This window comes from Catharus ustulatus, chromosome 11 (genome assembly GCF_009819885.2).
Source record: "Catharus ustulatus isolate bCatUst1 chromosome 11, bCatUst1.pri.v2, whole genome shotgun sequence".
NCBI classification, from domain to species: domain Eukaryota; kingdom Metazoa; phylum Chordata; class Aves; order Passeriformes; family Turdidae; genus Catharus; species Catharus ustulatus.
This window is the reverse complement of record NC_046231.1, coordinates 18800646-18943536: the sequence shown is the minus strand read 5'-3', so window position 1 is coordinate 18943536 and position 142891 is coordinate 18800646. Positions and strand designations below refer to the sequence as shown.

At 44.4% G+C, this 142891-nt stretch overlaps 3 protein-coding genes across 4 annotated transcripts; 1 reads left to right on the top strand and 2 right to left on the bottom strand.

Moving 5' to 3' along the window:
* Window positions 1-80227: 80227 nt before the first annotated feature.
* Window positions 80228-88641, bottom strand: LOC117001555. Its single transcript, XM_033069977.1, has 11 exons — window positions 88441-88641; window positions 87488-87622; window positions 86580-86704; window positions 86235-86303; window positions 85942-86055; window positions 85130-85245; window positions 84791-84846; window positions 83472-83524; window positions 82635-82762; window positions 81925-82081; window positions 80228-80706 (listed from the first exon to the last, which is right to left on the bottom strand). The coding sequence occupies exons 1-11, from the start codon at window positions 88639-88641 to the stop codon at window positions 80649-80651; spliced, it is 1212 nt and encodes a 403-aa protein (XP_032925868.1). The 3' UTR covers window positions 80228-80648.
* Window positions 88642-92936: 4295 nt separating this feature from the next.
* ZDHHC7 (zinc finger DHHC-type palmitoyltransferase 7) lies at window positions 92937-114174 on the top strand. Of its 2 annotated transcripts, XM_033069762.1 has the most exons (8): window positions 92937-93044; window positions 98558-98643; window positions 101709-102037; window positions 104664-104788; window positions 109481-109577; window positions 109859-109940; window positions 111067-111197; window positions 112149-114174. In XM_033069762.1, exons 3-8 carry the CDS (start codon window positions 101726-101728, stop codon window positions 112320-112322), a joined length of 921 nt encoding a protein of 306 aa, XP_032925653.1. In that variant the 5' UTR covers window positions 92937-93044; window positions 98558-98643; window positions 101709-101725; the 3' UTR covers window positions 112323-114174. The 2 variants fall into 2 exon arrangements, with proteins under 2 accessions (XP_032925653.1, XP_032925655.1); XM_033069764.1 differs by lacking the exon at window positions 98558-98643.
* Window positions 114175-117822: 3648 nt separating this feature from the next.
* On the bottom strand, window positions 117823-142391 carry LOC117001423 (hepatocyte nuclear factor 4-beta-like). The gene is made up of 11 exons (XM_033069761.1): window positions 142251-142391; window positions 141484-141665; window positions 135494-135665; window positions 133168-133262; window positions 125718-125824; window positions 124596-124751; window positions 123151-123238; window positions 122260-122412; window positions 120222-120458; window positions 119328-119441; window positions 117823-118267 (listed from the first exon to the last, which is right to left on the bottom strand). Exons 2-11 carry the CDS (start codon window positions 141596-141598, stop codon window positions 118131-118133), a joined length of 1374 nt encoding a protein of 457 aa, XP_032925652.1. The 5' UTR covers window positions 141599-141665; window positions 142251-142391; the 3' UTR covers window positions 117823-118130.
* Between the last annotated feature and the right edge of the window lie 500 nt (window positions 142392-142891).

Below are 142891 nucleotides of genomic sequence, written 5' to 3'. Positions count from 1 at the left end.
TTACTGCTGCCTGGCTTGTGGGGCAACCCAGAGAGATGTGGAGTGTGAAAACAGAAATTGCTGAACAGTTTGATTTTAGGTGGGTGAATTTCTTCTCACCATTTTGGTGGGTGGCTGCATTTTTCTTCTGGCCCATAAACCCAAGGGAAATTAGGAGAGGGGGAGTAACAGGACAGTTTTCATCAAAGTTTGGACAGATTTCCTCTGAAGGAGACTCTCCAGGGGATGGCCCTGCACAGAAAAAAACGGCTGCAAGTTCACATAAATAAAAGGGAACTTTGCCAGAGCAAACAGACTCACACAGCTCTGCCTGTGACAAGAAATTCTGCCCCAACTCCTGTCCTTCTGCTGCCCAGGCACCAAAATCTGGTTTTGTCCTGAGCATGGTGGATGTGTTTTGCCACAACCAAAGATCCATCTGTGCATGGAAAAAAGATAAACTCGGTTTGGGGTGTGTTTTTCCTCTTTTCTCCCTGCTGAAAAATGAATGGCTCCAGGAGGATGTTTCTTGGTGTCATGTCTGATATTTAATTTATTTTTTCTGTATGAAAACTTCTGGCAAAGTGGGACAAAGATTCCCAGCTGTAACTGCTCCGTGCTTTTGGGGATTTTTAATGACACCTGAGGATGTTGGAGGTGACAGGACAACAAATGCACCTGAATTACAAAACTGGAAGGCAAAGGCTGATTTTTCAGCCTATATTTTTACTCTACCTAACACAAGGGTGTCTGCAGTCCTGTCTGAGGCTCCTAGAGTGCCTTGGGACAGGGGAAACATAGCTTAGATCAGCATCCTGATTTGCTGACATGAAGTACTAAATCACTCACATGCACACTTCTGAGCAGGAGTGTGGGGAAGAGCATTCAGTGCCAAGATTAAAGGCCAGGATTGGTGCTCCTTGGGAAGGCACTGCAGTCACAACTGCTCAGGGAAACTTTAGCACCTTCCCAAATCCAAGGAAAATAATGCCTTCGACTAGAGCTCAGCCCCAGCAGATGTTGGGCATGAGCATGAAACAGATTTTTGATCCAGAAACCACCAGAAAGACCCTCAGAAACTGCAACCAAGCTCAGATCCAGGGAGCCTACAAAAAGAGTGGGGAGATTATTTCAAAGGGTGGGCAGTGGCAGGACAAGGGAGAAGGGGTTTAACTGGGAGGGAGCAGGTTTGGGTGGGATCTCAGGGAGAAATCCTGCCCTGCACAGGGTGCTCAGAGCAGCTGCCCCATCCCTGGAAATGTCCAAGGCCAGGCTGGATGGGGCTGGGCTCGTCCCCTGCTGGGCTTTGGGCTGTGCTATTCCAAATCTGTGCAGATCTACTGGGAAGTGAGGAAGGGTTTGGAGAAAACAGTCCCAAAAATTGCAGATTTTGCAGCTGTGGGTGAGTGGGCAAGCAGGTTGTGACTGTAACTCCATCACCCTGTGGCCTGCAGCAGCTCCCAGCCTTCATTCTGCCAGCCAGCAATCTGTTGATTTAATTTTATGTTACAACCCTTGGTTGTACCTAAATAGATCAGGAACATGGGGCTCAGCATTCCAGAGCCATAATTCATGTCCAGCTAACCAAAGGCAGCACACTGAACTTCTGGTGGCCCAGAATCCATCTCAAAGGTCACTGCAATCTCCAGGCTCTGAGCAAACCCACAGATGCTGCAATGCCTGTTTTCTCTGAAATGCAGAAAAGCTCTTCTCCTGAAAAAGAAGCCTTTTATTGTTATTATTTATTTATTTTATTGTTATTATTCAGCTTTTTCCTCCCTTGGGTCAGGTGAGCTGCAATCCCAACTTTTTGAGGGAAAGGAAGGAAAACCAGAAGAGAAAGTGTCAAGCAGCCTGGTCTTTATTTAGTAAACTCAGTCCTCCAAGTTCCTCTGGTTTATCTGCTTCATGAAGCATAATAATAATAATAATACTAATAATAATTTCAGATAATTCTGAACAGGAGGCTGTAAATGAAACATGAACTCTCACTTTACTCATGGTGCCAGTCAGGGAAATGAATACAACAGTGTGTGTCAATAGCAACATGAAAATAAAATTGTGAGTGTGGAGCAGACGATGCTCATTTTTCTGAAAAAAAAAAATAGAATAAGAAGAAAATAAAATAAAACAAATAAAAGAGACAGTCCTCAAAACATGGTGCTGATTAACAGCTCTTGCTCAAGGTCTAAATAGTGTGACTGCATGAATTAGCCTGATGGCTCCTCTGTTTGGGGAGGACTCTGGTGGATGCAGAGATGCATGAAACATGAAAACCAGACCTGCAGCAGGGCCAGGTGAGCATAAAACTCTGCTTTTGTAATAAATCCCTATGCCACTGGGAGTCATCAGTGGTTTTGACTAATTTTACATCAAATTCCCCCCCAAAAAAAGTTTTTTTCTCCCTCTTGCTGAAGAGTCTTCCTCCTCTCACAGGCAGTGAGCACATGCTCATGTATTTTTTTTCCCTTCTAGACAATCATCTTTATTAAAGGTCTGTATCTAAAGTGAAGATGTGTGGAAGAGGGAAATTTGTAAATTAAATATTGTTTGTGAATGTGAAGGGGGGAAATTTGGGAATATGGAAATGGTTGGGCAGTTGCAGCATCTCCCCAAAACCCTGCCACTGTCCCCCAGCTCTTCTGCTCTGCTCCCCACACTTTTCTGGGGCAGATGAGAGACCCTCCACTGCTAAGGCAACACCAGAGGGTGTCAGAGGGAAACTTGAGGTACAAGACCCCCTTTTTCTTAAGCAGGTAAAGGTGGATATGAGCAAGAGAGGTTTCTGTGCAAAATAAATCAGTTTTGCCTCCTGGCTGCTGCAGCAGGGGCTGCTCAGCCCATCCTGATGGCAACAAATCTGTGGGAAATGCATGGAGCAGCCAGCCAGCCCCTGAACAGCAGCAGCACAAGGCAGGGAATGTCAGACAGAGCTGAGATCCACGAGAGCTCACACTTGACCCTCACTGATACCACTGAGGAGGGTTAATCACAACCACTGTGCACCAAGGAACGACCCAAAGCATTGCCCTGGAGTCAACAGCTGCCAGGGCTGAAACTCCCTGCTGCTGGGAGAGACAGGCTTGGCAGGGAGATGAGGGATGCTGGAAGGGTCACTGAGATCTCAGACAGCACGAACTAAACTTGCCAGAGCTGCTCCAAAAAGCTTTTCCAGGCAGGGCTCACACAAGTCCTTGTGGCAGGGTGGTTGGGGCAGCTCAGGGTCTTCAGTTCTGCACCACTTGGTCCCCTCTGCTCCACCAGAACAGGTTCCTCCCTCCCAGAGCCCATTTTCTCTGTGATTTCCTACCATAAACCAGTCAAACCAGCAAAGCAGCTGCACCGAAAAGGCATAAAAATGAGTGACATATTACATAAATATGAATGTGCACATAAAAGGTCTCAGATGGACCAAGATTTTCATTAAATAAGAAAGTTACAGAATTTAACAGCCTGGCAGCCTCCACCTGCTGCCTTGCTCTGTCCTTCTGAGGTTTAGTCATGGACAGCAGTATTACTCAACAGAGTGAGGGGGAGAATCCAGCCCTGGTGTTTTCAGGAAAACATCTGAGTGCAATGCAATCCCCACATGTTAATGCTGTTGTTTCAAAGCCCTTCAGTCTCACACTGCTCCTCCCCATCTGCATCCTGCAGGACACCCTGTTGGCAGAGGTCCCTTTTCCTAAGTACTAACGTCAGGCTTTAATCTTTTCAAGTCATGGTTGAAATGAAAAAAAGAAGGGGAAGGAAAAAAAAACCAAAAAAACCAACAAACCCAACCCAGTTACAAGAGCTGAGATTGGGAACAAGAGAGAAAGAGAGACAGATGCCAAGAGATGATGAAAAAATTCTGTTTCTTTTGTCTCTCCTGCTTGTACTGAGACTCAGGTTGCTGTGAGAGGGGAATTGAAGATAATTAGAACAGGTTTGGACTTCAGAGCTGAGTCTGGTGTGGCAGCACAGGCAGGTAGCAAGAGGCAGAGCCTCCAAGCCAAGCATCACATCCACCTTGGAGCTGAGTTCCTGCAAAGCCACTGGGAGTCTTCACACTGATGGCTGAGAGCATCAGATCAGCCCAGCCTCATCCCAGGAAACTCAGGGCAAAGTCAGTGAGTGCTCCTCAGGATCTTCACACCTCAGCAGGTGCAGGAATTATCTCTCTTGGGCAGGAACTCAGGAATTTGTGCAAGGGACTGACTGATTTGGAGCTCCATGCTCAGATTTGGTGACAGAACCCAGCTGGACACCCTCCTCTTCCCCTTCCCCTTCCAGTCTGCTTTTCCCATCCCCATCAGTGTGTCATGTTTCCCAGGAACAGCTCTCTCACCATTCCAAGGGTGCCTGAGTGAAGAGGTTACAGGAACAGGGAATTACAGAGACATCTGGCTTTGGAAACCCCAAACACTTCAACACCAGCCTTGGCAGAGCTGAGGTTCACTGGGGAGCACAGTGGGGACTGATTGCAGATCCTGGAGCCACAGAGCCAGGAATGGATGTGATGGCTTGGATGAATCAGGAATATTGGACAAGTGTTGGAGTGATGGGGAGGTCAGAGCCTGTGTCCTCACCAAACTTCACCAGAAAACTGCGTTTTAATCACACACATGTGACGTGAAATGAGTTCTGCCAGAATGTTTTCCCATCCCCAGTGCGCTCCAAGGAAGGAGATCTTTGGGAGATGTGCTTTACTACCTGTCCCTTTGCCTCTCTGATGGGAGAAGAAGCTCTGAGGATGAAAGGAATCTCTGCCTCTGTGTGTGTGAGTTGTTTTTTGGGTTTCTGTGCTCGCTGGAACGGCTCCCACGGGAGCTATGCAAATGTAATGGTTAATTTGACAAGCTGGAATGAGTCATCTTTCAAAACCATTATTGTACAAAATGTAACATGGTTTGGAGCCGTCTCCTGTCTGTGTAAAGTGATATTGCTCCTTTCTGCCCTTTCCTTGAATCAGAGGCAGATGCAAACGTCGAGGTTTCTGTACAACACTCCCCCTCCTTCCACACTGGGGTGAGCAGGGGGAGCTGCAGGTTTTTGCAGTGATTCATAGGTAAAGATCCACTCAGAGCCCTCTTCCAGAGCCATCTCTTCAAGGAAATAACCGTGCACCAAGAGCACACCGTTCATTTCTCAGTGTATTTTGCCATCAGTACAAAAATAAATCGTGGTGGGGGAACAGGTGGTGCTGGAGCAGGCAGTGAAACCCAAGGAGTTCTGAGAGGCATTTCACTGCTGCCAACCCATGACGAGTTCAAGGCTGCATTAGTGCTGTGTAGCTTTTGGACCTCCAAAAGGAAGTGTGTAGCAAATTCCTTAGGAGCTGAATGGAATAAGAGGGAAAAGGAGGAAGTGTTGAGTGTTTGGTTGAGGAATACCACTTGTCCCGAGCATAAAAGAGAAGTCAAGAGAGAGGAAAGGAGAACTTGTGCTTCTTTCAAAGGAAAAAAATCCCTAAAGCAGTGAGGGGGTGGATTTCTGGATATCTCAGTGTGAAATAAAATCCTGGCTTGCACATTGTCCCTGCCAGATGTTCAGTGCAGAAGGCTGAAATAGGTAGAACAAGAACTCTGAAATCAGAGCTGCTTACAAGACAACTTCAAGGTGGCAGGTGCTGCAAAGAGAGGTAGAAATGGGACCCTGAGGGAGAGGAGGCAAAAAGAGGTGAATTTTATTGTGGGGTGGCTGAGCAAGACCTCAGAAGGGCTGGGTTGGAAAGAACAAATTGGATTTGATGAACAAGTGTTAAATGGGCAGATTGGGATATTTATCCAGAGCCAGGGGAGACTGCCTGACCAGGGCTTTATAGGAAGAGGAAGGCACAAGTTCCAAGGCCTTGGCAAATGCATGATGAAGGATGTTAAACATCTGATCCTAAAAATCCTGGGAGAACCAGGAGAGACTGAAGACTTGGATGAGAAATTCCAAGAGAAACAAGCCAAAGAGGAGGTGAAGAGTGTGGAGGAAAGGTAGGAATGGCATAACAGGGAAAAGTCTCCACATCTAACCTTATTTCCAAGAAGACCAGAGCAAGAACAGAGCCAAACCAGCAGAAAAATTACCTCCAAAATGTTATTTGTACGGACAGCTAACCCCAAACTTAGCATCTGAGATACAAAGCAGTGCAGCCACTGCTGTTATCTGACAGGGAAAGGCAATTTTCCTGCTTGTTTTCCTTGGACATCTGGAAATCCCAATGAGTGGCACTGGAGGGGTTAACCCATCCTTCTGTTTTGCAGCTGGATTAGCCAACCCAGCTCATTCCTGTCCCTGTTCCTCCTCAGTGGCACTGCAGCATGTTTATAAAAACAGCAAACAAATCATTTGACAGCAAGGGTTGGAAGTAAAAATTTTAAAAAATGCCATACTTTCCCTATTAAATTTTGATAGTCTCCCAAAGGCTTTCAATATATTGCACAGGTCCAAGCTCTACCGCAGAATAATTGAATCATAAAGACTAATTCCATGTGTCTCCGAGCTGTGCACGAGTCAGGGAATGCTGTGGGCAGGCACAGGGGCCAGCAGGACATGGCACAGATATCCCTGAATTTCCCCAGTGGATGGGAAAGCAGCACAACTCCTCTGGCATCTCCTCTCTGGGAAGGAAACTCTGCTGTTTGTTTAATTTTTTTTTAAACAAGTGTTTTCTTTGCACGGCTCGGAGAGTTTAACCCATCCTAACAGCCAGAAAAGCAATTTTATCGGGTTTTTGGAGGCTGTTTTTTGGAGGTGCTCACAGGTGAGGTGAGCCAGCAGGGGCAGCTTCACCACATCCATGGGGGAGTGGTGATGGACTTAAAAACTGCCCAGGGCCATCCTCCAACATTTCCTCTGTTTGAGACACTGAGCTGAGTTTCAGACTGGAAATCACTTTCTGGCTGAGCTCAGACAACAGATGCAAGTTCCCAGATTTGTTAGGGAAAAATTGGCTGGATTGAAGTATTTTTAGCCCTGGGCTTATGTATGGGTCCTGTATGGAAGCAAGAAGTTGAAAATAACCATGGCAAGGTTATAAAAAGCTGCTCTAGCTGGATATAGCCAGTGCAGTGACACCAGTGGGAAACCCATGAGGGACAGACTTCCCCAGAGATCCTCCCCTGCAGAGCTCACTCACACCCCTAGATGAACTTGTTGGATCTGTAAAGGATGATAAATGAGAGAAAACAAAGTAAGAAACCACCAGCAGTTAAGTACAGTCAAGAGGATGATGTTCCAAAAGTCACAAGTTTTGTAGTTCAAAGCCAGCAGGAGGAGCATGACCTTGCCTTGCCTTGCCTTGCCTTGCCTTGCCTTGCCTTGCCTTGCCTTGCCTTGCCTTGCCTTGCCTTGCCTTGCCTTCCCTTCCCTTCCCTTCCCTTCCCTTCCCTTTCCTTTCCTTTCCTTGCAGAAGGAGGGGGTGTCATTTTTACCATTTTTACAGGCCACACAAAGGTCCTTCACATCCCAAGTTCTGAGGGAAGTTTTGGCTTCTCTCTGAAGCCCCAGTGTTTTATTCCAGGGATGACAACACTCCAGGACAATGTGTTTGCAATAGCAACAGAGCTGCTTCACGGGACAGCCCAGCTCCTGGCAGCTGAGCCTCTCTCACTGATTTCACTCAGCTCAGAACATGGAAGAACAAACTCATCTTCCTGAATATCTCTCTCTTTTTTTTTTTTTTTTTTTTTTTCCCTACTTGATCCAAAACCTCGTGGATTTTTTTTTCACATTTTTATGATCATTCCAAATGAATTTCACCTGTAGCCACACACTGCTCAAGGCTCTAATGTGGGATGCTACACTGAACACTTTTCCTATTAAAGCATTTAAGCCTCTTGAGTGCTGAAATGCAACCCAAACACCCCCAGTTTTTCCCAAAATGTGAGGGCACTTTGCTGATTTAATTTCTGCATTTGTTATCATGAAATGCAAGTAATTATAGCTTTGACCTCTGAGGTTGGGGCCAAGCTCTAAGTGTGAGAGGTAAACACAATAAATAAATACATGTAAAACATGATCCCCCCTCTCTGAAAACAGGGAGCATTTTCTGCATTTCCAGTGGAGCTGGGAGAGAATTTGCTGAACACTCCTGCACTTCATAGAGTCCCTGGTTTTAGTTACTAGAATAATAATGCAGGGACTGTAAATAGGGTTTATGACTTTTTATGAGAAAGCCATGTGATGCTTTTACAACTCTCACAAGTAATAAATGTCTACATCAATTTGATTGTTTTATGTGGGTTTTCTTCTTGCTCTACGCCATGGAATGGGTTGTACTTCACTGGAAGGCCACTCGAAATTTTGACATTTCAAAATTTGGTCTAGTGCCAAATCAAGAGAAAAAACTTTTGAAAGCCACATTTTCTCTTCAACCACATTAAAAAAAAAATTGGAATGAAATAAAATAGCCTGTTCTGATAAAACCAAATCAGAACTAAATACCTTCCTTTTTAACATACATTATTCAAAGCGTAAAATTAAATCACTTCTGCTATGAAAAGACACTTAGGACAGAAAATCAAGCCATTCCACTCCAACAAGGTCCAAACACAATACTTCAAACTGGTCAAAACAAATCTGTTTTAAAAAACTGAAGCAAAGTTTCATTGACAACAACATACTCCGATCGGAAGTCTGGATTTCAAGTGGATGGCATTTTCCACTTTGAAAAATTGCCAGGGACAAGTTTTTTTCCTGCTACCTCTAATCTGATGTTATCATGGACAGCAGTGCTTGGGGTTAAAAACTGCAGCATGCTCTGAGGTCTCCCAGAATTTATTTTCCCTGACTCCAGTAGCAGCTCCGGGCTTTGCCAGCTGTGAGCTGGAGCACCAAGCGGTGGAAAAAAACCCTCAAGGTGTTCCTAGAGCAGTTAATTAATGGGTGAACATCACTTTCAGGGCAGCGGCATGAGGTAAATGCCATCAGAAATCTTTCCAGGAGGATCCATGGTTGGTTTCTTAGATTTGCTGTGGATTGTCTCTCCAAACACTCCTGCCACATCTTTTCCATGCTATGCCATAGAGAAGAAGAAAATGAGAGCAGAGACTCTGGAAGCAGTGACACAACTTCTCTCTTTCCTCTTTCCTGATGAAACCCATTAGATCTGCTACCAGCAGGGTGTTACAGGCATGGATGGTGACAGATCCTAGAGAAATTCTAGATTTTTTGTTAAAATCCATTGCAATCCGTGGCTTCCACCAATGATCTGCAGCTCTGGATGCACTGACCACAAAGGGATTTGGAATTACAACTCAGGAAAATCAGTGGGGTGCCTGCAAACATGCAGAGGCATGGACAGGAAAATTATCAGGGTCAACACAAAGAGATTTTTAATGGTTTTATAAGGAAAAGTGGTGTCCAAGTGGGGTTTATGCTTTGGGCCAAGACCAGTGGGGTATTTGGTGGTCCTCAGCTCCAGCAGAACTATAACATCATCACCTACCACTAATACATCTGTCTGGGAAGGGGACACTGCTCTTTGCATGAGCAAACTTGTCTTGATGCAGAAAATTCCAGGAGTTTGCATTTCTGCTCACTTGGAGCTCTCACAGCACAGCTCTGGCTTCACACATCAGTCTGAGGCCAAGTAATGCCAGCTCTCAGAGGAGTTTACTGTGACCTGAAGCTTCTTCCTGCAGAAATGAAATATTTTCCTTGTGAGATCACAGCTTTAAAGGCTGCAGAATGACCCTTGGTACCAGCCCACCTCCCTTGGCCTCGTGGTGACCCTGCAGCTCCAAAACTTCCCTGGCTCTGCTCAAAGGCACAGAGATGCTCAGAGAGACTGAATCCTGGTGGCTTGATGGAGCCACTATCCAGAAAATATCCCTGGAAGGGTGTGCCAGCCTCAGGTGAGCTGTAGGATCCCCCACTTCCATCCAAGCTCAAGCCAGAGCTCTCAAGATGCCCTGAAAGGCAGCAAAGGATGACAGGGAAAGATGAGCGCTGTGGGTGGGACAGAAATAGCCCAAAACAAATGGAAAAAAAATAACTGTCAAAACATTTATAGACTCCCTGATAATTTAACAAGGGCGGGGAGGATCAATTTACAGATAGTGTCTCCTTCTCTCCTCACTTCTCCCTGCAAGAAAATAAATGATGAACTGAAAAGGGGAGCGAGCGGCAGAGTGAGTTTGGGAGAGAGTAGCCAAGAGTTTTATTACAAGCCTGTTCCTCATTAAGGCCTTAGCAGCCTCACACACAAAAGCTAATTACTGTTTTTATGTCATGTTATTTTGATTCATATTTCCTGTCTGGAAAACAGACGGGAGTTTTGGGCAGGCAGCCAAGGCGAGGCCATGGAATCGCGCAAACCTGCCCTGGTGGAGCACAGCAGACAAGAGCCTTATTTTTGGGCATTTTTTTTGTTTTGGTTTGAGATTTTTTTTTTTTTTGTTATTTTGAGGGGGAAATGGGAACTTTCCATGTAAGCTTAGTTTGCTCCCAAAACCCTGTTGTGCTCCAGGGGTGGTGGAAAGAAAGGGATGTCGCAGGGCTGGTTCTGGGTCAGGAAGTGTCCCTGCAGGCAGGGACGTGTGGCTTGGGCACGCCTGGCATCCCCAGGCTGGGACAGCAGGCAAAGTGAGAGCTCCACTACCAGAGCAGCTTTTAGGAAACAAATTCTCCAAGGACCAGAATGCTATTCCTGTCCTCTTATCGACACAGTGGTGATCTCCACAGGGCTCGTGTCAAAACAAAAACAAGTGACCAGTGCTGATGCTCCAGGTTTCCATGAGGTGGCAGCAAGGAAAAAAAAAAGGGTCCCACAAACTGCCCCTCTCCTCCACAAGAATTTAATCCAAGAATATTTTTTGCTTATACAAATATTTCATCCTCATTTACATCCTCGTTTCAAAAGCTTTCAGTGCATCACAGGCAGATCTGAAACCAATCTCTGTCCCCACCTTCAGGGAAAGTGAAGTTAATTTATAATTTGGGAGAGAAAGACCAGACTAAATGAGTGGTCTGAGGCCACATCATTTTACTGTTCATCTGAACAAGAAAAAACATCTCAGTCTCAGCAGCAGTGGAGTTCTTCTGCACTCCAGCATTCCAGACTCTTTGTAAATGGAATATCATGCACACTATTAGAGCTCCAAATTTTAGCTGAGAGATGGTGGTGAGTAGGAAATCACTGGTCAGAGCTGTTACAGATATCTGCTATAAATGGGAAACAATAAAAAATGTTCTGTAAAAATTTAAAGATGTTATATAACCCATAGTGAATCATTCCATTGCTCAATGCCATCTTCATTTCTGTTTGCTTATTTCCTGCATACTTCTAGCTTAAGGTAAATAATTAATTACTCCTACTAAGTTAAAAAAAAAAAATCCAGTTTAAATATACTATTCAAAATTTATGGAATTCTAACTGAACAAATAGATCACAAGAAAGCTTCATTTTTTCTGACCTGAGCAGCAGAATTTTAATTCAACAGCTCCAAGATTAAACTTTCCATTTACACATCCACCACTGCCTGTTGATTTGCAAGATGTATGGCCTGCAAACTCATCCCTGAGGCTGGTGATGAAGAGAAGGGATATGAACAATCACTAAAAGTTCTTTTTTAAAAATTAATTTATTATGGGAACTTCCCACCCCTTTCTTTTCTTTTTGCCAATGCTGCTCACGACACCATGTGTAATAAACTCATTCAGAAAGTGCATTACAAGGCCTGAGCAGAAATAAACTTTGCTCTGGAAATAGATGGAGGACCAGGATGAGGTAAAATCCTATAAAAACTCATGGCAAAATAACTTTCATATTCCCAGAGTCTTCTATCAGTGTTTCCTAGCCCATGGGGAACGGCACATTGGGATTTTGGGCCAGTCAGTTGGATTTTTGGATTTCCTTCCTCATCCCATTGCATGGCTCAGTGCTGCTGTCTAATTTCCAGCCTCTTCTGACCAAAAAGATGGCATTTAGAGGACCTTTTCCTGTAATCTGACCATTTCCAGGTCAAAATTCATCTCTAGAGGAATTGAACAGTTGTTTTTTTTTTCATGCTCCCCTCAGATGCTCCAGCTCCAGGGGGCAGCCCCCAGGTTTTTGAGCAAGAACCAGGAGAAGAATCCAGCACAAACCACAAGGCAAATATTTGATGGCCAAAATATCCAATTACCCATGTGGGCACCAAGCCAAACATCAGGGGCCGTGTTCTCACCCTTTCCCCAGGACATCAGGGAATATCTAAGGTTTTATAAGGAGCCAGGATACAAGATTTGTTTCAGACTGGAGATGTGGAGCTGCAATCAGAATTTAACGTCAGGAATTGAGGGTGTAGGGTCTCAGCTCTTGTAGGCAAAGCTCATCCTTCCTTTTGGAGCCCTCAATCCCTGCCAGGCTCCTGCCAGGGGGACAAACAGGTAGAAACAGTGAGGAGCCACAAAAGAAATATTGCAGAGATTCAGGCTGCAAAGGTTCCAGTGCAGAGGTTGATGTTTGGCCCCTGTGGCTGTTTTCTGGAGCTGGAGCCTTCACCCCTCCTTGGAGACACCACACTGTGTTCCAGCCCCCATCCCAGGAAAGCTGCGGGGATGCAATCAAGCTTGGGACGAAAATTGAAATATTTCACACCAGAGGAAGAAAACAGTCTTTTGGTTTTGTTATTTTTTTATTTCTCCAGCTATTCCTGCTGCTCATTCCTCCCTTCTCTCCTCACCATCTCCACCACCCTTTCCATCCTGAGCCCTGCTCTGCTCTGAGCAAACAAGTGCTTTACGAGCAAACTCCAGCACACAGAAACACAGAGAGAAAACTCTGGTTAACTTTAATTAAGTTTGCATTACTTTTCCCAGTAGGACCTCAAATTTAATGGTATTACGTTTTAAACTGTTTGGCAAGCCTTGAGAAAACAGTTTAGTGCATTTCACTAATAAAAACAAAAGCTGTGTAATAAACCAAGCCTCTGTTGAACCAAAATAAGAAGACGTTGATCCTTGTGAGCGTGCAGAAATGTCTTTTGAAAGATGACACTGTTGACTGAGGGCTGAGGGCTTCTTTTCCAGTTTGTCCTTGTTTTCTCCTGACTCTAGCAAAATTGCCACTCTCTTCATTGTGAATCTGATTTGAGAAAGAGGGCAGGAATTTCACTAGCACCTTAGAAAGAGAGTTTAAATTATATTTTTAATTTTTTTTTAAATTTGAAGACCCATAAAAATTGTCTTCTGCTTCCTTAGAAAGACAATTAAAAATATATATATTTTTTAAATTTGAAGACCCATAAAAATTGTCTTCTGCTTCCTTAGAAAGACAGTTTAAATATATATATTTTTAAAATTTGAAGATCCATAAAAATTGTCTTTTACTTCCTTAGAAAGACAGTTTAAAAAAATGTATTTTTAAATTTGAAGACCCATAAAAAGTTGTCTTCTGCTTCCTTAGAAAGACAGTTAAAATTATTTTTTTTTTAAATTTTAAGACCCATAAAAATTGTCTTCTGCTTCCTTAGAAAGACAGTTTAAATTATTTTTTTTAAATTTGAAAATCCATAAAAATTATCTTCTGCTTGGGATCACAACAAGAAGGAGAGGAGCAAGGAGAGCTGCACTCCTTGCAGCCTGCTCCCCTCTCTCCTGCATCCTGAGTCATGGAGCACAGAGCCCTGGACATGCAGGAATGGGATAGAGAAGCTCATTTAGAGGTCAGAAACACCAAATGTAACCACTGGATGACACCCAGCTATCACCCCTTACCCTCTACTGGGAACAGGAAATTGCTGGAAATCACTTCTGGTAAATGTTCGTGGTGAGTAAGAGCCTGGTCCAAAGCCCACTGAAGTCAACAGAAAAGGTGTCCCCTGACTCCTGTGACCTCTGGATGAGCCTCCAGCAGCTGGAGCTGTGACTCTGCAGCTCTGCTGGGAAGAGAAGGGAGACAGAGCTGGAGGAACGTGCTGCACCCCTGGCACTGGGTGAGGGCAGCGATTTGGGGACCTTGGGAATGGGTCAGAACGGTGCCAGCTGCTGGAAAGGACAGAGAGAGCTTTGTGTGAGCACCTGAAAGCACTGCAGAGATGGCAAGGAGCTGGGGTGGCTCCTTGGGGATCTCTGGAAAGGACAGAGAGAGACCTCAGAGCTTTGTGTGAGTACCTGAAAGCACTGCAGGGTGATGGCAAGGAGCTGAGGTGGCTCCTTGGGGACGTTGTGAACAGGTCAGAACAGTGACAGCTGCTGGAAGGGACAAAAAGAGCTTTGTGTGAGCACCTGAAAGTATTGCAGAGATGGCAAGGAGCTGGGGTGGCTCCTTGGGGACCCTGGCAAGACACTGGGGTGGTTCCTTAAGGACCTTGTGAATGGTCCCAACTACTGGAAAGGACAGAGAGACCTCAGAGCCTTGTGTGAACACCTGAAAAGACTGCAGAGAGATGGCAAAGAACTGGGGTGGCTCCTTGGAGACCCTGGCAAGGCAGTGGGGTGGTTTCTTGGGGACCTTGTGAATGGGTAGAATGGTCCCATCTGCTGGAAAGGACAGAGAGAGACCTCAGAGCTTTGTGTGAGCAGCTGAAAGCACTGCAGAGCGATGGCAAGGCACTGGGGTGGCTCCTGGGGGACCTTGTGAATGGGTCAGAATGGTGCCAGATGCTGGAAAAGACACAGAGAGGGACTTCAGAGCTTTGTGTGAGCACCTGAAAGCACTGTAGTGATGGCCAGGAACTGGGGTGGCTCCTTGGAGACGCTGGCAAGGAACTGGGGTGGCTCCTTGGGGACCCTGGCCAGGCACTGGGGTGGCTCCTTGGGGACCCTGGCCAGGCTCTGGGGTGGCTCCTGCCTGCCCTGTCCGTGCTGTGCAGTGCTCTGGGGTCCCTGGGACCTCAGCTGGGGCTGGGTTAGGGCAGAACGTTTTCTCCCGCAGCGACCTGGGGTCCATCCTGTGAAATGAGACACCCAAAGCTGTGCGGGGCCTGATCCAAAGCTCACTGAAAGGAGCAGGAATGTTTCCATTGGCTTGCCTGGGCACTGGATCTCTAAATATTTGGTAACTCAAATCTAAAACGAAAGCTTTTTTTGAAGCTTTAATTAAATTCCTGTGCTAATTCAGAAAAAGGATCATTTCAAGGTCAAGGACACTGCAATTATTTCTTTAAAATCTTCTTATGACTCACTGTTTATGGGGTTGACTCTTATTTTTTTCCCTTAAAGTTACTGCAAAGATCCTTATTTAAACCATAAATTGAATTAAAGCCTCACATTTAATATTTAGTTATGATGTGGTTAAAAATGTTATGTGCCAGGCAGTTGCTCCTTTATTTGCTTACAATGTTGTCTTTAATGAATGCCAAACCCATGCAGCTCAAATGAGCAAGCAGATGCCAAGTTATTAACAATTATTACCTTTTACAGTAATTTTTGGCAGCCTTTCACTTTTTTGGTGGTCTAATAATTTCAAAACAGGGAACTTTGAAATATTACACCAATACCAAACAGCCCTGTGGATTGGTTGACTTCCTCTTTTCTGACTTATTCCAACTTGTTTCCTATTGTGAAATATTTTTCCACCCAACATTTGCCCAGCATGGAGTGAGGTTTACCCCTGCAGCTAAAAGCCATCTTCCTGATGAAAAATAACAACTCCAGAGGTCTCCAGACCACGTCCAACTACTGTGTGCAGCACACAGAAAAGACAGTCAAGAGCCCAGGGCGGGACCAAAGGGAGCCCTGAGCTCACTCTCAAGGAAAACAGAAATTTATGGAATTAATGGATCCTCCCAAATCAGGATAAACGTTGCCATGTCAAGGGCCACGTTTGCAGCCCCAGGTGAAGCCTCTTTCTCTGCTAAAGCCAAGCAAAAATTCCCCCAGGGTCGTTGCTGAAAGCTGAGAGCTCTTCAGAGCACGGAGCTGGTTTAAACTGGGTTTATCTCAGCCCTGCTGGGTTTTGGTGTGTGAGCAGGGAGCTGTGCCCTCCTTTTTCCATCCCAGCTCTTTGTGGGGTCTTCAGAGCCAGGCTGGATGGTCCCTTGTGCTCTGGTTTCACCCACATGGGACACCTGGCTCATTTTCAGTGTCCCTCTCATTTTTGTGCTTCTCCATCCCCCACAAACAGCAAATTCTCTGGTTTTCTTCACTTTTCAAGGGTTTATCTTGATTTCTTTGTGGTTCTTAGATTTTATTATGGAAGAAACCTTCTGTTGGCACTCAGGTGTTGCATCTTCCTAAAGCTAAGCTTTCACTTTTCATTTCTTTTTGGAAAAAAAAATTGCTTAACTGTGTTCATTAAATTACAGGAAAAGCCCTTGGCAATGACATCATTTAATAAATAATATTGTTGATAAGGGTCAAAATCTATAAAAACATGGAAAAACCCTGGAAGGCCGTGGTGGTGCCATGATCACAGTGGGGAGGAACTCACACATGTGGATTTGTGTGGGCAGTGGTCATTAAGAACCAGCTTTTCCTCCCTTCCAATCCTAAATATGAATTAGCATCCCCTTGTCTCGGGACACATGCCCAGAAACCTTGACTGTGAGGCTGCAGCAGGATGGAAAACGAGGTTGGGACTCACAAAAATCGTGGTGCTCACTCCTGAAGGCTGCAGAGCTTGTGCTTCCCTCTCCAAAGCTCAAGAACCAAATTCAGGCTTGGTCTTCATGGGGCACCTCAGGTTGAGATTTGACCTCCACTGTTTGTGAACCCTGGTGTTAACGTTGCTCTGGCTCTGCCAATCATTTTTACTGTGATGATTATTCCTCTCAGTGCAGGGCCTTCGTTTCCATGGCTTTCCAGAGGCTGATGGGTTTTCCAGCTGCCTCTGGAGCCAGCACAAATCTCTTTCTCTGTGCTGGAGGCTGAGGCTTTCCAGTACCACTGTGGACACTTGAACAGGGCAGGATGGGCTCATCCAGAGCCCCAAATTTATCACCATATTGGCAGAAGAAACTTCAATTTTTGATCAATAATCACCAATTATATGAAAGGAGGGCAGAAAAAGACCTTGAGCAGTGGCCATTTGGGTCTGAAGGTTTTCATTCCTCATCTTTATGTCTTGGGCACTGATGTTTACTGGAAGCTTTTGGGTGGGACTTTTGAATCACTGTTGAAACAACCTGATTCTCTTTCCTTCTTAATTGTTGGACGAGAAGATTTCAGGGCAAAACAACTCCAGCATTTCACGTATTTTAAGTTAATTTTTCGTTGTCATAGATATTAGATTTTTAGAACAAAAACCAGATGCTGAACAAAATGAAAACTAAATACTGACCCTTATCATCAGCTATCAAAGCTGCTGGTCTCCCTTTTGTGTGTGTAATATTTCATCCTGAAGAGAGGGTACATTTTATTTATTTATTACACTCCAAAATATCTCGAGTGGATTCAATTCTACTCCTCTAACCCAAACACTTAAAGGATGTTTCCTATTGCAAGACGATGTTGCATAACCAAAGCGAGATTTAAAAAGTCACTGGGGTAAAGTCTGTAAAATTTATGGTGTAATTTATTAAAAGGACACAGTCTGCTACTTTTTATAGCGCTGTATGTGCCGTGTACAAGGGTAGCAGCACCCCAGTGAGCAGCTACGGGTGGGATTGAGAGTCAGCAAAACGTTTCCATTTACATATGGTAGCAGTTTATTAGGAAAGCAGTTTATTAGGGAAAGAGATTCAAATATTTAAAGTTCCACTGGGAGAAGCCTCAACACCCCTTTCCCAGATTTAGAAGAGAATTACAGCTCAGCCCCTGAGCTCTCCCATCCTGCCTGGACCAGGCATTTTCCATGCAAATTTGTCCTTCCAACAAAAATCTCTCCTTGACACTGGGGACAAGCAACCACTGCAGATTCGTTTTCTCCAGAATATTCTGGGAGCAAGGAAAACCTGTCAGTAAAAGCCCAGGAGACAATTTTGTCTGGAGAAGCTGTGGCTGCCTCACCCCTGGAAGTGCCCAAGGTTGGATGGGGCTTGGAGGAACCTGGGATGGTGGAAGGTGTCCCTGCCCATGGCAGACGGACTGGATGATCTTTGAGGTCTCTTCCAACCCAAACCAGTCCATGATTCTGGTTCTAAGAGAATTAGGAACAGCACTCGTTGCATTTTTAAACCTCTGGACATTTATTCTTTTTTTGGAGCAACAACTCAGAAGCCACCACAGCCTGATTTCCTGAGAAACTCCTTCCAAGGTGAAGCTCTCCTACTCAATAATCCTTAACTAATATTATTATTTCTGCTGTCATTCTGCTCATCAATAATAATGCTCCCCCACGTGATGCAATTAATTCCTGTGCTGCAGCAGCACCTACTCAATCCAGGATTAAAGCTGCGTTGTGTGAAGCGTTCCACAGACAAATAACAAAGAGTTCCCTTGTAACCATTCCTTTGAAAACAACATTTCCTGTTTCGAGGCTGAGCAGAAATGAGACCACACAAGATTTACAATGAGGGAAGAATTGATTACAGAGCTAAGCAGCCATTTTCATTTTTCTCGGTTTATTGTTATTGTTATTATTAGTTTGAGGCTAAATAGTTCATGAAGAGTCGACTTCTCACTTGGACTTTGGAGCTCACAAAGAGCTTTTCATAGCACTGATAATTTTCAGAAGCTTAAGAACAAGCTGCACACACTGAAATACCTCCCTTCCTTTCACATGTGGTGTTTGCACCCTACCCTGTACCCAGTGGAGACTTACAAGAGGTCAGATTTGGTTGGGTAAATTCCTTCGATTTTGTAACCACTTACAGCTCTGGAGGACACCAAGATTATAGCCTTGACAAGCCCAGAAAACATATTTTAGACATTTTCTTGAAATTGCTCTTTCTGTAATTCCAAGCCCTGTGTAGTTATGGAGTCATGAACTCCACTGCAAGAGGGAAAAAAAGTGAGAAAAAAATTACCACTGACTGCACCAAGTTAAATCAGAGGTTCTGAGGGTGTTGCCTCTCTTGGCAGGGTTAAATGAGAAGCAGTTTCCAGAGCTCTGCAGCAACCTTTGAAACCCTCCCTGAAAATGCCCTGCTGTGCAGGCTGAGGACACGTGTGGGTTCATTGTGCTGTTCCTACCCCCTGATGGCTCCAGCATCTTACAGCACATTCCCATCCCCATCCCAAAAAATCCTCATTGCCAAAACCACGCCCTGCTGCTGCTGTGTCCTTCCCAATAACTGCTATCCATTCTCAGCTGTGCCTCTGTGGGTGCATTTCAGATTGGGTGAAAAAAAATATTGATGCTGAATGTGAGGTTCCATTTTAAAAAATTAAAATAAATTATTCAAGTTATGTTTTCCTCTTCCTCTCATCTTTGAGATCACTGCAGACAGAGGAGTCCACCAGGCAGCCTGAGGTCTTCAAATTTTCCTGAAGAACTGAAATTTGGATTGTGCACAGAGAGGGACAGATTAAATTCCCTGGAGCAGCACAGGATGAGAGCAGGAGGAGTCCTAGTGCTACCCACAGCACAAGAAAATCACTCACTGATTGTTTGTGTCCCTGTTTTTGTTTTGTGTTGTTTCAAAACCCTTCAGAAATGGAGCAGTTTGAGAAGGCCACTGGAGACATTGGGATCTTTGCAAAGCAGGGATAAATTCAGTGGAAATTCCCCTTCTCTGTCTTATTCTCAGAACTGGACAGGCACTTTCTGTCTGATTTGCATTCTGAGATTTAGCCTCACTCCTCTCCCTTTTCCTTGCCACGTTCCTTTATTTTGGTCCTATTTTCTTGCCAATTTTCCCTCTTTTCTCCATGGGGAGGGGATAGAAGGGAGAAAAGGCTTTTCTAATCATCAAAACATGTTCCCATCAGTCTGTTTGGGGACAGAAAGGGTGGCAAAGAGGCTGAGCCAACACTTTGATCCAGCTGCTGGCCAGAGGCAGAGTGAACCTGCCAGCTCCATCCCACCATGTCCCTCCAGCACTGGGGATTTTCCCTGTGAGATCCATCTCAGCAGCCAGGGAGAGGGAAGAGGAGTGAAAAGCAGCCCTGGGGGAGTCTGTTGTAACAGATTTCCCTGGAACTGTGTGGTTAAATATCCTAAAATGCAGCACGAGGGTGGAAAATTGCTCGGGGAGGGGGGAAAATCCTGCTGGCTGCGCCCAAAGCATGAGCTGCCAGGTGGGAAAGGCTGGCCAGGACACCAAAATAGGATGAGGATTCCATAGGGGGAGGGATATCTGCAGGGATTACCCATGGAGATGGGGAGGAAGGAGCTGCTGTGGGGTGCACAGACACAGCCAAGGAGATGCTGCACTGGTGTGAGCTGGACTTGAACTGGTGCTGACTGGGGTTTAAAAATTCCTGTTTCCCTCTACACTGCTCACAGCACATTAAGGGCTACTTTAATAACAGTTAATTCATTTATTTTAAAATTTTAATTGCACATCCATAACCAATGATATTGGCACAAAAGCAATTCAGACCTTAAATGCTGCATTAATCTCTTTGTACTGGACTCTCTGTCCTTAAAGGAAAAATAATAAGAAATATGAAGTGAATAAATAAAAAGAAAATGTGCCTGTTCATTTGGAAATGACGACTGAGAGCGAATAAACAAATTATTCAGGCATCCTAAATCTGCATGCAGCAGCCATATTTTAGAGTAATGCTCCCCCTTCTAAATGACTTATAAATGGAAAATAAATATTTAGGAGATTTTTATAAGAAAATTGCAAACATGACTAGAACGTGTCAAACATCAGTTAAAACACATCAATCCCAGGGTTTATAGCTGGTTATAAACCTGCACTATGAACAACTTCTGGTCTCTATAAAAATGATTTGCCATTTATTAAAATGGCTGTTTTGTGCATATAAATAAACATAGCCTTTATTAAGTGTTTATAAGTGCATCATTAATGGACAGTGTTATTATTCTGCAGCAGCAATGTTGAATTTTGGGCTTGCCAGCAGCCAGAACCAGTGAAGGATGGCAAAGTGTGTCCCCTCCCCTCAGAACAACCTGACACATTTCCATCCAAACTCTACAGCCCCTCAGGCTGCAGGCTGGGCATTGAGGGATAAAGAAAGGCCTGAATAAAATGAAAATAAAAGAATAAAAAGGAAAAAGAAGCTGTAATCATAGAATAATTCAGGCTGGAAATGAATTGTTGAGTCCAAAAAATCCCTCCAGGGATGGGGACTCTGCTGCTGTCAGGGCTGGACATGGAAAAAAAATTTCCCTGATATCCTTTCCATTTTGATCTCCTGAGCGACCTGGAAATTTCTGGGTGAGGTTTTAAAACTCCCAGATTTGACAGTGCAAGGGAATATAGATGGGATGCTTATGTCAGATCAGAATAAAGCCCATTCCTGCAGGTCAGGATTTATTCCCTGTGGGACCAGTGGCCAAATGGCACCAGCTGCTGTGCTTCTGAGCAGATCTTTGGTGGTTTTGAACAGATCCCCTGTGGTTTATTAGATCCCCAGTGGTTTATCAGATTCCCAGTGTGTTAGCAGATCCCCAGTATTTTTTAGATCCTCAGTGGTTTTATCAGATCTCCAGTGGTTTTTATCAGATTCCCAGTTTTTTAGCAGATTCCCAGTGTTTTTGAACAGATCCCCAGTGTTTTTTAGATCCTCAGTGTTTTAGCAGATCCCCAGTGGTTTTTATCAGATCACAATTTTTTTATCAGATCCCCAGTGTTTTTGAGCAGATCCCCAGTGGTTTTTGAGAAGATCCCCTGTGCTTTATCAGATCCTCAGTATTTTTTAAGCAGATTCCTAGTAGTTTTTATCAGATCCCCAGTGTTTTAGCAGATCCCCACTGCTTTAGCAGATCCCCAGTGTATTTTAGCAGATCCCCAGTGGTTTTTAGCAGATCCCCGCTGTTTTTAGCACATCCTCAGTATTTTTTAAGAGATCCCCAGTGTTTTTATCAGATCCCCAGTGTTTTATCAGATCTCCACTGTTTTTAGCAGATCCCTGGTGTATTGTAGCAGATCCCCAGTATTTTTAGCAGATCCCCAGTGGTTTTTAGCAGATCCCCAGTGTTTTTATCAGATCCCCAGTATTCTTTATCAGATCCCCAGTGTTTTTATCAGATCCCCAGTGGTTTTTATCAGATCCCCAGTGGTTTTTAGCAGATCCCCAGTATTTTTATCAGATCCCCAGTGCTTTATCAGATCCCCAGTGTTTTTATCAGATCCCCAGTATTCTTTATCAGATCCCCAGTGTTTTTATCAGATCCCCAGTATTCTTTATCAGATCCCCAGTATTCTTTATCAGATCCCCAGCATTTTTAGCAGATCCCCAGTGGTTTTTAGCAGATCCCCAGCGGTTTTTATCAGATCCCCAGCATTTTTAGCAGATCCCCAGTGGTTTTTAGCAGATCCCCAGTCGTTTTTATCAGATCCCCAGCATTTTTAGCAGATCCCCAGTGGTTTTTATCAGACCCCCAGAATTTTTATCAGATCCCCAGTATTTTTTAGCAGATCCCCAGTATTTTTAGCACATCCCAGTGGCTTTTAGCAGATCTCCAGTGCTTTATCAGATCCCCAGTATTTTTTAGCAGATCCCCACTGTATTTCAGCAGATCCCCAGGATTTTTTATCAGATCCCCAGCATTTTTAGCAGATCCCCAGTGCTTTCCCCTGACCTGCCTGGCGGTGCTGTGGAGGGAGGGCTGTACAAGGAGCTCACCCGTGCATTCAGGGCACATCTTCTGCCCCTCCCAAACCTCTCGTGATCTGGGAAGTGGCCCCGAGGGCACATACCATGGTCCTGAAGTCAAACTTTATTATTTTTGTAAAGAACAGGCTACTTGAGACCTCGTTTTCTTTTGAACCTGGGAGAGCCCATCTGTGAAGTTAAAAAATCCTATATATCACCCTGCTAATCAGTTTTCCTCAGCAGTTGCTAAAGTCAAGTGTTAGTCTTCAGCTGGAGTCTCATTAAAAAAATAAACAAAATAAATAAATATATACCACTGGCTAGGAGATGAAAAGTATCCTTTCAGCCACTTTATAAACTTACCTCCCACCCCAAAAAGAATTAATATTTCAAGCCATGGAGCAAAAGGGCTGAGATTTCAGCAGAGGACAGAGGGGTTGCAGAGGGGGATTTTTATCTTTTTAGCCCCTGAATAAGAATTTCTTCGATGGGTAATTCAGTGCAAAAAATGCTGTATTAATGTAGTGCCTTTCCCTACAAATCTATCATGTGAAATACCAAGAGAAAACATTTTTATGACGAGCTGCAGCCTCCAATTGAGGGGGAATGGGAAGGTCAAAGGGACAATATTTTCTTGGGGCTGTTGACACATGAATTTTTACAGGTTGGACACTGGCAAGAGGAAGAATTGAAGCCTTTTCTTCTTTTGAGGCCCTTGCCACCATCTGATCTCTTGATGTTAAGGCAAACACAGTTTTGATCTCTTTGATATCTTTTTTCTCCCCTCCATTTTCTTTGAGGGAAGTCCAAGTTTTTAGTGCTGGGCTGTGAATTAAGTCTCTGCTGTTCTGTGAACTGCAGGGAAACCTATGGAAAGGCTCAGTGAAGGTCATAAATCCCCCCCAAGCCCATCTTGAGGAGCTCTTATCTGAACATCTCGTGTCTCACAGGGTCCTGAAGAACAGTCTGAACACATTCAGCTCCTCTGAGATGCTGTGCCTGAGCTGGCCACCCTTCCCCACTCGCTTTCCTTGAGGCTTTGGAAGTGAGAAATGAGATTTTTTCCCCTTTTTTTTCTCCATATATTTCCACTGTACAGGAAAAAGAGTTTGGAAATAATATATCATATGTGAATATTCATATACATCCCCATGAGAAGAGGTGGCAGCAGGAACTGAAGTTACTCAGAAATTCAGTTTTATTAGGGGTTACTCCAGAAGCATGGATTGTTTTGAGCATCATACACCCATTCTGTCATAGATCCCACTTTGGGGACTCCCAGGCTCTTTAGGCAGAGATTTTCCAGGCTGGGATTTATTTTCTAAGTGGGCATTTGGAGCTTCTCAGTCCTCGAGGGGAGTGTGATGGTGCTGCAGGTCCAGCTGAGCAGGGGGGCTGCACTGCTCTAAATCCCAGACACCCCCAGGAGCTCTTTCAATATTTCTCCAGAGCAGAATTGATTTTTTTACAGCACAGATAATCCTGCTGTCTGTGAGAAGAAACCCAGAACATTATCCTTCCATCTTCTCCCATATCCTCCCTGGCTGCTTTGTCCTCCCATGACCTTCCCTGCTGCTTCAGGATGAGCTTGGAAACTGAGGCTGGAAATTGCTGCCCATTTCCAGCAGGACCTGCCTTTCAGCAGGATGTTTGTTCTTGCTTCCCAGATGGCCCTGACACCGAGGGTGGTGCTGTACAAAGGGGCACTGAGGGCTCCTGGAAGTTTGGACTTGGAGAAATCAAAGAGCAGCAGATCCAAAGTGCTTGGCCATGGCTGAATTGGGGGTGTAATTAAAACACCACCTAAGCAATTAGGGACATAACTGCTGCTCACAGCCCGGGGATGATGGCCAATATAACATGCACAGAGCCCAGCAGTGACAGCAGGCATTGACAGAGGTTCCTTTGGCTTAGGAAATGGAAGATGTTGGGTAAAACCATCTCCTGCAGGGCACAGGGAGCCAAGCAATAAATAATGGGATGAAAGCAGTGGAAAGCTTTCTGGTGGGATGTGCTGTGTGCTGGGCACTGGAATGGGATGGGCTTTTCCCTGCTGGGGGGCACTGAGCTTCCTGGGCAGGGTTTTGCATGAAAAGGGATTTGTTTGTGGGGATGAGCACAGGGATGGCTGTCTGCCCCACCAAGGGCTCCAACCCTCACTCCGTCCAACCCAAGAGCTGCTCCAGGGGCTGGATCTGCTCCCAAAGCTCCCTTGTGGCTGGGGTGGAGGGTCCAGCACCAGGGCAGGGGGTGCACAAAGCCCCAAGAGCACGGGAATCACTCCCTGAGCAGTTACCCCTTGCAGGCACTGCCTCTGGAACGTGGCAGCATCCTCAGGAAATCCCTGGTGTTGAGGTGAGGAGCTGCCTTATTTCATCAGGGCCCTAGCTTTGCACAAATGCATTGTTTTAATTGTTTTGTAATTTGGAAGAGACTTTGTGTGGAGATGGGCTTGAGCCCCCAGAGTTGTGATGGGGCAGAATTCATCCTCAGCTTCCTCAATACCAAACCCTCCCAGATTTAGGATAGGGAGGGTGAAGGACTCTGATCCTCCCTGTTGGATGGCTCCAGGAGAGGAGAGATTTCTCAGGGAAAAATATTAATATTTTTCTCATTAAAAATCCAATTTTTTTTGCTTGACTCTTCTGGAGCTGCCTGCTGGGACAGAGTTCATGGTTCCATTCCCCTCTGGGAGTGCCCCAAATGCTTCACACACAGCACTGAACTTCTCTTCACACCTTTAATGTGTATTTATTTGAACAGGAGCACAGCAATAGAGGGACATAAACCCCACATCAGCTGTGCTCTGGGCTGCACAGAAGGCCACCTAGCTCTTTTGGCTGGCTCCTCTTGCTGCTGGCTGAACCCTGAGGTCCCTGTTAATAGGATAGCACTGTTTATTATCTCGTGGAGATCATTATAAATAGATGCTGTTAAAGATAATGCCCCACTGTAAACAAAGGAGCCAGATGAAATCACAATATTTAATTAGCTGCTCTCGAGGTATTTCTTGTCAGGAGGAAAGAGTTCAGCAGCCAGCACTGCACTGAGGCAAAACCATCCAAACCATCCTGGAGACAGATCCTCAATAAAAAAGCTTCCATTTGCACAAGAAATCATCCCTTGCATGTCCTTTTTTATCTATTTCAGTGGATGCTTGGATTTGGATCTCTGACAGATCCAAACCTTGTCATTTTTAAGCCTTATAACAGAGAGTTTGTTCCTCAGACAGGAAAGCTGAGACACAGGAGACATAAACAGGTCGTGCTGGCACCAGCTTTTTCAGTAGGTTGCACATTCAGATTCAGATTTATTAGTCTGGAGACAAATGTCTCTTTGGGGGGAATGGAAACCAAATGTTGCTGGCATTTCATGTATCACAATCACTGCAGAGAACACAAACTTAGCAAAAAATGGGAAATGTACCCCCCAAAAAACTTGCTATTCCATTTCCCTCAAAAGTGCAGAGTCCCAGCACAAAATCCTTCCTTCCCCTCTGATTCTTAAATGAGTGGAAACCAAAATTTGCTTGCAAATTGTCCCTTGCCCGTGATTTCATGGCATTGCCCTTGGAACAGCTCAGCAGGGACAGAGCAGGGTGGTTCAGCATCCCAGGGAGGCTGAGACTGCTGAGGATTTATCCCCTCTGAAGGGGTCACAGAGGTGTGGCAGCCACTCCAGGGAAGGAGAGAGGCTGGGACAGGGACAGGACACAGAGCAGGGGGGAGTTAACTCTTTCATCCCCTGAACGAGCTCTACAATCCTCCTCTGGGGTGAGGATGAGATTAAAGCCTCTCTGCATCCAGAGTGTGCAGGTCTGCACTGGGACACATCCAGCAGCCCAGTTCCCAGGAAAATGCTGGAACCTGCACCCTGTGGGTCTGTGTCCACCACATGGATCAACACCTGTCTCCTACATTGAGAAAATTTCAACAGCAAAGGGACAGAGCAAAGCCACAGCAGAAAACAGCTCAGGACATCCCTCACACCTCCATCCCTTCAGAACAATCCAAATCAACATCTGCAGAGACCCAAACCCTCAGCTGCCATCCTTGGGGCTGTCAGAGCACCAGGATGAAGCTCTGATTGCTCAGGATGGAGGATTCCAGGGAGCAGGAAGAGAAGTCAAGCAGGGCAAAAGGTCTGAGTGCAATTTCCCTTGCAGAGGATGGGAAGAGTCAGAAACCCTCATTGTCCTGGCCAGGGAGAAACCCTCATTGTCCTGGCCAGGGAGAAACCCTCATTGTCCTGGCCAGGCTGCAGCTCTCCCCTTCAACACCTACCCAGCCAGGGCCAGCAGATGTTTGGTGTAAATCTGCCACAGGACAGAAACATCCAGAAGGTCGATGGCCAGATGTGCAGATAGGGATGGGGAGACAGAGGAAATTGCCTTTTCCCCTGGAGGGTTGGCAGGAAGGGGTTTTCATTAGCACTTTGGATGCAGGAAATGCAAGAGAGAGCTATTTATAGATGTGGCCTCTTCCATGGATGCTGGAATGAGGAAAAGACAAATCATTTCAGAGCCACAGAGGCTGCTTCATCCATGGGTGAAGCCAGAAAGAATTCCTAGCTGAGCCCTTCCAGCAGGCTGCTGGCAAATGGAGTTAATTCTGCTGCAGGTTGATGTGCAGGCAGGAAGGACAGGATGGAATTTGGCTGTGGAAATGCTGGTGAGGGGATGTCCAGAGCCCCTGAGGCTGGCTGGGGGTCATGCAGAGCATTTTTGAGGAAGGTGTTTGGGGAGAGGTTCTGGAGAAGGGATGTGAGTTTGGGAAGGGCAAGGATGAACTTTCCAGGAGTCTCATCACAGCTCCTTGCTGACCCACATGCCCTCTGCAAATGTTGGAAACCAGAAAGCTGGGAGTTCTGAACTTTCTGTGCTTCCTGACACTGACCCCACTGCTTTTTATTTGAAGGCTTCCAAATTTGAGTGATGGAGTTAAAGTCAGGGTGCTCAGTTAGAATAGAAGTGTGTGATTTCACATTCTAAAGGGTTTTGAATTGGGGTTTTTTAAAATACAGTGATGGGTGTGGGACAAGATAAAAGTTCTTGGATGTTGTCTCATTCTCCTTTTTATTCCTTCTTCTTCCTTCTTCTTCCTGGTTTCAAGTATAGTTTTTTGTTAGATAGTGCTGCACTGTGGGTCACAAGGGTTTAGTTAGTAGGTTAAAAGTATAAATAATATAAGTGTTAGCTCTTTATTGGACTGTTTAGCTATAGAAGACCTTGTACTAGCTGAATTCACCTCCATTTTGCTCACTTTTAGCTGGTAGCTGGAAGTGTTGCAGAACTCTCTGTACTTTAAATAAAATTTAATAAACAATCAAATCCAAACACGAGAAAATTCATCTCCTTCGTGTTTTAATCCTAACTTTGAGTGAAGGCAAAAGAAAATAAAGACAATCACTAATTAAGTAGTGCAGCTAACCCCTTACAGGTGCTGACATAAAAAGGGGGAAAATCCCACCCAAACCAGGTTCCTGCAAGCTGAATAAACCCCTGTGCTTTGCCATGGACTGTGGGACAGGAGGGACACCAGCTCTGGTCCCTATCACCAATTATCTCAGGGATTCTGTAAACCACACATCTCTCACTGCTCTCACAGAGATGAAAGAATAAATTCATCCAGCTCAGGCAACAATTGCCCAGCTTTGCAGAGTGTACAGGATCACCATGAAGTGCAGTACCAGCCCTGTGAACTCCTGAAGCAGGTTGATTTATCTGTGAGAAGACAAAAAAAAGAAAAGTCAAGAGAATATTTTACCTTCACAATTGCCAAGGGCAGCAGAGGACCCCTAGAGCCTTTCTTTTATTCCTCCAGGGAGAAGTCTTTGCCTCCCCCCAGCTGCACTTCAGCAATAATCTCCTTTATGATCCCAGAGATTTACTCTTCTCCTTACTCCCCTGGTCTGTGAAGAGGATATAATATTTAGCTACTTCACAGATTAATGTCAGGCTGCTGCAGAGATGTAAAACCCTCTGCTAGTGCTGTGTAATTACATTATTATGGTCCTATAATAACACAGGCAAACCCATTTTGTTTAAGTGTTGGCAAGGGTAACATCCCACTGCATGCAAAAGTTCATTCCCTCTCTTTTCCAGCCTGCTAAAATGGCCAAACACTTCTACCTATTCCCTGTGGCAGTAGCATTTACAGTAGTTAAAAATAGCAAAGCAAAATTAGCTCAAAATAATGAAAACAGAGAATTATATTGTCATGTTCCCTGTGCTGCTGTTGCTGAGTAGCTGGCCCTGAGGAAGAGGGAAAAGGGAAGAAAAATATGCAGGATAAAGCAGATTTCTCCAACCTGCAGGAAGACACAAGACCAGATGCTCTAACTGCATTAAAAAAAAAATTCCTCCTCATTTTAGCAACTCCTTTGCTTTGTACAGATTGTAGTGGTCATTAACTACCCCTGTTGGACATTGGAGCAACTGGTTTTTGGGGATACTACTGCATGAAATCATTTCTGATTATTTTGTGGTTGTGATGGTGCAATTTACCATTATCCAGTTTGGATTGCCTGAAGAAGCCAGATGTTTATCTTTGTGCCTAAAAAACACCAGCAGGTCTAACTCATTTTATTCTCTCCTTGAGAAATGGAGAAAGAAATCTCCTTCCTGCTCTTTCCTTTTTGTTGTTTGATTTTCTTCTTGAATTGTGAATGAGCACATCAATCTTTGAAATTTTAGGAAAAAGTTGGGTTTTTTTCCTTTTAAATTTTCTCCTCATTCAAGGCAGTGAATGTACACTGATTTGAGCCATTAACTTCTCCTGATTCTCTACCTGTTTTCCTATAATGGACCAACATCTAAATATATTCAAGGGTGCTCTTGGATCAATCCTGTAAATTAATTATTAGACTTTATCTGCTTGAGCAGAAGCTCATGTGGAAAGTCTAACCAAAACCCTGCTGGAACCAAGGATCTTCCAGGCAAAAAAAAAAAATATTTCAGAAAACCAAGGACTGCAATACCCATGGGGACCATCTGTGGAAATCCTTCCCATCCTCTGAGGGGTTGGAAATCCTTTCCATGGAGGTGTTTTTATTAATATTTGATGTTCCTCCAGCCCAAACAAGATCCATTGGGCTTCACTTCACAGAAGTCAGGCCACTGAAGAGCACTGTGCTTTCACCTGGAGGGGTTGGAACACACCTGCAAAATCCCAGGGTTTTGCTGACACATTCATGCCAGGGGGATGAAAGAAGAGAGAAAAAAATAAAAAAAAAAAAAAAAAAAAGGAGAGTGAAGAAATATGGTAGATTTTAGGAAAAATAGACTGAGTATTTTTCCATCTTGGCCTGCCCTGCTCAGAATGTGTGATTTTACTGACCCATGCCAAAGTCTCATTTTTTGGGGGTTATTTTTGTTTATATAAAGGAATATGTTTCACTGACAATATTGTAGCAGAGAAGGAAATCTGTGCTCAGTCACTGGGCATTACATCCTCCTCTTTTCCTTGCTTTCTATTCCTCAGCAAGCTCTGAGGGAAGCCACAAGAGCCCTCATGCCAACAACCACCTTTCTTTTTCTCTTTCCTGAGGAACTTTGAACTTTCCTCCGTGTCCTCGACAGCTCAGCGCTGTCAGAGGGGAAGAAAAGCCTTTAACAGCTTCCTGCTTGAAGGATTCCCCATTGGAAGAGGCATCACCAGATCTCCCCTTGGGGTAATTGATGGCATTGTGAGCTCCCAGCTGGATGGACAAACACCTGGATTCACCTGTGAGGGATCAGCCTGAGCCCCATTAGCAGAGGAAGGGTCATTAAAGGAGCAAACCCCTGCCTTGTTCTTGCCATGGCCCTGCCCTGCATGGTCCAACTCAAACAAATGTCCAGAGTGACATTCCAAGCATAATAAAGAGGTTTCCATATCCGTTGCGCTCTGGTTGCACAACACCCTTCAATAGAAGTGTTCAGCTAATGGAAAACCGAAATTGCTCGGGGAGAAGAAAAATAAAAAAGGAAGAAAGGAAAGAAAAGAAAAAAAAAAAAAAGGTCGTCAGTTTTTTCAGTTTTTTCAACATCCTCTCTGCTTTCAGATGAGAAGGGAAAGGGGGATGTAGAGAAGAATGCAAAGAGCAAACATCTTAAAATGCCAACGAGAGCCTTTTGGAGGCTGATTAGAACCATTTGTGTGTGGTCAACAGAAAAAAAAATAAAGAAAAAGCGGAGGGGGAGTTTGCAGAAAATGGAAGGGAGACAACCCCTGCTCAATGCCAGTGTTCCTTTCTGACTTTACAACTTCTCCTTGGCCTATCTGGGTGAAAGCCTGATTAAAAATGGGGGCTGGGAGTGCTCCTTGAGAAACCTCCCAGCCTGAAAGCCCAGCAGGAGGGCAGAGGGAGAAAATCATTGTGCCTGTCTGGGTCACTTATCAAACCCAGCGAGCAGAGACACCCAGCCCCAGCCAAAGGAAACCCAGGGAGCTGCTCCTCACAAGGGGCTTTTTCCTTGTATTCAGTGGGAAACAGCGAGGGGAAAACAGCCTCTGAGTTACAGCTGAAGGGAAAAAAAAAAATCAACCTCAAGATTTTCTGTTAAAAAAACTATAGACATGGATGGAAAGAGATTTATCTACTCCAAACCCATTTTTCCTTCAGTGGTGTCTTAGGTAGAATGAAATAAACCAAGAGGATTGAATTTCACTGGGAGAATGACTGTGAGGTCTGCTGTGCAAGCCAGATTTTCCAACCATACATTTAAAAGCGGTTACTCAAGTTTGGGTAAGAGAAAAAAAAAAAAAAAAAATACACTTACCCAATTTCCGAGCAGTCTGTGAATCGTGAGCTTGGGAGATGCAGAGAAACAGAGAAACAGAGAAACAGAGCCTGTATTTACAGCTCACACGGGGATCTTTCCAAAGGATGATGGTGTCAGGACTTTTTTTCGCTGCCCTCTTGACCTCTCGTGGGGGTTGTGTTTTATTTTTTGCCATCAGGGGCTTTAGAGAACATAAAATTCCTTTCCCCATGAATGCTCCCAAGAAAAATGGGCAGCCAGGACGAGCTGCCAGAGGTCTGTGAGGTGCAAGAGCCATGAGCATTTTGAATTTTGGAGTGCTGGTGATTCACAGGCAGCTCAAACTGGAAATATCGTGCTCATGGTAAAATTAGCATCCATTATATTCACTATAAAACCTGCAGCTGCTGAAAACACTGGAGAGGGAAACCTGAACTCCAGAAATCAAGGAATTTCACTGAAACAGAGAGTTAGAAAAGCAAGAGGGTTAAATCTGGGGAGGATAAAGCTGAGACCTTGTGGAGCATCCCTTTATGAGCTCCACATCAAATGGGTGAAGAAAAGATTTTTTTGTGCTGTTGATTTTTCCAGGATTAAAGGAGATAATTAATTTGCTAAAACTTCAACTAAAAAGATGAAGAATGAGAGGTTTGGCCTCCAGAGCTGGTGATAACAGAGTAGCTGGGAGCTGACCCTGATCCAACACTCAGAGCTCACAAATGATCCATGAGATTCACCACGATTTTCATTCACAGGAATTCAGTGCCATCACCTCAATACTGACCCAAAATTCAATCATTAAACCCTTGATGGGTGTCTCAATCTATGAAACCTCACTAAACTCCAAGAACTGGGTTTTATTTTGGTCTGGGACAATTCCCCTGGTGGCACCTGTGCCTCTGTGTGGACCAGGCAAACATTGTTCTCATTTTTCTGGCTGGGTGCTTTTTTCCCACCAAACCTGGCTTCTATATTTAACCTGACTTGCAGCAGCAGCATCAGGGATTTTGTTTTTGTACTGGATGTTTGCAGTTTTTTGGCATATCCCAATCTCTTGGCACACCTAATGCTCCTAAATGGTGCTGAAATAAATCACTCCTTTGCCTTCATAATCCAAAATGCGGATTTGTGACTGGAGCTGAAATAGTGCAGTTGCTCAAAATATTCAGAGGCAGAAAACAGAGGAAAAAACCCAAAAATTGAGGAGAAGACAACTCTTTTCACCTCTTTTCCTTAGCTCAGATGTTAATAGATAGGAATTCAGCAACAGAGAGAAGCAAACATTAAAAATCAGAATTGTCTCATTAAAGAGAGCAGGATGGGGCAAGGTTTAGCTAAAAATGGGATTTCTGAGCCTGTAGGTAGTTCTGTTGTAGCCATATGTTGGGAAAGTCTTTCCTAAATTAAATGGGAACTCAGCTTTTAAGATCCATCATCTAACCAAGCTCCTCTAATATCTTGCACTTGTTTCCTTGAGAGCTTTAAAAATAATCATGATGTTTGAAATTTGTAATGCTACCAGCAGAAATCCAGCAAGGAGAAATCCTCAGTTTAGCAAAATATATTGTTAATGCCTTCCTAATTCTAACAGCAGTGTGGTGAGTCAGGATTTGCTCATAAGGAATCCTCATTTAGCTAATTAGTAATACTTTAAAAGTTTATCTATTTGCTTCCTCTTTTTAATTTTACTCTGGTGAAACATTCTGTCTCCAGCACAAGAATTTTAGTTTGAACCAGAGGTGTGGGCAGAGCCTTCTATTTGTGGAAGAATCATTTCTCTCTATCTGGGGTAGCTTTGCAAATTATTATTATTATTGTTATCATTATTATTATCATCATCATCATCTAATTAAAAATCCTAACCTTACACATTGCTGCATGAAGGGAGACAGGAAAAGGGAAAACAGGGCTTGAATTTCCTGAGTTTTCTCCATAATTTCCAGTGCTTGGAAATTTTTAAGCTCTTTTATAAATCTTCTGCCATTGTCCAAGAGGGCTCTGGTGAATTTGTGCTGTGGTAGGTTTACCTTAAATAATTCTGGGAGTTTTTCTGAGGTCACCCCTAAATTGGCACCCCTAAATTCTCCAGATGATGAGCAGCTCTCAGAAAAAAAGCACCAGATCTTCTCTCCTTTTCCTCCCTTCTGACAAAGGAAATTCTTCTTAACTTCATTTTTACAATCCTAACGTGGAAAACTAAAAGCTCAGAAACTTCATTTTCTAATTTTATTTTTATGGAGATATTTGTCTCTCCAGCTTCATCAAAGCTGCAGCAATGCTCTAACAACCAATAACCTCTTCAAAAGGGATTTATTTATTTTCCAAGATTTTCTTGTTTTTGCTGATATGGGAGTGAGGAAAGAATTCAGCTGTATCTCTTTATCTCCACTGGAAGGAAAGAAATTAGACAGATATATTACAAGCCTTATCTTATCCCCTGTGTCTCACACATGTGTTATTGGAGGGAAATTTCAGTTCAGGGAACATGTGAAAAGTTAAAGGAGGATAAGGGTGCTCAGGGGACAGGGATGAGGTGCTGGGGAGAGTTTGGCTGCACAGAGGGAGCAGGAAAAGGAAAGATGGAGCTGCCACTTCCACTCTTTCACCTTTCCCAATCAAATATAAATGAATTTTTTTCCCCCTCACTTGCCAAGGGTGAAAAGGATGCATCTCAGCAGATAAAATAAAATTAAGGAAAACATTAACTGTCTCAGAAATTCTGCTGCTAGGCTCACCTTTTGTCATGAACCCTCACAACTGCAACATGCTGCTTTTTTCTTTTTCATTCCTTAGCTACAAAATTTAACTTCTATTAAATTGAGCTATTAAATACTAGAAAACAAGTTTTGTCAATTGTCATGTTCCATACCATAAACCCCTCCACACTTGGATATATCAAACAAGCCCAAGATTGGAAATTTTGTCAGGATTATTGGAAATACTGTCAGGATTATTGGAAATATTGTCAGGATTATTGGAAATACTGCCAGGATTAAGATTATGGATTGATTCTGCCAGCCAGAAATACCCTAATCCACATCAATTCCCCCCCAGGCTGCAAAGTGTATCCCATACCCCAAGTTTGCTCTCCTAAGGACAGATTTCTTTGTTGCTGTTCTCTTTAAAGAGAAAAAAATATTTTGCCAAGAGATATTGAAGTCAAGCCTTCAATGTTTTTTTCCTCCCTTGCTGAGAATTCAAGAAACCTTATTACTGCTGAGCAGGGAGTGTCAGATTTAAGCTGCAGAACTGGGAAAGTTTTAGAATAATTACAGACAGGAGCTTCCAAATTCACCTTCTTTTTAATTTTCTGTTGAGTGTTTCCCACACTTCATATTGAATATTTCAGATAAATTATTGTGGTGATGAGAGAATATAAAGTGAGGAAGTGCTAGAGTCTATTTCAGAAATTAAGACATCACCTTCATGCCCAAAGAACTTTAATGGTTTTATCTGTGGGGGAAAATGCATTTCACATGAGTTCTCCTCCTTTATTGAGCTCTCTGCCATAATGTAGGAAAACAACAAAAAATTTGGGAATTCTGTAACGAAGACAAAGGGTTTTTATGGATGAATTTTGCAATGAAGACAAAGGGTTTTTATGGATGAATTTTGATGCTGAAGGCTGCAGAAACTCGTTTGCTCTCAGCCAGGGCAGCAAGGGCTGAGAAAGGCTCCAGAAGCACCAAGGGCAGGGTCGCCTTCCCCTGACCTTGTTGTCTCATTAAAAGGGGGATATTCAGAATTCCACACTCAGCCCCCTGTGGATTCCTCCAGGTCTCAGCTTTCTGTCTCTGGCAGGAACTGGTGCTGATGCCAACTTTTGCATTGACACAGATTGGAGTTGACACTGGCAGCGATTCTTTTCCAATAAATTTGACACCAGACACCAGAAATGTTTGCCACGAGGCGAGACTGCTCTCCAACTGCTCTCCATCCCACCAGTGCAGATCTTTTCTGAAAAAAAAAATAAAAATAAAAATCTGTCAGCTTAACTCTCTGCAGCTTCTTTTGCAGGAATAACACCTTGAAATGCAGTGGTGGGGAGGTGATTGGGGAGCACTGCCAGCCTGCAGGGCACTCAGGGGAAGGTCTCAGCATCTGGGGGTTCATAGCCCACCCCATGCCAGGCAATGGGATTCCACCTCTGAAACTGCCAGCTGCTGGCTGCTCTATCCCTTCTGCCTTCAGGAGTCTTTAACAGGATGTTTCTGGTCTGTAATCAATGTAAATTTCCCATGTAAAATCTGGTGGAATGTCCTGAATAAAGCACCCAGCACAGCGTTTTCTCTCTAAGCACAACGTCCCTGCTTTAGCCATGGCGCTGGAAACCAGAGCACTCTCTAATCTCTTTTTGTCATCTAACATGTTTGAAAACAGGCTGGAGCTGGCAGGTGAGATATCAAACAGAGAGCAGCCAGCACAGCTGGAGTATTTTGGAATCAAAATGCATCCCACAGCCTTATCGCCCTCGGCAGCGTCTCGGACCCGCTCCTATTGATACAGATCCATGAGCTTTGGATTAGGTTTCCCCAAAGCCAGGAAGCTGTCAGCTTCAGCAGGGCTGAGGCACAGCAGAAAAGTTATTCCTGTGCATAAATCCTTCAAAATGAGCCCCTCAGTGTGTTCACACGTGGTATTTTTAGTGTTATTGTCACTGTTAGTAAGTGGACTAGTAATTAAGCAACATTAAAAATGTTTATTGGCTCTGCACTATATTTAGGCATAATTTATTGAGTCATTTCATTGGGAGACACAATAGCTGTTTTATTTAATATTCAATGAATATATTTATTTAATGTTTAATGGCACAGCCTGGCCTGACATTGTGGTGTTCACAGGTGTGCAGAGGTGAGCCAGACACCCCTGGAAATAAAGATCACAAATTCTGCAGTGATTCAGAGAGGAAATCAAGGACGTGTCAGGAAACCAGGCTGAGTTTGACCCTTGCATGCTGTTGAGATGAGGATGGGTGGTCAGCAGTGAGTGCCCAAGAGCCTCAGCTGCCCGTGCTGTGGTTCCTGAGGCTTCCCATGGGAATCAGGGCTGCTCCCTGTGCCAGTGGAGCCCCCAGGAATGAAATCCCAGCAATGAAACCCCAGAAATGAAATCCAAGAAATGAATCCCCAGAAATTAATCCCCCAGAAATGAACCCCCAGAAATGAACCCCCAGAAATGAATCCTCAGAAATGAATCCCCAGCAATGAATCCCCAGAAATGAATCCCCAGCAATGAACCCCCAGATATGAAATCCCAGAAATGAACCCCCAGAAATGAACTCCCAGAAATGAAATCCCAGCAATGAACCCCCAACAATGAACCCCCAGAAATCCCAGAAATGAACCCCCAGATATGAAATCCCAGAAATCCCAGAAATGAGCCCCCAGCAATGAACCCCCAGAAATGAACCCCCAGCAATGCTCAGTTGATGCTGTGCTCCACCTCAGCCTCATCGCGCTTTCCAGGTTTCTGGAATCAAGTTTGTGTTTGTGCCTCCTGCCAGGGCTCAGAGGAGTGGCTGCTGCCCCAGCTCAGAGAACAGAGGCACACAAACACCTGGAGGGCCACCAGGCTCCCCAGCAGTGATGAGCTCCCCAACACAAACCCCTCTTCTTCCTCCTGGGTCTCCAGCTGAACAACTCCACCTTGTGATGCTGTCCCCTGCCTTGACTTGAGCCCAGGCCTCCCAGCTGCAAATTCAATACCAAATACCTGCTTTCTATTGAAAGCTGCCTGCCTGGCTGCTGTCCCTGCTCCTCCAGCCGAATTTGCATTAAAGAAAGACCTGCAATCCTTGGCACTCCCTGCCCCAATCCACATTTAGCCTATGGAGCTGGCAGTTCTCTTAACGCCCACATCTGTCTGTGCTGGCCACAGCTGATTTATGTTTAATATCTCAAAGGCATGTGGTGCCAGTCCCACGTCGAGCTCTGGATTGTGGTGGTCCGTCTGTATTTGTTGAAATTGGGCCCAAAGAAGCTGGCTTGGAGCAGAGACTGCGAGGAATGTGAGCCAGTGGCCGTCCAGACAGCTCTGTCAGCAAGCTCAGGAAACTGGCTGAAAAATACTGGGAAGAGGCCCAGATTTCAAACAACCTGTGGAGCTCTCATGAGAACACACTGTTTTAAAACAGAAAGTTGAGTGATATTCTTAATTACAGATTTTTTTTAAAAAAAAGAAATGTTAATGATGGCCTTTGCCCTTGCAGAACTCAAGGCACCTTCCTCAAATTCATGGAACAAACACCCATCCTCCTCTTGTGTGGAGGTTTCTTCTCCATGCCCTGCACTGAGCATTTTTAATTCCCAGGCTGAGATAAAGATCAGGACACTCATGGGGTCTCACAGCACTGGGATTTGTGGAACTTTACAGCAGCACTACCCTTAGAAAGAAATGTTTGTTTGGGGTTCCATTCACGACCACCACTGCTCCCCATGGACAGCTCAGAGCTCAGGGTGGGTTTGGGTTTTTCCAGCTGCCATCCCATAAAGCAGAAAACCACCAGCCCAAGAGTTCAGTCTAAAAGGGTTTTATCTCCTGGGCTCCATGGTGCTGTAGCAGGGACAGGATGATGTGAGCACAGAGAGGATTTAACCAAGCTCTGGCTTTAGGGCTCAGTATTGCAGGAATGGGGTGAAATGCTGGATGATCTGATGGTGCCTCTTGGTCTTAAATGTTCTGAATTTAGGCTCTGAGTGGAACCTGGCTCATTGAGTTTGTCAGAGTTTATCCTGGGAGATGAAACACAGCTTTTAATCATGAAGTGGCACCTTGTGCCCTGCCTGCAGTTAAATTGCACTTAGATGCTTTCTCTTGAGAAATCCTCTGTGGGTTTTTTCCTCTTTCTTTATTGGTCATGAGACTGGGTCAGCATATCTGGAGCTTGGGAAATGGCACAGATTTAATATTAGACCACAATTTGTTATATCTATATATGTTGGGACAGTGTTTCATTGCTTTTTCAGGGCAGGAAGTGACTGTCCTGCATCCTGACAGAGCTTGCAAAAACAGGTCAGTGAAACCTCAGATTTAATTCATAGCTCACTTGATTTTATAAGATTTTCTCTCCATTAAAAAGTACTCAGAGGATGAGTTTTACAACATTGAAAAGCGCTGCTTATAAAATGTAAAAGCCAGACTTGGTAAGAGTAAAGTGTTTTATTTAATTTGAAAATATCACATATGGATGAAAAGAGATTTTTTTCCCTCTGTTTATAAACTGATCTTATTATTATTCCGCGTGTTAGTGCTCTACAAACTTCTTTGAAAGTCAGTGATGACATTAGAAAGGGGAGTAAACAGAGGAAAACATATTAAAAATTAGCTCTTGATAGTGACTCAGGGTTTAATAGCATAAAGCCTTCCTTGTGATATTTGGTAGAGGCTAAAATTATGTGGCTCTGTTGAAGTGTAACCTTCAGTGAGTTACACAAAAATTGTCTGTTAAATTCCTGCTTCTTTTGGTCAGCAGCTCGGTGGCCATGGTTTGTGCCAGCTGGCCTAGAAACTGTGAAAATTAAGTTTATGGCTCAGTCCTGATTCTCTGGTAAAAGTGTGTTTGAAGAATAGAGTTGGGAGGGAAAGAGAGGATTTGGGAAGTTTCAGCTGGAATGGAAAACCAGTGAAACAGAGCCCTGGACTATTTAATATTTATATTTAGTACCTGTTGATCCCCACAGGCTGCTGCATGGACAGCATTAAATGCTGGCCTTGATGGAGAGTTCTGCACAATTTAATAAGCTCTGGACAAAACCTCAAATTACCAGTCCAGAAATAAGGAACTGCAAAGAACTTCTGGGATCTGCTTCCTCTTTTTAATTACTTTGCTCCTCACTCTGCTGCTTCTGCAGGAAGTTTGTTCCAGAGCCTTTTGCTGCCAATGGAAATGCCTTGGTCTAAAGAGACCACCAAATTCAGCAAAGTGGACATTTGCAGATCATTCATTTCCCCTCTAAATCCACAAATGCCTGGCTGGCCAGCATGTGCTCTCTAAGTCAATATTGTTCTTTATGCAGTGAGTTTTCCCTCCTCCCAGAATGTTTCCCTGCATTCCCAGGGGACAGAGGTGTCCTGCTCCAGGGAACATCCTCATGGTTTCCCCTCTAGGTTTGCCTTTTCCTCTCTTTTCCCACAAATAAGAATGGAGTGGAATGGAATGGAATGGAATGGAATAGAATAGAATAGAATAGAATAGAATAGAATAGAATAGAATAGAATAGAATAGAATAGAATAGAATAGAATAGAATAGAATAGAATAGAATAGAATTACAATAGAATAAAATAGAATTAGACTAGACTAGACTAGAATACAATAGAACTCTGACTTGCAGAAATCCTCACTCTCATTCCCTTAACTTGGTATCTCCAAGTATAAAATCTAATTTTTGTTTAATATCACTTCAGCCTTCAGGGTCCTCTGGTTCTTTGCACTGAGCCTCTTTTTCAAGGTTCAGGTCTGCAGAATTAATTTGGATCTAATTTGGTCTAATACTGTCTGAAATTTGGTGCTATGGCTCTTGAGAACACCACTTAAAATTGGTCTCAAGATGGATCTCTGGAAATCGTGATAAACTCCAAATACTCCAGACAATGGGATCAGCTCCCTTTAGCAAGTTTCTGGATTTCCTACTGGGTTGCAATTTGGTCCCTTCTTCTTCATTTTAAAAGCAAAGCCTTCCTCTGGAGCACAAGGTGCTGTTTAGAAAATGTGAAAAATCAGGGGAAGACTTTATATTAAAAATTGCCTCAGGTAAGCTCACATCACATTTTGTTTCTTTCTTTATCTCAGTGTCTACAATCACCCTTAATTCCTGAAGTTTTCAGATGACCAGGAGCACCTGCAACTGCTCAGGTAACCCCAGTTGGAAACATTTCTTTTTTATAATTTTTCCATTCTTTTGGGTGATGTTATTTCCCTTCTGCGCCTGATCTCTGAATCCTCTGCATTTTCTTCCCCCCTCCAATGTGGGAACTTCCATTCCCACTCACTCATGAGCCCTCCAGCCTTTACCCCACGTCCTGGACACTCTCCTTGCTGAGAACACATTCAGTGATTTAATTTTGGGAGTTACACTCAGTTCTCAATCCCAACCATCCTCACTGCACAGCAAACCCACGTCATCTTTTCTGCTTCTCCTTTTATTCTTCTGGTAGAGGAACTTCTGTTGTTTATTTTAATATCCTTTGCAAGGTCTAACTCAGCTTGACTTTTGGCAGTTCTCTCTTTACCCCTGTGCTTGCTGACCTCTAAAATGAAGCTTCCTTTGCAGATTCATCTCTTTTTCCACTCTTATCCCTAACAGACCCTATGGAGCGAGCCAGTGAGTTCCAAACCCTTCAGGCTTTTCCTCCCTTGTTTGCAACGTGAGTCCCACATCAGTTTTCCACTTGTGGTGCAAAGAATTTTCAAACATCCTGCAAGAACAGGTCAGCAAAATCTTAGCTGGGGCTGCTTGCCCTAATCAGAGCCTTTCATAATCGGAGATCACTCTGAAATAAAATTGATCGAACAAGAAACCTCACAGTTACAAACTTTGGGGTTTTAATTCCTTCTCTATTTGGGTCAGCTCACAGTGGCTGAGGTTTTATTCTGATTCTCGATTTCCTTTTTCAGATCATCTCAAAGTGCCAAAAAAAAAAAAAAAAAAAAGGTTTAAAATGCATTCATTTTTTGTAATTTTAGGGTCAAGGTATCTACTGGTGATCACATCCCAGGTAAAAATAGTTTGCTATTACTGATAGTGTTCATCTTCCATGTGCCTCACATTTTCAATCAATTCCTTGTGATATTACATTACCTAAAACCATTTCAGGTCTTTTTTCAAACCCTGAAACTCAAACAATTTTCTGAGAATGAAAGATATGGCACTAATCTGACCTTGACATTGCTGTCAGGATGTCAGATAACAGGGTGTCCCTGAAAAACAGACCAAGGCACCACAGAGGGAGTTAAAAAAATTAATAAATTAAAACAATACCAGCACTGAACCTGGGGAGATCCTGCATATATGTGGCTGTTCATATCCACAGGAACTTGAGTATTATTTAGGTAATAAATAAAATTACTCTCTAAATCTCTCATACACATGAGTATAGCAAGAAAAGACATAATTATTGACTTCAGAGAGGTGAAGAAAAGCCTGTTTCACCGAAAGCAGGAACAACTTCCTTCCTTCCAAGAATTTTCTATGATACTGCCTGAAAGAAACTTCTCTAATATTGTCTAAGGACTTGATCCCTGCAAGGAGGTAACGAAATGAAAGTTACTCATTTCTTGGGTTGCCTGAAAGCATGTTTCCAAACCATTATTTGACCAAAAATGAAAGGCTTTATTTAGCTCAGTGAGTTTTTCCAAAAGGTGTCTGCTTTGGTTGCCTTCGTTTTTGGTTAGGAGCTTGCAAGGTCTCTGCAGTATTTCCAATAAAAACTGGGAGATGTGGGCTCTCTTAGTCATTCTGCTTTTTTTTTTTTGCATAATTTTGCTTTTGTGGTGGAAATTTTGTAAATGCATGAGTAATTTTCAGGAAAAACAAACATTTCTCTTTTTATTTATTTTTTTTTTTTAATTTTACAAAAACATATCCGGGATAATAATGCGCCCTTGTTGAAATTTTGTGCTGAAACGAGCTCCATTTTTCCCTCCCAGCGCCACCAGTTTCTCACACAGTGTGGAACAAGAATGAGAGCTCCTCTCCCACAGAAATGCCAAACTGCAAATGGAACGGAACAGCTGAAACTCCCAGCGAGAGGCACGGGGGCTGAGCTTGCACAATCAGGGTTTCATCCTCTGGCACCATTTGTTTGAGGCTTGCAAAATCTGCACAAACATCCAGAGATCGGATTTGTTCAGCACCTCCACCGCAGAACGTCGTGGGGGACTAAAGAATGTGTTCAGGAAGGGATTAGAGCAATTAATGGTGAAAAACTCACCCAAATGGGAGTCTGGATGGGATATCTGGTTTATTTAGTTCCTGGGCTGCTGGGAGCTGGAAGGACAAACCAGAGGAAGGATCATTCTGTTCTTGCCTTTGTTTTTAACTTCTTTTCCCTAACCATCATGTCTGCATCTAATACAGCACCATGATGATTGTTGTGATTATTACAAATGATCCGTGTTTAATTTAAATTTTAAAAGAAATTGAATTCTGCTGTAACTTCAAGTCTATTTTCTCACGTCTCTTGTAGCTCTGAAGCCTTCCAATCCAGGCTGGTTTTTCCAGTCAAACATAATTTCATCAAGAAAAATAAATTGTTCCAATAGCAGACTGGATTGCCTCACAACCACGTTTGCCTTCAAAATATCTGGTACTGTTCATGAAAAATAAATCACTTAATCATTACTCAACCATGCAAGAATTTGATGGAGACCCTTCCTGATTTTAATGGGATCTAATCATTCTTGGAAATTACCAATAAAGGACTTGATACCACAGCTGTTAATTAACTCATTCCTTCTCTCATGACTCCTTTTCTAATTTTATTTCCACCAAGAGGTGTTCTGGGGGGATTTTCTCATTGTCCAGCTGGGACAGTCATGTTATCATCACACTTGATTTTCAGCCTTAATTGGTTTGAGCTTGGACTTGATGATCCCAAAGGTCTTTTCCAACCTAGGAAGTTCTGCAGTTCTGTCATTCTGTAAACATTAGTATTGGTGGAATTCATTAGGATTGTGACAAATTTATTATTTATTTTAAAGTTCTCTTTAAGTTGGCTTTGAGATGCAGTTAAAGATGGTGGCACACATGGCATTGGTGTCTTTCTCTTCTTTGTAAATCAGAAGTGAGTTTTCAACAAGAATTAAACCCACTGAGACAAACTAGAAATGTTTTCTAGTTTCTCCACCCATGTTTTCTCAGGTTACCTCAATTTTTCCAGTCCCTTACAAAGCAAAGTGTTTAAGGATTTCTTTAGATGCTGAAACATGTTGATGTGCAGGAGATGGACTTCAGAACAAGCTTAAAGTGCATAAATAAACATTTTGCTGAATAAGTCCAAATGGTTGCAAAGTGTGATTTCCCCTTCTTAAATTGAAATGAATGCTCACAGAGGTATTTTGCATTTATTCCCCACGTGGTGTTGGGGCAAGCAGGCAGGGCAGCAGCACAATCTGCTGCAGTCACAAATAAATACTGCCAAGAAGGTTTTGTGCTCTGGACCCATCTTTCACAGGGGCAGAACCTTTGGGGAATGGGGATTCCAGCAGGTTTTGGCATCAGGAAGAAGCAGCAGTGCCATGGGAGCTGCCTGGACTAAGTAAGTAACCAATTAAGGGACATCAGCTTGATTTAAGATTTATGCAGAAATTTCTATCTATATGAAAGCAAAATATTTAAAATAATGGTCTTTGATGAGCAAAAATTCCTATTATTTTGATAGCTTACTTCTCTTGGTACTAATTGTTTAGCTAATTAGGATATTTTAATGCAGCTATGATAACTTTCCTGGGTCATTGCACAGGAGATATTAAACTTTGGCCTTGCTGAATAAAGCTAATTGTTGGTAAACAAACTTGATTGCTCACAAATGTCATCCTTACTCAGGTGAGCTTCCTGCTGGCTCCAAAGAGAATTTTGCCTCTGGAAAATTAAGAATTAAGAACTTCAGGATCAGGCCTGGGTTTGGTCCTAAATAACACAAAGAGTCTTTTTGGATCACTGTACTGTACTTTCCATCAGTATTTTTTATCCCCTCTATGAAAAAAGAGCAGGAGGAAGGATTTCTTTCCAGAAAATTATTAGGGATTAAATTTTTGGGGGTCTGCTGTGCCCAAAGCATGGCAGATCAGTGGCTCATGTGCCCTACAACCAGGCAATGGGCATTCACTGCTCTCCTTCATTAAACCAGAGACCTTGGTGGGCTGCTGGAAAATAAAACAAAAAAATAAATAAATAAAATTAGGAAAGGGGTACTGGAGAGGGGAGGGCGAGCACGTGAGAGAACCACATGTTCACAGTGCCTGTGTATGAACAGCAAGCCTTCTGGCCTGACATTTATTGAAAAAATAGATCTTACACTGTATCCACCCATCACCTGTTGAGAAACACTGACCCCATTACAGAGGTTGGATTTACACTGGCTCTGTATAACACCCTATAAAGGAGGCCACTGGTGCAAAAGATTAAAGAATGCTGTTAAGTAAGTTGTTTTATTTCTTTTGAGACCGAAAGAAAGCTGCAAAGTGAGAGAAAGCTTTCCTGGGTTATTTACTCTTCATTACCGGGGATCTTGAAGGGCCTTGTATAAACTGCTCCAGTCGGGTCATGACAACACTTTATAAGGTGCAAATGTTGAGGTGGAGCCAGTGCTGTGCTGCTGGGGAAGGGAATGGAAAGGTCCCTCCCGACTCCATGGAAAGTTGGAGCTCATAAAAAGCCAAGTTTGGCACAGCCTCCCCAGCACCAGGGGCCCATGAACACCAGTTTGCACCAGTGCCCCGGCACACGCTGCCCTGGGTGCAGTTTCTCCAGGTGAACTTCGTCAAGTCCTGGTTGGAGCTAAAAAATCTCATGTTTAAGGGTTGGGGGAAAAAAGGAAAAAAAAAAAATCCAACTTGTTTTTGACAAGCTGCTGTATAATGAATAGCCCATTTCAAGGAATGTGTGAGCTCCTATTAGGGCTCGGTGAGGGCTGCAGAATGTTTTCAGGCAACGTGTGTCCCAGTTTTCAGACAAATGGCTTTCTGTGAGTTTGCTGCCTCCTGCTCTCTGCCTTCCCAAATCATCTGTGGGATCTCACTCTACCTGGGTAAAAAGGCTGTGGGGTCAGCTCAGCTGCCTGCTGCACCCACCTGCCTCTCACCCTCTCTTTGTTCAGAGAAATGGGAACCTTCAGCTCTTTGGGGCCAAGCAGGCTGGAAGGTGAAGCAAGGCTTCCAAAGGGTCGGGAACATTGAGTAGTTACATCCACAGAGGATTGACCATGATCCAGCTGCTGATGTTGGGGTTGAATGGATTGCCTTGAGACATCCTCGGATATCTGGGGCATCTCCAAGATTCCATACAGGAATGACAGATTCCATGCAGGACCTGTGGGAGACCCTTGGGTAGCTGTTGGGGCAGGGAGGCTCCTGAGGAGATCCCAAATTGCATTAAACAGCCACATGTGGCTTGAGCCCTTTAATCACCCTCTGACCAAAGACTGCCTGGAAATGGGGGGACTCAGAAAACCCTGGAAGGAGACGAACAGAAAAAGAGGAAAATGCAGAGGAGATATGGAGGCAGGAGGTGTTTGCTTTCACCAGCAATGGTGCAGACTGCTCAGAGCAGTTCAGACCCTGCTCAGAAGCTGTTTGGCTCACTCTGCAGAACCTGCAGCTCCTCTGCACTGCCTCAGAATGAGCCCCTTGCTTTGGAGCACATACAACACAAAACCCAAATTCCTTCTTCTATTTTCACGTCTGCCTGGAAAAAAAAGAAAGAAAAATGGAACCACAGCTACAAAAACGCTCTGGAGAAGCAGGCAGAGCAGCTCAGGAGGCTCTGGAGGTTCTCTGCTGGCTTTGGGGTGTCTCCTGCCTGAGCTGTGGCACGTTGCATCAGAAGGGTCACTTCAGGAGATGAGTTCCTGTCCCCTCCCTGCTGGTCCTGTTCCCAAACACTCCCTGGCATGGGCAGGGATGGATGGATGGATGGATGGATGGACTCTGGGCAGCAGATGTCAGGGTGTGAGAAACTCTCCCTTTATTCAGCCTTTGAGGAAGTTTCTTTCTCATCCCACCCTTTCCACAACTCTGTTTGGACACAAACATGATTTTTGTGTAGGAATAATTTCTTCATAGCCAGGAAACAGACTGTGAATGAGACCTTCTTTTGAAAAGAAATATTATTTTTTTTCTTTTTAGATCCTCCAGACTAGGAATAATCCCTTATTTCCCAGGCAGGGATGTGAGGCTGGCATGTGCTCTGCATTTGGAAGCTGGGACACTCAGTGAGAGCCTGGAAAGGCTGGAACCTGTGCTCTGATGACTTCTGAGCCAAGAAGTGCCATGGCTGGGACAATAAACAAACAGGAACGGGCTGTGCAGAGGAATGCTTCATCTTTGGGATGTAAAATCCATATGCTTCCCAAGCCACAACCCAGCGTTCAGCTGAGAGGTCTTTCATGAAAGAGATGCACAAAAAGCTTCACAAAATAAGAAAATACAAGATTTATATTTAAAAAACACATCCAACAGCACTTTTCAAATTCTTACAGGCTCATTAAGTTTAAAAAATCTTTCCATTACCAATTTCAGCTAATTGCCACCTTAAACTAATAAAGACCTTGGCTTGTGAGATCAAACCTGGTGCTTCAAATTAGGGCAAATTCCCTGGGAGTCACAGGGGAGCAGAAGGCCAGGAAAGGTGAGCAGCAGGAGAGCTGAGGGGCAGACAGACCCATCCCCACCCCCTCCACCTTCACCTGGAACGTGGGCACGCTCCCCTCTCCTTTCCACCATCCACATCCAGAAGAAATCCCGAGTTCTTCGCTGCTGCTGGGCGTTACTACTCCCATCCTCCTCGTTAAACCTCTGCGTTTTGGCTCCTGAGGTCAGAGTAAAACATCCTTGCTTGCTGATGATTGATGACTAATTAGAGGTGAAAAGTCCTGAATAAGGAGTTTTTCACCCAACAACCCAAACTCCCCACTCTGGCGCTGCTTCTGTTAGAAGAAGTCCATTCAAAAACTGGATTTTGGGATGAATCAACCGAGCAAGAGGAAAAACTGGCTTGCCAGCTGAATATTTAATTGTTGTATCTGTGAAAGCAGTGAAGGACTAGGAGGGGGCAGGCCATGAGGGAGGAACAGAAATATTCTGGGATGGCTGGGAAATGCACCATTTCTTATTTACCAACTCTGTTTACTTTAAAACACATCCAACTGGAACGCTAGGTGCAGACATAAAAAATTAAAATAGAAAACATCCTGGGCCAGCCTCTTGGAGGATGCAAATTGGCATGGGAGCTCCAGCCTGCTGCACTCACACCGGCTGCACTCAGTGAAGGCAAATAAAGTCAACTCCAGCACTGATTTTGTGAGGAGAGGGAAGGAGGGAGAGAGAGATGAGGTCTTTAAGTGCTGAATTATGAGGGGCATGGTGGCTCTGAAGGAGAGCAGGGAGGGAAGGGGGAGCCAAGGCGGGTCAAGGAGCACAGGTGGGCTCCAGATCCGAGCCTTGCTGCCGTTCTGGGTGGTCCAAAGGTGTAGCCCCACCCAGGGCTTGTTGCTGTAAACCAAGCCCTCGCCTCCTGGACCTGCCATGGGCTCAGGGGAAGCGAGTTCAAGTGGGGTCAGCAGAAAGAATACGGCTGTTGAGTGGGAACAATGCGCGCAAATTACCGACAGAGCGCGAGAGGCGGCTCCAGGCTGGGAAAACGCTGGAAACTGGGGGGGGAAGAACAGTTAAACACCAAAGGGGATGGTGAGGACTTGCTTGAGGTCTGTGTGATGCTCGTGGTGTGTTGTTGATAGGAATTGTTCCATGTTTCATCCCTTCTGGAAGAGTCGGGATGGCTGCTCTGAGGGGCACCAAAACCGCCTTCAAATCCAGATGGGAGTGGCTGCAAGTGGGCAGATCTGCAGCTGAAATTGTGTTTTCCCTCTCCTCAACATGCAGGAATCTCCAGGGAGACTGGAGGTGCAGAAAGACAATTTTTTTTTTCTGCAGGAGCCTGGAGTGTAAATTATTATTTAATTCCATCTCGGCATTTCCCTCAATTTATAAATGATTTCCTTTCTCCTAGCAAGTACTTCATGCTTGCTGTGGGGTGCTGGAGAGCTTTTCCCAGTAAATATATGGACTTTCCTGGGTTATACACAATTCCATAGGTGCAAGAACAGACACCCAAATGTTCCTTTCCCAACTGGAGCCCCTCTAGTTTTTAGAAAACCAGTGTGTAACCATTTAAAACTGAAGAAAAGATGTAAGAAATAGAATATTAACTTTTAAAAATCTCAAATTAAATTAGGGTGAGCTCACATTTGATTAATTTCTCCTTTTTAACACACCTTTATGAGCTGAAGAGAAGAGCCAGGCCACTGCCTTTGCAATAATACTGTCACAGAAACATGCCCCAGTGAACTCTCTCTGAGATAACATCTTCAATAATCTTTCCACTGTTAAACAAACAGCCAGAAAGGAAAACAAGAGTGAATCCAAATATTCATTTCTCCCCAGCAGTTGTGTTTTTGGGAGTGGAATGGTTCTGGATGGAGGATCCTACATATGGCTTAGTTAATGGGTCGTGATAGGAGTAAAAACCTTCCTAAAGAGGAATTTAAAGATGAGGGCTCAAAGAAGAACCTTTCTTGTCGTAATTTATGGGCTGAGTGCTGGCTTAAGGAATGCAAATAATCCCCAACAGACATGGCTGACATCCACTGACACCCATGGGAGATTTCTTTGGGCTGCCCAGGGAGATGAGAGAAATGTGGCAGCATCTGGAAGTGCCTTTAAGGAAACCCCGAGCTGAGGAAGCGACTCACATTTCTCTGATTTTATTAGTATTGGCCAAACCTGGGAGTTCTCACCTAGACTTTAATTGGCCAAAATGTCTCTTGAAGGCAGCTGGAATTTGCCTGGGTTAGGGGCTCTGTACCAGCTGAAAAAGGTCCTCAGGACTAAACCCCACTGCCCTTTCTTGTACCAGAGGCCAGATTAGGTGTCAAGAAGCCCCCACAAGATCATTCCAGCCAAGTGCAGGGGCTCAAAGCTGAACAAGCACTCTGGCTCACAGGGAACAATATTTTCCCTTGCATCTGACCATGATTAGAGAGAGAAAAGAAGACAGAGCCATTCCTAAAAATGTGAACCACAAGCAAAAATAAAGATGGAGACACTGCTGGGGCTGCCAACACCATTAAGAGCACATATTTTGCTGTTTCATCTCCATTTCCACCATTTTATGGGATTAAGGAATGGTTTGGGTTGGAAGGGAGCTCAAAGCTCATCTCATTCCAAACCCTGCCATGGGCAGGGACAACTTCCACCATCCCAGGGTGCTCCAGCCCCAATGTTCAACCTGACCTTGGACATTCCAGGGATCCAGGGGCAGCCACAGCTTCTCTGGGCACCCTGTGCCATGGCGTGCCCACCCTCACAGGGGAAGATTTCACCCTAATTTTTCATAAAACAACATTTTGACTTATTTTGGTCGTGGAAGTTGCTGTAGTTTGGCGTCCATCTGGAAGCCACTTTCATCTGAGATTTGGGGGCTATGGAAAATGGTCAATAATAAATCCAAATTGATAAAATTTGGAAAGAAAAGGCTTTGGACAGTTTTTGGAATTGCAACGGATGTTTTTAGAATAATGATGGGTGCAGTCTCAGATGCACTGAGCTTATTTCACTTCTAAGCTCGAACTAAACAGCTCTTTGATGGCTTAAACTTCAGAATCATTTATCCACCCCCTGTTTTTTTCACTTCCCCATAGATTTTTGTTACAAAACCACCAATGTATGTGTTTTGATTTAAACAGCTAAAACGCTGGTTAACATTGGGGTTTTTTAAATGGTTGAGGCTTGTTTAACTACATGGAACTTCCCCTTTCTATGGAAAATTGTAGGAAATTAATAAAATGTTCTTAGTTTAGGCTGTCTAAGCTTATATATTTTGAGATTTGGGTGGTGGTCATGTATGAGTGTGTAGGCACATATGGATGGATGGATGGATGGATGGATGGATGGATGGATGGATGGATGGATGTGTGGGAATGGAGAAGAGCCTTGGACACATTGGGAATTTCCTAGCAGCACAAGTGCTGGCCATTTTTAAAGAGTTTTATTGGGATTTTTATTTTTTTCTTTTTTTTTGCTAAGGTGTGAAAATTGGCAGCTCTCTGCATTTTCTGACGGACTGCTGAAGATTGGCTAATTAGAAATCATGTCTAATTCCAAGTCAAACAAGCTGAGGCCACTAAATCTTCATGGGATGTTTGTCTGAAATGTTTCAGAGAGCACTAACGTTTGCAGAAAGAACAATATTGTCGATCCATGTTCACAAGTCCAACCCACCACTTGCTACAAAGCAAAAATAGTATAAAATTCACTTTCTGTGAGTGATCAGTCTTCACACTCCTTCCAGGCAGGAAATAGAGCCCAAACCATACCATTTGTTTGTTATTTATGTAAGTGATAACACCGATTTAAGTGCAGGGCTGGCTTTTTGGAGAAGGTTTATTCAGTTTCCCAGCTGGGGTGATTAACATTAGAGGATTTCCCAAAGGTCCCAAAATTCAGTGATGCACCAGCCCCTGTAGAAGCCCCCCACCCTCCTCCCCTTGTCATTCAACAGGCTCCTCTGCATTCTAACAAGCACCACACCAAGGAGGCTGAGGACAGAATTTTGGCCTCGTTTCCTCAAGCTTATTAATTTCAAAGTGCTCTTTTACTAAATACACACCGTGGGCTTCATGAATCCACATCCCGGCCCCAGAGACCTGGTAGACAGTGAAATAATTTCCCCCAAAGATGTGGTGGAAGGTCCATAACTCAGATCAGGCAGAATTGGGTCTGACAAAGCCTGGGCGAGCACGTTGGTGTAAACAGAGTTCCTCTGGCAGAGGCAGTCAGAGCAGAGGACTCAGTGTGCTCTTGTGCACCATTACTCACCCTGTGGTCTGTGAACCACTGGTGGTCCATGAGGCATCAGAACATGGCCCCAGAGATGATGGAAATGTCTTTGTTGTGTTTTTGCTTTTAATAAAAAAGGCGGATGCTGAAACAAAAATAAATGAAAGGGGAGAAAATGTAAGCCCAGAGCACTTAAAATTTAGCCTCGTTTTTATTTGGTTATAAAGGAAAGGCCTCACAGCAGCACCACACAGGATTTTACATCCTGCAGTAGTGAGGTTGTCTGTGGATTTAAGGATCACAGAATCATGGAATGCCTTAGGTTGGAAGGGACCTTAAAGATAATTCCATTTCAACTTCCACTGCACCAGGCTGCTGGAAAACACTGAGGCAGCAGGTGAAGATGAGGACTGGAATGACAGAAGCCTTCTCCTTCTGGGAGTGATGGCAAGCTTTCCAAAATTAACAGATCATATAATTCCTCATTCCTGTGTCTATCAGATGTTGATTTAAAGCCCATCTCCACTCTGGGATTCAAGAACTCTGCATTCACCCACCCCAGCTGCCCTTCCTTGCCTTGCCACTCTTCATGACTTCTTTTGCCTCTGCTTGTAGCAGAATCAGGAGTGTTTTATTGAGAGTCACATTATTGTTTTGGGGCCTGGCTGAACCATCCAAACCATCTGCAAATGCCTGGGATGCTGGAATGGCAGCAGATGCTGGAAGGTCTCTTCCACTCCTGCTGCCTGAATCTCCCATCCAACACAGCCCTTCAATGAATGTTGCTGGTTGAAAGGTTTGTGGTGAAATTCTGAATTTGGTGGGCAAGGGATAGGCACCAGGAAAGGTGAGATTATAGTGAAAACCAGCTTTGACAATTTGTATTTTCCTACAAGGAGACAAAATAATAATTTCATCGATTATGACACTACCTGGGTTCACAATAGCATCACAGAGGGGGTTATCTTAAAATATTTTAAGGATGAAAAAAGGATTTGAGTGAAAGCAAAAAGGGCAATTCTTTGTCTCTGAAATCAGCTATTTTTATTCCATGTGGAGACTGAACCCACAGAGAAAGAAACATCCTTATTTTCCCCCTGTGAACAGTTTGCCAGAATATTGGGACTATCACCCATTGTCTCACATCAGAACTGCTGGATTCCTTAGGCTTTGAACATCAGCATGATTTGAAAATGAGAGGAAAACGTCTGGGATTTCATGGCCACCACGGGGCCACGCTGAGCTGGCCTCAGAGGCAATCCACATTCCTGATGTGTGGTCTGTACCATGCAGGCTTGGGAATGCTCTTCCTGGTCCAAAACTGAGCCTTGAGCCTGTTTTATTTACCCTGACCATTTAAACCACTATCTCTTTTTGAGCGTGGCCGTTTTTTATAGATTGTGGAGATCATTATTTGCACAGTTAACTGCCCTCCCTTTCGTCCTTAGCTGTTTTTCTTATATACATATGAAGTGCTTTGGATCCAGCAGAGTTCATAGAGTACAAAGACTTGTGCTGCAAAAAAATATTTGCATTTCGCTCGTGTTCAAGAGAAAGGTCAATAAAATAAAGCAAGATGAGAAATCGTGGGGTGAAATGTTGGCCCCACCATAGCCAATGGGAGTTTTGCCATCGCCTTCAGTGGTGGCCAGAATTTCACCCGTGTTGCCTCAGACATGGTGAATGACTCCTTTCTGTCCACATTTTTCAAGCCTTAGGAGGCAAATGGAACAGAAATAAATCAATATCCCACCAGAAACGCGGATTTCACCTTGTCCTCTCTGTTTCTGGATCCATAAATTCCGGGCAAACTTTGATCTGTGTGCTTGACTCCGATTTTTGTTATTCCTTCGTTTTTCAGGAAGGCTGACTTCGCAGAGGCTGACTGGATGGGCTCTCTAGGTGGAACAACCTGAAATGCACAGCATTCCCAGAAGATGAAAGCATCCCTCACACAGATCCAGGACTGGACAGGCTGTCTGCTGCACACAGCAACAAAGCCTGAAACCAGATTGGCCTGGTGCCTGACACAACACTCACATCTTCCCTGTGGCTTTCTGCTCCCAGGGAGAGAGAGCAAAGGAATCAGCAGGGAGACCAGTGGAAGTCATGGCTTGACAACATCAAAGAGCAGCTTGGACCTTGTCCTTATAGAGAGAAAAAGGTTGCCAGGATCCCATGAGCTGGCTGAGCAATAAGTGAAGTGCTGCCAACGCTCCGGTTCAGGAAAACTTGGGGTGACCCACTGAGTGATGGCCACTGCCAGTGGAAGAAGTTAGCAGGGAAAAAGCAGGGAGATAAAGAGAAATGACCCAGCAGATGGAGGGATTTGGAATGCATGGGAGCACGGGGGGAGCTGTCTCTTGGATCAGAGCTGTCTGTGTGAGTAGTGAGGTCAGCAGTGACTCCCTGAGAAGGCATTTGCAGCTTCTGTCCCCTGACACTGGGGTGTGGTGCCATTTGTCTTGTCCACACTGCTCAGGGCAATGGACAACACTGGGGGAAGGAGGAGAACACATCATTTATAAAGCAGGATGGCCAGGGGTACGTCTGCACTGGGGGCTCACGGGGGGTCAGCCCCTGGCCATCATTATAAATGACCTGGGGTTCCTTTATGGAGACCAATCCCCAGGGAGGGTTGAGTGATTTGACTTGCAGGGCTGTGAGAGACAGCTTGGGACAGCCTGCTGTGGACAGGGACAAGGGACAGGCTGCTCCTTTTGGGCAAGAAAAGATTTGGTGACTGCTTTTTGGATCAAGAATTACCCACAGTGGACAGAAAACATTTACTAGTTCTCCAAAATTTGAATAATCCATAAAATGGTTGAAAAGGGTTGTAATCTTGAAGTTAATTTTCCAAAATGAGAATGTTCAGAGGGATGTGATGAGCAGGGTGGTGATTGCTCTAAGGCTGGATCTTGGAGGTCTTTTCCAGTCTCAATGATTCCATGGTTCTACATTGACCTCTAGCAGAAGGAAAATGGTGTGCAGCAGAGCAGGAGCCAGCTCAGCCACAACACTCGGGGCTGTGTCTGCTCATTTTTTGAACACTTCCAGGGTTGGTGAATCCACCACTTCCCTGGGGACCCTTGTCCATGTGCTCTGCCTCCTGAACTTCAGCTCAATCTCAACAGCATTGCCAGACCCTGTTTTCTCCATGCCTAGCATTAAAGCCAACACCTCAAAAAGGGGAATTATTTTGGGCACACCTGTGGCAGCTGGGTCTTGTCTTTAGCTGGACCACTGGGTGACCAAAGCAATGGGGAGCTGCTTCCAGCTTCCCTGGATTTTTGGCAAATCACCTCCTTGTATTTCCATACCTCAAACTTCTGGGCTGTTTACACTGTCAGCTCTTCAGAGGGTTTTGTCCAGCACCTTCTGCAACAGGACCCTGCTCTCTGCCCCAGCCCCTGAACGCCACAGGAACACAAACAGTGCCAGAGCATTTATCAAACGTACAAAGGCGACTCTCTGCGCTTTGATTTAAAGCGTGTAAAACGAGTCCTGGAAAACATTCCTGCAAAGGATTCATGAGCAGCATGGGTGGTGCTGGGAGCCCTCAGCACCCACTGGCTTTCCAGCAGGATTTGTTTTCACCAAGACAGGCACTGGATCTCACAGGATATCACAGATCTTGCTTCCACTGAGTTTGCTTTTCTGCACCAAAAATTCAAAAATAAAAGGGGCACAAAATGCTGACATGTTTAAAGAGGATGGAATAGTTTAGCATCCTTGAGGCTTCAAGTGCTTATGGTTAAACTTAAATCTCCTCCTGCACATTTGATTAAAAATCGTCTTCAAATTTGAAATCGATGGATCTCCTGGTGGATTGAGAGGCTCCCCACAGGGGTTCAGAGAATAGTTTGAGTTGGAAAGGACCTTAAAACACATCTGCCATGGGCAGGGGCACCTTCCACCATCCCAGGTTCCTCCAGCCCTGTCCAGCCTGGCCCTGGACACTTCCATCACAGCCTCACCTGTGCCAGGGCCTCACCACCCTCACAGGGAAGAATTTCTCCTCAAAATCCCCTCAAAATCCCCCCTCTTTCATCTTAAAGCCAAGCTGGAGTTCACTGTCTCAGCTGATTCAAATTGCAGAGCACAAGAAGGAGGAATGGTTTTCCAGCTTTTAAGCCAGGATAATTTGCTTGCTTTATTTTTATTTTATTTTATTGTAAAAATGGTTTAAATCAATCAAGTCACTCTTCAGAGTTATAGAGCTGCAATAAATCCTGGTCTCTTTGGACTCAATTTCCGATTAATTTTTTTGCCAAGCACCCTAATAAAAATGGATTAATTTAAACCTATGTGGAGAAAATATATATAGAATTTTACAGCAGCCATTTCTTTAGCTGGACTATGCTTTTCTCGTATGCATGTTTGAATCATTGGAATGGCAATAAAAAGAACTGGTAATTGCACTGCCTGTAAAAAGTCATTAGACAGGAATGGAAATTTATAAAATCCCACAATTAGTGTAGATGAGTCCATACACACACACATACACAGATATGCTTGAAAAAGTATTAATATACAGTATAATATGGGATATGGGCAAGGAAGGGGACTGAGGTTTAAATGAATTATCTTCTGGCAGTTTTTAGAGTCCTTAAAAATTAAATTCTCACTGTGCCATCACCAGACACATCCCTGCAGGAGATTCTGGGCCAGGAGGAATGTGGGGTGGTTTGGGGTTCCACTCAGGTGTGGAACATCCCACCCTGAAAATCTTGCTGGATGGGAGCTCCCACATCCACAGCACATCCTAAAGGATGGATAGAGCAGCCCCAGTGAGGAGGGGCTGTGCCATTTCTGTGGCCAGACATAAAAACAACCCAACTTCTCAAATGAACTTTGTAACAGTGATGAATGCCAGGGCTTGACATTTATTGTCCCCAGTCCTGACCACTGGCTCGAAGCTGGGACAGCAAATAAACACTCCTGGCTTGGGACAAGCAGAGACCTGGAGCATTTCTCCTGGGAGTATTTATGAACCCCAGAGTGACAGCTGCTGCCCAGACAGGCAAAAATCATCCTTTGGATAATCTGGGAGCAAACACCCCAATGATTTTTGTGCAGTGATGCTGCAGCAGGACCTTGCTGAGCCTCTGCCAAGGGGAATTGCTGGAATCCTGCAAGGGCAGGTGATGGGAAAGCTGGAGCAGCCCCCCTGGCCTGGGAGAGGGAGGTGGGAGTTGAGCTGTGGGTCCTGGGGAAGGAGAATCAGTGTCATCTTGTTTAAACACTCAGCTTCCACCTCCCCAGAGAAACGGGCTCAGGAAAGACAGGATATACATTTCAGGGATGGGATCCTGTCACCTCTGGGTTACACCACACAGAGGTGGTCTGGGCTTCATGAATTCATGGGAAACAAAAAGAAAAGGTCAGGGGAGAAAATCACCCCTCTTTCACTCAACCATCACAGGACAAAAGGATTTCTCTTAAACTCCTGATTTAAAAGCGTTGTCAATCCTTGAGGTCAGTTATTAAATTTTAAAAGGAGCAGCAGCAGATGCTCGAAAGCTGAACAGGGGTATCATTTACATGCTCAATTCAAAGAAAATGTAACAAAAAAACCCCAAACTTCAAGAAAAATAATCTCAATCGAGTGAGATTTTCTTGCCAAATTCATTCAAAGGATATTTTCCCCCTCCTATCAGCTGCTCTTGTGTCCAAGGACAACGTTCTCTTCCCCTTTTCAGAAAAGCTTTGGACTGACATTTGTTTATGATATCTTATTAGAAATCACTAAAATATTTTCAGCATAAGACCCAGGGCATCAACTCATCTTTCCTCACTGAAGCAATAAGCAGCCACTAAGGCTCGACGTGTTGGGCTTCCTGTTTACATCCCCAGATGGCAAATTAATGTGTGCTCATTCCTCCCGTGGATTAATCTCCCCTTTTCCCACATAATCTGCAAATGAAGCCCAGATGGAAAGAATTAGCTCCAAATCTCCCCCTCCTCCTGCCCACCCTCCCTGAAAAATAAAAGGTTGGGAGAAGGGTTTTGGTAGCACTGATTACACTGCAAAATTTCAGTGATTCCTTAAGTCCATTGGAATCTCCCAATAGAAATACAGGATTATTCTGCTGGTGTAATGTGGCACATGATATGTTATGGTTCCTGTGTTATTCTCTGCTTACAAGACCAGGGATATTAAAAAGAAGCCACTGGAAATGTATAAAACAAGTAGCTGGAGACTAAGAGACACTAATCCCAGCTCAGTGAGTCCAGGGAAGAGACTTGCCAAGAGCAGACGTGGGATTAAACCTCTCCAAGCCTTAGCAAGCTCAGCTTGGTGCAGACTGCAAGCTCCTACACTGCTTGGATGTTTTTGAGAGTGATCTGGCTTGATAGGAGATCATGGATCATGGCCTATATTCCTTATTTTTTGAGGGAAAATCTTGCCATTGTTTTTAAGAGTGATCTGGCTGGATAGGAGATCATAGATCATGGTTTATATTCCTTATTCTTTGAGGGAAAAACTTGCCATTGTTTTTAAGAGTGATCTGGCTGGATAGGAGATCATGGATCATGGTCTATATTTCTTATTTTTTGAGGGAAAATCGTGCCATTGTTTTTGAGAGTGGTCTAGCTGGATAGGAGATCATAGATCATGGTCTATATTCCTTATTTTTTGAGGGAAAAACTTGCCATGAGGTGCCTGTGATGCTTTTGTAGGCAGTGGCTCTGAAAGTTTGGATGGATGTTCCTCGTGGCACCTTGGCCAGGTGACCAACATCACCCCAGTGCCATCAGCTGTGCCTAATTCCCACTGGAATTTTGGGAATTTACAGCACTAAAAGCACTGAGGGATGCCTTCCTTGCACAACTGGGAGGGGAGAAATTCCAACATGAGCTGAGCCCAAGGAAAATGGAGCAGGGAGGGTCATGTCCAGCCCAAACTAAATTCTTGTGCCTCTTAGGATACACCTGCCTTATTCACAATATCATAATACTGCCTTATTAGCAATATTCACACCTGTCTTATTAGCAATATTCACACTGCCTTATTAGCAATATTCACACTGCCTTATTAGCAATATTCACACTGCCTTATTAACAATATTCACACTGCCTTATTAACAATATCCATCACTATCCAGGCTTCAAACACACGCCTGAGTCTCTGAAGATAATGAAGAATGGCCTCAAGTTGTGCCAGGGGAGTTTCAGTTTGGATAATAATAATTTCATCACTGTGATTAAGCAATACAGGCTTCCCAGGGAAGTGTTGAAACAGCATCCCTGAAAATGTTCAAAAAATGAGTAGAGGTGGCACTTGGTGACACATTTGAGTGGGAGTTGTGGTATTTGTTTGAAGGTTGGACTGGATGATCCTGGAGGTCTTTTCCAATCCCAATGATTCCATGATTTGATGATTCTTGGTGCCCTTTTCCACCATCCCCAGCTCCACAGATGTTGTGTTGCTCAAACCTTTAAGGCTGGGGGTATCCCACAGGATGAATTTTCTGCAATCCCAATTTTTCATGACCAATTCCTGCTCATCCCTTTGGGAAAAGCTGACCCTTGAGGCTGTGCTTCCAGAAAGGCTTTCCCACCTGAAAATGGATTTTTCCCTGACCTGTGCATGGGAAAAAAATCATCAAAGAGAATTAAAGAACTGGTCCAGCCTCACTTCCTCCCATCCTACTGAAAGCCAAACCACAGATACATTTTTTTTAATCCTCAATTATTAAATTGCTCAAAGGAGTTGCCGGCACTGGGGGGCTCTGAAACATTTCAGACACGATGCCAACAATTTATTTGAAGCTCTGCTTGCTGCCACATGCCCTGAACTGCTCGTGACCCTTCCCAAATCCCAGCTCCTGCAGCAGCACAGCAGAGTTTGCATCCCAGGTGGAAGAAATCCGTGTGCCAGGGGTTGAGCTGAGAGGAATTAAACCAAGCAGCCACCCCAAAAAAAGTGGGTTCGGGTTTTATCTCACCATATTCTTCCTGCAGAAGTTGGGAAATTCCATGGGGAAATGACTCTGGAATGACCAGGAAAATCAGCATTTATTGTCATGAAAATGACACAATTTTGAAAAGTTTTTTTTTAATATGGGTGATATTGGAGTTATCTGGATTTTTTATTTTATTTTATGAGCATTTTAATAATTAAAAATGTTATTTCTCTGTTTGAGTGCAAGTGGTTTATGTCAAAACAATTTTTTACCTCCAGAAACACGCCATTCTGTGAGGAAACAGAGAAATCCCTGTGAAAAATGAGGAAAACAGATCTGAGCTGAAAAATGAGAAATGAGAAAATGAAAATTACCCCAAGCATAGACATAAAACCAATTTAATAATGATCAGTGACCTTTAATGTTAAAAAAAAGGGAGAAAACAGCTATAAAATAAAAATATTTGTAAGAAAATTCGCAATAAAAATATCCATCTCTCTCCCACTAAACATCAAGGTAGGATCCAGTGGAGAGTTCATTATTTCCCACCCACAAATGCTTTTAAAAAAAAGGATAATCATAAAAAAAAAAAAGAATTACACAGCTTCAGTCTGAGCTAATTGTTCAAGGAAACAGAGTTTCCTCCAAGACTGATAAATCCCAGGGGCTATTCCAAACAACTGGGCAGTAAATCACAGAGAAGTGCTGGTACATTATACAATGAAATCAAAGTGATTTGCAGAACCCTAAATGTTTCTTCATTACCCTTAATCCTACACCATTAAAGTAACAAGGAACTCTGATAAGGTTTTCAGACAGTGACAAGGCAACAGGAAAATTATGGGCATTTTTATTTCAGGCATTTTCTCTTAGTGCTTTTGGTTTAAAATATAATGAAATATTGTAAATACTTTTATGAGGTTGTAATAAAAAAGTCTAATGAACCTAAAACTGTGAGCTTTGTTAGAAGTTGAGAGCAGGACTGAGTCATGCTGATACCCTGGATTATTAAAAAAAAAAAAAAACCAACAAAAACCAACAGAATATTTTATATCTTAGTATGATTTTTACATTTAGAACATTTAAAACATAACAAGCCATTACTGTTCAGTGGCACAGGGAACATATTTAGAATACAGAGAACTAAAAACTAAGGGTTTGTAATCAGTACAAAGAAAGGAAAAAAGAGTTATTTCCTTAAATCCCAGACGTCATTAGGACTTTTTGGCACAATATATAATAGAAATATAATATATAATTTAGGTTATATATCTATAATGCAAATATAACCTATATAATGTAGGTTATACCAAATTTCTGTATATGTATAGACACGTACAGAAGGATTAAATTGTAGGGGATGTGCTGGCAGAGAGATCATCCCTTTTTTTAGATGACCTGTGAGTATGGAGCAGTGGGAATAAACATTTGTTGTGCTCACTTTCTGCTGCAGAATTAATGAAATCCGAGCCAACATTTGCATCTGTGTGGAAATACAGAATCCCAGAATGGGCTGGGCTGGAAAGGACCATGGGCAGGGACACCTTCCACCTTCCCAGGTGCTCCAAGCTCCATCCAACCTGGCCTTGGACATCCCAGGGATCCAGGGGCAGCCACAGCTTCTCTGGGCACCTGTGCCAGGGCTGCCCACCCTCCTAGGGAACAATTCCCTCCCAAAATCCCATCTAACTCTTCCTTCTGGCAGTTTGAAGCCATTCCCTTTTGTCCTGGCACTCCATCCCTTGTCCCAAATCCCTCTCCAGATTGTTTTGTCTCCTGACAATAAAGAGGCATGGAGATAAATTCAGAGCACCAGGCATGGAGAGAAATTCAGAGCATCAGGGATGGAGAGAAATTCAGAGCACCAGGCATGGCTCTACTTTCCTTTCCTCATGAAGCAGCATGGTTCACTTTCTGGTTTATTTTGGAATTTATTTTTGGGATTTAACAGTTCCTAGGAGGTTTTCACAAGCATGGATGATTTTCTGCATGGAATCTGCCTTGGCAGGGGCTGCCCAGGGAGGTTTGGGTTCCCAGCCCTGGAGGTGTCCAAGAAAAGCCTGGATGTGGCTGGGTGAAAAGGTGGGGATCAGTCACGGGGTTGTCTGGGAGGTTTTCTCCAACCTCAGTGATGCTGAGGGGTCTGAGCATCTCTTCCACATCAGAGCACCTCTGACAACCCCTGTCACCTCTTACCAGCAGCAAAAGCTGCCTGAGCAGACCTTCATTTGTCTTTAATTGTACTTTACCTGCACAGCTTCCACAGCACCCCACTCCCAGTGCTGGGAACACTGCTGGAATTCTTCAGGGCTGGATTAAAAGGCCCCTGTGCTGGTGCTGTGAGTGCAGCTGCTGGACACAGCCATAACTCACTGCTACTACTGAGCCCGCTGCTATTTATTTACTGAGTTCAGCCAACAGACTCCAAAGTGATTTAGATGTTCCTCCAGATAAAAACAGCAGAGTAGTCACGGTTTTTTGGGTTTTTTTTACAAATCCAGCATTGCATCAGCAATGGGAAGGGAGCAGGCAGGAGGGCAGAGTGGCTGGGGTGTCAATGGGCACAGCTTGGTTTTTCTGCTGAGCAGTGTTAGCAAAGGCCAGGAGGTTTCAGTGCTCCTCAGGCATGTCCTTGGTTTGGTTTTAGCACAGAAAACCAGACAGAACAGGCATGCAGGGACAGAGGAGCACACTGGTGGAAGGGTGACAGCTCTCCGAGGTGCCAAGTAAAAAGAAAAGTAATAAATGAGAACAATCAAAACAAGGGAGGCTCTGGGGAGAGGCAAAAAAAATCAATTACTAAAGGGAATTAAAAGATCTCTGTTGGAGGATGACAGGAATTCCTGATATGAGGGATTTAGCAGTGCAGGACAGATTCTTTTTTTTTTTCTCTTTTTTTTTTTTTTTTTACTTTTACACATTCAATCTGATGAGCATTTTTGAACTTTGAACTCTCTGACCTTTAAAGCCTCCAAAACAAATCCTGGCCAGCTCAGAAGAAATGGCAACAAGCAGCAGAGTTGTTCCCTTGGGTGCCTTTGCTCACAGACCCCTGGCATCTTTTGGCTGCATCCAGCAATGGTGGTGGCAGCAGCTCCTGGGGACAGACAGACAGACAGACAGACAGTGGCCAAACTCTGCTCCCAAGTCTGGAGGTGCAAAAATCCTCGTGGATTTTTAGAGGATGATCCTGGCATTCTGGCAGGGGTGGTGGAGTTAGGCTGGGGAGGCAGAGGTGCTTTACAACACATACCAGAAAAAGTCACATTTTTGCCCCAGTTTGCAATTTTGGTTCCTCCTCCAGTTTGCCCAAGTGAGGTTACAACACTGAATTAACAACAGAGTGATTTATGCCAAGGTCTAAAACACCCAGAGCCATTTTACACTAGAGGAACCTTTCAACCCTGCTCTCAGTCACTCCATGAGCAACTGGGCTCAGAGGAATGGCAGTGCCACCCCAACTGAGATTTCCTGGGAGCAAATGAGACCACAGGCAGTGGTTTGGAGTGACAGGATTCTTTTCTGAGCAGGGTTGGCTCCAGATGTTTAATAAACACATGGAGGCATCTCTGCCTTAGCATCCCAGAACCATAAATGACAGAGATCATCCTTAAAACTTCATCACTGCCAAAGGCTCAGCACGAGGGAATGGAAGAGAGGAAATCACAGAGAGCAAAGCCCTCAGCTCTTCTGCTCTGATCCTGGTGCAGCATTTTTGCACGGAGGAGGGAAATTGTGTTCTCAGCATCTCCTGAGCTTTCCTGCTCCTCCCTACCTGTCCCGGGGCCTCATTCAGTATAAAATAGTGCCATCTACTGATGTGTCTTAGCAGCTCCTGGGTACTCAGAAAGCTGATTTTGCTGCTCAAAACATACTGATTTTACCTTGAAAGCTGATTTTTCTATCCCTTCATCACTGTATTCACTCCCTAACCAGGATGTGCTGCTCCAAAGGTACCAAAGCAGCTGCAGACTCATCCTGGGAGAAATTATCCCAATGTTAGCAGGGCATTAAACCCACTGCTGTGAATGGAAAGTCCCTGGTGCAAAGGCAAGGATACTGTGCAGGTGTGGGTTTTCCTCTGTGGAGCACGGGAAGGTGTCCTGGGTGAGCTGCCTTCAGCAGGGCTCAAAAATCACCTTGTTGTGTGAGATGCAGTGAAATGTGAAATCCCTTCCTCTGGATTTAAACCTGAAAGGAAGGACCAGAGACAGGGAGATGCAGCTTGAGGCAGCCAGGTGAGTGTCTTATGTAGAGGAGGGGAAAAATCCTCCTTGGGAGCTGCACCTGCAGAGGGGAGGATGTGACATCTGCCAGTTCAGGCATTTTAGAGAAAGACTTCACAGAGAAAATATTTCCCTGCTAGCTTAAAAACAGGGGGAGAGTGATTTCCCTTGTTGGGAGATCAGTGTTGGGATCTGCCAGTGCTGATATTGTTATTTTGGGATGCCACCAAACTCACAGGGGACAATCCAGACTGACCCCAAAGGCAGAAATACTCAGAGTATTTTCACATTGCTCATAACTGCTCTACACACAAAAGCAAAACAATAACAGTGGGAGGCTGGGAGAGCTGGGGGTGTTCAGCCTGGAGAAGGGTCCAGGCAGAGCTCAGAGCCCCTTCCAGGACCTGAAGGGATCCAGGAGAGCTGCAGAGGGACTGGGGACAAGGCAGGGAGGGACAGGATACAGGGAATGGCTTCACTGCCAGGGATGGATGGGATATTGGGAAGGAATTCCTGGCTGGGATGGAATTGCCAGAGCAGCTGTGGCTGCCCCTGGATCCCTGGAGTGTCCAAGGCCAGGCTGGACATTGGGGTTGGAGCAGCCTGGGATGGCGGGAGTTGTCCATGGACAGTGGGAGGTGTCCCTGCCATGGCAGGGGTGGAATGGGATGATTTTAAGGTTCATTCCATCCCATCCACTCTGTGACTCTGTGATTCTTCACATCTCAGGCTCCAGATCCCTGCTCCTCCAGCCTCCCAGCCCTCCAACCCCAGCAGGCTCTGTGTCCTTGTCCAAAACTTCCCGAGTGACCAAAGAACCTGTGGAACTTTCCATTTGCAGCCTCCTCCAGAGGGATGTGCCAGCGCTTGATTGCAGCCCTTATCAGATCCCAGCGCTGGGATTTTCCCCTCTCCTGTTGTTTTTACGACCAGGAGAAGTTGTTACAACCTTTATTTTACAAGCCCTGCTCGTGGCCCTGCCCGGCTGATTGCCCTGACTTCCCTGCAGGTATAAAGGCTGCTGATTTATGGCAGGGGAAATTCATATTAACCATAAATATCTTAATAAGTGGCCACGTGGGAGGGAGGGCAGGCTTGGGATCCAGCAAGGACTAATTGCAGTTTAATGGGCAGCATCTCCAGCGCTGTGTAAAACAAAGCTTTTGGCAGGGGGTGTGGCTGAGGTTACAGAAAGGGTTTTCCATCTGCCAGGGGAAATGTGGCTGCTGCTCCCAGCTCAGTCCTGGCCCGGCTCCCACTGGAGATGATGATCTCCTGTTAAACATGTCAGGAAAATTAATCCACCAACACCACAGGTTTATGTCCAAAAATGAGACAGAGGAGTCCTTTTTGCTTTATTCCAATAAAGGGAGAGGCCATGGGGCATTCCCTGGGGTCTCTCAGGTATTTGGAGGACTCAGCCTCCTTTTTATCCCAATTTCCCTCTCCCTTTCCCCATTGCTGAGGTACTTGAGAGGTGCAGACTTCCCAAACAGATACCTGAGATTCCCCTCTAATGTACAACCCTCCCTTTTCATTTCTAATTCTTATAGAATTCATAATTTCCCCCCATTGTTTCTTTCATCTTCCAATACCCAATTTCATTTTTCAGCAAACCTAGTTTGTTTGTAAAGGCAAATATCTTTTCCATTCATCAATCAATGGAATCCATCCCATTGTTTCTTTCTCTCAGCGCTGATTTTATCCACCAGCAGATCCACATCTCTTTTATAAAGACAAATCCAACACTCCTCAAACACAAAGTCACATTCAGACATCACCTGGTTTTCCATCAGCACTGCTGAGCTCCCCCCTCCAGGTCCCACGTGGACCTCAAATCTCCCAAATTCAGCATGGAATGTGAACTCTGATAATTCTGTGAGATTTTTTGTCTCCTTCCTGCAGGAAAGCTCGCAGGCAGAGTGATGCCAAGCTGGCAGAGGAAGGTGGGCACTGGGATGCTGCGGGTTTTTACCCAGCCTTCCTGCACAAAATGGAAATTCTGGAGACTTCCAGGATCTGTGTGACCCTCCTGGGTGTCCCCTGTCCCAAAAAGAGCTGCTTCTCTCCAGCTCACACATTGCTTTTTCACTCCCAGACCAGGAGAAACCACTGTCTGGTTTAACTCTTTGGTCAATGTTTTATCCCAAATATCAACCTCCCCCTCCTCTCTTGAATCAGACTTCAAAGCCACCAAATCTCAGCAGCACTTACACTGCACGGGGAGATAAATGACTCTGAGGATAATTCTCATTTTTTCACACAAACCCCATGGTTTTTTTGGTTCTTTCAACACACAGGGAGGCTCCATCTGTGCTGCAGCCTCTGCAGAGACCTGAGCCAAGGCAGCCCCTCGGGGTTTACACCCAGCTAAGGCACCAATGGAAATAAAACCCGAGGTTCTGCCTGGATGTGGGAGCATTCTCAGGGTTTTTGGGATCAGCTCTGCTCAGGTGTGAGCTGTGTCTCCTGCATTTCTGCTCTGGATCGTGGTTAGGAGAGAGTCCTGTGCAGATGTGAGTGATGAGGAGCCACAAGAACAGTTCAAAGGTCTGGCCATTTCCCTGTTCAGCCAGGATATTTGATGGGGTGCAGCTGAAAACATTATTAAAGAGCTCAACTGGCTCAGCACAACTCTGAAAAGTTCTCTGAACCAAGGTGAAAACAGCTTTCTGCTGATCCTCCCTTTCCTCACTTCTGATTAATTTAAAAGCAAGAGCTATGAAATACTTGTCACAATTTTTTTTTCACCTCAGATTTAGTCTAAAGTTCTGGAAACAGACTACAAAAATATGGTCTGGGTTACTCATGGCACATGAGCAGTAGACACTGACATAAATAAATCCCAGGAAAATTCCCTAATAAAGGGAAAAAAAGAGAAAAACTGGAGTGCAGAACATGCCCATTGACAAGACATCAGGTTTCCTTAAGCTAGTGGCCAAAACAGTGTCACAATAGGGCAGCTGGTGAAGCTTTTTGGAAGGATTTTTTGGGTAACTTTTTTGGGAATTTTTGAGGGATTTTTGGGAATTTGAGGAGTGGACTCCCTGCATTTTCAGAGGGATTTATGGGAAGATTTCGGGAGAATTTGGGAGAGATTTTTGGGTTGTTTTTTTTTTAATTTAAGGAAGATTAAGGGCTATTTTGGGGGCCTTTGGGGCCATTTTTAGGGGATTTGTGGGGAGATTTGGGGCCTTTTTTTGGGAGACTTTTAGGGTGATTTTGGGGGATTTTGGGGTCATTTTGTGGGCTCAGTTGGGGGATTTAGGGACATTTTTGAGGGGATTTTGGGCCTTTTTTTTCAGGGAATTTTGGGGATTTTTTAAGCCATTTTTGGTGTGATTTTGGGGACATTTTGGGGAGAATTTGGAGCCATTTTGGGGGGATTTTGGGGCCTTTTTGGGGGGAAATTTTAGGGGCAGGTTCCTCCTCCATGGTGCCCACACTTGTGAAAAAAAAAAAAATTTCTGCTTTGTCTTCAGCTGCACATTCCCAGTGGTTGGCATGGGGGCAGAGGATCCCCCAGGGCAGGCACACACAGGGATTGTGAGAAATGGAGGAGGAGCTGGGCTTTGTACAGGAGAAAAATTGATTTCACCAAAAAAAAAAAAAGGATGAAAAATGGATTTCACAAAAAACCAAAAAAGGATGAAAAATGGATTTCAGAAAAAACCAAAAAAGGATGAAAAATGGATTTCACAAAAAACCAAAAAAGGATGAAAAATGGATTTCACAAAGCTGCCCTTGAGCTCCATCTTGGAGATGGACCAGGCTGAGTTTGTCCCCCAGAAACTCTGAATTTTCTCATCTCTTTTATGGCTTTGAAATGGGACAGAAAGTGGAAAACCACCTTCCCCAGCCAGACAGAGAGTGAGGGGTGAAGGTTTCCCAAGGTGTTCTTAGATATATTTATAACCAAATATATAGATATAATATACAACCAAATCCACCTCTCAGCAGACCTGGAGAAGCTTTTTCCACACGTTCCCTGGATTTACAGTTCTCTCCACCAGCTTTTCCTCAATCCTGGACCCCAGAAATGCCCAAGGCACCCACCCAGCTGTGCCTTCACCTCCCCTAAAACCTCCCCACCATGTGCAGCCCACACCTTATTCTCCTCCTGGCAATAAATCTGACCTGAGGAATTGCAGTGATAAATGAACAAGCAGGTTCACAGCGTGGAGGGCAATCCCAGGAGGAGAGGGAAGGATTCAGCTTGGCAGTAAAACACATAAATTTCTCCCCAGGGTGGGGATGAGTGGCAGGCAGTGTCAGAGGCATTAACACCTCCCATCAGGTGTAATCATTCCAGTCTGGGGGTCCAGAGGCATTTCTAAAACTCTGAGAGAAATCAAAGCCTGGGAGGTCTGTGGGAGCCATTTCAGGAGGCTGTAAATTTTATTTTTAAAAGGAAGAATTTGGAATTGCATAAACAGCCAACCTTTTCCTCACAAAGAGTGGAGAGTTTTACATCAGCTTTTGCCAGTAATCAAAGCACTTCTTCTATTAAAATAATTGTGAAATTCAAAATTATATGCACATTCCAGAGAAAAATACTCTTGGTAAGATTAAAACACCAACAGAGAAAGCCCCAAATGTCTCTTCCCACCTAAAAGCTTATCCCTTGAAACACAGAGAATGGAGTTTGATAAAACCCATTTGTAGATGCTTTATTCTGACAAATCACTCCTATTCCACATAAATGTTATCCACACTACAGACATTTCACTACTCGTGGCCACCAGGGAATTCAGAGGCAGCCAGCTCATGGAAAAATCTTCCAAATAACAGCAAGAAAAACAATTCAGCAGCAGGAAAAGCTCAGTTGATGGCTGAGGGGGGATTGTCCACAGTGGATATTCAGAGTTCTGCAGCCAGGGCTCTCCTGGTTTACACCTGGTTTACATGTCCATGAGAGCAATGGAAAACAGTTTGTTTTATCCAGAAAAAAATGGAAAATGGACACAATCCTTTGCTCTGAAGGATTTGAAGGATGATTTCTGAAGAACTTTTTATTTAGGAGTGACACAAAACCTGTTACGGTTGGGAGTGGAGTACAGGAGCTCCAGGCACAAATTTAACCAGTGTTTCATAAATACACCAAACAACAGCTGGAGCGCAGAGATAATTTTTTAGATAGTGGATTAAAAAAAAAAAAATCTGTTTTTATTTTTCCTTTATGAATTTGCAATAAAAACAAACAAACAAAAAAAAATACTAAACCCACCCTGACACCTTTGGTGCAGAACACTGCTCCTCTCTGCTCTAACAACAACCTCTGTACACACAAGGGAAAATCCATCAGTTCTCCAGAACTCTTCCTGAGCTTTCTTCTCTTGGAGTGAGGAATCACAAGAGGAATCTTTGTTTTTCTGCAGGACTCATCTCAGTTTCTTCCCTTCTGCCACATCTTTGCCTTTTGGCATCTGCAGCCCCAGAGGTGCCAGCTCAGGATACCTGAGATACAAAAATCTACATTTTTTAGTCTCCAAACAAAATCCTACCCAGTTCAGAGACCATTCCTCGGAACACCAGCCTCACCAGCTCTTTCTTTCCTCTCCCCAGCCCAGGACAGCAATCTGGCTGCACTTAAAACACTTTGCTTCCCATCTTTTATCCCTTGGAAGGGACTGGAGAGGTTTATTACGCTCTGTGATCTTACCACAGCCCTTGGCAGGGAATGGGGTGTCCCATGGAGGCTGAATTGCACTGTGGCATCTGTCAAGGGGTCCCTTCCCATTCCCATATATAAATACATATTTACATTTATTTTATATATTTTAGACAGATATGTATTTATCCAAGCCTTGTTGGCAGTTTATTTCTGCACCAAATGGTCACTGGGAGATTTTCATGGGGTTTTTATAGGGTTTAAACCTATTTTGCCAAATTAAAGGTGATGTTAAATCACACACTGAAAACTCTTCCAGCTAAAGGCTGTTGGGCACTCGTGGTGCTCGTGGCAGCTACAGCAAAAAGAAAATAATTCCCTTTTTTAGTTATCTCTGTCATTAATTGTCCGTGGGTTGGGCTGCCCTGTGTGTCAGTCACCCATGAAATAGGTTTAATGGCTGAAGAGCAGTGCTGAGAAAAGAAAAAAAAAGAAATGTGAAAATTATCTTCTTTCAAAGTGTTCAGCACTCCCAGGATCTGTTTATATGGGGGAGGACTTCACTTCATGTTTTCCAGAGTACAAATTCACCAAGATTAAACACCCTGAGCTAAACCCTTGTCTGAGGGAGGCCAGCTCGACGCTGATTTACACCTGCCCAGGAGTTAATCCTCTGAACCCAGCATTAAAACCCTTTGGGAAAGACAAACCCAACAACAGCGACTTGTTCTATTAAATAACAACCATTTTTAAAAGAATAAATAAATTACACGATACATGGGGGGAGAAAATCTCCCAAAATCAAAGCTCAGCCAAAAAAGAACCGCTCTCATTTGGGGGCAGATGAAAGAACATGTAAGTTCAGCATGATGTCATGGCTGTTTATGCACTGAAATGGCCCTTTATCATCCAGCAGACACAGAATGACTTTGCAAGGCTCCCACTGGACGGATGGTCCGTCTCTGGAATAAATGTTGACAAGTTTTATATCAAACCGTTGATCATTTCCAATTCCCGGCGCGGCCGTTCGGGCTCGTGATTAATAACCTCGCAAATCTTATCTGTTTGAAAATAAGAGGAGCTGGGTTTGTTTCCTTCAGATTAGGGTTCAGGGCTGAACAACAGGAAAATCGCCTGCTGAGCTCACTGTGCTTTGCAGAGGGGCACATGAGAGCCCAAACCCAGAACACAGAATTTCAGAATGCGCTCAGCGCTCCTATCACAAAGCAAATAAGATACTCCAGGAGTGGTGATAACGTTGATTCCTGGAGCCTGGGAGCAAGGAATTGTTTGAGATCAGGCAGAATAGCTGTGAACAGAGAGATAGGCACTTGTACGTTTAAATTCAAGCACGAATTGGCCGATAAGATGTACCGCGAAAAAATAATATCCAGCCTCAAACTTCCTGGTGGTTTGGAATGAGAAAGGTTTAGGGAGTGAGAGAGAGCAAAATGGGGCAAGGATTTGGGATTCCAGGTCTGCTGATAGCCAGCATTGGATGAAAAAGGGGAAAAAAAGGAAAAAAAACCAAATTAAAATCCGCCATTACCACATTTCTGCAGGATTTCCCTGCTGCCTGAAAAAGTTTCATTGTGAGAAGGTGCAGGTCTGCAGAGAGCACAAGGACAAGAATCAAATAAAAAGTGGTGTCAGAATTGTGCAGGTCTTGAAGTTGAGCAGAGCAACCAGCTGAAGACAAAAAATTCCTTTAAAATCCATTTCAAAATCCACTTCAAAATCCACTTCAAAATCCAATTCACATCTGCCCAGTGTGTAAAGTATTGCAGAGGATACAAAGCATTCCCAGCACAGTTTGGGAAAACCCAAACATCTTCATCCTTCTCTCCCCAGTTCCAACATTCCATCTTTCCACCTACAACCAAAGCTACAAAGAATAATTTAAAAATATTGCCAGACCTTTCCCCTGCTGAAAAAGAGCAGAGAATAATTAAAAAGGAATTTTTTCACCCTACAAAAATCAGATTATCCAGCTGAATTACATTTTCTTTTCAGCGCCCCGCCACGTTGAAATTTTCCTGTGAAATCAAGCACTGCCTGCCAAGATTTTAATTTATTTTTGAAATGTAGCTTTTTGTCCCAAATGGTCAGTGGATTTTCTCTTAAAATAGTTTAGAGTTATTGGAATATTAAAAAGAAAAATTGCCTTTGCCTTGCACACAGTGGGCTGCTCACAGGGGCTGGAGATAAGCACGGAGCAACTCCTTAATTACCTCTCCTTAATATTAAATTCTTTGTCTGCCTTTAATTTTATGGCACTTTCATGCAAAGCCAGGGCGGTGAAGTCAACAGAAATTTCTCCTCATGTTTTTTGTTAAGTGAGAGCATCAAGGGCCACCAATAACTCACCCAAGTGAGGAGCTGGAAAATGAGGCGGATCCTGGAAAAAATCGAATAATCTCTGTGGAAAAAGCAATTTATCCCCCACTGGCAGATGGCTACAGATAGGGGATTTGGGGATAAATCTCATCTCATGGGACTCACCTCCCAACCAGGTTAACACATTGCTCAGGGAAAAAAAAAAATGGAGTTTTTCAATCAATGAATAAAAATTCAGTCGTTGATTTATTTCTTGTTTAAGAGCGGTGGGCTTCAACCATAAATTCCCCCCCAGAAATGCTCAGCAAATTTCAGATTTCTCTCTGGTTGATGGAAATGTTCTGCTCTGTGGCAAAAATATGGGCATTAAAATTGAGAGGGAAAAGAGTCAATAAATTGACAAATCTTGGTAAATTTTTCAGATTAAGAAAAAAACCCACCACATTCCAATTAATTTACAGTCAACAATAAATACAGGAATTAAATGTAGTGCTCCTGGTTTAATTCTTCCATTTCTAGCATCTTTATTGTCTGATCAATCAAAATAGCGAAAAAGCCAAACTGAAATTATTTTTCACTGCCAAAACCACTCCAGAATGCAAAAGTTTTAAGAAAATATTAATTGAGGACAGGGCAAAGGGGGTAAGTGGGTAAATATTTAAGATGTAGGAGTAGAATCCACCTTTGTGTCACCATGGAATATGTTATAATAATGTGATAGAATAATGAATAAAATTAATAATAAAATATAATAATAAACATAATAAAAATAAAAATAAAAATAAAAATAAAAGTAAAAATAAAAATAATAAAATAATAATAATAATAAAAGAATAATAATAATAATAATAATAATAATAATAATAATAATAATAATAATAATAATAATAAATTGACAAATAAATACACTTTATCCCTAAAACCAACACGTCAGATGCAGGAAGCAAATGTGTTTGTCCACGAGAGGTCTCCAGAGCCCTGATAATCACAGGATGTTTCCAGGCACTCAAAGCTCCTGCTTTGAAATGAAACAAATGTTTGGAACCTCACATCCCCTCACCAACTCTTGGGGTTGTCCCCTCTGGATCTGGCACATTTTGGGCAGCAGCCTTCATGATTCTGGGGTTTTGGGGTTCTACTGCTTGTTTATCCCAGAGGGAAAAGGAATTTTTCCTGGTGGACACACCCAGCAGAATTTCCTCCTGTCCCATCACTTGTTACCTGGGAGAAGAGACCAACCCACACCTGGCTGCACCCTCCTGGGACAGAGCAATTACAGAAATCACATTTTTACTCAGAACACTCAGAAATCAAGTGAAATGCCATTTTGGTTGTTAATTAACAATATTTTTGTTGAAGTCAGTTACTGACCAGGAAGCACAAAAATTGCCAGATGTTTACAGTTCAAACTTTTAAAAGTAAATCTCATTTTAAGAAGATGAAACAGTCTGGAAGTATTTATAGCTGACAATGGACACGTTTGCAGAAATCTTTGGATTCTCACCATTTCACAAGTTTATGTTTCTTGCTGAAACAATAAGCTGCAAATTGTTGGCCAGTCCCAATATTCTTGTGGGATATTGGTTCTTCATTCTCAGTAACTTCATTTTTGAGTCCAGGTCAGATTTTAAATCCAGGTTCTTCATATCATAACACAAAAATATATCTGAAGAGCTCCTGGTGACTCCTCTCACTGCCCTGTCACCAAACACTAAAGCAGATGACACTTTAAACAGCTCACTCAAAGCAAAAAGCAGAGTTTATTTCTGGAATTCTCCATTTCTCTGTGTTAATGACTGGGAATTGCAGAGGGAATAAATGGAGAACCTGAAGGGAAGATAAAAGCTGGGATGTGCTGGATTGATGCTGGGTTTACCACTTTGGAAAATTCCAGTCACTTTTGGCTTGGTGATTATTGAGTCTCATCAAAGGTGTCACGAGGAGAGCAGAATTCTGCTTTACAGGAGCTTTCAGGAGGAATAAAATCAGTGTTTACACATTTCAGCAATTCCCTGCCACAAGCAAGGCACAAATCTCCATACCTAATACCTTGGCAGATTCTGCTTTGGAAATTTCCCTGCTTGCCTCCCATCCCAAAAATGGAAAGATTTCCCTGGAAAACAAGCAGAGAGTGCCTGAGAGCAGCATCCCCAGCACAGAATTCCTTGGATCCAGCCTTGTGGAGCCTCCCAGGGATCTGGGCTTTGAGCAATGAATGCCTTAAGTGTGGCTTTCAACCTTTTTTTTATTTTTTTTTTTAACTTTTCTGATTTGTGGACCATTAAAAATGTTCCAGTGGGGACACAGGACAGCCTTTAAAACATTTCTGTGCAGCACATGTGAACTCTTCTTCCTCTCTCCCCTTTCATGGAGCCCCAGGGAGCTGCTGGAAAATCTGGCCCTGGGAGATCAAACAAACTGGGAAAACAAATCCAAGAGGCAAGGTCCTGGAGGAAACACCCTCGGAGCCATGGGAGAACACGAATTGGAAGTGCTGCTCTTGGGAGGGGAGAGACAGGGAAAGCATCCTGGATTCCTGGGAAGGGGAAGCTGAAAGAGCTGAAAATGAGGGATGGGAACTCCAGATGAGCTCTTTAAAATGCTAATTATTGTATCCAAATAATGCAGGAATTTATTTATTTATTATTTAAAATGCTGTTTATTGTATCCAAATGATATGGGAATTTATTATTTAAAATGCTATTTATTGTATCCAAACGATGCAGTAATTTATTTATTTATTATTTAAAATGCTGTTTATTGTGTCCAAACGATGCAGCAATTTATTATTTTAAATGCTATTTATTGTATCCAAATGATGCAGCAATTTATTTATTATTTTAAATGCTGTTTATTGTATCCAAAGTGATACAGGAATTTATTTATTATTTAAATGCTGTTTATTGTGTCCAAATGATGCAGAAATTCATGGGTTGTGGGTGACAGAGCCCAGCCCACAGCCTGTCCGCCTCAGCTGTGGGTTTGCCTGAAAGCTTCTCTATTTATTTACATTATTTACTTTTCATTTAAGTTCATCTCAATACCTGACAACCAATCAATACTTTACTATTACCTATAAACTATCACAACTACTGACATTACCATACTCATGTTATTATTTTCCCATCACTAAAAGTTTGTGTGTTGCAGTTCAAGCTAGAAGTTGTTTTTCAGTTTTCTTGCAGTGGAAAATTCTGAGATCTTTACTGGCAACATGGCATTTTTGTTTGTCTGTGAAAATCTTTTTGTTTGAGGTGGATTTATCCTTTGCTCAGAGTTATAAAAGCCCTTTCCAAATAATTTTACCCTTTGCTTCTTAGTTATCCTGTCAGACTGGCTCAGTAATTCTTTTCTTCTATATCAAAACTTGCTTTCATTTCTATTCCTTCTTCTAATTCTACATAAATATCTGTGAGACCTTCCTGTCAAATCCTCATCCTTCCCACCAGGAAGCAGCATCCTGGAGGGAGCAGAGATGAGGATGGGGAGCTGATCTCTGCTGTGTCAGCACAGCTCTGGGAGGGTGGGAGGCACACAGCACATCTGGGGGCTCCTCTGCTCCCTTTGCCCCTCAGCCTGCACAAAATCCTCACTCCTCACTCTCAGGGAATTAATAATGGGCTTTAAATTACAGCTTTCCTAGGAAATATTGCTAATTATGTTAGCAAACAGCATTGAAGTCAGATGTGGTGCGAGTGAGGATGGATTTAAATGAAATAAATGCAGGAAAGAATCTCCATTTTATGGTTTGATATTTGTTCCTTGGAGAGTTGGTGAATCCATGTAAAGCAGGGTGCAGAGTCACACTCATCAGTGACACGGGGAAAGCCTCAGAGGAAGGGATGGTCAGAAATGGGTTTTGATGATCCTGTTGTTACTGGTGACAGAAGAGCCTCAAATGTGCTCCAGAGCATCCCTAAAGTCACAGGAGCCTTTGAGGGGCTGAAATTGGGATCCAGCTGGAACCAAACCTGAAAATCCCATCTCAGAGCAGAAACATTTGGTGTTCTGGTGGTACCAGGACTGGTTATCCATGGGAAAACATCGAGTTTTGGAGATCCTGTGGGAATGCAGATCCTGAGTTTTCTTGTGAGCATCGCTCTGTGTGTTTGAGTGGAGAGCTGGGCTCCAGTGGAAAGTGTCCCACCCATGGCTGGGCTGGAATGAGATGATTTTTAAAGTCCCTTCCAACCCAAACCATGCCATGGTTCTTTCGAATGCTTTGCCAAGATGTCCCTCTCTCTCTGAGACAAATGGAAAAAGATGGAGATGATGTTTAAAGAACAATTTATCCACAGCTCATTCAGGTGAGGGATAACTGATCTAATCCTCACTCATTCAGTGCTTTTCCATCATCTCCAGAATACCAAATTATCCAGGAGCAAAGTGTTCCACTAAACATCCATTCAATGCTGAGCTGGAAAACCTGCCAAGCAGTGACAGGCAGGGAAAACCTTGGGATTATCACCATGGCATATTCACAATGTGCATTAAAACTGAGGATTCTTCACAGTCCAACACATCCAACACCATTTTTCACAGCTTTAACCATTTTACTGGGGGTGGTTGCACAGCATTTACATGGAGCATCACACCCACAGTTTCATTTACAGGTTTGACCACACTTTGGGTTTTTTGCAGACTTTCCCCCCTTTTTGCACCTTGCCTGCTCTGTGTCCCACCCCAAGAAGTTTAAAGGCTGCTGTAGGTCTGGGCAGAGCCCAGGAGAGGCAGGGAGGAGCAGAGAGCAAACTCTGGGGTTAACAGTTAAAGAATGCTGCTATAGAATTGGCCAGACAGCCTCTTCCCCAGAGCTTTCCCGTGGGTAAAAGGCAGATCACAGCTCTTCCTTCCCATGAAAGGCACTTTGATCTCCCTTGATGAAATGCTTTATGTATTTGGGGAGTTTAGAGTAATTGGCTGTGATGGCTCAAGGCTCTTCCCCATCCCCAGCACTGCTCTGTGCTGCTGTTTGTTCTGAGAGCCTCACACAGCACACAGTGAGCAGCATATTTATGGCTTTGGGAAAATCTCTGAAGAGATCAGTTCAAATCCTCCCTCTGCACCATGAAAAGCATTTTGTGTGGCTGCTCTGCCCTGCTGGGAGTCCAGCCCTGTCGTCAGAAGCTGCCTGGCATGTCCAATTATGAATTGCTCAGCACAAGGGCTCAGCAATGTCTGCAGGGATTTATTCTCACGTATTTGGGTTGAGCATGATGTCAGCCCTGCTGTCAGCACTGAGGGTTGCCAGCCCAGCAGAGCAGAGGTGTGACAGCAGAGCAGAACATCTCTCACCCACATGGACTGCACCGCTCTCACATCAGCACTTAGAAACTCTTCTTTTCTCACCTCTCCACGAATTATGACATTTATTCACAACTATTGTTTTGTTGTAGAAAGTAGGGTAAACAGGGCTGTATCTGCAAAGTCACTTATTTTGTTAATTCAACAGAGGAAGGAAAACATTCCTGGCATTATGGTTTTATCAGCTTATAAACATGTGGGAGAAGCCTATGTTAGAATAACAGCAGGAACAAGAGGGGGAAAGGAAACGCTGGGATCTGGATGCTTTAGTGAAGACAACCAGCAGCACAGCCCACTGTGGAACCTCCCAGCTTTTCCCACTCCTCACCTCTGCAAAACACCATTCAATATTCTTAAACCTCATTTTATAATTAATTTCTTCATTCTTTATCAACCAGCTACCTAGACCCCTCTCAAAGGACATTTAGGAGTGACAGCAAAAGCAGCAAAGTGGAATTTCCTGTACTCAAGTCCAAAAGGGAGGTTTGAAGGTTAAAAAAGGTCATTTAGAAGGTATCAAGTGTGCATAATTTGTGATGTTTTGCAGAAGGAAAACATTGTGAGCCATCACCTGGATCTCCTTCTGCAAACCCATTTCTACACCTCCAGCAGCCAGAAGTCCCTTGCCAGTCTCTGATGTCCCCAGGGCTGTGACAAGGACTTCAGCCAAGAGCCCCCTCCAGGTTTATTGTGCTCAGGGCCATTTCTGGGCTTCTTTGACCAAACCATTTGGGGTCAGCACTTCAGACACGCTGTCCCATGCTCAGCTAGCAAGAAATGTAAGAGGACATTCCAGCTGAGAGTGTCACTCCTACTTTCCCTTCTTTATCTTTCCTGGATAAAAACGTGACATGCTGGGACATGTCAGATCTGCATCTCCGCCCCCATCCTCTGGATGAAGGAAAAAAAGGTCATTCACCACTCAGAATATTTGGAAAGTCTCTGCACAGAGCAGACACCTCCAGATGTCTCCATCAGTGCTGTTATTTATAAGAGGACCAAGCAGCTCGTTAGGCTAATTGCTCCTGGAGGGATTTAACTCCACTGAGGGAGCCTGAACAGGGCTCAACTGTTCCAGAGCATTTGCTGCCACTCCTCCCTTTGATTTACACCACTCATAAAATTTTATGGCCAGATTAGAATGAACTTCACTTGCACTATGGTTTAATAAAAGTTGGGATTTTTTATGCTGAAGAAAAGCAAAAATCAATGCAGTGACTAATTACCGCTTTAATGAGGAGTGGAAAATATCTCAAAAGGGGGGGACCCCAAAAAACCCCCCAGGAGAATTTGCTTCAGACACCTGAGCTCAGAGGCTGTTGGGAGAGCCACGATAAAAATGTCACATTTTAGGGAAGAGCAGTTTTGGATGGAGAAGGAGCAATGTGAGTTTTTCTGGCAGATGTGGGGGAGTTGGGGTTCCAGTAAATGGGAGAAGGGAGTGAGCAGTTATCAGTCAGTGTGGCTGGAATGTCTCTGAGTTATTTGGCTGCTGAGCACGTCCTTCTGGAGGGAAAAGTCCACTTTTGAAATAATCAGTTGCTTTGCAGAGATAATTCGGCCATACAGTTCATTTCTGTTGATAAATTACAGAGCTCCCTGGGCTACACTTTGCTTCACCAACTGTAAAGCTACAACATAAATCCAAACAGAAAAAAAAGAAAAAAGGGAGTTTTTTCTTCTTTTCTTTCTGCCAGTGAAATACAATGTCACTGAAAATGGCCTTTATAGCTATGCTATGAACACATGAAAAATGGCAAGAAGGAAGGAGAATAAATAAGCATGGTAAAATATTTACCATTCTAGACATCAGTAGCCAGGGGCAGATTGATGGGAAATGCTCAGTTTGGGGCTGACAGCCTTTAAATGACCTCTTGCCAAGGCCTGAATGCTGAAATTCAGCATGCAGGGAGCTCCAGGGGGACGTGCAAGGCTTTGGGGGAGCATTTGGCCGTGACAGCAGCAGGAATTCCAGGTGAAAGCAGCTCATCCCAACGAGGCTCCAGCTGCCCCCCTTCATATGCTGCATTTCACTTCTGGCCAGGGCTCACCTCCATTTATTGCTTTTTTGGCTCCAAATGAATGCTTTTGGGCTGCAGAAGCACTTCCCAAGATGGATTTTTCCACTGAGAAAGGAGCCACAAGTGAAGGACCACTTCACATGGTCAAAGCGTGGGGCTTGGGAGATTTATTTTAAATTAAATAAGTTATTCCATGTGTCCTGGACACAGCCTTGCTATAAAGTAATTTGAAATCCAGGGAGAAAACCCCTGACAGTCAATTTTTTTCAGTTCTGGGAGCTGAAATACCCTACCAGTAGTTCATCACCTGGCAAATAAACCTGCCAGCCCCAAACTTTATTAATCACTTGCTGTACCCTGCTTGAACTTTTCCCAACTGAACTCAGGAGTGCTCTAATTCTCCACCCACTGGTACCTAAAGGAACAAGGAGAGGACAAAAGGAGAGTGATGGAAGCTTCATCTCTGCCTCCTCCACTGCAGCAACATGAACTTCCAATAATTTGGGGGGATACTTGCCTTTTCTCCACAGCATCCCCACTTCTAAACCCAGTTTCTGGAATTAGGAAGTAGCCAGACCAATCCCTTCTTTGATGGGATTTTTTTTTTTAATTTTTGGCTTGGACAGGGAATTTTTTTTTTTAGAGTGGTTTCTCAAACTATGATTCCAGAGTCATAATTAACAATTCTTCTCATCATCTACATGCTCTGACACCTCCAAAACCTTGCTTTATTATGTGCCTCTCTTCCACCTTCTAAATGTTAATGTTTTAGCCTTGAAGAAGTAAGTGAAAGGGAAGGAGATGACAAGAACTCCACAGGAAAAAAGGAACAGATGTTCCTGAGATCATAGCAAAACAAGCCACACACTTAATAGGAACAAACTGTGATGTATAACATAGTTATTTTTCTAACCTTTCTAAAATTACCTATTTGACTGATTTCTGAGGTGTAAAAAGAGGCATAAGGCCTTCCCTCCTGTCAAAGTACCATTGTCTGGAGTAATTTAGAAGCTCCCTGCTTCAGCACCTCGGGACCATGAGAGCACAGACAGATTTAAGACATCTTTGGGTTTGTGCAGGGCTCACAAGAATGTGGCTCTTAATACCACTGTAACTGGAGAAGTGTTTATAGAGGTCCAGCTAAAATCCAAAGCTCTGGATCAGTGCCCATCCCAAAAGAAATGGACCCAAAATTCAGCTTGGCTCAGCCAGAGTTGGTTTGGGATGGAAGGAGGAGCACTGCACCTGCACCTGTTGGGGTGCAGCTCAAGGACACAAGTGCAGAACTGGGATGAGGTTGGGAATTAGGGAATTAGGGATCAGGAATCTCTCACAGCTGTTCAGTGCCACATCCCAAATTGGGACATGCATGTCACAAATACAGGTGGAGTCATTTTAGAGGCATGCACCCTTTCTGCATAAAGAGTTGTTGTAAATAAGTGTAAGAGCTGCCTCAGAAAGGAAAAATTCTTCTTTAATTCTTTTAAAGTCTCCTCCACTGTCAGCCTAAGCAGGGATTATAAAAACACAAAGATGGGTTTCTATAAATCTGCACCCAGATGTCACTATTTTCTGAAATAGAATGGTGGTACTATTATAATTATGAGGTGCCTTTCCTTAATTTCTCCACACCTTCCACTTAACTATTTTTTTGGACATATTTTGAGTGTGTTTTATTTGCAGTAATTAATGGCAAGATGCATCTAGGCAGGGAATATTCTGTAGGCTGCTTGGAACAGTGACTGCTGTGGATGCTGTGGTTAATAAGGCACCTACAAGGGAATGATGATGAGGATTTCAGATCCCTTTCTAAACTGGATTACCAGACCCTGGCTTTCCTTCAGACAGGGAAATTCGTGTTTGCACCACTTATTTCACTGCTATTAATGCTATTCCTAGAGGACACCTCATCTGATGTGTTTGTCCTGCTCCTTCCACTTCATGTCTTACACAGACATAGACAAAACTACCAGACCAGTGCAGTTCCCTCTAACAGGTTTTTCCCATGTTTTAATGACTGTAACAACCAGAGGGTTCAGAAATACACAGATTTTATTTCAAAGACAAATCTGAGAGAAGAGAGGAGCTGCTAGATTGGGTCAGTGATCCACATAGCCTGAGGCCACGGTGGGGAGCAGCTGGAGGTTCAGGAAACACCAAAGGACAGAGCATGGAATGATCCCTCCCAGTGCACTCCTCCTGCAATCAGACTTCCTTCAAACTGCCTCCAGACCACCCTGGTGAGCAACCACTGAAAGCTGCACTAATAAAATACATCTCATTTCTCTCCAAATCCTTTCATACCCCCGACCTCCCCAGCATCCTGTGACGAGTTCTACACCCAAACCAACGCTGCTTTTTGCAGGGAATGATATATTTTTGGAAAGCTGCTGCTTGCTGGCATTGCTGGGATGAGCTTGTAGATGATCCTGGGGGAGAGGCATCGGTGGCAGGGTCAGGTGCAGGTTTGGGAACCAAGCTGCAGATTTGGAACCGGCTGGGCAGGCTCGTCCCTGCGGGAAGAGCAGCGATGCTGAGCTGGTGTCTCATGGCAGGGAGGAAGAACAACACCCCCACGCTTCCATTTCTCCTGTGGGGCTGATTTGGGAGCAGATAGGAGGTGGAGCTGACAGGAATTGTGTCAGCACTGCCAGATGGAGCCTCCCTGGGGCGGCTCCAGAGCTGGCCAGGACTGTCCAGACTTGTGGAACTTGCTCTGTTTGGGTTTTATCCGAGCCTTTCCCTGCTGGGTCCAGGCAGGTTTGGACAGCCCAAGAGGGGAGGGAGCAGGACCTGGCAGCAGCTGCAGGTTCAAGTTCAACCAGCAGGTATTTTGCACTTTTGGCCTGTTTGATGTGCTTTAAGTATGTCTGGATTTGGGAAGGAGCTGAGCTCTCCATCCCCTGAAAGTAATTTCTGGCATTTCCTCTGACAGCCAAGGATTAGTGTTTATTTTAAAAAGCAAATGAAATGTAAACAACACAATTTGCCTTTTTCTTTCATCAGAGCAAGCACTCCATATGGAAAAGGCTGCAGGGAAAGAGTGACAATCATGTGGCAGGAAGAACAGCACAGAGAAGAGAAAAAAGAGAAGAGAAGAGAAGAGAAGAGAAGAGAAGAGAAGAGAAGAGAAGAGAAGAGAAGAGAAGAGAAGAGAAGAGAAGAGAAGAGAAGAGAAGAGAAGAGAAGAGAAGAGAAGAGAAGAGAAGAGAAGAGAAGAGAAGAGAAGAGAAGAGAAGAGAAGAGAAGAGAAGAGAAGAGAAGAGAAGAACATTCTTTGTGGATGTAATTTTGCCCCTAACAGAGCCATTCCTGTGGGGATTTTCTGAACATTTATCTGTTGAAACAAATCCTGTCCACACAAATCCTTGAGTGAGTTTACACCCTGTAAACTGCCTCTCTTTGGGGTGAGCACTCTTTATTTCTATAATGGGACAGATTTTCAAAATAAGAATGTCCAGAATGGAGCATCCTACAACTCATAAACCTATACAGAAACCTATATAAAAGCCACATAAACCTATATAACAAAGCAGCTGCTGCACCCATGAAGTGCTTGTGCAATTATTCCTTTTCAAATACAGAGTGCTTGTCAACTGAGCAGCATTTTTTTACATCAGGAAAAAAAAAATCAGTGCATTTATGCTGCAAATATTTAAGAAGTTGTAATCACACAAGTCAGTATAGGAGGGTGGGAGTTTTTTACCTCTTCTTGCCTGTCATTATTTTACCTGTAATAAAACTCAACCAGGCCCCAGCCTGGTGTTAAGCCATTGAGGTGGAAATCTGCAATGCACTCGTGGAAAACTCCACTCCCTGTCAGGCCATTGTACACCACAGGGCAGGCCTGCTTATCCAGAGCTGCAGAAACATCAAAGCTCTCACCACCTTGGAGAAGAGGAAAAAGGGAACAGTGTCATCAACCTTCAGTAGTATTTTATCTCAGAAAACATCCCAATATCTATTATTTTTGTGTATGGGGGTTTTTATGCTTTTCTTAAGATTGATAGTTCTGTCTGCTTTGTAAATCAAGCAAACTGATCAACTGTATTTCCAGCTGAATCCACCTCATAACAGATGTTTTGACACCCCCCAAAAAAAGTGGAAATCACTATTTTCTGTGGGTTAGCACAAGCAACAGTCAGCACAAACAGATTCTGTAACTCTCCCTCTGGAACCTGTGGCCCTGATCCTGCAGTGGGCACATTTCACCCAGGACACACCACACTATAATTTAATTTAAGCAGGGAAGTGCCCATGGCAGTGGAGTGGAACCAGAGGATCTTCAAGCCCCTTCCAACCCAAACCATGATTTTAAGTGGATTTCTCAGGGTGTGAGATGATGCATTCCCATGGAATCTCACTGAACAGCCTTCCCTCCACTAAAGGAATTGCAAGCCAAGAAATGCAGGCAGATGTAGCTGCAGTGTGCAGATCTTACCAGCAGTAAAGCTGACTCCATATTCATCCTGGATGACCCCATCCTCAGCCAGCCCAGCCAGGGAGGCGTTGGACCACTCAATGCCAGCCTTCCTCCCATCAGGAAAAAACACATAACCTACAGTGAGGCTGGAGGGGACAGGAATGAGCAGGTTTCAAGTTCAAATTCACAACTCAAATGCACCATAACAATGGCAGGGAGAATTGGGACTGTTCTGCCTGGAGAAGAGAAGGCTCTGGGGACTTCCAGGAGAGCTGGAGAGGGAGTTTGGGAAAGGGGCTGGAGTGCCAGGATAAGGAGAAATGCTTCCCACTGCCAGAGGGCAGGGTTAGATGGGATATTGGGAAGAAATTCTTCCCTGTGAGGATGGTGAAGCCCTGGCACAGGGTGCCCAGAGAAGCTCTGAATCCCTGGAAGTGTCCAAGGCCAGGCTGGATGGGGCTGGGAGCATCCTTGGGGCTGAGGACATTGGTCTTTAATGCTCTGGATGCTGAGAGCACCAGTCAGCAAGGCAGAGCTCCCTGTGGAATGCAGGCAATAGTCACACCTCACACAGCTGGAAGTGCCCAGTTTGTACCTCTAAATCATCCAGACAGACTGGCAGCTCCATCAGCCCTCAGCAACTGGAGGAAAGGAAGCAAGGGAAGGCAAAATCTTCCTTTTAGTCCTTGTGACTAAGTGCAAATGAAAAACTGGGAGTAGGGAGCAGGAGGGCGTGGATGGAAATTGGGCTGTACAGGTTCAAAGCAAGAATTTGCACACAGGTGTCCTGCAGAGCAGCTTCTGCCACCTCCAAGGTGAGTGTTTTTAGCAACATGAAGTTCTTTGGTCACTTACTGAGTTGTGGTAGCTGGCATGTTAATAACTGTTAAATGTGCTGCAGTCCCATCCTGCAAGAGAGAGAAAAGAAAAAGCAGCCAGGGTTGTGCAGATTCATTTCACTGCCTGGACCAAGAAGACACTGGATAGAACTCAGCTTATGCAATGTGCTATGGATTCATACTTTAAAATCCTCTCATTACATCTTCCATGAAAATCTGGCTGCAAACAAATCCAGGAATATAAACCAAACACATCCAGGACAAATTAACTACAATGGGAACAACAGAAAGTCCACAGCAAGAGGACACAGGAGGGAAATAAAGCCTGAATAAAAGTACAAAACTGGTGTACTTTGACCAGACTTCTCTTCTAACCTGTACTAATCGATGTCTGGGAGCAGCAGATAGGGAAAGTGTTAAGAAGGAACTGGAACCTCCTGGTTTTACTAATTTCTGTTCAATCCTTAGGTCTGGACACTTCATGTTCCACTTGGGCCCCTCTGAGGCAAATTTAAGCCTCCTCTGATGCTATCAATGTACAGACACTCAGGTAAGAGGACTCCAATCTACAATAAACTTCTTAATGAAGTCAGCTGCCTTTTAATCAGGGGCAGAACAGCCACAGCCACTTTGAGCCTTGAAAAACTGAAGAACAGGGAGAGGTTGGTTCTACACATTGCTCAGTCTTAGTAAAAAGTACATGATAAATCAGGATTTTCCAAGCTGGGAAAAGAACTTTTATGCTGAATTCAGTCTAAACCCCTGTAATGCTGAGAGTTTTGATTCATGCCTGGCTTGGCAAAGGAAATGATTTTTCAGGAGCATCTGCTGGGCTTGGCTGGCAGCTGGCAGGGCCAGCCCTGAGCACATCCCTGGGCTGTGTGCTCCCACACTGCAAAGCAGAGAACTGTGGCTCAGCACAGGCACAAATATTTGCTGACTGCTGTCATGAAGGCTTAGGATGCCTCAAACACCTCAGGCTTCCCATTAATGGCATTCAGCACTGCACAACTCCACACAGTGCTGGCTGCTTGCAGCAGCTGAGAATCTCTCCTGTAAAGCTGCCTGCCTAATTTTTCTTGAAAAAGCCAAAACAAATTCAAGTTATCAAACAAGTTTTGCTTCAATCAGTGTGGCAAAATCTCAGTTTTTACACACACAGACCTGCTTTTAGAGCTGCTCCCAACATTGATCTGGGCTAATGGTGCCTCCAGTGAGCACTTCTGACTGCACACCAAGGATATTCCCAATTCCTTATTTCTGGATACTTAAACATGCCTGAAAAGCTCAGAAAAATCTCCTGGTTTAATAGCACATTGCCATGTTAATACCTACTTCAAAGTGTGCCAAAATCATGACATAACGCTGAATCTCAGCCCAGTTCCGGACACCTGCAAAAAAAAAAGAACAAAAACCCTCCACCTGGAGTTTCACCATTCCTGGGAAATGTGAACTAACACTACCTGACTTCACAATAACCTTTCTGGATACAGAAATACCCAGTAGTTGATAACATGGTAAGTAATTTGTGATGTCCCCAAAACAGGGATGGGATTTCCTCTGGAATGTCCTAATGTCTTTCCAGGCATGGAACTGGTTATTTTAACAGATAATCCTTCCTTTTACTGCAGTGAAGGTGTTCCCCAGGGATGGAATTCTTCCCAGTGCTGTTACCATAGGAGTGGCTCCGAGCACCTTTGAGGGCAAGTTCAGTTTTTCCATAATTTTCTATTTCAATCTCTCCAACAGACTGGCCCCACTGCTCGTGTCGGAAATGCTGCTCCCTCTGTCTGGAAGAAAGGAAGGAGTGGATCAGCACAGGAAAGATCTCCAGCTCTCCTCAAGAAGCCTCAATGCCAATCTGATGGATTTGTCTCCCAAAATGAAGGAAATTTCAGAGCATCTGGAGTGTGGCTATCTCAGATTTTACACATCACTTCTACATTTCCCAGTTACTATTAATAATGAGACACCTGAGAATGAAACAACAGACAGAATATAAAAATCACCCTTTGTGTGAAGAAATGCTGGGCTGCCAAACAGCTGCTGCTTAGAACTCAGCAGGTATCACCAAACCCCAGCATTATTGATATACATCATTTCTGTTTCTATTTAGAGTGCTGATTCTCATCTTTTCAGCTCTCCAGAACCTGTCCAGTATTTAAAACACCCACTTCAGCTCCTTTCTCACAGGATTATATTCCTTTTCTTAGCTATACCTGGACCACTGCCTTTGGAAGCTGCCTAAATCAGTGAGAAAAGAAAGAATATGAAATATTCCTGATGCTGCAGGATCACTCAGATCCCATCTGTGTGCAGGATCCCCCAGGTGTGCTGTGCCATTGAAACCAGGAGCCCTGTCCTTTATTAGAGCACTTCAAATTAATCCCACCTCCTAAAATCAGCTCTAACACACATCAGACCTTGAAGAGAACTGTAGAAAAAAATAATTACTAAGCCCAGAAGATATTAATCTTGCTCCTCACTTTTTGACCCTCTGGAAGAGCTCGATGGTCCACGGCTCCTGGGCTAAAGCACGAGCAAATGTGCTGGGGTTACTGTCAACATTAAAGTTAAAAACATCTGTGGAGTTCTCCCACCTAGAAAAAGAGAGAGGGAAAAAAGGACATTATTATCATTCAGCTCCTACTAGGCCAAGTTGTGCACTTGCTACTTTGACAGAGGCAATCTTGGTATTTTATTGGAAAATTCTGATTTTTGCCTTTTTAAATGAGCCATGAGCTTACTGTAGATCCCAAAGCAGAGATGAAAAACTTACTGCAAAGAGAATTTAACTGCTACAAGTTCTCCTTCCTCTTCACTCCACTGCTGTCTGTAGGATCCTTTCCTGCAAGGCAAATATAATTTTATATCACTCTTAAACAAACAACAAAATGTTTCTTACATGTTTGGAATTGGGTGGAATAAAAAGATCTATAATACTATACACCACCAGATATATTTTTATTCCTTAAAAATCAAAGTGTCTTAGTTACCAAAAAACTTTTGGTTCAAGCTGGCTAAATTTAAAATAAATAAATAATAAAATAAATAAATAAAATAAATATATTTCCAAAGCCTTGGTTTTACTGTACATAAATGAAATTAGGAAGTGCTGCAATACCTGAGTAATCCATCAAAATTTATCTTCCAGCACATCCGGGGCTCCAGGTATTCCATAGTGAGTCCTCCTCCACTCCAGATCTCTTTGGATTCGTCTCTCACCATCATGTTTGGATGCTGTGGGTGCTAAAAAGAGGAAACATTTCAGGAAAACATTTGTTTAATTCAATTGTAAGGATGCCACAAAGCAGTCATGTTATACTAAATATTACTAAAAACCCAAAATAATCCACATCAATCCTCTCTCTTTTTTTCTATATTCTCCAAATAGGATTTCTCCTGCTTTTTTTCTGGTCATGGCTACTTACTGAAACAGATTTGTGAGCATAAGGAGAGTTGAGTGCAAAGGGATTTATGTCAGATCTTCTCTCCTTCTTTACTATGCAGTCAGCTCTTAACAAAAAAAGAAAATCCTCAGGCAAAAATCTGATTAATAATATCTGATTAAGCTTTCTTTTCAGCAAGCATTAAGCAGATGTGCATAAAACTCCATAAAGCTTTCCCCTTTGAAAGAGGCAATTCCAAATGTTCATTACAACATTAAAATTAAAAAATGGGGAAAAAACAACCATAAGCAGAAAATGGAACTCATTAACCATGTGCTGCACCTGACTGGAGAAACTGGATGCTCGAATTCTTCCCAGGGGATTTAATAATTTTTTATATATTTAATAAGCCACAAAACTATTCTGTTTTGTGCAGATTGTGGGAAAGGGGCATGTGTGTCAGATCCTCCTGGAGAAGGGACATACCCAGTACTCTGACCAGTTCCACACTGCCTTTAGACACAGCACTGGTGTCTTACTGTGTGAAGATGCAGAGAGCAGAAATTTTGGCTTGGGATTCCATCACAGGTTCAAGAAAGGAGTTAAGCACTGCTCCTGAACATCACCCACATCCAGCACTCACTTCAAACTCTCCTATCCCATCCAGCCTCAGGAAGAGCCACATCTCACAGAGGCCAGCAGGGCGTCTGGCCAGCCGAGCAATCACAAAGGTCCTGTTGCTCTCTGCAAAGCCCGTGAAATACAAGGAATCCAGTGCCTGGGGAAAGGGAAATGGATTTCAGCTCCAGCTGCAGGCAGGAAAGGGAGGGGAGAAGATCAGCAGTCCTTTGTTTTCCATAGGCTTCTGCTCAGTGAAATCAAATTTTACTTTCACTTTTTGTATTTCATAGCAGGCAACCCGAGAACAGCCAGACAGCTTTAAAAGCAGCGCTGAAACCTCAGCCAAAAAACAGAACTCAAAAATAATGGGGTTGGGCAGTGAGGGACACCAGGATGCAGGGAACAGGAGTACCTGAGGGGTACCAGGGGGACACAAGGTGCTGGAATGCAGAGGGGTGAACGTGCTGTGGTCCAGGGAAGTTGGAGTTTAAAGGGAAAAGGTGTTCTGAGGGATGCTGGGGATGGGAGCTCCAAGTCTAGAGGAAAGTGGAGGTGCCAGGGATGGGAGTTCCAGTACTGGGGGAATGTGGGGATGCCAGGGATGGGAGTTCCAAGACTGAAGGAAAATGGGGATCCTGGGAATTGGAGTTCCAAAACTGGAAGAAAGTGGAGATGCCAGCGATTGGAGTTCAAGACTGGGGGAACGTGGGGATGCCAGGGATGGGAGTTCCAAGTCTGGGGAATGTGGGGATGCTGGGGATGGGAGTTCCAAGTCTGGAGGAAAGCGGAGATGCTGGGGATGGGAGTTCCTAGACTGGGGTAACGTGGGGATGCTGGGGATGGAGTGCCAGGGGAACAGGGAGATGGGAGTACCAGGGATGGGGGACACAGGCATGCCAGGGTATGAGAACAGCGTGCCGCAGAAGCAGATCCCAGGGAAGGGGGTCTCAGGAGCGGGGATCCCGGGCCACTCACATGGGGGTCGGCGCGGAGCGGGCGCGGCCGGCGCGGCTCGGCGGTGCCTGCGGCCGCTCGCTGCCTGCAGGAGCCGAGGCAGAGCAGGAGGCAGCCCAGGGCCCAGCGCTTCAGCAGCGCCCAGGCACCGGGAGCGGCCGCTCGGCCGGCCCCGAGCAGCGCCAGCAGCGCCGCGGCCACGGGCAGCAGCAGCGCCGGCATCGCGGCACCGGAGCGCGGAGAGCGGAGCGCGGAGCGGTCCCGGGGCGATCCCGGAGCGGTCCCGGGGCGATCGCTGTGCGATGCCCGGAGCGGTCCCGGTGTAATCCCGGAGCGATCCCGGTGCGATGCCCGGTGTAATCCCGGTGCGGTCCTGGAGCGGTGCCCGGAGCGATCCCGGTGCAATCCCGGTGCGGTCCCGGTACGGTCCCGGAGCGCTGCGGGATGCGGAGCTGGCTCCGGCCGCCCCCAAACCCCGCCTCGGGGCTGTGTCCCGGGATGGATCGCGGTCATTTCCGCGAGGGGTTTGTCCAGCTGATTGTATTTGCTGGTTTTAGTTACTGCGCACTCCTTCAGGCAGTTCTGCTGGGAGGACACTAGAGGAAACTCTGTAGTGATGCGGTGCAGAAGAAGTGCGTGTTAGGCTCCTTTCCCCGAGCCTCCCAACTCTTCGCTGCAGATCGCTGTTTAAGATTAGAGACCTGAAATAAGTTTATCACAAGGAGGGGTAGTGAAACGCTGGCCCAGGTTGCCACAGAGGCGGTGGATGCCCCATCCCTGGAAACATTTCGACACAGCTTTGAGCAACTTGGTCGAGTTGAGGATGCCCATGGCAGGGGGGAGTTGGACTAGATGACCTGCAAAAGGATCCTTCTGAATCAAACAATTCTATGATTTCTGATCCCGTTTTATTGGGTTCTTGGCATAAGTGGGTTCTTCACTTGCTCCAGCCCACAGGAACCAGCCCATTTCATTCAAGGAACCAAAAAACCCCCACCCACAGCAGGCATCTCAGCATCTCTCCAGCATCTCTTGTTTCACCATTTCTAGAAGCTATATTTTTGAAGGCTTTTGGCTGGCTGTGCAAGAGATCTTTTTATTCCTTTTACAATTAGCATTTAGTCTCATTTCCCTACACTGAACCAAACCCAGCCTCTCAGGATAGGTTGAAATGCAGCTAATCCCACTTTAGAGAAAGCTGGGCTCTCAGAACCTGTGCTTTCTTTGTCTCCTGGGTGTTTGGACTCCCTGTTAGCTCTCCAAACTTCTCAGTGGATTCCCTATTACTTGCAAAAACATTTATTGTGCATTTTAATGCCTTATTTCAATTGTGACTCATTTTGGTTTCATAACCACCTCTGCCCTAGCTTGTGTTTATGGTTTATGGTTCTTTCGATTTTCTTCTCTGAATGTAACTCATTTTTAATAACTTTCTTTGCTTTTCTCCCTTTTCCCAGTTTGCCCTGATACTGATGTGCACTTACACTGCCTTGGTGATCATGTTTCTGTTGTTGCCTCAAAAGCTTTTAGCACCTTAGATGTTCCTTTTACCTTCTAAAGGTTCCTCAGTTTTACACAGCTCCCCTTTTCTGTTCTGTTTGCTTTATTGCTGTCCATGGGCTACATCAAATTAAAACAAGGGCAGAAGGAACTAAATAGTCAGACAACGAGGTTCAGAAATTAATTTCTGTAAATCACCTTTGCTTCAGTTAATGTTGAAGGGGTATGTCTTGAAGTTAAGCACCTTGAGCAGGCAGAGAGCCAATAAGGTTGGTTCCAGAGAGCCAGAGGGATAATAAGGTTGTTTTCATACTTTAAATTGTGCTGTGGAGGGATTGGAAAGTCTGAAAGGAAGAGATGTGTCACAATGCTATCACCCTGCACCTGCACATGTGGCTCAGTCCATGGAAAGGCTGCAAAGGGAATGGATTATGAAAAACAGCTTTTCTTTTTTTGACACAAAGCAGTAGCCACTGGGGAAAGATCCACACAAATGACAAACCTTTGAGACTTTACAAACATGCACATAATTTAATCCTCCTCTGCCTGAGGTGGAAAGGGATACAAAAAAAGACAGATTCTTCTAAACTCCTTTTTTCCCCCAATGCTTGAGCAGCTTTTGCTGCCCCTCCCCAAACTGTTGGAGTCCTTACACAAACCATCCGAATTTGAATATTTGCATTTCTGAGGGGAGGAGAAATGGGGCGTGAATATTTCATGCTTGACACGTGAAGCATTCCAAACCTCCTGGAACCTGCCAGAGCCACGGTGAAGGCATTGTGTGCGTGTCCCTGTGGAATCTGTCACAGAGATAAGGAAGGCATTGTGTGCGTGTCCCCGTGGAATCTGTCACAGAGATAAGGAAGGCATTGTGTGGTGTCCCTGTGGAATCTGTCACACAGATAAGCTCCTTTCCTTCCCGTGAGCACAGGACGAATAGAAACAATTTCTTTCGTGCCACCTTCTGTTTCCACATTTCTTAGGTAATTTGTTTGAGGACTTGAAGTTATCTCTGGCAAACAATTTATCTTGGCAATATCGTGGTGGAAAGGGGTTCCAAACCACCAGGATTTGCAGAAGAACCAAAGTCCTGACGTGCCTGGGGATGTTTTCAGCAATACCAACTCTGTATTAAGACAAGTCTAAGAGCTGTTCCACGTGTTCAGCAGAAATGTGGGGAGGAAAATACTCAACCAGTTTGTTTTTATGATCAGGAGGAAATCAGGAACTTGCAACTGATGCACGGTGCTAAAACACAAAGAAAAAGCAAGGTGAATTTAAGAATTTCTGGTTAGCATAAATGTAAGGTTCTGCATAAGGTCTTAAGTTCTGCAATATTGCTAAAAAGAGATGTCACAGTACCTAACTATTTTTTAACCCCTGGGTAATTCTGGTATTTCAGCTACCCTGAGATAAAAGCACAAGAATGGTAGTTTTCTCAAGAGTTAAGCTCACTGTAATTTAATACAGAATAATAGAATATTGCTTTGTTTTCATTTTTATTACTGCATAAATAACATATTACATAAAGGAAAACACAGAGGGAGAACAAAGCTCTAGAAAATTATCATCTCTTATGATTTTCTGTCTATAAATATTAACATAATTACATTTGAATAGCAGAGACATTGGCATAGACTAATTTCGTATGTGCAACCAGCTGTTGGGAAATAGAAGAAAATCTGTAAAATCAAGCTTTTCAGAAGTCCCCAATATTTCAGCACAGAAGAGGAGACAAACATGTGAGCAGCTGCATTTTATTGCATTTATCAGCACACACAACCCTTGTGCACTGGCTGCCCGTGTCCCACTAGATGGTGGTCATGCTACAAGAAAAAAAGGATGCAGAAGCGTTGTCAACCTTCAGCTTTTTTTATTTGTTTCAAAAATATCCTCAGCTCACACACTGCAATGTTTGCTGTCTTGCCTCTACTTTTTGAACCACCAGGTCTGTATTTCTCCTAATACACAGTGGGAAATCCTGAATGAGTGTCATGTTATAATATTTCCATATCAAACAATTTAGCTACTTAGAGATGTTTAAGGCATAGTGAACAACTGCTGAACATGCTGTTGAATAAGGTGTCAAATCACATTCCTGAGAGAAGTGAAATCACAGAATCACAGATGGTTTGGGTGGGAAGTTAAAGCCCATCCAGTTCCATGGCAGGGACACCTCCCACTGTCCCGGGTGCTCCAAACCCCATCCAGCCTGGCCTGGGACACTCCAGGGATGGGGTATGATTTAATGAGGGACTGTAATAGAATGTCACCACAAAAATATGTGTAAATAAAGCAAAAATTCTTCATGGAGAAACTGCAGTGATGCCCAGTGCAGGGGCAGGTGATGTCCCCAGCTGAGAACTGCTCCAGCCCTGCACAGGAGGGACTGGAGCTGCTGCAGAGACACCAGAGTGCTCAGAGGGATGGAGCAGCTCTGCTGGCAGCAAAGGGAGAGAGAATTGGGATTGTTCACCTGGAAAAGTGAACTTCGAGGTGACCTCACTGCGGCCTCGCAGTGCCTGAAGGCAGCCCACAGGAAAGGTGGAATGGGACTGTTTGTGAGAGTGACAGGATGGAGGGAATGTGCTGTGCCTGAAGGGAGCCCACAGGAAAGGGGGAATGGGACTGTTCGTAAGAGTGACAGGATGGAGGGAATGGCCTCAAACCGAGCAGATTTGGATTAGTTAGGAGGAAATTCTCCCGTGTGAGGACGAGGACACCCCGGCACAAGCTGCGGCTGCCCCATCCCTGGGAGTGTCCCAGGCAGGATCGGAAGGGGCTTGGCGCACCCTGGCACAGCACAGGTGTGTGACACCACAATTCCGCCCATTCATCCGCCCTCCATGAGGGGCAGCGCGGGTGTGCCCGGCCCCGCCCCTGCCCTCAGGGCCGCGCCAAGGGCGCCCCTCCCACCGCGCCTGCGCGGGGCCGCGCGCGCGTCCCTTCCGCCTCCCGCGGAAGCGCCGCCCCCGCCGCTTCCGGCATCCTGCGGCTCCTGGGGAGCCTCGGGAGCCGCGGGCGCGGTGGCGGCGGGCGCGGAGCTCCAACGGCCGGGGCCCGGCCCCAGCGCCCCAGCGCGCCGAGGGCAGCGGGGCCGCCGGGCCGCAGCCGCTGTTGCTGAGGTAAATCCGCTCGCGGTCCCTCCCCGCAGCCCCGGAGGGTCCCCGCAGGAAGGAGCGCGGTGGCCCCGGGAAGGGCGAGCGGGGATGGGGCGCCCCAGGCCGGGCGGAGCGCTGGGCTGCTGGTTGGGCGCAGCTCATGGGGTGTTTCTGCGTCTCCTGTCGTTTCCCCCGTTATTTACACCCCCCAAAAATTAAAGTGTATCCATGAGCAGCTCTGGGAAGCAGCCCGGAGCCCGAGCTGCTGTCGGGGCAGCTCCCGTTCCATTCCCACCTTTCCATCCCATTCCATCCCCCCCTTTCCATCCCGTTCCATTTCCCCCTTTCCATCCCGTTCCATTCCCACCTTTCCATCCCGTTCCATTCTCCCCGTTCCATTCCCCCCTTTCCATCCCGTTCCATTCCCACCTTTCCATCCCGTTCCATTCCCACCTTTCCATCCCGTTCCATTCTCCCCGTTCCATTCCCCCCTTTCCATCCCGTTCCATTCCCCCCTTTCCATCCCGTTCCATTCCCCCCTTTCCATCCCGTTCCATTTCCCCCTTTCCATCCCGTTCCATTTCCCCCTTTCCATCCCGTTCCGTTCCCCTTTTTCCCCGCTGGCTCCGGGGAGTTTCCCTGCTTGATGTGCTTCTCGTTTTCCTCATTTCCAGGAGGGGAGAACAGCTCTTGCAGGAAGTGGGAATGCAAATAGCTCTCAAACGAGAGGGTGGCTTCGTGCAGCACAGCGTGTGTGTGATCTGTGCCATTTAAAAAAAAAGGGATTGGGAAATCTCTGGCTACTTTTTGTGCTGAATATCCACTCGTGTGATGGTATCACGATGCAGAATTACAGTGATGTAACTGTTTGCTTTGCTGGAGACATAATTAGGTTGAAGTCGCCGTGACTGTTCACATTACCAGACTTAAATTAGCTCTTTTGAAGTGGATGCTCTCTGACTTTGTGCATTTACAGATAAAAAGGAGCTGTAGTGGTTCATTAGGAGCTGAGACCGATAGGAAATTTTAGCGGTTTGAGATTAGAGTTAAATAGCTGAGATCTCTTTGTGGCTGAAAGGAAAGGGTAATACTTTTTATCTCTCTAAACACTCTATCTCTCTTCTTGGTTTTCCTTTGGCATAGTATATTTTGTATCATGCACATCTGATGGATTTCATTTTTCTGCCTTTTATGATGATGGAGAAGTTTTAAGGAAAGTGAATTGATGGGATTTTGCAGTGATTGAATGGCTGAACAGGAAGAACGTAGAGGAAATGTGTGGATTTATGTGTCTGATATGAGGAACAAGTGAAACAAAGACTTGAACGTTTATCTAATGAATATTGGAAGTTGTTGGTGAGAATAGTTTGACCAATAGCATTATTTTTTGGAACCTGGAAGGAAGAATCACTTAGATATGGATGTGGGTATAATAGCTGACATTAAAACATGTTTGCCAGCTCGATATCACAGAGCAATCACTGTGATACCTGAGCTCTCTTCAGCTGAGTGTGAGGCTAGAGTGTGCACTGGTGAATGCAAAAATTAGAAATAAAAGAATTACTCTCTTAAGTAGGATGTGATTCATGCAATTGCTGTTGGCAGAGAGGTGAAGCTTTCAGCTTTCACATGCCAATGTTGATATTGGTGTGAGCCTGCAGCCTTGTGGAGTCTAATCTCAATTTGAGCCTGTGGCCCTGTTCCAGAAGAGGCAGAAATCAAAGCCCAGGCACAGATTGTGTTCGTGTCCTTCTCAGGTGAAGGTTGTTTAATCCAGGAGTGTTTTGTCCTTGCTGTGTACCCCAGTGAACTCCTGGTGGATCAGATAGTGTGTTTGGTTCTTTGCTGGCTGGCAAAGTCGTGTATAATGTATTTTCTTTGACTTTCACATCTCAGGGTGAAAGATGTGTTATTGAAAAGATATCCTGCTGAACATCTCTGGAGTTCCTTTGTGCTTATGGAAGAGTGATTTGGTATCACAAATCTGTTCCATGTCTGATAGCAAAGCTTGGTGATGCGTTGTACAAATACGTGTTCTGAATACGTGCATCGGGGTTTTTTTCTTGCATTTTTAAGAAATTCTTTTACCATGAATTCTCATTTCTGGGTTTTGAGGATGTTTATAAAGATGCTACTGGCATAAATCATAGAAATGGGCTGCGTTGGAAGGGATTTTAGTGATCATCTTATTCCCATCCCCTCTGGGAATATCCTCAGCCAGATGGGATTGCTCAGAGCTCCATCCAGCCTGGCCTTGAACAATTCCAGGGATCCAGAGGCAGCCACAGCTTCTCTGGGCAACCTGTGCCAGGGCCTGCCCACCCTCTCAGGGAGGAATTCATTCTGTATATCTAAACTACATTTCTTCTCTTTCAGTTAAAAAATAAGTAATTAGATGATCAGCTTCCCAATAAGACCTTCATACTTGTGCTGAAGTACTTCTGTAAACCTTTAGTCTGAGGTGATTTAGGAGCAGCATATCCCCTTTTCAAAGCTGGGAAGGAGCAATTCCAGTGTTTCCTGATGGGCTGAATCTTGAATCTTGACTGTATTAAATATTTACTCAGTGAATATTCTCTTCAGTGTGTTGCACACAAACAATCACATTAATTCCATGTTCCACTGTGACCTGCAGGGGAGCAGAGATGAACCAGCACAACAGAAGGGCTGCAAGGTATAAATGGGAAATTCAAGAGATAAATATTTAATATCTTACATGAACAGCAGGATTTTGGAGAGATGAGCTGTGCCACTGGGCATGGATTTGGGGATAAGTTCTCCATCACAGGTTGTTTCAGCTGCTCCTCTCCAGAGCTGTGTGTAAGGACATCCCAAATTCCCAAACTGCTGTGAGGCTGGCTGCTAGATAAGTCACTGGGAGAGAATTGAAACCAGCCACAGCTGACTTTTAAAATGTCTTTGCAGCTTGGCTTGCCTGGATCTGTAATAAAAACTGTGATTCTTCTAAATTAGACATTGCTCTGTGCAGACATTATCTGACAGATATTTATCTGTCAGCAGTGAACAGTCCAGATTGCCCATGGAACTGGGTGCAGGAGATTTGCCTGCTTGGTTTACTTAAAACTAACAAGTTCCTGGAATTAATGTTTATTCTATAACCTCTTAGGGAGATTACAGGGCTGTGATTTTGATTTGCCACCAGTGCTCTGCTTCCAGGTAGGATTTAAATCCATTGTATATGAGTGCTGCAGGATTATTATTCTAATGTGCAGTATGTGTTGGTGTCTCTTCAACTATTGGGAGCAATCAGAAATGTTGAAATGAAGGCATTTTCTTTATTGTGCTACCACTGAAGTGGGAGGAATCTTAGGAACTGTCCATTGTGTAGCCTGAAGGAAAAGGCAACAAAAAAAATTATGCTTTGACAGCTGATGGATTTTTAGCCTGTGTATAAATTCTTACTTGTTTAAAAAATTACAGAGAAATAAGCTTTCTTTTTTCCTACAACAATGCTTTTCTATACACCTTCAAAAAATAGCAGGGAAAAGGACTGTTCTTAACCCTGAAGTGCCTGGTTTTTTAAAACTTAATTACCAGTTCAGAGACTTTATGATAAAATTAGTTATGTGGTGTCATTTGTCTTCCTAATGCCCTTGGCAACCTTTTTCCACTAAACCCAGTCGTTTTACAAGGCCATCTTTCTGGTGATCATGAGTTTATAGCATAACTTCTTCAAAAGTTGTTTGGGTTTTTTTATTCCAACAGTACACCTTCATTTTAGACCTGAATTTCAGCACCAGTGAGGTGGAGGTCAGGGGAGACATTCCCAACGTGAGAATTTCAAATAAATGCTAAGAGTGGAACAGGGTTGGGTCAGGTTTAATATAACCACATGTGCAAACATAACAGTGGACATGAAGCACTGAATAATTTGCTGTTATCTGCTGGTGCTAGATAAAGATTTGTAAAAGGTCAAATTAAAAACTGTTGCTTGGTGTATTAGAGGTTGAAGTGTAATGCTTTGTCCTTTTGTACTCTCAGTATGCAATAAAGATTATATTTGTTAGGACAGGCATTGAAGCAAATAAATGAAGAGTAGAGAGAAGCTGTGAGCATCTCACTGGGGATGCTGAGCTCCTCATAAAGAGGAGCTTTCAAACATTGATCCTCTTCCCTCAGAGGGACCAAGGTGTGGGCAGCTGAGAGGAGAAGGGTGAGGAAATCGCATGAAAATGCCTAAATCCATTTTTCCTGCAAAGCTGATCCGAGGGGACACTTGCACACAGACCAGGATCTGGTGAGGCTGTGATAAACACGAATTTTGCACAGGATTGCAGTTGGGATTAGGGGCTGACTGAACAGATCACGTCCCTGTCTCGTCAGTGAACTCTCAGTGAGCAATTGCAGCTGATTGCTGTGAGTGGAATATTTCACCTGCAGAGCTGAGTGTGTTGTGTTCCACTGCTGGCATCCCCAGCCTCAAACTGGGGGGGTGGCACTGCACAGCACTGTGAGTCACTCAGCCTGTCTGCTCCTGTGTCTCTGCTCAGCTGCCACCTAATCATGGCAGTGACAACCCCATGGGTGTGGGTTTCACAATATTGTGAAGTTCAGGGAAGTCTAAAAGCTTATTTGTAAAGCAAACCACAAAGCAATCACAGCTTCCTGCAGTGATACAGAAGATAAGGGAGGGTGCTTTTCAGCTAAAAGGGGATCAGTTAGGATTTGATACCACAAGTTTTTGCTCAGTGAGTGTGGTGAGGCTTTGGCACAGAGAATCTGTGGATGCCCCATCCCTGGAAATGTTCAGGCTGAGGTTGGATGGGGGTTTGGAGCAACCTGGAATAGTGGGAGGTGTCCCTGCCCAGGGCAGGGAGTGGCACTAGGTGACATTTAAACCTTCCAACCCAATCTGTTCAGAAATTCTGATCTATTCATAATGAACATCTGCATCACCATTTAGACTTGCAGTAGAAAGTTTGAGTTTGTTTAAATAAGGTAAGAGACTTCTCCTTTTCAATTCCTCTTGAACTGGGAACATTTGAAAATGGGTACTGAAGAGCTCCACCAGTAATGTTGGATTTGGAGTCTCTATTTCTAACAAGCTGCTTTCTGAAGCTTTTCAAGACAGTGACATTGTATTTGCTGTAGCTCTTAAGTGTCAGAATCCTTATGGTACTCTCAAAATATATTAAGTTAACCTTGCAAATAAGAGTCACAAAATTTACTTCAAAGGAATAAAAACAATGAAGAAGAAAACCCTAGGTACTTCTTTAGGCAGCTTTATTCAGACAGAAATTCAGGCCCACACCTCTTCTGTTCTCTTCCCCAAATAGAAATGTAATGTAAGGTTCTGTGCTGCAATCCTGCTCCTAATGCCATGTGGTGATTTCCAAAAGTTAACAGCTAAAAAATGTCAGGCTTTCAAGTACCTGGTTTTCCAAATAAAGCACAAACTTTTATTGTAACTATATACAGTGTGTTTCAGAGCGCTACTACTGATGTATATTATTTGTATTTAACAGTGTTTTCCTGCTGCAGCTTTGCTAATCAGTTTGTTGGTGATGTCTTTTCAGATTACATCAGACATGACTATGTGAATAACCAGGGATAAGCCAAAGGCAGGACAGGATGTCAGAATAACACACAAAACATTTTTGAGGTATTTGTTTTGTTCTGGATTTCTTTAATTGTGCTAAATTTTTTATTGTTGTCTTTAAGACATTTAAGCAAAATGAATGCAGTAATTCTGTGCCATTCCATACTTAAAACATTCCTTAAAAGTTTTAGAAGCTCTTTTTTTCAAGAAGTAATTGCTGATTTGCATGGTTATCTTCATGTTCCAGCTGCTAATTATAGTTTTATGAATCTTAAATTTTCTCGACCACAGGGGTGGTGATGTCCCAAAGTGCTATTGGACTTAATTGACATAATTGTAGTTTTAACTCTGAACATTTAGACAGATCAGGATAATTTGTAGTGGATGAAAAGAGGGCCTCATCTAGGTTAAGTTAAGCTTGAATTACTTTTAAGGGAGGTGAAGTTTTTTCTTTCCTAAGGTAATTTTCTAGTGTGTGGCAACTTCATCCTTGGCTTAGCAGCTGCATTCTGGTGAGAGAGAGGACTTTTGTCCAAAAAAACTCCAATGTGTGAACAGAAAATATAATTTAATTCCTAGAAATTGTAATAGATCCAAGCAGCAGAGCTGAATTTCAGTTTGTTCTGTTCCACAAGCAGAGAATGTGTCCTTCAGGCACCTCACAGTGTCCTGGGAGCTTCCCAGCTATTTTTGCAGTTGCTCTCACATCTCTGTGCTGCATCTGCATGTATTTATTTTCATTTCTGGTTTCTTGGACTGCTCCTGCCTGGTTCTGACATCAAAGCTTAAGGATCAGAAGGATGTTCTGGGCAGAATGTGTTATTCTGATTCCTGATAAAAAGTTTTTAAAGGGTTTAGATAAACACAGCTTCATCAAAAAACCATCTCAGTGCCAGTGTCTTCACCTGGTAATGGTCACTTGGACCCTTCTAGAGGAACAAAGAGATCCCAGATTCAAGGTCTGGGGATGGAAATTGCAGTGCCACAATCCCTACAGTCGTGTTTGGGCTGCCATTAATGAGGGGACCTCTGTGTGCCTGTCAAAAATCAATAGCAATGCTTTCAGGTTTCTCTCAGACATGGCCTTTAATAGCAGGAATCAATATGAATTTTAGAACACAGTATACTTTTAAAGCAGCAGGATATTCTTGAGGCCTAATGTTTAAGCTTTAATTTATCTCCTGTTTGTTGATAGCATTTCAGTTCTGCCATTCCATATCTTTCCTTGGGAGAGATGTCGGGAAAATAATTCTGTTTTCATGAGAACTGTTAAAACTTCAAGTCTGGTTTTTGCTCCATGTTGGAAGGACAACAAAGCCCTAAAAGAGTTTTCATGAAATTAAATTAATTAATGTGTTCTTTGAAAATCTGATTCATGTAATCCATTGCCATGTTAATTTAACCAGAACCATTTGTTTCCCTTAAGTTTGGGCTGATCATAGACAATTTTGTAAGTTATCCAATATATCTTTGGAACAGGCTTGTGGTTTTTCCAAAACAATAACATTCTTGTCAACAGATTTAGCTGCTTTCTAACTTGCTATGTTGTTTGTTGTGAGCAATGTATTAGAACAGCTTTATTTCCATCCTGGTTTTCCTCTCTACTCTTCCCTTACTTGCTGGAGCAGAATAAAAACTCAACAGTCTGGTGCCATAATTTGCAGTTTTCAGAGACATGAGCTGTAATTTAATGAAGACTTTGCCATTTTAGTTGGAGATAAAAGAGAGAAGTTGAGTTTTTAACAGAAGAGGAGGAGTGGTTGATGAGCGCAGCGTGATGGAAATGAAATCAGTCTAAAATCCCTTTGTCAGGCATTGAAGTTGCATGTTAGTGGTGGTTTAACCCTGGCTGGACACCCACCAAAGCTGGTCTGTGTCTCCCCTCAGCCGGAGAGGGGAGAGAAAATACTAAAAAAAGAGAGCAGATGTACGAGCAGGAGAGGTCCCTCAGCAACTGTCACAGGCTTGACCTGGGGAAATGAGCTTAATTTATTACCAGTGACATTAGAGTAGAATAATAAGAAATAAAAACTAAAACAAAAACAACACAAAAGAGCCACTAATAACAAACAAAAAACCCTAAAACCAAAACCTTAAAAGGTGTCTCCCCTTCTTTCATACTCATCTTACTGTAGTCACAGAATCGCTCAGATGTCAGAATCCCAGTTCTGTTTTGAACCTGAACATGCTTTCCCTCCCAGAAACAAAAACCCTGGGCCACATGTACTCAGTTTCCTCATTAATAATTACAGTAATTTCACCATTATAAGCCGCACCATTTTGACTCCAAAGTGGGCTTATAATCAGGTGCGGCTTATATATGGACAAAGAACAAAAAGTTGCTGCTTTAGTTTGGAGGACAGGTGTCTGCTGAGAAAGGCAGGAGCCTCTCTTTGAAATGGAGAATGTAAACCCCCTCCCTCCAAATTATTATAATTTTGAAATCAAGGGGATTTCAGGCAAAGATATGGGAAATAGGAATAACAGTTCTTTACTAGGGAAATTAAAATAGAAATACAGTACTACAAAGAACAAACCCCAAACCCTGACACAGTCAGAGTACAACCTGACACCCGTCAGGCAGGGTGTTGGCAGCAGTCCCATTCCATGGTGGCTGCATCCTCCTGCAGTGACAGATGTGGCTCAGTTGGAGCAGTGCTCCTGTACAAGGTGCAGTTTCCCTCCAGAGCTCCAGTGGTGATGTGGAGAAATCCGGTTTTCCTCTGGAGTCCAGTGGAGAAAGGGGCTCCCTTAGTGTCCCAAAACCTCTGTTTTTATCTTGGTAAGAAATGTTGGGCTCTTCCCCCTGGCTGGAGCAACTCCCAATGGGATGCAGTAATTTTATCAGTCCCACAGTGGGACTCAATGGCCATGAGCAGAAAATGACTGGCTGGAGGAAGGATGGGTTGTGAAAAGATAAAGAACACTGCCCTGCCTGGTTTCAATGGATGCCCATTAGCAGAATATCTCCCATGGAGATCAGGATCACTGCCCCCACCCTCAACGGATGGTGATAGAACAGATACCTTTTATCACACTCTGTATTGTAACTTGTGGCTTATAATCGTGAAATTACTGTACTCCTAATGCTGATTCTGCTGGTGGTGATGGTGTGTTTGTCCCTGCAGGGTGAGGCCAGCAAACCATGCAGTCATCAGGGCACCGCTTCCGCGATGTCGAGCACCACCCGCTCCTGGCCGACAATGAGAGCTACGACTCCTCCTCCTCCTCCTCGGAGGCTGACATGGCTGAGAGGGTCTGGTTCATCAAGGATGGCTGTGGCATGGTCTGTGCCATCATGACCTGGCTCCTGGTGGTCTATGCAGACTTTGTAGTGACTTTTGTCATGTTGCTGCCTTCCAAAGACTTTTGGTACTCCGTCATCAACGGGGTTCTCTTTAACTGCTTGGCAGTGCTGGCTCTGTCGTCGCATCTGAGGACAATGCTGACTGATCCAGTAAGTACCCAAGAGTTCCTTGGCATTGGATTGTCCCCTCCATCTGCACAGGAGTTGGGACAAGTGATACCAGGTCTTCTTCTGCTGGGAAAAGTAGTGTTAGACTCCAAAATCTTGGTGTTGGGCTCCAAAATCTTGGTGTTGGGCTCCAAAATCTTGGTGTTGGGCTCCAAAATCTTGGTGTTGGGCTCCAAAATCTTGGTGTTGGGCTCCAAAACCCCTCATGTTAGGCTCACCCTAAGCCCCTTGTGTCAGTCTCCAAACCCTGCAGGTTTTGCTGATACCTGTACTTACCAGGATGGTACCTCTACTTCTGTTACTCCATTAATGAAACCATAAAGGAACAGTCAATATAAAATTTATGAAAGTGTTAAGACTCAAGAAGAGCAAATAAAATGCTACTCCAGGTTCTGAAGAAGCTAATCAAGTTTAATTTTCTCTGTCCTCATTTTTCTTACTTTTTCTCATCAGATTTATTTGCAAAATTTGTACCTGTACCCTGTTGCATCTCTTGAAATGCTTCTTCCATTTGTGGCACATGGAAGAATTTTCAGAGGTGGATGTGCTGCAAAACCTCAGGGACACTTTGGCATTGTGGAAAAACCACTGTCCCATGTGATCCCTGCATTTTTGTCTTTAAATATTTTGGGTCAGGGAAGGGAAATTTAAGTTGAACACACATTGAAGCAGTGTAGGTGTAAGAGGTCTTGGAAGTGCTCATTTCTTAGAACTCTTACTATTCAATATTTCAAGAGATTAAATAATTGTACTAAAATTTATTATTATTTTTAGGGAATAAATATGGGAAAAGTGAGATGAGAGGGAAAATATCTATTTTCTCCAGTTTGTGGAGAAAAATGGAGATTTTTGTCCAGTACCAGTGTATAGAGAAGGTTTGAGAGTGTTCAAAAACCCAGCAGAGTGCTGTAGTTAATGATTTTCTAGACCTTTAATTTAGTTCTGCCCACACCCAGTGATGAAATATCACAACTTCTACAAACTGTGACAGCTGAGAGCGTTAATGGTTTAAGGATTTATTGCTTAAAAAATATGAGCTGGTAAAACTGGGTGTCTTTCTAGACCTGTATGTTGTTTTTTATGGGTAAAACATGATCCAAACTGAGATGAGTCACTGCTTTTTTTTTCCCTCCATTCCTTTGCTGCTGACTCCCAGAATGGAAGACACAACTGTGTGATAGAAACTAAGATGAAAGGAGGAAAGGAATGAGCTGCCTCAAAACTTATGTGAATTAAATTCACTCTTGTAACTATAAAAATAGATTTTTGATGGCTGGCTGTGACTGTGTAAGATGGTTTTTGAAACAGAGCATATTTTTGTCAGCAAAATGCTTGAAAGCATGGTCTGAGGTTCTCATCCTTGTGGCAGGTGAATAGAGAAATGTGAGATGTTTACACCAAACATTAACTTGAGTAAGAACCTTCAGATTGCAAAATCCCCCTCAGGAGTACAACATGAGTGTTTAAGGAATTCTCTCTGCCCCCTGTGAGCCCCAGGTCAGGTTTGAAGCACCACTCACCCCAAGAGCTCACCTGGGGCAGGATCTGGGCTGTGTCTTGGGCAACACAAACACAAATTTATTATTCCAGGCCATAAGTAACAAAAACTCCCTGCCTCAGTAGAGGAGTGTTTGGCAATGGAATCTGAATTCCTGCTGGCCTCTTAATTGTGTCTTAAGGTGTCTGTGTCTAGTGCTGCTGTTGCCAGGGTTTTTTTTGTGAATTGGAGAATGTTGCTGAGCTGGAGCAGGCTGTGCCTGTGTGAAGGAAGTGCTGACCTGGAGCGGTTGGTACACAAAGGCCACTGCACTTGGCTGTCACATCCCAGCTTATTTCACAATCACTTCCCCTCACAGATAAGGCTTTACTCCCATCAATGAGCAGGGTGGCAGTGGTGCTGTCCATTATTTTCTCTTTACTAATCCAAATTTAGATCCTAAACTCAGGAGGCTGATGCAGCTCTGTGATAATCAGATCAGAAAATTAATCATTAAAAGTTGATTTCTATTTCAAATGAATTTTTTTTTTTAAATCAGTTCCTTCAACTCTTAACCAAGAAGCTACACAATAAAGAAGAGTAAAGAAGCCAGTGCTGGTCCTGCTAACAGTGTCCAAGCTAAAGATTTTAGGAAAAAACAATGACAGTTCTCAAAACCTTGGGGCAGGTGGTTAAACCCTGACTTCAGGGAGTTGAAATAAAATCTTTTAAGTAGTTGCTGATTTAACTTTTGTGGATGGCTTGACCCATTAATCAAATTCCACAACAAATATTCAGAGTAACTCCTCAGTAAATGATGAGCAGGGCTTGTATCTGCAGGGTGAGATGTGTCCCCCTCTTCATTTCTTTCATTTCTGTGGGCTGGTGGCAGGATATTCTAAGAGAATTAAGCTAATACTAGGCCAGAATGAGTCTTGCTGAATTAAAGCTGAATTTGAGGTCAGGCAGAGGTAATTTGTTCATTTGGAATTGATTCTGGCTTATAGCAGAGTGGCTTTGAATAAATGAACTTATTTCAGCAATTATCCTGGTATTAAGTTATGAAATCTATTTTTAAATGCTCTCATGCCATTTAAGAAGCTTTCTCTCCTCTAATTGAAATGATTTCAGGGGGCTGTGCCCAAAGGAAATGCCACTAAAGAATACATGGATAATTTGCAACTGAAACCAGGAGAAGTGATCTACAAATGTCCCAAGTGCTGTAGTATCAAACCTGAGCGTGCACATCACTGCAGGTATGCCAGAAATCCTTAAAGAGTTCTGCAATAACCTCATCTTTTTAAATTTTTCCCACCCCCCCACAAATTTCTTTTGGTGTCCTAAACTTTCAAATTCCTACTCTGCAGAGTATTTTATAAGTGTGATGTACTGTGGCCAAAAATGATTGTGGATGAGGGGAGTGAAGTAAGCGACTCAAAGATTTATAAAAAGAACTGTGCTCTGGTGTCTTAAATAATTTTGATCTGTGAATGTTTTTTTCCTGTGCATCATTCCAGTTATTGTGCTGTGCTGTGGGTAATGCAGGCCAAAGAAGAGAATCTCAAATTTCTGAGAGGAGCTGGTTTAAGAAATTATTCCTGCAGTCCTAAATTAACAAAATTTAGAGTAGTTTAAAATGCTTATTTTGTGTCATCTCTTCTTTGCAGTGCAGTTGGAGTTATATGGGAATTGGCAGGTTATTTTCCCAAAGTTGCATGAATAATTTGTTAAATGCACTTCTGCTTACTGAAAATCCATTTGAATAAGGACAGAAGTGATGATCATTTGAACTAAACACGCTGTGGAAGAGAGAGTAAATGTGTATTTTTGATTCTCCATCTTTGGAGTTTTCAGTCACTGTGGAAATGCTTTTGTAGTGTTTATTGTGTGCCAGCTGAAAATAGCTGTGCCTGCATAATCAAGGCTTATATAAAGATGCAAATGCTTCTGGTGGCTCTCTAGGTGTGGGGAGTGATGTGTGTTGAGTTGTGAGAAGTATTAAATTGAGTCTCTGAGTGCCTGTCAAAAGAAGAGAGCAGAGTCTTGTCAGGACTCTGAGATGATTCTGGAGCTTTGTGGGTTCTGAATTAAAAGCCTGGTGTGTGTCAGTGCTCAGTGCAAATGCTATGGCTGAGGAGCTGCTCCCATTTATAAATACTCAGCCTTGGCATGGAGCTCGTTCTTCTCTCAGCTGTGAGTGGGTTTTGTATCTGGAGTGTGAAGGGAGAAGCTCCACGGATAAACAGTGAGTATGGAATTATCTCCAGCTCCCTTGTGCATGGTTTAGGCTGGCTTTGCTCAGGTGCACATCCCAGGGCTGTGCAGGGAGAAGTTCCATGGATGAACAGGTGAGTGTGGGATTATTTCCAGTTCTTTTGTGCATGGTTTAGGCTGCCTTTGCTCAGGTGCACATCCCAGAGCTGCCTGGCTGTGCAGGGAGGAGTTCCATGTATAGACAGGTGAGTATGGAATTATCTCCTGCTTGTCTGTGTGTGGTTTAGGCTGGCTTTGCTCAGGTGCACATCCCAGGGCTGTGCAGGGAGGAGTTCCATGGATAAACAGGTGAGTGTGGGATTATTTCCAGCTCTTTTGTGCATGGTTTAGGCTGGCTTTGCTCATGTGCACATCCCAGGGCTGCCTGGCTGTGCAGGGATGGTGCTGCTGCTGCTTTCCCAGCCCTGCAGTGTTCACTGGAGAGGATGGCTGGGGCTGGAGGCAGCACAGCTGCTCCTGGGGCAGGATGGGAGGGGGAGATCCCTGGGGATCCAGGAGAGCTGTGCAGTGTTCACATGGCCTGGCTCTGGCTGTGGGCTGCACTGAGGGACACCTGGATGTCACTGATTTTCTCATCCCATATTCAGGTTGATTCCTGCAGAGACCTTGCAGGTATCTGTGGAAAGCATTTCCCACATCTTTGGTCCTGGCAGGATTTGCTAATTTGGAAGGAGCCCTAAGTGAAGACATCATATGTTGAACTCCATATGACAGAAAAAGAGCTGGAGTATCAGAGATCCTGGAGCTCAAATACCTTCTGTATAGCAAGAATTTGAGCAACATTTATTGTTAAAGCAGAGCAAAACTGGATAATGTCTGTGATGAAGGAAATACTGATATTTTCAAAGGGTTTGTTTTCCCCAAGCACCTGTTTGGGGATCCAGCTTTGTGTGTTTTAGGAATTGTTTTAATCCTTGGTCAAATATTGTGTCAGATGTTTTACCTAAGGGCAAAGGAGGCATTTTGGGGTTTGCTCAGTTCATCCCTGGCAAATCTGAAAGAGAAAGCCAGAGCCTGGAAGTGTTGTGAGGCTGCTGTCATGTTTTTCTCAGTAGTTGGATTTCTGGTTTAATTGCCTTTGTTTCTGTTAATCTGATTCTTTGCCTTGGATTTATCGCTGCAGGAGTTTACCCAATAGAAAAAAAGGGTTTGTTTGATTATGCTGCCAATTTTTTTATTGGCTTGCAAACCCATTCCAAGGACATTAAAAGGATGGTTTAGTCCCAAGTATTCAAAGTGGCAATTTGCTGATAGAAGAGACTTGAAAATGGAAATTGAAGTTGGTTGCTGTTGGGAAATACTTACACTGAGAGCCACAGTGCATGTTTTGAGTAGTAAATTATTAACAGAAGAGACTCTTAGGATGTAGTTACGAAAATTGTTGTGCAACACTGCAACAGAAGTTCTTTTAAGGAAGAAAAATAGTTTCATAATACACATTAGTGATGGGGAAAAGAGCAAGAACCTTTTATTTACAGCTAAGCATCTCTGAAATACATTAAAGTGACATTTTAGCAAGCAGTTCATATTTTTGGCACAGGGAAGAGCCCCATCCTGAGTGAAAGGGATTTCATTTTCACTGAAGGAGCACAGCTGTCATCATTTGTGCCTGTTCTGAGTGCCTGTGTCTGTGTGTGGGGAGCTGTTAGTGTGAAATAAGTCACTGAGATGTTTCCACCAGGCTCCCAGGGAATATCTCTTACCCACACCCATTTCTCTTGAGTCTTTAGCTGTGTCATTTGGCACTCAGAGCTGCAATTGCACCTGCCTGAGTTCATGGAGCAGCAATTCCAGGTTGGAGGAGAGACTTTCCTCCATCCCCAGCTGATGTTCTGTTTGCTTCTGTCTTGTGAACGACCCCAGGCACAGCTCAGGGAGGGATTTCCCCAAACTCCTGCTGCATAAAAAGGAATAAAATACAAGGGATGGGGTAGGAAGAAGGCAGAAGCACTGCCTGAAGCATTGCTGTGAGATTGTTGGTGGGAGATGAGGAATGAAGGCAGGGTTCCAGGTTATCTGAGCTCTTGTGAGAGCTCTGTGTGGGCTTGTGAGAAACTGTGAATGAGCAGAAGCGAGTCCTGCCCACCTCACATCCTGCAGCATTTCAGCTCCATTGAGCCTGGCTAGGATTTTACTCAGCACTTCACATTAATATTGTTTTTAGAGTGCTGGCACAGGGTCTGTGGCACATCAGGAGCTTTGTCTGCTTGTGGTATCAGGGAAATGAGAGACTGAGCTTGCAGGCAGCAAGGAAAGACTTTTGAGGAGCCTCCTGAATGTCTCCTCTGAAGTGATACCCAATTTTCCTGCACCAGAGAGTGGTTGTGGTGTTTATCTGGTATTGGGATTTTTGCTTGTATTTAAAAAGTGTTTTGTAGCAGAGGATGAATTCTGTTTAATGCCCATAAAACAAGGTGCAGGGGGAATGTGGGGGCTGGATTCTGACAGCTCAGAGCAAAGGCAGCTTCATTTGGGATTCTTCCCATGACCTGCACAGTGGTGTGCTCTGCCTCGTGCTGAATTACCTTAGAATCATACAAATGTGATGATTTAAAAAGTATTTTCTGCCTCAGAGCATTGATTTCCCCCCACACCTCCCTGTTTTGTCTCTCCAGTGACAGTCACCCAGCTTTGCTTTGTGGTGTGTCACTGCAGCTCTTGTAGGTACCACACAGAAATCAGCCTGTGCTAAAAACAAAGGGGTTTCAATAAGAGTGCCTGCATTTTTTTGGGCTTATTTGGCTTGGTGACTGCTGAAGTGAAAATGTTTCATATTCTGGGTATTCTATGGGAAAATCTGGAGCACTGAGTGTGTGTCTTCAGTACAAAGCTGGGAAAATGGAATATCAGCATTGCTTAAGCTATTGATTTATGAAGAACTACAACAGATGTTGCAACTGTTTTGTTTTTGGTGTGTAATTCTTCATATTTGGCTGCAGAACTGAGCCCTCTGCTGCTGCATGGCTGATGTAAAATGGGGTTATTGGGGTATTTGACTTCTGTGGACATAGCCTTGACCCCAAACTGGGCAGGAGCCAAGAGAACCAGGAAAGAGCAGGAGTGTTCAGGAAGTCATGAACAAGCAGCCACTCGATAAGGGCTGGTTGGAGTTTCAATATTTGTGTTTTCTGTTGGGAAAGCGAGGTTTGATATTGTAAGCTGTGCTTTAGTTGAGATTTTCAGGCATAAGTTTAGAATTTTATGGCTGGTTGAGACCTCAAGAGTGACATCTTGAAGATGTGAAGCATCTTTACAAGCAAAATTTACAACTTGAAAGCCTGTAAACATGAAATATTTACTTTACCTAAAAAACTTTTCCAGAAGGGAAAAGGTTTTTTTAATACTGAGTATAGACAAGGCTGAAACTTTGCTCATTCTGAGCCACAAGTGTCTGAAGTTCTGGATTTGCTGGGTTGTGTGTTTGGCTATGCAGGGATTGAGTTTCATTGTGAGGAGTATTTTAATGTACACAGTCCATTTTGGAGCAAGCAAAAGCTGAGTTGTGAGAGGGAACAAACAGTTTCTTTACAGAAATGCAAATAAAATCCCTGTGTGCAGTTTGTCAAGAAAAACTTCAGCACATCTGACACATCTCACACTGTGACCACTGGCTGCCCTTGTTTCTGCATTTAAAATTCAGTTTCTCAACAGAAGCCTCTTGTCCTTTCTTGCAGTATTTGCAAGCGCTGCATCCGAAAGATGGATCACCACTGCCCCTGGGTGAATAACTGTGTGGGGGAGAAAAATCAGAGATTCTTTGTTCTGTTTACGGTGAGTGAGCAGCTGGATTTTAGTCTGAACCTACCTTAAAACAAATTGATGTTGTAAGTGATGTAGGTAATCACTTATTCATTTATTTATTAATTACATAAATGTCATTTATGTCTAGTGAGGAATGGCTTTAGGACATGATTGTGTTGTTTGGTTGGCTGGGTTTTTTCCTTCTATTTCTACCCACATTCATTTTAATTTTGTGTTCTTTCAAAGTTGCTTGGTTTTGCTGTGTTTTTTGCAGTGGCAGTGAGTGAAATGATGCTGTCTCTTGTTTGCAGATGTACATAGCCCTAATTTCAGCTCATGCTCTTGTACTCTGTGGATTTCAGTTCTTCTCCTGTGTCCGAGGGCAGTGGACTGGTGAGCAAATAAATATTTCATTTTCATTATCATAATCTAGCAGATATTAGGGAAAAGTCATAGCATTCCTATTTTTGTCCCATCTTTAAGTGATATCCTTAAAATCTGTTTATCCACCACTCTCCTTTTTTCCTTCTGGGTTTTTTGCCCCCTTTCCTTCAGTCATTTTCTGGGAGAGCTGGGGCTGTCAGGGATATTCTCACTCCCTTTACACACAGGAGTAATTTATTACATCTGTAGTAGGAAGGAAACTGAGCTGGTCCTTATCCACCTCAGCACCTAAATTTGGGCTTTGTGTGCCCCAGCTCAGTTCTGGGAGTGACACCTAAAATTTAAACAGATTTCTCCCTCATTCCATTACTGGAGTCAAATGAGGGGCTCCTGCAGGAAAAAAAAAAAAAAAGTAAATGATCCCAGTTTTTTTTATTTAGGCTTCTGGCTTGTGTTTCTCAATCTTCCAGTGTGCCAGAGCTCATTCTGGTCTTGTGCTTTTGGCAATTGTTGATGTGTTCTTTTGGTGTATGAAGCAACAGGGAAATCAGTGTGGTTTTTATTTTTTTCTGAATATTTTATTAAATGGATGGAATCTTAGAACTTTTTTATTTTTACTTGAAATATTCACCTTCCTGTACACTATCCCTGTTTAAATATAATTGAGTTAATCAGGTGATGAGAGGCTCTCCAGAGATGTGTGAGGCTGAACCCGATTGCTTTGTGTGAAGAATTAAAAAAGAAAGAGCAATAAAGCAATCACAGCCAGGTGTTACATCTGTATTAGCAAGTCAGGGCTGACAGTGGGGATGGTTTCACAGCATCTGTCGTGCAGGGAGCTCCAGGCTGCTCTCTCATGTGCACTTCTGGGTTCTTCACTCACCTCATGTGCAAACATTTATCTGATAGCCTTGAAATCCCAAGGCAGGATTGCAGAATTAGTTACCACGTGCTTTATAGGAAGCCAGAAGTGTTGCTGCCATAAAATTCTTTATTTTCTCAATTAGCAAATAAAACTGCAGCAAAATCAGAAGTTTGTTTTAAATGTGAAATATTATTTCAAGTGCCAGACATGTAGGACATGCTCTGTAATTTGCTGTTGGGATTTTTTTGTAACTACATGTCTCATTTTCAGAGTGCAGTGACTTCTCCCCACCTGTAACTGTGATCCTGATGATCTTCTTGTGCCTTGAGGGTTTTCTGTTTCTCACTTTCACTGCAGTCATGTTTGGCACCCAAATCCACTCAATATGCAATGATGAAACGGTAAAAACCTTCACTTTTTGTATTCTGTACAATTTATTCTGGGAAGATGGGATTAGATGTGGTTTAATTTGCATGAGGAGAGGCTCTTTGGAGAGGGCTGCACAACTCCAATAGTTCTTCACTTTTATTTTTGACAGCTGGGAAGATTGGTTTGGTTTTCTGGGGGTTGCTTTCTTGCAGAAGTTCTTGCACTATTTGCTTCTCTGACATTTTGTAGTTTGGTTTTAAATTAAAAGAATGCAAAGCTTCTGAGTTGAGGTTTGACTTTCCCTTTTTAGCTGGCACAAATTCCTGCTGGGTGCAGGGGAAGTGTTTACACTGAAAAATCACTCTCACCTCACTTTGATAGTTTTTATCAGAGGATAAAACAGAGTTTGGGCCATTGGCTCCCTTGTCCTTAGATCTTGACAAAATAATTGCCTGGAAACAAGGAAATTGAATCCTTTGACTGTTCAATATTTTCTCATGTTTAAAAGTGTATTTCTGTACTGAGGAGTAAATGCAAAACAACTGGTAAATATTGAGCCTTCATTAGTGGGAAGCACAAAAAATGACCATCAAAATAATGCATTTGGGAGAGGAATCCTGCCTCCAGTAATTGTGGAGCAGGAGCCCTATTGTCTGCTTTCAGTAATGAAGTAAACAACTTGTAGTGTAAGATATTGCATGTGGATCCCAGCTTTTCTGGGATTTTTGTCTTTTAGCTTGAGGGGGGAGGGACTGAGATAGGTCAACCTTGTTGTACATATTTTATGTTCCAAATCTTCTTCCCTGTATCCACAGGGCTAAAACACTTTCTAACTTCTTCCTTAATAATTAATAAATAATAATAATAAACCAATCAGCTGAGGAACACCACAACAAACCAACACAATAAAAACGCAAACGCGGTTTTTACACCATTAAACTAAACCTGGGGCTTAGTGCATCCCTGCCTGTGTTTATTTGCAGGAGATTGAGAGACTGAAGAGTGAGAAGCCAACGTGGGAGCGCAGGCTGCGCTGGGAAGGGATGAAATCAGTTTTTGGGGGCCAGCCCTCCCTCCTGTGGATCAATCCTTTCGCAGGATTCCGGATCAGGCGACTTCTGCGAGGAAAGAAAGGAGGACCTGAGTTTGCTGTTTGAGTCTAAATATGCTGGAACTTGCAAGAATCCTATATAATATTTATTTTGGGGGCCAGAGAAGGCTGTCTACATATAATCTGTGACCAGGTGAAACTGATATCAGACATTTGCTTGTAGCAAGCAGAGTTTTCTACGTTTGTTGTCACAGACATCTCATTAATTCCGAGACAGGAACTGGATCTGCCATGATCTTCACAGCAGGATACCAGAGCAAAAGCACGTGGTCACACTAAAGAAGCCAAATGTTGTCATGCTACTGTAATTTATTTTCTGAGATTACTTCCCCATTTTTTTTTTGTTAAACCCTTTTTATTTGATAAATGTCTGGGGAATTGCCTGTGTGTTTTTCTAACGAGTCGAAGTCGTTGGATGCAGTTGTCAATCATTAGGAGGAGCATTCTGGTAGAAGTTGATCTCCAGTGAGACACAGCCTTCTCAGCCCAGATTTCAGGGAATTGTGCTTTGTTCAGTTCTCCTTTCTCTTTCAGCTTGTCCCTCTGTGCCTCACACATTGCTGGTGTGCAGGTGATGCCAAGGACTGGTGCCCAGCACTGTCACACCCTGCCCAGTGTCTTCCCAAAGCATGGCCTGTGTTTGGCAGTGTCCATCCCACCTGGCATTGAGGGAAAGGATAAATTTTCACTTGGAACCTGGCTGGGATGTGCAGTTCCAGTTCTTCATGCCTTGAGGGCAGAGGAACCAGTGGGATCAGTGTCCTGCTGTGTGAGGTGACAGTGAGTGGACAGATTGGGGGTAATTCACTGCAAACACTTTGTCCTTGTAGGGTCTTGCTCTACCCCTTTTTTACTGTACAGACTTTTCATAGAGGGAAAGCTGTTAATGATCCCTTAAAGCAGAGGAAAGAGGCAACTTCCCTCCTTTCTCAAGTACAGCACACCTTAAGTGTAGAAATATCTGCAATAGAACAAGTTACTTTGAATTTAACCATTTCCAACCAAAACTACTTGGAAGAAATGAGAGCAATATAGGTCTAGAACTGCTTTATATGGGCCTGACAAACAACAATAGTGCTAAAAAATGTTTATAAATCTGCAAGTAATGAAATACAAGCTGTAAGTAATAAAAATCCAGCTAAAAGATGATTCTTTAAAAATGACATTTAGACTATTTTTTGTATTATTCTTAACCTATAAACTACTGACCATATAAAGGATAAAGCAGGAGCCTTGATGCATAGCTTGAAATCGTGCCTAGAAAGTAAATAGCTCCCTGTTTTGGGGCTTGCCTTAAAATTGTCCTGTTCTTGCTTTTGCTCAGCCAGTGGCACTGGTGACCTGTCCCACCTCAAGCAGCTCAGAGCCCTGCATTCCAACCTTTGTGCACTTCAGGAGCTGTTTCCTTTCTCAGTGCCCTGCTTCTCCATCTCTCCGTGGCATCCTGAGCCCAGCTCCATCACTTTCTGTTCCATGGGGTGCCTGAAGGTACTGAGGGATCCATTTCTTGTCTGTGGCCCTGTGAACAAAACTGTGCAATACTTTGGGATATTTTCACTTTGCTTGGGGGAGGGGGGTGGTTTCCTAGGTGGAAATCCACTGGAATTGCAATCTGATGAACAAAACTGAGGGGGAAGTGGAAGTTCCACAGAATTCTGTGCACATTCAGTTACACACCTTAAAGATTTGGGAGGGGGGAAAAAAATTGTCTGGCTTTGTCCTGAGGCTCTTACTGTGTATATTGTTCAATGGGAAAATCAGAAAATAACACTCCAGGTGGTTGAACCCTGTGACTTGGCAAATGTGTGCGTGTGAAATCCGGTTTACTTGGCTTTTCAAATCCTTACGTTGTAATTTTTTTTTTTTTAATGTAAAAAAGAATAAACTAATGAATTAAAGTCTTAGTTGATTAACTTCTCTACATGTCAGGTTTTTTTTCACATATATTTGGATTGAAGCAGTTTCCAGGGAAATAGTCTTGAATCCTTTGGTTTGTAATTAATTTGTATTTATATTAACAAGTGATAGTGCTCCAAATTAAAGAGGCTTCTCTGTTAATTAAAAATTTTAAGCTACACTCTTTTAGCCCTTCTTGGGCATTCCCTTTTCTTCATCCTGTAATTGCTTATTGTAGAGCCATGGAATGATTTACAGGGGAAGGGACCTTAAAGCTGTTCTTGTTCCCACCCTGTTTGTCTGAGGTGAGTGGGGAAACACTTCCAATGTGCAAACTTAACCTCAGCATCCCAGCCTTTGCACTTCCAGGCAATTTGGGATAAACACAGGTTTGAATCTCCAGCTTTTCTGTGCAAATGTTGGATTTTTCCTCTGTTTCTGCAGCTTCAGGAGCAAACAGTTGTGAGCCTGCAGAGCAGCAGGGTGGGAGTGTTCACCCAAACAAGGGGGAGGAGAACAAATGGCAGGAGAGGAGGGGGAGACTCAAAGCTGTTCCTTTCCCCTTTGCCATCATTCTGAAAAACACTTGGAGATATTCTCTGGGTCTGTATCACACTCTGATGTTTCTATGGAGAAAAGAGCTCCAAATCCATGAGCACAGACTGTGCCAGTGCTGCTGGGATTTTGGGGCAGGTTAATGATTTGATTGTGTTTGTGGATATTTTAGGGAAGAGTTTATTTTCTGAAAGGAACAGACGTCCCTGCAGATGGATCCTGCCAATTTATCTCCTTTTTATTTTCTTGTTTAATTTCTAGTAGCAATGGCAGTGTTGTTCCAGGAATCCTTTCTGATGTCTTGGACTTAGCAAGAATTCATTTATGGATTTCTTTATGCCTGACCTGTGCAGAAATGTTAAATTTCTACAATTGTTCTGCTTCTCTCTGTTGGCTCCAGGTCCAGTGCTGTTGGAGAAAGAAAGTGGCTTAAGGGGTTTTGAAATAGAGAAATTGGGCTGTAAAATGATTCTGGAATCTGTTAATAGCACTAAAATGAGATGCACCAGCATTGGTTCTGAATATTTTTTTTTTTCTTCTGAACAGGGTTACAGGTCAATCCCTATTTTAATGTGGTTGGTGCTTCTTCATTGATTGTTAAATTTTTATTCTGCTGCTTTCTCTTAGCATTTTTTGTTCTGAATATATTTTAATTTTTTTCCCTGCCTGTATTCCAGTAGCACATCTACTCCTGTCCTACACTTCACTCTTCTCATCCCCAACCAGAGCCCTGGAAATTTTCCAGCAGGCAGCAAAGCAAGCACAGACTCTTTTTTAAACAGAAGCAAAACTTTGCACCTCTAAAATATTTCTGCAATTTCTCATAATATTACAGTACAGCATAAAGTTAATGTTGGACCCAGATTATTAGAATTGGCAAGGAAAGGGATAACTCAGAAATACTTAAGATTTTCTTTCCTAAGTTGCCCCATTCTGATAAGCAGCTAGCACCTGACAAGAGAAATATTAAATTATGGCTTTGAGCTGCTTTTGTTAACAAAATAATGATTTCAATAAAATAGTCACTTCCAAGATGTGTTTGCATAAGAATATTGGTTTAATTTACAGTGGGGTTTGAGACAGGGAAGCCAGAAAGTCACAGCAAAACTCTGTATTTTGGGCCTTTATACGGTAAATGATTCTTACTGCAAACCTTCACCAGAGCAGCTGAGCACTGGGGGCTGAGTTTGATACCCACTGCTGCATGGACAACTTTATTTTCTTTGTGAATTCCATCAGTATCCAGTGCAAGCCAGGCCTTGCAGCCAGAGGTGATTCTTTTTAATGAAAAATAGATTTCTGTATTGGAGAAATCGGTGGAGAGCCTTGGAAACTTGGTTTTGAATTCAAGAAAAAAGGCGAACTGTCCAGATGAAATACGAGAATATGTAATTTATTTCCCCCATAGATTTATTTCCTTACCATTAATGAGTATAAATGTACATTTAGTGTCTGGAAGAGGAATGGAATGGAGCTGCTGGAGGCACTGGAAGCAATGCTGGCTCAGAACAGTTGCATCTGTCATGCAGCAGGAATGCCTGCAGTGGAACCTGCTTTCCAGATAGAGCTGTTTCAAATCAGGGTTATCAGCACAAAATGCCAGATCAAATTCATCAGAGGCAGGAGAAAAAGAAAACATTCTGATGCAGGTGAAATTGGAGCCTCTCTCTGGTGGCTTTCAGCTCTCCCTGGTGCAAGGCTGAAATCCCCCTGCTGCTGGAAGCTGGGATGCTCTTCCCAAGTCCCCTTTGAGTGCCTGGGGTTGTGTTTCCTCCAGCTGAGCATCTCCAGGTGCTCCCCAAACCCCTCTGGGCTGCCCCAGCTCGGCTCTGCCGTCAGCAGGGAGGGTTGCCTTGGAAATTGGTGCAGAGGGGCAGAACCAGGAATTCTCCATCGTGTCCCAGTGCTCAGCACGGCCACTGCTGATCCCTCAGTGGCTGTTTCATGTGTTTTGTTGGTGCACAAATGAGCTCAAGTGTTGTGGAAATCTGGTAATTTGCTTTTTAATAAAGTGCCATTCATTCAAATCAACTCCATAGCACGACAGCACTTTGGGAACTCTCAAGGCTGTGGAGTCACCACTGGGCTTATTTACTTTAATTAATTAATAATCCCACCACTGGGCTTATTTAGTATTATCATTTTACATTTTTTAAATGTAAAATGATTACATTTTACATTAAGGCAGAAACACCTTGTTTTAAACACAAACCCTTTTTATAAAAAGTGCTTCACACACCTGCCTGTTTCTTTTCTTGGCTAATTTAGAGTCACATTGCAGACATTACAAAGAAAACAAAACTACAGGAAAATCATGTCTATTTACTGGGAAAAGGTATTTTGGGGCACTTGCTTCTCCCAAAAATGTTTGCAGTAGAAGTTTGCAGAAGATAGAAGCAGGGATTGGGATAAATCAGTCTTCATTTGGGGGTTAGCAGAGCAGCAGTCACTGTGAGAGGCAGAGACCTTTGCTGCTGTCTGGGTTAGAGGTGCTGACAAGGTGGAGTCCATCCAATGGCTCACAAATAATGGAAATGATGGAAAATAGCAAAATGTTGGTGTTTCTGTTCATAAAAAAAGAGCTGGACAGCATTAAATGCTGGCTGCCCTGTTTTGACAAGGCCCCTCTGGGTGGAATAAGCTTTTTAGGGTTATGATGATATTTTTCCTAAAGCTTAACAGGAGAAGTGGGAGTGTAATTAATGAAATTTGTGATTTTTCATGCCAATTTAGGCCAGGCTGTGTGCATGAGGGGTTACCAAGAGCTGTGCAAGGCACTGGGATGGATGGATGGATGGATGGATGGATGGATGGATGGATGGATGGATGGATGGATGGATGATGGATGGATGATGCATTTATGGATGATGATGGATGGATGATGGATGGATGGATGGATGGATGGATGATGGATGGATTGATGATGCATTTATGGATGATGATGGATGGATGATGGATGAAGGATGGATGGATGGATGGATGGATCATGGATGAAGGATGGATTGATGGATGGATGGATGGATGGATCATGGATGGATGATGGATGATGGATGGATGGATAGATGGATGATGGATGGATTGATGATGCATTGATGGATAGATGATGGATGGAAGGCGAGAGGGTCACGGCGGCACCGAGCAATGTCACAAACACAGAACCCGAAGGGCTGGCAGTCCTGGCATTACTGAGGAGGGCATGGACCCCAGTCCCTGTGCCAGGGGTGCTGCTGGGGCTCCCATGGCGAGGCTCCTCTGCAGATGTCCCTGGTGCTGTGCTCACGGGCGGGGAAGGCTGGGAGCGGCTCCGGCTGCAGGCAGGGGCGAGCTGTGCTTGGCCTCTGCAAAGAGAAAGGGCCCGTTTCACTGGCAGCACGCTGCCCACAGCTTCTCCTTCCTCCTCTCCCTATAAAATCTCCTGCTTGGGCATCACTGTCTGAGGCAGGAGCTGCACTACGGTGCTGGGCCCTGCACTAGAGCCTAGTTTGTAATCTTCACTGCCTGTGCTGGCAGAAGGAGATGGAAGGGATGTCTCAGGAGATGCTGTGGGAGAGAAAAGAAACAGAATTAACGTGGATGCTGCTTGATGGAAATCAGCAAACCATCCTACAAAGCAGGAGCTTGGGGCACATCCTCCTTTCCTGCTTTCTGGCAGTTCTTGGTATTTTGCACTTGAGGAATGCCCCCAGCTGCTTTTCAATCCTTCATGTCCTCGTCAGAGAGGAGCTCAACCTGCAGCCCCTCTGTAGCTCATTTAGAGAGCACAGCATTTCTCTCATCTCCTTTGCTGGAAAGGGGCTTAAAAGCTAAATAAAAGCCACCTAAAATACATGATGCCAACATTTATATAGCTGATAAACAGCAAAATCCACTAGGGGAGGTAAATGATTCTAACATGCAGAGGGAGGGAGGCTGTGAGTGCAGGACATTGTGATTACATGGCAGTGGTTGTTAAATTACACCTCCTGTTGTAATTTCTTTTTATAACAGCCTGGTCCTAGGGGATAAATGCCTTAACCCACAGCCCAGCAGTGCCCAGGGTGCTTGAAGATGGTTTTGTATTCAGGTCCTGTTGTTTGGCAACAACCCCAGGGAACTCCTGCCATAAATAACCACCTATTCTAAATAACCATCTGTCCTCTATTGTGGCACCTCCCACTGCTGCCAAATCCATAGAAACACCCAGTCTTGATTTCTCACCCTTTTTTTCAATCTTGTGTTGTTTTAGTAACATCTCAAAACCCCCCTGGATCATGCTACCACTAAAAATCCTAAGTTTTCTTTGGAATCATGGGAAGGAGTCAGCCAGGGAGGGCTGTGAGCTCTGATTTCTGTGTAACACTTAAACTCATATAAATAAACTTAAAGAACTCAACTCAAATTTACTTCAATAAACTTAAAGAACTTAAATTTATTTTTTAAATTAATAAATAAACCTTTTAAACTAAATAAACTTTTTAAAATAAATAAACTTTGAAAATAAATAAATAATTTAAATAAATTTTTTTTTTTTTTCTGAACTGTGTCTGCTGCCCACTTCTTTGGCTGTGCTGTCACTAAGGGTGTAAAATGGGCTGTGAATAACACAAAAAGGAGGACGTACGGTCTGGAGCAGTGTGGATCACAGAGGTCATGTTGCTCTGCAGGACGTGTCCTGGCAGTGGATCCAGGTTGAGGTTGGGAGGTGCTGACTGGTACTGGAGATCAGCAGTGGTTCCTGCAATAGGGGAGAGTCAGCATTCCTTGCAGAGTTCCCGACAAGCCAGATGCTCTGGGCTGAACCTTTTTCACCCAGAGGATGTGGAAGACCTCTGTGGGTGAAGGTTAATGGCTCATCTTTGCTTCCTTCCTCTTTGCTCTCAGCCTGGCTGTGCAGGCACAGCCCCTGGGATGTTTGGGCTTTCAGCTGCTCTCCAGCTGCACTCTCCTGCCTGGGCTCTGTCCCAAGTGCTGCTCTTGCCCAGGTTTCCCATAAACTTGTAACTTTTGCACAAATCTAACAAAAGATGTGTTGTCTTCCTCAAACTGCCTCAGTCAGGTTGGAGAACTAAGTCAAGGGCCACACCTCAGAGTGGATTCTTTGCTGTGAATCTCACCAGATTTCCAGAGCTAGGCTGGAAGGAATGGCTCTGGGATTGGACTGCAGTGGGAAGGACCCCTCAAGCTACAATTCATCAAATGGTTTTGGCTGGAAGGGATCTGAAAGCTGATCCCATTTCAACCCCAGGGATGCCACCCATTATCCTAGATTGCTCCAAGCCCCATCCAGCCTGGCCTTGGACACTTCCAGGGATCCAGGGGCAGCCACAGCTTCTCTGGACACCTGTGCCAGGTCCTCCCCACCCTCACAGGGAACAGTTCCTTCCCCATATCCCACCTAAACCTTTTCCCTTCCATCCTAAACCCCTTTCCCTCCCTCCTCCCTCCCATCCACAAAGCCCCGTAGCAGCTTTAACACAACCCAGCTTCACCACCCCTCCTTGGGATGGCTTCTTACCTCCCAGCAGCATCTCCTGCAGCAAGCTGTCGATCCTGGCCACCCCAAAGAGCTTCACAAACTGCACCTGCTCGATCATCTGCCAGGTGATGCTCTGCAGGGGCGGCAGCAGCAGCAGGATGTCGCTGAAGCGGCCGCGCGAGTCGTACTGGCGGTCGTTGATGTAATCCTCCAGGTTCACCTGCACCTGGAAACGCATGTTCTTCACCTTGCCAGGCTCACTCAGCCCTTTGCAGTCTGGGGAGAGGGGAAATGGAGTTAACTGCTGGCCTGGCCAGGGAAATGTTGGCTGTGTGCAGGGAAAAAGGGTGGGATGGCAGTGATGCTGTGGTGGAGTCTCCGAGGTCAGCTGGCAGGTTGGGCTGTCCCTGCTTCACATCTCACATGGAACAGTGAGAGGAGCTGAGGCTGGGTTGTACTGCTTCACATCTCACATGGAACAATGAGAGGAGCTGAGGCTGGGCTGTCCTGCTTCACATCTCACATGGGAACAGGGAAACAATGAGGGGAGCTGAGGCTGGGCTGCCCTGCTTCACATCTCACATCTCACATGGAAACAGTGAGGGGAGTTGAGGTTGGGCTGCCCCTGCTTCACATCTCACATGGAACAGTGAGGGGACTTGGAGGGGGAACAGCCATTGGAGGAGAAACAGTAATTTGGGGAGAGTTTGAAGGAAAATGCTAAGAAAAATAGAAACTTGCTCTACATGGATGTGTCTGCCTCCTGCCATTAGCAAAAGGGAAAAATTTAGAAGTTAAAATATTTATCCTCCCAAGAAAACAGCCTGGAATTTTCCCCTGAGAACTTTGAGTCACAACTGCCACCACTAAATGCAGGTGGGTTTAGTGTCTGTATGTTGTGACTGCATCAGGTTCCTGCCTTGCTCTCCAGCCTCTGACCTGTGGTCAATCCTTTTTTTCAAGGACCACTTGGCTTAAACAAATAAATTTGTCCCTGGGTCGGGTGAAGTGCTGGCATTTACAGCCTCCCACTCCAGCCTCTGCTGTTATCTAAACCTGAAATTTCTGGATCACTCCACCATTTCCTTCACTGTCTGCAAAGAATCCACAGGCACCACATTTTCAGGATTGTAGTGCCAAGAGATTAGATACAGTGGTGAACAATGATTGTGTGTCAGCACCAAGCTCTGAGGACATTCCTGCTCCTCAGCATGGATGAACTTCACTTCACACTTGCTCCTTCCAGCTGAAACCTCAGCCCCTCATTGTCACATTGATCCAAGGCTGCACTGAGACACTGATCAGCAATGGAGGTAATTTGTCTAAATCAATCTGATGAAAAAAATAATTGGATGTGACCCTTCCTTTGGTGAGGCAAAGTTCACAATGTTCCTCAAACTCCTGGATCTTGATTTTGAATCAGTGAATACAGCAAAAACCCAATAATGAATGGATGATACTCTGATTTCTCCATGCTAAAACACAAAAGGGCATTGTCTGGATTTGGGATTGTTCTCCCATCTCTTCCCTGAGCTCCACTGGAACCTGGGCTGAGGCAGAACCTCTGTGTTTCTGGAATAAACACTGCAAAGCTTCAAAACAATCTGGTTTTTCTGTGTTTCCCTGCTCTCCACCCTGTGGATCAGCCCTGCCCTGGGCTGCTGCTGGCTTCCAGCAAGATCCATTAGCAGATCCCTGCTGTTTGTGGGCACCCTGAGCAGCCCAGCTCTCTGTGGTTTTTGATGGTGCTCTCTGCATGCTCCACATTGCTCTCGTCTGGCTCCCTTTGCTCATACATAATTAACAGGGGCATGTATGTCCTTAATGATCATCTCCTGCATTTCAGGGTGATGGGCTTTCCCAAAACCGAGCTCCTGGAGCAGCCCAACTCCTGCAGAGCCTTGCACATCAGCCTGGCTGGAGTTCAGAGTAAAACACTCAGGGGCAGGCGAGTTCTGAGTTCAAACTGCACTGCTGAGCCCTGCTCATCACAGCACGGGCAGGCTGAGATGCAGAGCTGCTTTCAGGGGTTTTTTGGAGAGCCCCCAGCTCTGCTGGGCAGGCAGAGGAATCTCACCTGGGTCAAAGAAGATGATGGCTTTCAGGCAGGCGTACTCGTTGTCGTCGATCTGGATCTCCCGCAGGGGCTTCACCAACTCGTCCAGGATCCTGGTGGCCACACGAGCGATCTCCAGCTCTGGGCAGTGCATTGGGATGATGAAATCATTCCCTGGGAACACAGAGATTCCCATCAGGGCTCTAGCTCTGGTCTCACCAGTTACCCCAGGGAGGATTTCCTGGTAATCCCAGTGCCTTTTGCAGCAATTTCCAGTTGGCAGGTTTATAATCTGACCCATGAGTGAGAAGCAAGGCCTGGATCTCATTCCCTGGTCCTGATTTATCTCAGCTCCACGTCAGTGCACCCACTCTGTGCACACAGCCTGCTCTGCCTTGCCCTGTGTTACATTGAGCATCTGTTTGTAAGCAGTGCTGCATCTTTATTTTTGGTTTTCTTTTCTTACACAAAGTTATCCCTCTCTCTTTTCTTTAATGTGAGCCTTTCAGGGTCAGTATTCTCATTTTTCCAAGAATAATCCCACCTGTGGTGGCAAAGAGCTACATGAAAAGGAAACACCCATTTGCACTTTAATTTTTAACAGGCATTTCTGGTAAGTTTTTAAGTATCTATACCCAAATACCTCATTGCTTGGGCCTCAGCAATTTCAGGTACAAAACCAAGACAACCCAGTTTGAGATGCCATTTAAATATTGGGGTTTTCTCATCCAATTTCAAAGCAGTGAAGGAACAGCTACAAAAATCCCAGTGAATTTACTTTCTCCTTTTTACTCTGCTCTCAGCACTGTGTCTCCACCCAGATGTGCAGAGGGGGTTTCAGGGATGCAGAATGCTTGGGAATGACTTGGGAGGGGTGAATTATAAAAGCAGGAGTGTGTTTCACCACTTTACCTAATAGCAGGAAATCAGTGTAGGGTATGGACCTCTTGGCCACCCCGAGGAGCAGATGTTCCCCTGCGTGGGCTCTGAGCAAGGCAACCTGGAGGAGGCACAGCACAAAGAAATCAGATTACAGTCATTTCATGACTATAAGCTGCACATTACAATAACAAAGTGTGATAAAAGGTATCTGTTCTATCACCATCTGTTGAGGGTGGGCAGTGATTCTTATCTCCGTGTGAGATATTCTGCTAATGAGCCATCCATTGAAACCAGGTATTGTTCTTTATCTTTTCACAACCCATCCTTCCTCCAGCCAGTCATTTTCTGCTCATGGCCATTGAGTCCCACTGTGGCACTGATAAAATTACTGCATCCCATTGGGAGTTGCTCCAGCCAGGGGGAAGAGCCCAACATTTCTTACCAAGATAAAAACAGAGGGTTTGGGACACTAAGGGAGCCCCTTTCTCCACTGGACTCCAGAGGAAAACCGGATTTCTCCACATCCCCACTGGAGCTTGGGAGGAAACTGCACCTTGTACAGGAGCACTGCTCCAACTGAGCCACATCTGTCACTGCAGGAGGATGCAGCCACCATGGAATGGGACTGCTGCCAACACCTGCCTGACGGGTGTCAGGTTGTACTCTGACTGTGTCAGGGTTTGGGGTTTGTTCTTTGTAGTGCTGTATTTCTATTTTAATTTCCCTAGTAAAGAACTGTTATTCCTAATTCCCATATCTTTGCCTGAAAGCCCCTTGATTTCAAAATTATAATAATTTGGAGGGAGGGGGTTTACATTCTCCATTTCAAAGAGAAGCTCCTGCCTTTCTCAGCAGACACCTGTCCTCCAAACTAAAACAGCAACTTTTCATTCTTTGTCCATATATAAGCCACACCTGATTATAAGCTGCACTTTGGGTTCAGACCAAAATTTTAGTCAAAATGGTGCAGCTTATAATTGTGAAATTATATTGGAAAGACAGAGAATGGAGTGCTGAGCTGTTGCTGTTTAATTAATCCCCATTTGGTGTTTGTTTAGATCTGGCAGATCTGCAGATAAAGTTCTGTTCAGGGTTAGAAAATATCAGAGTGTGTTCACTTTAAGAAGCGCTACATCCGTGGCAAACTAAATGAGAAGCTGCTTTTAACTAAAAGAGCAAAGAGTAATCTGAGTTCTCAGGAAATGAACAGATTCTATATTTAATTATTAGCCACCAGCAAAGGCAAAATCAGAATTGCCTTGTAATTCAGAACTGCAGCTGTCTGACACCAATCAGAATTTTTTGACTGGATTTTTTCCAGGTTGCAGCGACCAACTCTGTATTTTGAGGCTACTGAAGTTATATTTTAATTGGCCCCTCTTTCTCTGCTGTTGTTTCTAGCTCTGCACAGGGTGATGTTAATGCCTGGGAATTCCTTTCAAAGGGAGGGGATTCACCAGGAATTTTGATTTTACCTGGTCGTCGAGGGGGAGCTCACAAAAGGCTGGGATGTATTTTGCCCATTCCACCAGCACCAGGAGCTGCTGCTTCATGGACTCACACACATCACTGATGGTGGCAATCTTCTTCATGGAAATGTCTGTGCTGTGCACGGGGCTCAGGGATAAATACTGAAAGAGAAACCACCCAGCTGTGTCTGGACCAGATCCAGGCTGTTTTATCACCCTCCACCCTCCAAATGTTCCCATTGTGGTTGGACACAGCTGTGTCCAGCTCACAGCCCATGGAGCAGCTTCCACGAGGTGGTGCTCAGTCCCAACTCACACCCAGCCCTCCTGCAGGCTGGCTCAGGACAAAATCAGCATTCCCATTCCCAGCAGCTCTGTCTCAGCCTCCCACCAATCCCTCATCCAGCCAGATGTGTGGGATGCATCCAGCTTTTCTCCCCCAGGTTGTTGTCAGCGACACAAAACTCCCTTTTTGATCTCTAAAGGGCTGCGTGGCAGGGAGAGGGTTAAAAACTATAATTTTTGGAAAGGAAGTGGAACTCATTGCTGCATGTAATGTGCAACATCTGGACCGTGTGTTTCAGTGCAGAAAGGGTATTTGCATAAGAATTTAAAGGACATTCAGGGTGAAATTAATGGTGGAGCATGAAATAAAAAAACAATCAGCGTCAGCTGAAGCCCAGCAGATTTGTTCACATTATTTTCCTGCCCTGAAATTGTTATGCTGATAAAGTTATGAGGAAAGACACAATTAACCATGACTGGGATATTATGTTCAAAGCAGGACAGAGAGTGCAGCAAGGAAGGAAAAAATTCTGTGTGAGTGCAGTGAGATTTTAGGAGTGCAGTAAGAAATTAGAATAAATTGAGAGAATAAGGGACCTGGGCTCTGCAACATCCCTCAGCCCTTGGGATGTCAGCTTTCTATCTCCCACCAAAGGCTGCAGGATGCATTGCCTTGGGAATGGATTTTTCCTGCCTACTTTTGGATATTTTGCCTTTTCTTCCTGATGGATTTGTGCAGGAGCCACCCAAGGGCAGAAAAACATCCAGCCCTGGATGGTTTGGCAGGCTGGAATTGCTGAAGGCTACGGACCCGTTTGGAGGGGCTGTCCCCACGTGTCCTACCTGCTGTGCCATGGCCTCAGCCTGGGTGAGGATGTTGATGGAGAGAGAGCCATTGTCCTCATAGCTGCTCCTGCGGATGCTGATCCTGTCACGCTCGTTCTGCACGGCTGGAACGAGAGAGAGGGGCTGGAGTCAGTGAGGAACCACCAGGGATTGTCAGTGAGAGCATTCCAGGGCTTGTGTCACTGAGAACATCCCAGTGATTGTGTCAGTGAGAGCATCCCAGTGCTTGTGTCACTGAGAACATCCCAGGAGTTGTGTGAGTGACAAAATCCCAGTGCTTGTGTCAGTGAGAACATCCCAGTGCTTGTGTCAGTGAGAGCATCCCAGTGATTGTGTCAGTGAGAAACCACCAGTGCTTGTGTCTGTGTCAGTGAGAAAATCCTGGTGATTGTGTCAGTGAAGAAATCCCAGTGATTGTGTGAGAATATCCCAGTGCTTGTGTCAGTGAGAACATCCCAGTGATTGTGTCAGTGAGAGCATCCCAGTGCTTGTGTCACTGAGAACATCCCAATGATTGTGTCAGTGAGAAAATCCCAGTGCTTGTGTCAGTGAGAGCATCCCAGTGCTTGTGTCAGTGAGAGCATCCCAGTGCTTGTGTCAGTGAGAAATTCCCCCCCAAGCAGTGGCTGCTGCTCCTTGTGGTCCCTAACAAGGAGTAGATGAGGCTGTGCTCCTGCAAGACCCTCCACTGTTGTTGGATGTTGGAACAAACAGGCTCTAGGGAGGGGAAAAAGCCACTTCAGAGGGAGAGAACCAAGCACAAGAGGCCAACGAGGCCATTTGGGGGTCAGAGCAGCACCCATGGGATGTTTGCTGGTCCCACTGGAACTGATGCAGCTCAGGGGGAATTCAGAGGTTTGGTGTCACCTCTTTCCACTTGGCAGTGCACCCACCCTGGTGCAGCCCTTGGGACCTTTCTGCCATGGCTGCACTGAGGGCTCCTGTGCTGAGCTCCTGGCACAGCAGGATGCTCCTGGGGCTGCACCTCATCCCATGGCAGTGCTGGAAAAGCATCCCTGACCCCCTTGGAGTGACCCTGCCCCTGCAGGGTGATCCCAGGGGACATCACCACTCGTGGGACACGGGAGTCACTCCATGAAGGCAGCTCAAAGAAAAGGAAGCTCAAATCCACTCATTTGGAGCCATTCCCTCAGTGCTGCCCGTCACACAGGTGAGCCCAAAACCCCAACAGCAGTGACAGATAATGACAACACCAAGCCAGAATTTGTCACCAGACCCTTTGCTGCACATGCCATGGTGAACTGTTAAAAACCCACTGATTTTTGAGGCCCATTTCCATCATCCTTTTCCCAGCTCATGCTCCATCAGCCCTGCACAGGGAACAGAAGGCATGGATTGCACTTCAGCAGCTTATTTTTGCAACACAATCTCTAAGAGCTGACTCACCTCCACTACAGCCATCGAGTGAAACAGCAGCAGAAAAAAAAAAAAAAGAATTTAGACCTAACCCAGCCTGGTTTCAGTGCTGATTTCTCCCCCAAGCCCTGCTGCCTCTGTCCAGCAGCTCAGGGCTGGGGGAAGGAGCCTGAACACACTCAGTGTTTTCCTGGCAGCTCACAGATCTTGGCTACAAACAGCTGGGAAAGGCACTTGCCATGTCCTCAAAGCAGAGGGAGCAGGAAGATTTATCATGTGGTGACAGTGCAGCTCATCCCTCCTCCTTCACCCAGCAGTGCCAGGCTCCTTTGGCTTTATTTGGGGGGAATGACTCAAACAGACTCACTCTGGGCTTTAACCCTTTGGGTGTATAGCACTGTGGGTTTGTCTCAAAAGTGGCCACTGCAAAAGATTTCACCAGAATCAACAGAGTTATTTTGCCATCATTCCTTTGAATGGTGCTGGGTCTTGTTTTAGAGCACCAGGACTCATTCCTGGGAATCCATGCAAAGGAGATAATCCATACAAAGTAAAAACGTGGCCACTGCTTTGCACAATTTGAAGGAATTTTTTTTTTTTTTCTGCCACCCCATGTCCAACCCCTGCTCTGTTTTCCTAACCAGCCTCTGATGAGGGGCCAACAAAGTGAAAGGGCAGAAAACAAGCAGCAGTGACAAAAATCAATGCCTCCCCTTATCGACAGGAGTGCAGTGTTTATTTTCCAAGATCTGGGGCTCAGCCTTGCTATAAATCAGGATCTGCCTTTGTACCTCAGAGCCAGCTTTGCCATTTCTGAAAGGTGCCACACACAAACACATTGCTGGAGCATTTTCAGGCTATGGACACTACAATTTAGCATCAATTTAGAGAAAAAACCCCACAGCTACTGGGGAGCTCTGCTAATCCTCCTCAGAGAGCAGCAGAAGTTGCCCTGGGCTTGAGGGGAGGGTCAGCCTGAAGGTGAAGGGGGTTATAGAACCAGAATCTTGATGGATTTGATTGCTCCACCAAAAAAGTGAGTGGCAGCATCCAGCACCCAGGAGGAACTGACCCAGTCTGTCATCACTGGCTATTCTGTAAAATCTCCATCCAAGCACCTGGATTTCTGTCAGATGCTCCCCCACATGCTCTCAGGAACAAGCTTTGCCTTTCCAATCGAGTTACACATCTGATTTTATGTAAATCCCACAGTCCCAGGCAGGCCTGCTCCCCATGACAGACTCCTTTAAGAAGCCTCAGCCTGTTTTTCCCCCTGAGTGTTTTTATGGCACATATTTCAGTGCTTCCCTCATGCTCTGATAAGCTCAATTTCCAGTGTGAGTGGATGGCACTGAGCGATTTTCTCAAGGTGATTTGGGTGTTATCGCTGAGAGCACCCAAGATGTGATGGAATTAGATACAAAGGGGAGTTAATGTTTCACCTGCCACAAAAATTAATCTCTTACTGTGCAGTGATTATATTGCTGTATTTATTGTGTTTGTGAAAGGGAAGGGACGGGTCACTCCTGGTGAGGCAGTGGGAGTGCTGCAGGGGTGCTGGGCTCAGGTGTGATCTTGGCTTTGCTGTCAATAAAACTCAACCAACCTGCAGGAAGGACTGAAAACCCAGTGCTGCATCCCTCTGTCTCCCAGGGGCTGCCATTTCCACAAGTGCCTGGTTAAATCTTCGCTGGTTGCTTTTTCCCCCCTCTAATCCTGTTCTGTGCACATTCCCAAAACCAGAAAACATCACCAAGAGCCACCCAGCCCTGCAAGGAGGGACTCAGTGAGTCCCCAGGATGGTGGGAAAAAGGGGAGAGAGGGCAGAATGATGCTTGTGTCTCCCTCTGGGGAATTGTCCTGGCTGTGGGAAGCAGATGGGAAAACAAACATATTCTGTGTGTGACGCAGGGGAGCCCTGACAGGGCTTTGGTCACTCAGAGCAAGGTTGGACACTGCCTCGAGCTCCTGGCTGTGTTTGTGGGATTGCAACCAGCCCCTGCTCCCCAAACTATCTGTCCTTGTCTTTGCCACTCAGGGATGAGAACCTCCAGGGACTCCAGTAAATGGGGCACAGGAGAGCAGCAAAGCAGCAACTTTCCACAGCAGTGTGGAGGTTCAGGCTTTGCCTGCACAGCAATTACTGTTTCCATCATTACTGCTCTAAATCCAGCCTCAGTTAATGCTGCTGGGGTTGGGAATGTGCTGATAAATGGAGAGAGCAGGAGGAGGGAGGGCCCTGGTGCTGCACTCACCAGTGCTCACAGCTTTTCTGTCCTCACCCACAGATTTACTCCTCCTGCTGCCTGATTAATTTATATCCACAAATAATCTTTTTTTCCCCCTGAGCTACCTCGGATTTTGTAGGTGTGGTGTGTTTTATTTGCAAATAAATCCCAATGGTACACGTACATTTAATCCTTTCATGGGCCTGTGGGTTGATTTATGGCTACTGAAGGTAGAGAAGATCCTTTATCTTTTCCATCCTTCTTTGCAATAAACTGCAGTCCCAGCCTTCTGAAAGCTGGCAAGAGAAATGTGCAAACAAAAGGTATGAAACAAGACAGAGGCCCTGTGAAGCACTAATAAAAAATCCTCTAAACCTGTCCAATCTCACAATAATAAATAAAGAAGAGCCTCAAACCCTCCCTCCTCCTTACTGTTGCAGCAGTAGTGGTACAACAATTCTTTTTAGTTCTGAATTAAAGTAAAGAAGTCCATGCACACTCATAGATTATTTTGAAGGGGATGAGAGGTTAATTATTAACCCCCTTTTTTTTTTTTCCACCAGAAAACTGAATCCTGACAGTGCAGTGCAGTTTCAAAGGGTTCCAGGTTTTCAGGCACTCAGTTCCATGTGAGGAGCTGACCTGGCTCACTTGAGAAATCACACCCTGCTGATTTATTCGAGGTTAAACATGATCTCAGGGTGATGCTAAAATTAGAATCCTGCTGTTTTCTTTGGGTGTTTAAGTACCTGGTGTTCTGCTCAGGCACTGATGCTGCAGTGACCAAAAACCTGTCTGGTAGCATTGTGCAAGACAATAGAAATCGAACTTCTGAGCCAACAGAGAAAGTCTGGAACAGCCAGAAAATCCCCAAAACATCCAGACCACCCTCTGGCACAGTCCCAGCCCTAACTCCAACACAAGAATGAAGGAGTGAATCTCCTGTAAAAATCTTGGATCCTGATCACAGAGGTCTTTAGGACAAAAAGGGATTTTTTGTTCAGGCAAAGCTTTCCCTCTCCCCTCATCCTAACTTCAATGGTTGTTACTAAAGTGAATTATTGATACCAAAAATTCAATTGGGACAGCAGTGATTCTGAGTGAGCTGTTTTCTAGGAAATCTAGGAACTGGATTTTCCACAAGACTCAAGTTTTGTCCCTTCCCTGCTCTCATTAGTGCTGATAGAACCTGGATCCCATCTCAGGTCACCAGCCTGAAGGTGTGGGGTTCTTGTGTAGGGCAGTCTTGGTCCTACCTGAAAGCAGGATTGAATTTTGGCTGTACAAACAATGCAATCTAAAGATCCTACAGGCAATTTTCTCCACCATTCCCTGGGGAGCCTGTTCAGTGCCCCAGCACCCTCTGGGGGAAGAAACTTTTCCTAATATTCAACCTAAACCTCCCTAACACAATTTAAATCCCACGGTCCCAGGCAGAATTGGTCACCACATAACTACATAACTCAGTTATACTCAGTTATTTGTAATATATGGGGTTTTTTTTAGGGAGAAATTTCCCTTCTACCAGGTTACACAGTTCCTTGTTATTCCTTATCCACTGGAAAAGTTTTCAAAAGGAAAAAAAAAAGAATAAAAAAAAAAGAGAGAGGGAAAGAGAAAAAGAAATATCTGAATGTGTCACATCACATCTTACAACACAGGAAGATTGGAAAAAATAAATTTAAAAAAATAAATAAAAAAAATAATAAAAAACCCCAAACCTCTGGATCCAGAATTCGTGTTTATCAGTCAGTTCTGCCAGGGAACAGCAAGTTCTCCAGGCTGTGCACACTGAGCAGTGGGTCAGTGGGGCACAGGAGGGTGGCACAGCCCTGCTGACCCCACCCCAGGTGTGCTGTCACAGCCAGCCTGGGAAAAAGGATCGTTCCCAGCTTCTTGCCCCGTGCAGTGGATAAACAACGCTATTGCCACACCCTGGAGCTCTGCTCGCCGTTAGAAGGGCTGGCCCCAAAGGAATGTGCCAGGGACAGAGCACAGGGTGGATGTCACCGCTGCCACCTCCCACCAACAACTGCTGCACGCTCCCGAAGGTTTTGTACAAACATTTCAATATTTGGACACTCCAACAGTGCTCCATCCAAGGCTTCTCCTTCTCCCCAAGGCTTCGCAATGCTGTTTAATATTAATCTAGAACCACCCAAAAGCAAACAGCCGTGTTCTTTCAGTGCACACAATTGTGCAAGAACTTTTCTCTCCCAGTCCTGCTCGTGAGCTCTGTCCAGCTAAGCTCATTTCTGCACAGCAGTTGCTCAAGGTGCTTTAAAATCTTCCCTGCCAAGCACAGGAGCGTTTTCAGAGTGCACAACCTGACTGCACTCATAAAAAAAGTTTCAAGGAATGTGACGATGTGGAACTTGAAATGAGTCATCTCCCATCAAGCTGCACTCAGTGATGGAGGCATGAGCCAAGGTTTTATAACTTTTACCATAAAATCCAATAAAAATCATGCTCCAGCTCAAAGAATAGATCTGATAACCAGATTTCAGCCTGCCCAAGCAGTGCAGTTTGCTACATTGGCTTTATCCCATCTAGAACTGACCAGATCAGCTTCAATTTAGGTTTATTAATCTGAACTCTATTTATTTTTCCATCTGTTGTATTTACTCCATTTCTTCTAAATTAAACCAGGCAGCATTTTTGCTTCATCCATGACTGATGCCAAATTGCAAGACACCCTTCTTCTCCAGGAAAACATATGGTCAGAACATTGGAAAGACCATTTCATCACCAGTAAAATTACCAGAAATGGATGGCAAATTTCCCCTTGGGTTCAGTGGGGCCACAATTCCACCCCTTGGGTGAACTTGGTGACGTGGAAAGAAACTGTCAAGCTGCTTTCCAGCTCCCTCATCTCCTAGCTGCCAGTGGGTTGGGAAACATCACAAATGAAAGGTGAAGAGTGTGAAAGCATCACCCAACAACCTGCTCTTGGGTGGGATGGGCCCCCAGCTCATCAGGCACTCAGAGGGCAAGGACAATCATTAAAACAGTCCAGAAGTGCTGTGATAGATCCCAGATTTCCCCAGGGAAGCTGCATGTAGGCACAGGTTAACAGAAATGTGTTTTTTCCTGCAGAGCATTAGGCACTATGACATATTTCCTTTAGAAAAGGCACAGCCTGGTGATCACCAAACCTACAACTCCATCTCCACAATCCAGCCAACAAGAAATGCAACACCAGGGGTTGGCCAATCTGTGACTGGCCCTGCAGAGCTGGTGCTGGCTCCACATTCACCCTGTCCCAGCAGCACAACCAAAGGGTTTTGCTCTGAGTCACGTCCCCTGCCAGGGTACCTGAGTCAGCTGTGGGGGACACATGAGTCACCCTGCTCAGGAGCTGTGCCCTGTGGCACGGGGGAGAGGCTCCAGCTCCTGAAGGTCTGTGCTCAGGCTGGACCTTGCCCTTGCAGCAGCTACGTGAGCATCAGCCGAGCCAGCCACGCCGCCTGAAGCAGCGAGCTGATGGCATTTATGAGATTGGAGGTGGCAGATCCTCGCTGAGATTGGCACAGGTGGGATTAGGAGTCACACCAGCGGGTATGGAGAGAGGAAATTGCCATTGTAAAGCACTTAGAGACCAAATAAGGCCTGAGGAGGCTCATCCCTTTCCCTGCACTAACAGGATGGGTGAATAATGTCACCAGGCTCTCATTGAAATGGAGATAAAATGGTAAATGGGGCTTTCAGCTGCAATAAAAAATATCTGTGCCACACAATCAACATCTCTCCAGCCAGTGCTGCTGCTGCTCCCCACCCTGCTCTGCAGTGGAACAGGGCCTGAGACAGCAGCAGGAAGGTTTGAAATGTCTCCTTGCACCCACCTTCTTTCTTCATGCCAGCTCTGAAGCATTTCTTCAGCCTGCAGTACCTGCACTGGTTCCTCTTGTCTTTGTCTATCACACACTGTCGGTTGAACCTGGGAGGAGGTGGGAAACGCAACATGGAGCAACCAGGTTGGCATCTGCACCCCCTCACCCTGAGCAGCCCCAAATACAGCCCCAAATACAGCCCCAAATACAGCCCAGACCTCCCTGGGCTCCACACTGCACGGCCCCAGAGAGGAGCCAAAGGTTTGCTAGAAATGGATTGAATCAACCTTGGCTTGGCTCGCTCCTCCCCTTCCCCACCGCTGCTCCTTCCAGCTCCAGACCACCCACCCTGCAGGGACTGGGATGGGTTTGGCTGTGAAAACATGACTGGGACTCAAGCTGGGCTCTGCTAGGAGCTCCATCTCCCACTTGCAGACAGTTTCTGGGTGTTTGGCGTTGGGGTTTGTCTGATTTCACTCGTTAGCTATTCCACGATTTGCGTAGAATGAAACGCGCTGTGGGCCACGAGCCCTTTGGGTCTGCAGCCTTGTTCTGAGCCCTGTGGCCTCCTAATTCCTCCTCCTTTCAGTGGGGATTTAGGAACCCTTGTGCTGTTCCAGGGGTGGCCCACACAGGCTTGGCAGCTGTCCCCATGGTGGGTGAGACAATGGAAGGGGGATCTCGAGAGGAGATGATGTGGCTTGCTCCAGCACCAGCAGGTTGTAAAAGCTGAGGAACTTTCCCAGACTGGTTAAAAGCCAAAGGTACAAAGGCCCAAAACACTTCCAGAGGAATTCACGTCTGCCATGAGCAGAGCACTGAGCTGGGCTGAGCTCACCAAATAAGGGCTTGCACACAAGCTTGGCTTCAACGCTGGATCTTCCCTGAGCTGCCAAATATCACAGAGATTCATGGATTCCTGGGGAGAGGCAACAGCTCCTCTCCCAGGAGACCAACAGCTGAAAATTCAAAGAAACCAGTAGCAGAGCTCATCTCCTCCTGCAGGAATCCCACAGTTCATGGGATGGGCTCTGTGTTGGTGGACACTGCTCTCAGCTCAGGGGACTTTCATGGCTGGTGTGTCCTGGAGTGATAAAGGCACCAGGAACATTTTGAACAAGTAGGGTGACTCTCACTGGAAAAATCTGGAATGTCCTTAGAGGAAGAAAAGCTTTGGAACAGAAAGAAAACTTCCAGGTTTTAACTGGAGATGAAGGGCTTAAGTGTATTCAGGTTTGGGATTTCTTTCCAGTTTCTCCTGTGCTAAAATAAATATCATTTTTCTAAGGTAAATCAAGATAGCAAATTTATAATTTATAGCGTCCTTCTGGCAAAAAACCTCTCTCAAATGTATACCTGTGTGCCAAAGTGGATGTGAATCATTTCTGGTCAACACTTATTTCTCAGAATATTCATAAAATCATCACTGATAAGTCAGTGTGCATAATTTATTTTGTTTCAAAACAAGAATGGAGAAGCTGTGAGAGGGCTTTGGAGGTGACAGATTCTTGGATGCCTTGGATGTTTTTTACCAGGAAAAGCAAGAAAGATGAAATCTCTGGAGCTTTGGTCCTTTGCCCCCTTGGCTTCCCCTTGCTGGGCTGTGACGAGGTCATGGTGTCACTCCACACTCAGGCTCTGTATTTATGTATTTTACACACCAGTCAAACCTCAGGTTTTAGGTTGGACTGGAGGATCTCAAAGGTATTTTCCAACTTGGTTCATTCTGTGATTTTCAGGTCTATGAGTTTCCCTCCATTTACACCATGGGGAAAGCAGTGCTGGTGAATTCACTCAGTGCCTCAGAAGGTCCAAACGAGATAGGACTGAGTTCAGAGATAAGACTGAGTTTAATGATAGGACTGAGTTGAGAGATAGGACTGAGTTGAGAGATAGGACTGAGTTTAGAGATAGGACTGAGTTTAATGATAGGACTGAGTTGAGAGATAGGACTGAGTTTAATCATAGGACTGAGTTGAGAGATAGGACTGAGTTTAATGATAGGACTGAGTTTAGAGATAGGACTAAGTTTAAAGACAGGACTGAGTTTAAAGCTAGGACTGAGTTTAATGCTAGGACTGAGTTGAGACATAGGACTGAGTTTAGAGATAGGACTGAGTTCAGAGATACGACTGAGTTTAAAGATAGGACTGAGTTTAGAGATAGGACTGAGTTTAAAGCCAGGACTGAGTTTAGAGACAGGACTGAGTTTACTTCTTGTGGTGGTCCTTCTGGTGGCCTTCACATGCCACCTTGCCATTTGAGACCCAACACCCTGAGCCCCACCCCAAATCATTCCCCTCCTCCCTCACCCCGTTCCTGCGCGGAACCGCGGTACCTGCAGGAGTAGACGTGGTTCTTGCGGACGCTCCTCCTGAAGAAGCCTTTGCAGCCGTCACAGCTGGAGGCCCCGTAGTGCTTGCCCGTGGCCCTGTCCCCACAGATGGAGCACAGGGAGTTGACCCCGTTGGGGAGCAGGTTGGTGTTGGCCGACTCGGCCGCGATGGGTTCTGCGGGCAGAGAACGGGACAATTAAACCTGAGCTCATGGTCGTGCTCTTCCCCAGCTCAGCTCCTCTGATAATGGTCTTGGTGTTTTTCTTCACTTCAGCGATCAGGTTTCAAGCTGCATAACCCAAACTGCTCCCTGAGAATTCATCAGTTAGCACTGCTTTCCTGGGGAGATATAAAGAAACTTCACTTCCACGTGAGTTTTATGTTTTTGAGCCACCTCCTCAATGACATATCTGGAAAATAAAGTTCAAAGTTGCTGTCCACAGAAGAAAACAGAAAAAAAAGCTCATTAACTTGAAGAAATAGAATGCAGAGAAGAAACAGCAGAGGCAGAAAAGATGAACTACTTCATGACAGAGGTGCTGAAGATAAAAGACTTTTCTTGAGAGGAAGGAAAAACAGCAGCTCCCACAGGGCTCACTTTGGTTCTAAGTCCACTCCCTCCTCTGTAATTCTCTCTGAGGAGCCTCACTGCTTTCCACTGGAAAGGAACAGAGGTGTGCATGAACATTAGGGACCTAAATTAGGTGATGTGAATGCCCTGTGTCACGTCCCCCATTTGTACCCGCTCACCTGGGGCAGGAACAGCTCTGTCCCTGCCTGCCCTGTGTGCACACACTGCTGAAAACTCCCCTGGAACCTTTTCCTCTGCCCCAAGCACTGCCCTCCTCATCCTCCTGATCTAGCACAGCTTGGGGAAGGAAAAATCCAGGAGACCCTTGCAGAGAGGGCAGCTGACAGTGTTTGCATCTCCCCTCCTGTTTGCAAAGCCTGACCTGGGCACTGGCTGCAGGAGGGTTTATAAATTTATCACACCTCTGGGAGCATGTTCTGTGCTCCAGGGGAGCTCCAGTGACCTCAGGAAAGTCCCTGGGACAAGACACACCCTGGGATGGGGTATCCTCACAGCAAAGCTCAGCTCAGCAGTTCCTTAGAGAAAACTTCTCAAAGGGGAGGTGAAACGTGCTGCAACAGGGAGGAATTGCCATCTGATCTGCCCAGAGAGAGTTTTCTAATCCATAACACACAAAAATAGCTCTGGGTAATCCACACACAGAATGTACATAGAGAGAGGGACCAGGTTATTTTGGTGTGTGAATACATATTAAAAAAAATTTATAGTTAAAATATTTGCTGTGCAATAAAAATTGCAACCAACCCTCCCCCACCAAAAAAAAAAAATTAAAAAAAAATTAAAAAACAAAGCCAACAAAACTTTAGTTTTTAAAAAACTGGATAGTTTCTTAGCTAAGGTTGAGACTAAAACCTTTTTAGCCAAGACTTCACTAATGCAAAGTTCAGACTTCCTATCACCTCCTAATATAACTTTTGGTCCATATTTACCTTCTGGGGTATGGATGAGTAAATAAGTGGGTTGTAGCAAGATGGGAGCAACATAACAAGAAAGAATTGCATCATCAAAATCATTCTTAGGTCATAATGACAGGAACTGAGATTTGCCTCTTCCCTAATTCTCTGTAAGGTTCTCCCAGCTCAGACATTTGTCAGAAAGTGATACTTGGGCCCTTTGGGAGCACGGTCTGTGTCAGAGGGGTTTCATGCAAATTTAGGCTGATTTTTAGGGGTTTTTTTGCAATGATTCTTGATTTTATATTATTTAATAACTCAGTATTAAATGAACTGTACAGAACATTCCTTTGAGGATAACTGCAGAACATTTGGGCATCCCTTGTCCCACCCTTTTTTGAGGGAGCATTTGACCATAAGCAAATGTACCATGTTGGATTCCATTTTAAAAATTTGCACAGCCAAAATGAAGATAATGCAGCTGATTTCCTCTTCACTCCACTCATGCTTTCCCTAGAACTTCAGAGGGATCAAGCCAAGGTCAAACAGTTTAGGTCTCCAATGAACCCTTCATCCTCCAGCTAGGTCCAGACTGCAAAATATTTCTGGAAAGCATTTACTCATCAGAAAATACTTTTTTTTATTTTATGTGGGTAGGATGTGAGAATCTGCTTGCTGGTATAAGGAAGAAATTAATAATCTGGCCTTAAACCAGGTATGACTGGGGGAGGAACCATCAGCACTGTGTGTGTGAGGGCCTGTGGACATTAGCAAAGCAAATTTTGCCCTCTCTGGTCTCCATGGAAGCACAAACAAACCACCAGTGGCTCTGTGCTAGGGCAGCTCCACAGCTAAAAGTTCAAAACCCTGCGAGGCAGCCACGTGTCCTTTTCAGCTGAATTGGCAGAATGCGGGCAGAAATGCTAATAAATAATTAAATAAATGAAAGGAAAGCCCTAAGCCAGAATGCACCTTAATTATGATCACCATTTTTAATTAGAAAATCCTGTTGCCAGCTAATGATGGGCTCCAAAGGAGAATTAGCTCAGAGAAGAGCAAAGCACAGCTGATACCCCAGGCACCAGAGACTCTTTGAACACAGCTTTCCAACCTCCCCAATATTGGGGTTTTTCCTGGACTGATCTCTGTGAGGAAAGGCAGAGGAAGATCAGGATCCCTGTGAAATCTGCCTTGTGTGCTCCATCCCTGCCTGACATAACCTGAGCAGTTCCTGCACTGTCCCTTTGAAATCTCCACTGCAGGCATGCACTTGATTTTGTTCTCTGGGAAAAGACCACAACTCATCCTGACTTTGTCAAGGCTGAGCTGAGGCTCTGCTTGTGGCCAGACCCCTCACTGAGGCTGTCCCCAAGCTTCACTGGTGGAAATATCTGAGGTTTTGACCAATTTTTTGTGTTATACATAATCACTGTGCAGACTGGGAGCTCCCTAAGGCAAAAAGAGCAGCCCAGTGGCTTCCCCAGATTTGGGATCAGCCAAGTTCATAACTGCAATGCACACAAATTTATTGGGACCTGTGTTTGTAAATCATTGCCTAACCAGGGCTGAGATGATAATGCCAATTTTACAGTGATAAGAAATGACACTGAGGATGTTCTTGTGGTGCCTGACCCCTTGCACTGCTTTTCCTTTCAGTTCCTTCACTGGTTGCAGCTCTTCTAGATGCAAATTGTAAAAGAGAATTGTCTTGCAATACTCTCCAGGGTGGCTTTTATCTACCAGGAAACCCAAGTTTTGGCCCACATAATTTGCAGTTGAAGAATCCCCAAATTACATGTGCTGGGCTAGAATGTGAGGAGATCACCAGTGTGGGTTTGGGGCTTGAACACACACAGTCCAACGTGGTGCCAAAGCTAGCATTGTGAAAGATGTACACACAAATGTAGGGCAGGAGGGGCTTTAAACCCTGCCCACGTGCAGGTCAGCCTCTTTCTACACCAACTCTTAGCAAATAGAAGGGTTTTGAGATATCAAACATAGATTTAGTGATCCCAGATCCTGCAGGAGCGATGATGAAGGCGCCAGGCAGAAAGGTCAGAGCTGTTTCAGGCAGCTTGAGGGATGGTAAATCACTGCCAAAACATCTCTGGTGGCTTTTGCATGGTCTGAACTGGGTCACACTCCAGCAGGGCTGGGAAAGATTTCACTAGGCTGATGCCAGAGCCCCAAGGATCAGTGTGGAGTGTGGGTGCTGAGCAAGAACCACGCTGGGAGAAAGGGATCCCCAAATCCCAAAGGAACAATTGGGGCTGCATTGCAACAAGGCTTCACATCCCCTCCAAAATGAGACAACTCTGGCAAAAATGTGAGGGAATGGGCATTAACCACACACAAAAATGAGAATATGGCTTGTAGTGCCAGCCAAGGTGAAGGAAATAAATTTGTGCAGAAGGGGAAAATTTCTGCTGCCACAGTACATTTCACAAAGGAAAGACAGAACCAGCAGGGATTTTTGCTCCTTTCCTATTCTATTTAAACCTTAAATATTTTTATATCACTCTCATATACTCTTCTATTATTTATTTTGAGTTAATATTAAAATATTTGGCAAATTATGGGCTTCTTGAAGGTGGAAAATTCCAAATACTTATCTGGGCAAATCTCAGAATGATAGCAGCTTCCTGAAGAAGAAACATCTAAGCATGGGAAATGCTCCACAAAGTTAATCCACCCAAAATTTTGATGAAATAATGTTCTAAGGAAGGAAAGAGTTGGTTTCAAGAAAGCATGACCTTATTTGAAAGTATTACAATTTTCACTTTTGGAATTGTTCAGAAGGAAGAGACTGTGCTGAGTCCATCAAAATAAATATTGCATCCTTTCCTGTTCATGTTTATAGAGGGCAAAGCTGTCATCATTTAGTAGGGAAAATACAGATGAACCTTTGGAGAAATATAAATAATCTTTAAAAAATCCAGTGTAATTATAAAAAATACCTAAAATGAGGTTGTTTCTTGATTCCAAAAAAAATTAAAATATTTCTGAAGCCACAAGGAAACTGTGATTTTGAGCTACCTCGGGGGGCTGAACTCAGCTGGACAGCACTAGATTTCCATGCATGGCCATCTCAGGTCTTTTTTTTGAAGTTATTTTTACAAACCGTAGAAAAGGACACTTACCCAAGACAAACAAGCTAATTTCAAAGCAGCTACTTCCCGAGAGAGCTGGTTAGTCATTAACAGCTAAACAAATAACACAATACCGAGTTCGATAAAGTTCAGAAAAAAAACTCAACCTGTCAGTTCTACTGCATGAATCAACAGAGAGCCCAAACAGGCGTTGGTGGCTCGTTTGTAAAATTATATTGAATTTTAAAGACATTTGTGCCACTTCAAAAAGTGAAAAATATCTTATTGTTCAACAGGAAGTGACAAAGCGAAACATCTGTGTTAAATGACATTTCTGGAGTAGGATGGGAGATGGAAACCTTTCTGCAAGAGCAAGATCCAGTCTATCTGGAGCTTACAAAAACTATAACTATTGAAAATCCTTGATTTGGGAATAGCCAGAGCTTTACAGAAACCAATTTTAAATTCAAGCTCCTTTGGGCATTTTGAATTTACTTGTCTCCTGACCTCCCTCCATGTCCCACAACAATGTCAAATCATTTTATATTGTAGGTGATATCCCTGCTGAAATTCTGATTTCTTTTGATGAGCCAGTCAATGAGCAAATGTGAAAATCCCATTTTAATTTCACTAAGCTTCTTAAATTAAAAGGCTGCCAAAACTCTCCAAGGGGATCGCTAACGTTGGAATCTCATTCAGTTGCACGATTGGTTTCATGCAATAGAATCAAAATGCCCTTTATTTTTACACAATTGATTTCACAGAATGGGGTTCACTTTATGTCAGAGTACTTTTGGCTGCAGAAAAATCAAATAGCGCACAAAGCGCTTTATTCCTGCGAACGAAGCGGAAGTCTCGGCGTATAAACACGCCCGCCTCCCAGCCAAGTCCTTTTGTGCTCTAAAAACTGTTGGACCATCTTGGTAGCCAGAAAAGGAATATAAAGCTAGCAATGATTTGGATATTGCTTCTCAATCCAAACTCCCAGCACCAACTTAAGCAGGGCACACGGTCACGGACAAACGCCATGCGGGACGACGTGTTTTCCCGAGGATTAAATATCAACTGAAGTCGTATATGGGAATGAAACACACATTTGAGGGAGAAATATTGGGAATAACTCTTCTCATGAGCTGGGGAATGCCATGAAGACCTCTACTAACACCTGCAAAACGTGGTGGGCTCTTCAGGGCATGACACCCAGCCCATCAACGAGAAGGAAAATCCAAAACGGGACCGGCAAGTGAAGGGGTCACGTATCAGCCCAAACACAGCCATGGATGCAGCAGAGGTTGACAGGTCAGCTGCTTAAATATTACCCCTTCCACCCTTTGCCCCATACCTCCCGCCAGCCTTTCCTCTGTGTTTTATAACAAAGTAGTGGAGCTTATCCAAGGGAAAACGAGTAAAACTCTCACCGGTGTTGTTGGGGAGCACGCGGAGGTTGTCGAATTCCAGCATGGTGTAAGAGGAGTCCAAGGAGTCGACATAATCTGGCATATCCATGTCCATGATGGACTGACAAAGCTTCATTATTACTTGACAACAGCGAGGGAAGTGGCAGAAACAGCCCCACTGTCAATCACGGCCAAGGTTTCCTCTGCAAAGAGAGACACCCCGCTCCTTGCGATGACAAATCATTACCCAGCTCTGCCCGTAGTCCCCTCCCCGTGCCAGGACAGAAGGGACGAGGCCAAACCCTCTGCAGAGTCCCCTCCCTTCCCGGGGTGCATCTCGCTCTCTGGCTCCTGATAAGGTGATGCAGATAAGGCCTAGGCTCAAACGCCTTGGATTGCATCTTCGGGTCAATACAGCCCGATTTATGGCTGCTCCTGCACAAACATTTTGAGAAGGGCTGAGGAGAGGCCATGGCCCACATGTGTCGCTCTTCCAGAGCAGAGGCCGTGCCCAATCACCCCTTGTCACCTTGCTCACCTCCCAGCCCTTGTGGAAATAGCAAGGTGCCACTTGAGGCTCCTGAAGACAATAAAAAAATCGACGTCCCACCAGATGGAGACCATTAAGGCAGGTCAGCATTGAGAACCTGAGTCATTTCTGTGAGGCTCACACCTCGAGTTGGAAAGGGGAAAATTAGGCTTCATTCCAGCTGTGCACATGGTCACACCCTGCTCCATGGGCACAGGAGAGGAGGTGACTTCCACCCACCACCCTCCATCCCTCTCACCTGTGTCTTCCTCCTTCCTCTCTGGGGAAGAGCTGGGCTGTGCTGGTGAGCTGTCATCGTGGAAGGTTCAAACCATGGCCAATGATGAAAATGGAAAAGGTTGGGAAGGACTGGGCAGGCTCCCTCACAGATGAGTGGTGTTGCATTCCATGCCTGGCTTTTCTGGGAAAGGTCTGTGTTACAGAAATTCAATTCCAGTTTTTCCCCCGCATGGTGTTCGATCTGGTTTTTTTGCACTTTTTGATTGTTTTTGGTTGGGGTTTTTTTTGTAATTTACTGAATTTTACATGAAACAGCTTTTTCGATTTACTGAATTTTACACAAAATTTCTTTCCTTGTTAAGACTCATGAGCTGTGCTTCAAAAGGCTGGAAATTAAACTCAGCCATGCAAAGCCATCCAGCTTGGAGTGACCGGCTCATTCCCACTGTGCTCTTCCAGATGCCCTCCCTGACATTACAGCTCCCTCTCCAGTGACGTGGTTTTGTGTCAGAGGGTCTTTCCTCTCCATGAGCTGTTCTGAGACATCCAGGTCAACACCCTGTTGAATCTGGAGGAAAGGAAGAGTCTTGAGAAACAGGGAGATGTGCTGCCAGAAAAGGAGGCTTGGCCAGAAGGATGGGGCAGCCAGACTGCCTGAAC

Excerpts from the sequence above, each read along its gene's own strand:
- LOC117001555 (XM_033069977.1), bottom strand. The coding sequence starts at position 88,641 with ATGCCGGCGCTGCTGCTGCCCGTGGCCGCGGCGCTGCTGGCGCTGCTC. Across the intron at positions 86,304-86,579 it reads AATTTTGATGGATTACTCAG|GAAAGGATCCTACAGACAGC; the intron begins GTATTGCAGCAC and ends TTTGCCTTGCAG. Across the intron at positions 85,246-85,941 it reads CTCTTCCAGAGGGTCAAAAA|ACAGAGGGAGCAGCATTTCC; the intron begins GTGAGGAGCAAG and ends CCTTTCTTCCAG.
- ZDHHC7 (XM_033069764.1), top strand. The coding sequence starts at position 101,726 with ATGCAGTCATCAGGGCACCGCTTCCGCGATGTCGAGCACCACCCGCTC. Across the intron at positions 109,578-109,858 it reads GATTCTTTGTTCTGTTTACG|ATGTACATAGCCCTAATTTC; the intron begins GTGAGTGAGCAG and ends TCTTGTTTGCAG. Across the intron at positions 109,941-111,066 it reads TGTCCGAGGGCAGTGGACTG|AGTGCAGTGACTTCTCCCCA; the intron begins GTGAGCAAATAA and ends TCTCATTTTCAG.
- LOC117001423 (XM_033069761.1), bottom strand. The coding sequence starts at position 141,598 with ATGAAGCTTTGTCAGTCCATCATGGACATGGATATGCCAGATTATGTC. Across the intron at positions 124,752-125,717 it reads CTGAGGCCATGGCACAGCAG|TATTTATCCCTGAGCCCCGT; the intron begins GTAGGACACGTG and ends TTTCTCTTTCAG. Across the intron at positions 118,268-119,327 it reads GATCCACACTGCTCCAGACC|CATCTCCTGAGACATCCCTT; the intron begins GTACGTCCTCCT and ends TCTCTCCCACAG.